Source organism: Mauremys mutica, chromosome 24 (genome assembly GCF_020497125.1).
Source record: "Mauremys mutica isolate MM-2020 ecotype Southern chromosome 24, ASM2049712v1, whole genome shotgun sequence".
Classification (NCBI taxonomy): domain Eukaryota; kingdom Metazoa; phylum Chordata; order Testudines; family Geoemydidae; genus Mauremys; species Mauremys mutica.
The window spans coordinates 10124241-10267542 of record NC_059095.1 but is presented as its reverse complement, the minus strand read 5'-3'; the positions used below and the strand labels follow the sequence as shown (position 1 = coordinate 10267542).

At 52.4% G+C, this 143302-nt stretch overlaps 1 protein-coding gene across 4 annotated transcripts; it reads right to left on the bottom strand.

Moving 5' to 3' along the window:
- Window positions 1-23126: 23126 nt before the first annotated feature.
- LINGO3 (leucine rich repeat and Ig domain containing 3) lies at window positions 23127-133178 on the bottom strand. Of its 4 annotated transcripts, XM_044999044.1 has the most exons (4): window positions 133037-133178; window positions 96730-96824; window positions 36680-36759; window positions 23127-28411 (listed from the first exon to the last, which is right to left on the bottom strand). In XM_044999044.1, exon 4 carries the CDS (start codon window positions 28375-28377, stop codon window positions 26560-26562), a length of 1818 nt encoding a protein of 605 aa, XP_044854979.1. In that variant the 5' UTR covers window positions 28378-28411; window positions 36680-36759; window positions 96730-96824; window positions 133037-133178; the 3' UTR covers window positions 23127-26559. The 4 variants fall into 4 exon arrangements, with proteins under 4 accessions (XP_044854979.1, XP_044854978.1, XP_044854980.1 ...); XM_044999043.1 differs by lacking the exon at window positions 36680-36759; XM_044999045.1 differs by lacking the exons at window positions 36680-36759; window positions 133037-133178 and having other exon boundaries at window positions 96730-96895.
- Between the last annotated feature and the right edge of the window lie 10124 nt (window positions 133179-143302).

Below are 143302 nucleotides of genomic sequence, written 5' to 3'. Positions count from 1 at the left end.
TTTTGAGAGGGAACTCTTTTTGTTGGACTCTGGGAGTACCTCAGTATTGAGGTGTTATCAGGTTTTTATTAAAGCCTTTTTAATGCTTAGAGATTTTTAAAGAGGAGGCTGCGGGATCGGCAGCTGGAGTTCCCAGGGCTGCTTGCTGAACCCCTCGTTTATTGTCGATTTCCCCATGTTAAGTATCCTCACACCTCTTGTCAACTGTCTGAAATGGGCCATCTTGATTATCACTACAAAAGTTTTTTTTTCTCCTGCTGATAATAGCTCATCTTAATTAATTAGCCTCATAGGGTATGTCTACGCTACGAAATTAGGTCGATTTTATAGAAGTCGTTTTTTTAGAAATCGATTTTATAGTCGATTGTGTGTGTCCCCACTAAGCGCATTAAGTCGGCGGAGTGCGTCCACGGTACTGAGAATAGTGTTGACTTTCAGAGCGTTGCACTGTGGGTAGCTATCCCACAGTTCCTGCAGTCTGTGCCACCCATTGGAATTCTGGGTTGAACTCCCAATGCCTGATTGGGCAAAAACATTGTCGCAGGTGGTTCTGGGTACATGTCGTCAGGCCCTCCTCTCTCCCTCCCTCCCTTCTTCCCTCCCTCCATGAAAGCAACGGCAAAAAATTGTTTCTCTCCTTTTTTCCTGGGTTACCCATGCAGACAACATACCACGGCAAGCATGGAGCCCGCTCAGCTCACCGTCACCGTACGTCTCCTGGGTGCTGCTGACAGACGCGATACAGCATTGCTACACAGCAGCAGCAGCAGCTTCTTGCCTTTGCAAGTTAGCAAAGACGGTTAGCAGTACTGCACCATCTGCCGCCGTCTCCTGATTGCTCCCAGCCAACCTTGGTGAGGTCAGTCGGGGGCACCTAGACAAAAATGGGAATGACTCCAGGTCATTCTCTTCTTTAAGTTTCATCTAATGGAGATTCAGTCCTGCCTGGAATATCATGCCAGCTGGAGGCTTCTGCCTCAGGCTGCTCTCCAAGCCGGCCCCACCTACCCCAGCCTACCCCTTGCTCCCATGACTCATGAAGCCTGGACAGTAGTAAGGAGCAGTTCAACTCTAGGCTAAGCAAGTGCAGAATGGTGGTAGAATGTGCCTTTGGACGTTTAAAAGCTCACTGGTGCTGTTTGCTGACTAGGCTGTTTGCGATTGGATTAGAAGAGCACAGCAAGGCACGCTGCGCATCACAGAGGCTTTGAAAACCAGTTTCATGAGTGGCCAGGCTTCGATGCGACAGTTGTGTGTGTTTCTCCTTGATGTAAACCTGCCCCCTTTGTTGATTTTAATTCCCTGTAAGCCATGTCGTGAGTCACCCCTCCCTCCATCAGAGCAACGGCAGACAATCATTTCTCACCTTTTTTCCGCAGACGCCATACCACGGCAAGCATGGAGCCCACCAGATCACTGTGGCAGTTATGAGCACTGTAAACACCATGCACATTATCCTGCAGTATATGTAGCACCAGAAACTTCAAAAGGAGGCGAGGAGACGACGACAGCGCGGTGACGAGAGTGATGAGGACGTGGACACAGACTTCTCTCAAAGCACGGGCCCTGGCAATTTGGACATCATGATGCTAATGAGGCAGGTTCATGCCGTGGAACGCCGACTCTGGGCCCGGGAAACAAGCACAGACTGGTGGGATCACATAGTGTTGCAGGTCTGGGATGATTCCTAGTGGCTGCGAAACTTTCGCATGCGTAAGGGCACTTTCATGAAACTTTGTGACTTGCTTTCCCCCGCCCTGAAGTGCAAGAATACCAAGATGAGAGCAGCCCTCACAGTTGAGAAGCGAGTGGCGATAGCCCTGTGGAAGCTTGCAACGCCAGCCAGCTACTAGTCAGTCGGGAATCAATTTGGAGTGGGCAAATCTACTGTGGGGACTGCTGTGATGCAAGTAGCCAACACAATCGCTGAGCTGCTGCTATCAAGGGTAGTGACTCTGGGAAATGTGCAGGCCATAGTGGCTGTCTTTGCTGCAATGGGATTCCCTAACTGTGGTGGGGCGATAGACGGAACCCATATCCCTATCTTGGCACCGGAGCACCAAACCAGCGAGTATATAAACCGCAAGGGGTACTTTTCAATGGTGCTGCAAGCACTGGTGGATCACAAGGGACGTTTCACCAACATCAGCGTGGGATGGCTGGGAAAGGTACATGACGCTCGCATCTTTAGGAACTCTGGTCTGTGTCAATGGCTGCAGCAAGGGACTTACTTTCCAGACCAGAAAATAACCATTGGGGATGTTGAAATGCCTATAGTTATCCTTGGGGACCCGGCCTACCCCTTGCTCCCATGGCTCATGAAGCTGTACACAGGCATCCTGGACAGTAGTCAGGAGCTGTTCAACTATAGGCTGAGCAAGTGCAGAATGGTGGTAGAATGTGCATTTGGACATTTAAAAGCTCGCTGGCGCCGTTTGCTGACTAAGTTAGACCTCAGTGCAACCAATATTCCCATCATTATTACTGCTTGCTGTGTGCTCCACAATATCTGTGAGAGTAAGGGGGAGACGTTTATGGCGGGGTGGGAGGTTGAGGCAAATCGCCTAGCCACTGATTATGCGTAGCCAGCATCAGGGCGGTTAGAAGAGCACAGCAGGGCGCGCTGTGCATCAGAGAAGCTTTGAAAACCAGTTTCATGACTGGTCAGACTACAGTGTGAAAGTTCTGTTTGTTTCTCCTTGATGAAAACCCGCCCCCTTGGTTCACTCCACTTCCCTGTAAGCCAACCGCCCTCCCCTCTCCACTTTGATCTCTGCTTGCAGAGGCAATAAAGTCACTGTTGTTCAAAATTCATTGATCCTTTATTAATTCGTCACACAAATGGGGGGATGACTGCCAAGGTATCCCGGGAGGGGTGGGAGAGGAGGGAAGCACCGGGTGGGATGGCGGAGGAGGGGATGAGAGAAGGACAAGGCCACACTGCACTTCAAAACTTATTGAATGCCAGCTTTCTGTTGCTTGGTCCTCTGTGGTGGAGTGGCTGGGTGGCTGGAGGCCGCCCCACCGCGTTCTTGAGTGTCTGGGTGAGGAGGCTATGGAACTTGGGGCGGAGGGCGATTGGTTACACAGGGGCTGCAGCGGCGGTCTGTGCTCCTGCTGCCTTTCCTGCACCTCAACAATACGCCGGAGAATATCAGTTTGATCCTCCAGTAGCCTCAGCATTGCATCCTGCCTCCTCTCATCACGCCGACGCCACCGATCATCTTGATCCTGCCATCTCTCCTCTTGCTCCCGCCACCTGTCCTCACATTCATTTTGTGCTTTCCTGCACTCTGACAGTGTCTGCCTCCAGGCATTCTGCTGGGCTCTTTCAGTGTGGGAGGACTGCATGAGCTCAGAGAACATTTCATCGCGAGTGTGGTTTTTTTGCCTTCTAATCTTCGCTAGCCTCTGGGACGGAGATGATACAGGGAGCGTTGAAACATTTGCAGCTGTGGGAGGAAAAAACGGGAGAGTAGTATTTAAAGAGACACATTTTAGAGAACAGTGGGTACACTCTTTCACGGTAAACCAAGCGGTTAACATTACATAGCACGTGTGCTTTCTTTACAAGATCGCATTTTGCCTCTTATATTGAGGCCCTGCCGGTTTGGTGTGAGAGATCACACACACAGGGCTGGTGGGCAACACAATTTGGCTTGCAGGCAGTCATGGTAAGCCACAGTCTTTTGGTGTCTTTAACCTTCATAACATGTGGGGATGGTTTCAAACAGCAGCACCCTCATTTCCCATACCAAGCACCCGTTGGGTTGGCCATTTAAAATGGGTTGGCCATTTAAAAGGAGGGGCTGTGGTTTTGGGTTAACGTGCAGCACAAACCCAACTAACCCCCGCTCCCCCACATCCAATTCTCTGGGATGATCGTTTCCCCCCTCCCCCCACCACGTGGCTAACAGTGGGGATGATTTCTGTTCAGCCAAAGGCAAACAGCCCAGCAGGAACAGCCACCTCTGAATATCCCCTTAATAAAATTCCCCTATTTCAACCAGGTGACCCTGGGAGTACCTCCAGGAGAGCTTCACTGAGATGTCCCTGGAGGATTTCCGCTCCATCCCCATACACATTAACAGACTTTTCCAGTAGCTGTACTGGCTGCCAATGCATCCCAAGTCTTCAGGGCAAATTAATCATTACACACGCTTGCTTTTAAACCATGTATTATATTTACAAAGGTACACTCACCAGAGGTCCCGTCTCCACCTTCAAGGTCCATGAGCCCACCTTGGCTGGGTTGGGAGGGTACTAGATCCAGGGTGAAAAATGGTTCCTGGCTGTCAGGGAAACCAGTTTCTCCGCTTGCTTGATGTGCGCCGTCTTCAACCACCTCCTTCTTCTCATCTTCGTCCCCCAAATCCGCATCTCTGTTATGTGAGAATCCATTGACAGAGTCCACGCACAGGGGTGGGGTAGCTGTAGGGGCACCCCCTAGAATGGCATGCAGCTCATCACAGAAGCGGCATGTCTGGGGCTCTGACCCGGAGCGGCCGTTTACCTCTCTGGTTCTTTGGTAGGCTTGCCTGAGCTCCTTAAGTTTCACGTGGCACTGCTGCGGGTCCCTGTTATAGCCTCTGTCCTTCATGTCCTTGGAGATTTTTTCAAATATTCTGGCATTTCGTCTTTTGGAACAGAGTTCTGATAGCACGGATTCGTCTCTCCATACAGCGATCAGATCCAGTACCTCCCGTTCGGTCCATGCTGGAGCTCTTTTGCGGTTCTGAGACTCCATGGTCACCTGTGCTGATGAGCTCTGCATGGTCACCTGTGCTGATCAGCTTGCCACGCTGGCCAAACAGGAAATGAAATTCAAAAGTTCACAGGGCTTTACCTGGCCAGTGCATCTGAGTTGAGAGTGCTGTCCAGAGCGGTCACAATGGAGCACTCTGGGATAGCTCCCGGAGGCCAATACCATCGAATTGCATCCACACTACCCCAAATTTGACCCAGCAGGGTCAATTTCAGCGCTAATCCCCTCGTTGGGGGAGGAGTACAGAAATCGATTTTAAGAGCCCCCTAAGTCTAAAAAAATGGCTTTGTCGTGTGGATGGGTGCAGGGTTAAATCGATCTAAGGCTTCTAAATTCGACCTAAACTCGCAGTGTAGACCAGGGCTTAAAGTTGATATGGCTACGTCCACCTTTTCATGTTCTGTATGTATACATATCTCCTTTCTATATGTTCCAGTCTAGGCATCGGAAGAAGTGGTCTGTAGCCCATGAAAGCTTATGCTCAAATAAATTTGCTAGTCTCTAAGGTGCCACAAGGACTCCTGTTCTTTTTGCGGATATAGACTAACACAGCTGCTACTCTGAAACCTTGTTTATAACTCTGCCGTGAGGATTCCTAGTCTTGTTTCTAGGAGTCTTGTCTCTCCCCTTATTGCAGCAGGTGTCACAAAACCGCTTCATTTTCTTGGTGTGACTAGTTTTTATGTGGGTCTCAGTGGATCTCTTGGCTGCCAAGCTGGATTTTCATTTTGTTCACTGGGTTTCTCAGTTTTTATCAGAGGTGGAATCAGCCCTTCCTAGGGGCACTGTGGCCTGTCTGTCTGGGTGCCTTTTTGTGCGAGCCACTCCTGATTATACGCATGTTTCTATTTTCTTCTCCATTTACTTTTAATAGCTTGGGGCATAAGTCATGTAGGTGCTTGCGGTAAAGATTTGTCCTTTTCAAACGCTTATTGATCATCCTGATGTGGCATGGAGAAGACAGCTTCGGTGGTGGACTCCAACCATCCAGCCAGGCAAACTGCATACAAGCATCCAATTGCAAAGAGGGCAGGTGATGACTGTGAAAGTAGAATGAATTATATTGTAAAAATAAGAATGGATTAAAGAAATGTTGTATGTACCTTTAAGCAGAAATAAGAAATGTTGAAATACAGGTGCCAGGAAAAGAAACATTAGGCATAAACAATGGTGCTAATGGCGAAACATTAACAGAAGATGGGTAATAGTTAGTAAGGAAATAAGATATGCATGCCTAGCCCAGGTAAACTTATCTGATTCTGCTTCCTTTGTTATCTTGTTAAGTTCTCACCCTTTTATCTGTATAAATAAGATAGTTTGTGTCTTGCATGGTGCTCACATTATCTGGGTGTTATTAGCAGAGCGCTGTGCTAATAAAACAGAGTGGTCTGACAAACTGTGAGTCCTGAGTCTAACTTTGACATGACCAACGGGAAATTCTTCATCGGGCTACTCCCACAAATGTGCTTATGCATCGTTTGACTCTGCAGGTCTCCATGTCATGTCCTTTTTGTGACACGGAGGAGACTGTTTTTCATTTGTTTCATCCTTGTTCCAGGTTGCAGCCATTGTTTGCTGTACTTCAGGGTATTTTTCAGTTATTCCCCTTCATGTTTCTCCTACTGTGTTTATTTTTACTGTTAAGGGCAAGCTCACAAGTAGATCTGGGGTATGCCCTGAAAATTGTATTTTGGGTCAAGCAAAGAAGGCCATTTTCAAAAGTAGACAATGTAAAATATTCGATACTGGGGTTGCTGGTGGTCTTCAATTTTTTTAGATATTTGGTGGGTTTTTTTTTAGATATGTAGTGGCTTTATGCCTTCATTTGGAGTTTAGATATTGTATTCTTATGTCAATTTATTCAGCGGCGGTCTATGGGAAATACACTTCTGTACTGTGTGGGATGGGCAACTGTTTTTGAATGGGTAATTTTTATTTTTACTGTCTTTCTGTACTGACATTATTCAAAGTGTTTTAAAAGCCAAAGTCTCCCCCGTCTCCCCAGCCCTGCCAAAAGAAAAACAAAACCCAAACTTTGACCAGTCTCAGTTTCATCCTGGTGTGGAACAGGAAAGTGTTTGAAATCTCAATAATTTCCACAGGGCGGGAAAACCACTTTGTGCCCAGCTCCCATTCAGGCAGCTGGTCACTGGGGTTGTCTGTGATGTGGGTTATTATCTGCATAGTTCTCCTTTAACGGATCATTTTCCCTTTCTTCATTCTAGCTTTCAACTGCCCCTTTGATGACCATCCCCGCTGCTTAAGACCCAAAAGCAGAGCCTCGGCCACTGATGTTCACATACACAAGCACACCAGGCGGCCATTTGCTTGGGCGGTGGTGAGTGGCCGATGGAACATTGTGAGTTGCTCACCTTGATCCCTGACCCTTCAAACCCATCCCAGTTTCATTGCAGAGGCCCCAAATCACCTCCCCCTTGCTTTTCCTCCGCAAGGTGAGCAAGGAGTGTGCGTTGAGCATCCATCCTGGCCTCCGTTAAGGAAAAACAGGGCACCAGCACCCTAATCTCAAGGGACTCCTACCTCAGTAGGGAAAAGCACTGGGATCGGGGAGAAAGGGAAACAATGCTGACCCTGTGCTACTGAACTGGAACAAAGGGATGGCCATACCGGGTGAGACCCTCACCTCGCCTCCCCTGGCTCCGCATAGTCCGGTGGCCAGGAGCAGATGTTGCAGAGGAAGGTGTTTCAACCCAAGAGGAGAGTTATGGAAGAACCTAGTCAGAGGGGAAGTCAGTTAGTGGTTTGTTTATGCCACACCCATGTCAGGGTTGGGTTTCGGGGTTAGTTTGCTTTATCTGATGTAACTGTGGTTTGTCTGCATCCTCCTTTAGAACTGGCTGCACAATGGGAAGGAACATTAAAGAAGGTCCTTTGAAATACTAAAGACCGTTAAAGGTAACCTGGCCAGGGGGCAAAATTGGCTTGATTGACAGTTGTCCTACAACCCCTCTGCACCACAAAGCGGTCACATGGATGCCCAGGGAGCTGTCGAGCCACTCAATGGAGGCCCCTGTTCAGGGGGTGTCCTGGGGTGGGTGGGGACAAATGGGGGGTGGGTCGCCAGGGCATGGTGGGCTGGATCTCAAGAACACTGGAGAGGGAAGCACAAGTCACTTCCCCCTGTCCCTGAGCCAGGGATGAATTCCCCTGTGAGTTTGCATGAAAAGGCCTGAGGGATTTTGCTGCCTGTTTTTACCCTGAGAAATATCACGGCTGTCAAAGTGTATTTTCCCTGGTTTGTAGGCTCCTTGGATGACTCAGGTGTAGGCTAGGGGCTTTCTCTGCCCTTAACTGAAGTTCAAGAAGTTTGAACGAAGATAAAATCCTAGACAAAGCCCTCATGAAGCTCATGAGTGTTGCCCATATCCCAACCCAGGAGAATCAGGCTGCTGAATGGTTCACAGGGGATGATCCCCAGAGACGGCCTGCGCTGGTGATAGCGGGTTTTGAAACACAATCAGCTTACCACTGGGAACGGGATTGAGAACTGTCAACTCCTTTCACACGGGCCACTGAACTGACATGAGTCTGTCACAGCTTTTGGTCACTGCTGTCCTGGGTTGGACTCAGACCAATAACCTAGAGGTGAAAGGCTCCACACAATCCTTTACGACTTCTCTAAACTCTACAGGCCTGGGATTCCAGGAACGGAAGCAGCAAACTCTTCTAGCTAACTGCGAAGGCTTCTTAATTTCTAAGGAAATTGGTTTTTCCTCCCAGCGGGAGATAAGATCTTTAAATGCACCAGCTGGAAAATTGCATTTTCTAATTGTCTTATTTTTTGGTCATTTTTTTAAAAATACTATGCCACTGGGAAGACTCTTGAATCCTTCCTCTGGTGGAGATCAGTGGGTTATTTATAGCATTAATGCTCATTAGCATGGTTTTGCTGAGCGACCTTATTGCTTTGAGTGGGCAATGGATCGGCGGGTAGTGATCCATCTATTGGGGACTGATGTACCGCGTCTCGTCTAGACGCGATACATCGATCCTTGAATGCGCTCCCCGTCGACTCTGGAACTCCACCAGGGCGAGAGGCGGAAGCGGAGTTGACGGGGGAGCGGCGGCCGTCGATCCCGTGCCCCGAGGACGCGAAGTAAGTCAATCTAAGTCGATCTAAGATACGTTGCTATTCTCGTAGCTGAAGTTGCGTATCTTAGATCGATCCCCCCTCCCTCCCCAAGTGTAGACCAGGCCTAAGTCTTGCTGGTTTCACAGCCGGTTTGCAATTCACTTTTGCAGGCCAGTCCCATCTGAGGGCTGCTCAGTTCCTCTTATGTGGAAGGGGAAGTAGTGATCTTGAGCTAGTGGAACTTTGTTGACCTGAATTCACTCTCCCTTTATTGACGCTGCTTCATTCCCCTCCTCTGCCACTGCTGCCTTACCCAGTTTGCCAAAAACGGGAGGGTTCTAACTACAGGTACATTGGGATTGGAGATTATTCACGGCAGCTATCTGCTGAGTTTCTGGGACCTCCTACCCACAAGCCCCCTTCCCGGTGCCTTTTCAGGGGCCACTCTCACAAGGAGATTCTATGACCAGAGGTGAAGTCCCTTCTCACTGGAGACATAGAAAGGGGATCAACATCAAGGGAAGGGATTCTATTCTCCTTATTTCCTGAACCCCGAGAAGAATGGGGGACGGACGCCAACTCTTGATCTGAGACTGCTGAACAGAGTCATTTGAAAGCTAAAATTTCACATGATCTTGATAATTCCCTCGTTAAAGGAGGGCACATGGTTTGTGGCTCTCGATAGGAAAGATATGTTTTCACATAGACATCCACCCAGCCCACAGGAGTTTCCTCAGGTTCTGCTTTGATGAAGACCATTACCAATTTGGAGTCCTCCCCTTTGGTCTGGCCACAGCACCCAGGGTCTTTGCAAAGGTTTTTTTCAGTAGTGGCAGCTTGGATGAGAAGAGAGGGATTTACAGTCTTCCCTTACCTTCACGACTGGCTTCTGATGGGCAGTTCCTGTGAGGAAGTCCAGCAGGCAACCAGTGTCCTGTTCAACCTTCTGCCTTCGCTGCTTGTCTGCATCAATCATGAAAAATCCACACTGACCCCACGAGGGTCATACATTTTACAGCGTATCCACCTTGCAAGTGGTTTGAGGCCATGAGGGCTCTCACACGTCAAAGCCAAGACGTCAGTCAGAATTTGCCTCGATGCCACATGCCCTCACGCGCACACACAACGCCATTCACCAGGCTTCGTATTCACTGCCTACAAGCCCGGCCGCTCTCCGTGTACTCACCAGAGAAGGGAACATTAACAGCAAGGTTACAAGTCCGCCCACAGTTTGAGACTCTCTCGTCTGGCGGACAAAACCGTAGAAGGTTTGCAGGGGATCCCTTTCCTCACACTAACTCCTGAGGCAACCGTTGTTACTGACACCTCCATTTTGGATTGGGGTGCTCACATGGGAGATCATATAGCACCAGGTGTCTGGATCCTGCAGGAGTCCAGAATGCACATCAATTTACTAGAACTCCAGGTGGTTCACTGAGCCTGCATCGCCTTCCCCGTGCTCATCCAATCCAGACATGTCCAAATAATGTTGGACAACATAAGAAGGGCATTTTATATAAACAAGCAGAGGGGAGTGAGATCGCTCCCTCTGTGCACAGAGGCAGCTGCCCTCTGGAACTGCTGCATCAGCCATGCATAACCCTATCAGCAGCATATTTACCAGGGCTGCAAAACTCCCTAGCAGAGAGCCTGAGTGGATGTTTTTCCACAAATGGGAGATTCACAATTCAGTTCTTGACGATGTCTTCGCCCAACGGGGAACCCAAGCTTTGGATCTTTACACCTCAAAACTTCCTTGGTACAGCTGCAGAGCAGCTCTGGGCCAGGGCTTGAAGCGAGATGCCCTACCAATGTCAGGGAAGGATCCTCTGGGGTAAACCTTCCCTCCCATCCCATTGATACCACAAGTTCTACGGAAGATCCGCCGACACAGAGCTTGAGTCATCCTGATTGTGCCCAACTGGCCAGGACAGCTCTGGAGTATGGATCTGCTGAAGCTCTCTGTTCACCCACCTACACTGGTGGGCCTTCTAACACAGCCCAAGGGCTGGTTTGAGCACCCAAATTCGGGACTGCTGCCACTCAGTGACAGGTAGTTGGAGGGGCATCAGAAATAGAGCACGCATGTTCTGAAAGGGTGAAGTCACTCCTTAACCAAAGCAGAAGGGACTCTGTGAGAAGCTGTTGTGGAAGCGTATCTCTCTTGGGCTCACCAGCACAACTTGTCTCTGGAATCCACCAGGATCCCTGCTATCTTAGAGTATCTGCTTGCCCTTCAGTCTTAGGATCTCCTGTTCAGTTTCTCCATCCTCCAGTGGATAATGGTACCACATTCACTCACCTATCACAACTACATTTCTGAAGGGGATTCTCAGGTCCTTTCCACCATTTGTGAAGTTTGCACCTCAGTGGGACCTCAGTTTTGTTCTGTCCTTGCTCACTAAATCCCCCATTTGAGTCTTTAGCCACATGGTCTATAGCCCATCTGTCCTGGAAGGTTCAAATAGCCAGAAGAGTCAGTGAGCTGGGAGTGCTCATGGCAGACCCACCATGTACCGCCTTCTATAAAGAAAAGGTCTTGTCCACTCTTGAACCTCTCCGCTGGTGGAGATCAGTGGGTTATTTATAACATTGCTGCTCGTTAGCATGGTTTTGCTGAGTGATCTGATTGCTTTGAGTGGGCAGTGGAAGCTCCACGCAGGAATTAAAGGCCCATTCAAAAGGGCAGTGAGTCTTGCTGATTTCACAGCCGGTTTGCAATTTGCTTTTGCGGGCCAGTCCCATCTGAGGGCTGCTCAGTTCCTCTTATGTGGAAGGGGAAGTGGTGGTCTTGAGGTAGTGGAACTTTGTTGACCTGAGTTCACCCTCTGATCCAGATCTATACACAGACTATGTGACTGTGACTGGCTTCGTGTTGAGGCACTCGGACACCGTACTGATGGGGGAGAGAAGAGAGAGCAAGCTTAGATCGCATGCCCTTTGCAGCAGCACCCATGTCTTCACTGCCTCTCTGGGAGTGCTTATGGCAGACCCACCATGTGCCACCTTCTATAAAGAAAAGGTCTTGTTCCGATGCCACCCTAGATTTGTTCCTAAAGTAGTTTCTGAGTTTCATATGAGTCAGGTAATCCACTTTCCAGTATTTTTTCCAAACCCACATGCCTCAGAGGAAGAGAGACAGCTGTATTCTCTAGACAGCCAAAGGCCTTTTATCTGCAAAGACCAAAGGGTGTTAGACACCTAAACAATTTGTTTCCATAGCGGAGTGATCAAGAGGCCAAGCTATATCAATGCAGTGGCTTTCAAACTGGATCTCGGGTTGTATTATGCGTTGTTACTAACTAGCTCCCATTGGCCCGTCCTGAGAGCTCATTCCACTAGAGGCAAGATACTTCAGCTGCATCTCTGCGAGACGTACCCCCCTAGCGATATGTAGGGCAGCTACCTGGAGCTCTTTGCGTACCTCCAGTCGTCAACTGCGGCTACAGCTGTGGGGACAGCAGTACTGCAGTCCGTTGTCACTTCTCTGTCTTCAGCCCCACCCCCAGTCTGACTCCTGCTTGTTAATCTTCCACTTGGGGAATACACATAGGGACTGTCACTCAAAGAAGAAATGGAGTTACTTATCTGTAACTGGAGGCTCTTTGAGACGTGTGGTCCCCATGTGTATTCCCCTACCCGCCCGCTAGCCCCTCTGCTGCAGACTGTTTGAACTGCGGTAAGAAACTGGAGAGGCGTCTGCCTGCACCTCCTTTTATGCCCTCGGCTCGGAGCACGAGGAGAACTACAGTGCAAGTGCGCGCCGACCGGTGCAGCGTACAAAAAGTTCCGGACTCAGGTGCATAGTGTGCATGTGTAGCCAACATATGGAACACAGATAGGGACCACATGTCTCAAAGAGCCTCCAGTTACAGGTAAGTAACCTCCATCTTTTATCCTTACATTTATACAGAGCTATAGCACCTTGAGCCCAAAGGATGCATCGATCTAGCATCATGATAATCACATCTATCTATCCCCATCCACCCCCCTCTATCTATCTATCCCCATCCACCCCATCTATCTATCTATCTATCTATCTATCTATCTATCTATCTATCTATCTATCTATCTATCTATCCCCATCCACCCCCTCTATCTATCTATCCCCATCCACCCCCTTTATCTATCTATCTATCCTATGTTGATTTTGGGACAAATACTCAAAAGTAGGCAGGCCATTCGTCTGGTTTTAAGCCTGCTTTTTTCTGGTATCACACACGGATGATGCCCTTTTTAAGAGCGTGCCACCCGCCCCCACACATTGCATGCCAGGTCCCACCGGCGGAGGCAGGGTCACGCCCATGCCGACCCTGGAAGTACCTGAATGTCCGGTATTCTCTACTCAAAAGTGGCAAAGCCTCTAGTGAAGTCTGTGCCTCATCCCAATACTGTTGCCCTGTGTGATGTTAACTTGCCGTGTGACTTCTGCCCCCATGTGACTTCACACCTGACCAGCTCCAGGACTGAATGTAGCTCGACGGTTTATGGGATGTGGGGGAATAGGATGGCTGGTACTGTAGTTTTTCCATCATCTGTGCTGCTTCTCCCCAGCAGAGGGCACCATTGCCCCTAATTCTACTCTACCTCTGTTTGCTGCCCAGGGATTCTATGGGTGACTCGTTCTTTAGGAAAATCCCAAACATGGGGGGAGGCTGGGCTGGGCCCTGTCCCCTTCCCCTCTATTTCTTATTCCCCGTATGATGTCCTCTCCGCTGGGTGCAGGCCCCGTGTGTCCTAATTTCCTTCCCGCTCACCCCACAACTTTTCTTTCCATGAGGGAATCGGATGCCAGAGTCACATTGGTCCGGAAAACATGGAAAGATTTTAAGGCAGGGCTAGATTAACGATCCCAGAAACGTTTCAGGGCCCCTTTTGGGCCACGATGGAACACCCAGGTTGCACTGAGGGGGCCGGGGGGGCGGGGAGGACAGCGCCCCTTGCAGCTCAGCAGGGAGGGGTGTGCGGGGAGTGGGAAAGCAATTGCAAGACCTAGCAAGGATGCTGATGGGGTGTTTGTAGGCAAAGGCGAGGTGTGGGTCAGGTGGGGCTGAGAGGTGGGGTGGGATGATGGACTTTCTGTGTCACCCCCCCAACTTCACCCCCCCCTCCAAATTCTCCTTCATGCTGGCTCTGATCTTGCCTCTGCTCCCAGTTTGACCTGTGGGCTGCGGGGGGTGGAGGGGGGCAGCGAGCTATGGCATAGCGCTGAAGCCAACAGAAGCATCAAGTCCAGTTCACTATTATTTGTCACCGCACTGTTCCTCATTCACGAGGACCTGGGGCGGGCGCCTGGTGCAAAGGTTCATGCCGCATTGTTCCTCATTCATGAGGGCCCGGGGCGGGTGACTGGTTCACGCCGCACTGTTCCTCATTCCCGAGGGCCCGGGGCGGGCGCCTGGTGCAAAGGTTCACGAAGCCTGACGTGCCCACAGATGTTACCGCCTTGTGATTGGTCTGAGAGCGACGGCTGGAAGGGGAACCCTGCTGAATTGGTTCCCTGGCGCTCTGGTCCCCCCGTCCCCGTGGGGATCTTGGAGCACATCCAGGAAATTAGCCCCTTCCCAGGCGCACCCAGCTTGGGGATCAGCTGGTTTCATACAGGTTAAGCCCTAACCATTTAGGCTCCATATGGGCTGAGCTGGGGCTGGATAACAAGGAACCATTGAGCTTCAGGGAATCGGGCAGAGGAAGGGGACGTAATGAAGGGCTCAAGGCAAGGGCCAGTCTGTGACCGGCAGAACCTGCCTCTCCGGCCAAGGCCGCAGGGTGACAGCGTGAGACAGCGGGGGCAGAGGAGAAGCCTTGAAAAGACACTGTCAGCTGGCAGGGATCGGGCCCGACGTGCGAACCAGCGTAAATGGGATCAGACTCAGACCCTTGCGTTGGGTGTGGAGACGGGCAGGAGAGCAGCGAAGGGGGCTGATTTTAAACTGCTGTTTTCTTTGACAGCAGAAAAGCCCTAAATCCTGCAAACGTTTCTCGATATGCTGGGCCAGCTCCACCCGTAGAATTACACCAGGGATCAGTTTGGCCCCGAGTGTGTCTTTTTTTAAGCACCTGGTAACCCAAGAGCCCTTTAAATGCGTCTCCATGTGGCTCAGGGCTCTCCAGGCGACCTCCAAGCCGTTCCTTGGCAGGTTCAGTCATTGACTTTCCATCAGGTAATAATTGCTGCTTCCCCTGCACGGCCTGAGCTCCTTGTGCCAACGGCTGGCGGGAGGGCGGCTTTGAGAGAGGCATTCAAGTGAGACGCTCTTCGAGCAGGGGAAGTGCGGCCAGGGCTGTTAAACCAGAGGTGCTGGGGAGACTGAGCAGCCACCTGCATGTTAACCAGGCCGGGCACCCCAGGCCTCAGGCACCCTGCCTCTTAACCAGGCCCAGATGCTCTTTACCATCCAAATATGTGGTTGGGTAACTGACCAGGTGTCCAGGTGAATGTGTAGCAGAGACAGGGCCATCTAGTGATTGGTCTCACTCTAGTGGTGAGAACACGGGCTGGGCAATTGGACTCTTGGTTTCTCTTCTGTGCCAATAACTCGCTGTGTGACTTTGGTCAAGTCACTTTGCCTTTCCGTGCCTCAGTTTCCCCATTTGTCAAGCAGTGATAATGACACTGACCGGCCTGTGTTCGGTGCTGTGAGAGCTCCACGGAGCAGGCCCTGTAGTGGTGTCCCTCCGGAGCTTTGGTTGGGAACGTGAGCTGGGAGATTTGGATGGAACCATAAAAACTGGAGCTCTTTCCATGCTGCGGTTCCTGGCTCTGAGCAGAGACCCGTGTCTGTGGCTCTGAGAGGAGCAAACCTCCATCTCCATGATATGCAGCGGAGGGGAGAGGAACCCCTGGGCCTGGCAGTTCAGAGCCCCGGCACCTCTGGGCTTGCTGCAGCAGTTATGAATGTAAAAAAATTGCCCATGCCCCGCACCCCAAAGCTAGAGAGCTTTGAACCGGGGCTCTGAACTGCCATGCCCAGAGGTGCCAGGGCTATGACCTGCCAGGCCCAGAGGTGCCAGGGCTCTGAACTGCCAGGCCCAGAGATGCCAGGGCTCTGAACTGCCAGGCCCAGAGGTGCCAGGGCTATGACGTGCCAAGCCCAGAGGTGCCAAGATTCTGACCTGCCAGGCCCAGAGATGCTGGGGCTCTGAACTGCCAGGCCCAGAGGTGCTAGGGCTCAGCACAAATTAAGCACTGGGCAAAACCAGTTGGGGAGGTTTAGGTTGGATATTAGGAAAAACTTTTTCACTAGGAAGGTGGTGAAGCACTGGAATGGGTTCCCTAGGGAGGTGGTGGAATCTCCTTCCCTAGAAATTTTTAAGGTCCAGCTTGACAAAGCCCTGGCTGGGATGATTTAGTTGGGGTTGGTCCTGCTTTGAGCAGGGGGTTGGACTAGATACCTCCTGAGGTCCCTTCCAACCCTGAGATTCTCTGATTCTAGGCCCCTTTACATTTCCAGCTGAATTTTGCATTGAGGTTTTGGGGTGGTTAGAACTTGAGATCCAGAGTGATACTCAAGGAGCTGGATGAGTCCCACAAAGTGAAATGGAAAGAAAAGTTCCTACAGGCAGAGGGAACCAAAATGGTCTCAGTGGGAAACCTATGGCCACCACATGGGGTCAGAGCCACAGCAGGGTGCTGCCTACAGAGATACTCATCAACAGCATCTGCCCTTATCTCCTCTGGCAGCTCGGGACCGGAAGACTGGCACAATCAGACCATGGAGGGAGAGCAAATAGGCGGATGCTTTCTCTAACTGCCAGCCCGGCAGAGTGCCCCTGGGATGTGACAGCCATGCCGGGCTTTCTCTGGCTCATGCCTCACTACTGCTAACGAAGGTTTGGTTACCGACCTCACTAGATCTGGCAGGGGCAGAGCTGAGGTGTTAAAAAGGGCCATTTTGACACAATCACTTTTCAGAGGAGACCCACGCTCTCCTGTTACAACCTGGTGCTATCCAAGAACGAGAGAGCATTCAGGAGGGGACAGCGACCCAGGCTGTGTGCACCCAGGGGGCCGCTGAGATCCCAAAGCTCCCGGCTCACTCACCCTGGATCTCTCTCTTGTTTAGGCAGAGGAATGGAACTGGGAGCTCTGGACATCATGTGGGTGACCATCCAACTTGGCGACTGTGTCTGCAGTCACTTAGGGAAAGGTTTTACAGAGCAGCTCGCACCGATGGCTTGGTGGCTGCACCATACTGCAGACAGCGTGCCCTCTGCCACGTGGCCTTGGACCGGGGGCAGCAGGGTGGGGTGCTCCCATACAGCACAGGAAGACAGGGTGCCCCAAGGCATGTGTCATGGCCCGGCTTCAGCAGGATGGCCTGCCACAGTAGCAATGCAGCGACATGCAGTGCAGGGTGCAGGGTGCAGTATCAAGGAGCTTTCACTTCACCACTAAGTGGGTTTGATGGGAAACAACCCCAGAACTCCTGGCCCACGAACCCCGCACAGACAAATAGATCCTGTCCTGTCACTTCAACGTGGAACTTGTCAGACGGTTCCTAACTCTGATCTGCCACCAGAAGAGGGAGATCTGCTCCCAAAGAGACGGCTCAGGCTGCTGCTCAGTGCTTGGACCAGATGCGGCCTGACCAGGGACAGAAACAGAGTACAGCTGCCGGGCTGGAAAAATGGGTAACGGTGCAAAGGAGTCGGCAGCAAGCTGGGCCTGGAGCGCCCGGGGCAGGGTGGGGTGTGTGTGAACCCTTTAGTAACCTCCTGATTTCCTTGCAAGTAGGAGAGGTGACTTGGTGCCACTTTAGCTGAATATTAGGGGTATATTTGTAAATACTCTGTTAATAAGAGATGAACAGTGGTAGCAACTTGTCAACATTCATCATGTCTTACTATGCAATTTATTACCTTCCACAGGTTGTTTTAGCGTCATCTATTAAGTATTTAAAAAACCTGACACGCATAATTACCTGGTAATTGATAGCAATTAATTAATCCACCAGGAATATTAGCAAACTATCTATAGGTGCCACTTTAATATAAAGTGGGCCAGTTAACTCCGTCTTAAACTCTGTGTCCCTGAATAATGATGTTCTCATGCTTCATTAGTTGTTTGTGTCCAGCTAGCAATGGATTTAAATCAAGAGATTGCCTGAGATTGGAATCTGTCTGGGGCAGGGACCATCTTCATCTGTGTTTGCACAGCGCAGAGCGTAGTGGGCTTCTGGGTCATGCCTGGGGCTCTTAGATGCAACCGCAGGGCACATAATAATAATCAAGTGAGTTTGGGCTGTCTCGTGTGTGCAGACTGACACTGCAAACTGACACTGCAGCAGCTGAATTATTGGATACTAGGCCTGGCAGTTCAGACGGGATGCTCTGGATCATAGCAGGTGGCAGACAGAGAGCCTGGGAGCGCGATGGCCTCCGTGTATCCACAGCACAGGGGCAGCGGCAGAACAAGGGTCTCACCCCTACCGCCGTGCGTCCGTCCTGATGTACAGAGACAGCTGTCTCCAAGTCCCTCTGAATCCCGAGCCTGCCCCTGGGGTGCTGCTTGCAATGCAGATGCTGATCCGTGAGGTGCTCCCCGAGACCATCTCCTGGTTCTGGGGAGAGCCAATGCAGAGCACCGTTCCCCAGACCCAGCACAAACGCATGTGACCCAACGGGGAAATGCTCGGCCGTGTGCCAATAACCGAAGTTAGGGTGCTAGGCCCAGGTCCCATTGAAATCAGTGGGCGTTAGACACCTGAACACCTTTGGAGATCTGGGCCCTAATGGCTCTGTCGGGGGTTCAGATCCTGCTGCCAGCCGGGGCGGTGTCAGTCTGGAGTCACTCCACTGGAATCAGGGTATGTCTACACTGCACTCTAAGCCCAGCTCTGTGGGACCTGGGCTTGTGGACTCGTGTTTCCAAGCTCGCACTGCATTGTGAACCGGGACTTACAGTTGCTGAACCCGGGTCTCAGAGCTGTGCTAACAGGTCCAGATGGTACTTCCCAGCCCTTCTGACTCGGGGCTGCAACTTGAGCTGCGTCCACACTGCGGCGTGACGGGCTTGGACCCAAGTCAGAGCGGGACTTGGGCTCTGACCCACCCCTCTAGCAGGGTCTTGGGCCGTGGGGCCTGAGTGCTCGCTGACCTGAGTCAGACTGATTTGTGTGTGGACGGAAAAGGGGCTGAGGCGCAAACCTGACTCAGAGCCTGAGCTTAGTGTGGCGTGTAGACATACCCATTCCCCTCACTCATGCCAGCTTTAGCCTGGAGGAAGTCCATGGAGTGCAGTGAAACGACTCCCGCTAGCCAGCGCGAGAGAGGCCCAGACTCAGATTCACGCTGGTGTGACCGAGTGCAGATTTCAGACCCTGCCTTGGGAGCCTCTTCCCCAGAAATGGGCTTAAACCCCAAACCCTCTGGATCTTTACAGCCGCAAGCTCTGGGGTGCTCAGGGGCTGGCCAGTTGCAGCTGCACCCCATTTACAGGCCGTTAGCCATCGATTCTGCCTTTCTCACGCGTCGCTCCGCAGAGGGGGGGAGAATAAAAACGACACGGGAGCCGTTGCTTTTCTCAGGTATATTTCACATGCTTGTTACACAGAAAACGGTGCCTGTTCCGTGCGCACAAGGCCTTCCATAGGACCCATCCGGAGCTTCGCAGCACCTAGGTTTTCATCCCCTCCCCTAAAAGCCCCAGACACTGAACTCCCAAGGGCAGCCATGTTGGCATGTTCAGCAGGGGCTGACTAGTGCTGACCAGAAGAAGGGGCCAAGGAAAGAAAGCCGCGTTGGCATCAGGGGTCAGGCGGGCAGCTGTGGGGTAGGAGCTGAATGTCACAGCGTGTGTGGGTGGGAGGTTCTCATGAGACCCTTGCAGAGAGGGACTCGAGCCGCACTGTTTGGGCGCTGTCTCCAATCCAGTGTGGGTGTGGGGTCAGCCCCGCTGTTCTGCTTGTCACTGTGACATGGGCCTGGTGGTATCTGGGGGCTGCTGCCTGTGGTTAGGCCGTTGGGGCTGCGGGTGTGACCAGGTGGCGTGGCCAGGGGAAATGGCTCGAGGGGCTCCCACTCGCTGTGGTAGCCTGGGGCATATGCGACCCATGCAGCTGCATCGCATGTCCATCTCATTCATGTCTTCTGCCAGTCAGTCCCAGTCCCATCTGGGACAGAATTCCCTCCCTGCCCTACGCTTCTGGCTTCTCAAGCCAGACTGGGCCACGGAGCCTCTCAACCGGGCACCCCGGCATCCCAGGTGCCTGCAGGCAGCGGCTGAGTAGGGGGTGATGTGGCTACGTGGAGGGTGGGGGCTTCTGGTTGTAACTGGGGATGATCCCCCTGACCAGTTCCATGCCACTGTGGTGGCAGCTGAAGAAAGACACTCCCCCCACAAGCTCTGGGGCGGGGGGTCACCTCTTTGCTAACCGGCTGCAGGCCATATGGACTCAGCAGAGACGTGGTGTCAGGGCAAGCCCCAGAGAGGGACAATGACAAAGTGTCACGTACCGAGGTGGAATATTTAATTTCTAAGGGGGTAAGTCATTCGGGACAGTCTGAAGGTGGATCCCGCTCGCCTCTGATGCTGATGTCCCAGTCTCCGAGGACTGCAGGCCCCGGGGAGGGACATGGTCCCAGAGAGCAGCTGCTGGATCGCGGCGCAATCCCCCATATGCCCATCTCTTTCCAGGTCCTAGTGATGGCTGCCTTCCCAGCCGCTTGTGGGCAGTCTTCAGGGCTGGTTCCCCTTCCTGACCTTCCTCCCCCCGGGGCAGCACTGGGAGAGGCAGGGGTGGAACGGGACACAGGGTGAGCAGCGGGGAACACACAGGCTCCCCAGGCAGGGGACAGACGCCACATTACTTGGGGCGTTTGGAGAGGAGACCCGTTAGCCCACAGGGTGCAGGAGACAGACGAGGTCTTGTCCATCTCTGATCTCAGTGTCTCCGATGAACCAGTCAGGCGGTTTGATTCTTTGGCTTGACCTCACTCTCTGTTGTGACCCTTTCGGGTTCCATAAGAGCCGCTGCGTGGGCTCTGTTAACGGGCAGATTCATCCCGGCTGTAACTTCACTGAGGCCAGTGGATTTCATCCAGGAAGGAATCTGGCCCTGTGTCTCTATGACCTTTTAGGGTTAAACTGTCAAACCTCTTGTGCCTAGAACACGTGCGCAAAATAACATCCGGGCAGGGTCCCTGTGCCCCCGGACACGCAGCGCCGGGGTCTGCTGCCCACCCCGACCCACTCCGGGTGCACCACCCCCAGGCCAGCACGTCTGGGTGGGAAGGTCTGAGTCAGTCAGGAGAGCCGCCTTCCCAGTCCCAGGCCTTGCAGCTGGGGTAGGCGCTGCCGGGCAAGCGTGTGCGGCACGGACTAGCCCTGCTGCCGCTGCCTGAGGGGATGCAGCGCCCAGAGTGAAGAGAGGGAGAGAAAATGCTTAAGGGAAAGGGGCGAGGGAAAAACCCGGGAAAATAAAGGATGGGGGGGGGGAAAAAGCCGCCCACCTGCCCCAGGGTAGAGGGTGTCAGGCCTCCCAGTCCCCTTCCTGGGGGCACCTCAGCATCCGAGACCTGTTTTAATCCACCAGGGGAGCCAAGAAACCAACATCTCGCGTGTGAACGTTCGCAGAGCAAGTCCGTGATGGTGGGTGGGGGGAGGATAGCGTCTCCTGAGGTCCTTGGTACAGAGCAGCAGGGATAGGAGCAGGCACTCGCACGGGGCTGGTACTGTATGCCACACACGTGTGTTAATTTGCATGTATATTTATGCCTACACTTTCCATGTATATTTATGCCTACAATTTATCATGGGCTTTGTTAACACCTCCTCCAGGAGCCATTCATGGGGCTGAACATAGCGATAACACCACTCCGCACTTCAGCTCCTGGACGGAGGCATGTCTCGTGGCGTGCCTGCGAATCACAGACAAGCCACCATCTTTGGTTTTCTCCAACAGCCGTTACAAAATTCACTCCAAAACATGCAAGCGGTTCTGCTTCTCCCAGATACCCCGGAGAAGTGTCACGATCCCTGGGTCACAGGTGCAGAACTGACCACATATACAGAGGAGACACGCATTCGCCAAGGTCACCCACCAACACCCCAGGGCGCCTGACCCCCCCCCATCCCATTCACAGTGACTCCTGCTGCCCTTAGGAATGGTTTGCACAGGCCCATGCTTGTGAAAATGATTGTGCAAGGTCTGCACGCGGCAACGCACATATAATGGGCCAGATGAGTTGTAGTGCTGCATCTGCAGCAGCAGAGGGAGCTGAGATTCCCCAGTGCAATGCACAGCCTCTGGCTCGGGGGTTGTAGCAGCCTCAGTGGGGAGTACCCAGGGGTGCAAATTTGCTCTAAGAGATTTGACTTCTTTATGCTTCCATTTTTTTTAAAAAAAAAGGAAAGGGCAGGGGGAATGACATGATTTGAAACAGATGAAGAGCTGGGCTCCAGTCCTCCATCCCCTCTTCCCTCAGTGAGCATGGAGAGAGCAACCACTGGCTGCGCTGCGTGGTGGATCCTCTCTGGATGGGAATCAAAGACAAAATCTGCAAAGTGAAACTGACGAATATTGCACAGATGACTCATGCCAGCATGGGATTCTGGGCCCAGTCCTGCTTCCTCTGATGCCTCTGGTGCTGTTGACTTCAAAGCAGCAGGATCAGGCCCACCATCTCTATATCCCCCCTCCCCTTCCCTGTTCCTCATTAGTAAGGGCACCTTCTTTGCATGTATTCCGGACCTTTGCCGGCTGCTCCTGCTCAGCCTCATGTGAGGTGAGGATTCGCTGTCTGTGGCAATCACCATCAGTTGCTGGGTGGGGAAATGATATCACAGGCCTAGGAGGCCTGGGACTTCCAATGGGGGAATAAAGCCATCAAAGCAGATAAATACATCTCCTGATGCTGCATGTTGTGGCTACTTAAGATTAGCACTGAATGAAACTTTTCAGCTAAAACATTTTTTTTTGTGGTGGGAAAAAAGAAAAATGCCGATTTGGCCACACCCAAGCACACAGTTAGATTGTGCTGGGGGGGAAAAATTCAGCGACAGTCAAAAGGTTTAACCTTTTCGGTTCAAAATGATGTTTTGTTTGAAAACTGCCTTAAAATGGATTAAAAAGGAAAAAAAAAACCCAACCACCCTCACATAGTCAAAATAAAATGTTTTGTTTTGACCAAAAACATGTCTTTTTGTCTTGGTGATTTGGTAACATTTTTGAAAAGTTTGTTTTTGGTTTGATTTGAAATTAATTCCCCACCATCACCCGCCCAAAATTCAGAACTGCCAGTGACCCCCCCCATTCCATTATTTGCACAACTCTACTTAAGACTTCAGGCCGCAGAGGCGATAGACCCCCAGCTGCTTCTGCTGCGGAAGCACAGACTCCTACCACTCAAGCTAAATGCAACTCTCCATTAGCAGTATAGGGCCTATGACACTCAGTGGCACAGTTCTGATTCCATCCAGCAGAGGACAGTGCTGTGCATGCACATACTAACTAGTATGTTAGTTATAATGCCCTTATTTTGGGCTTTTCCTCCATGGTGCTCAAAGAGCTTTGCACACCCTAAATCATTAACTGAGGTTCACACAGCACCCTACGCGCTGCTCTGTAAGGGACTGGCACGTCGAGGGTGCCACATTAGCATTAATAAGCAGGGATTATTACATACGAATAAAATGAAGCACAAGAGCGGGGACATGGCTTGCCCTGGAGTCAGACAGCGGCGCTGGTGCGCCCACGCTGTTCTAACCACTAGGCGCCGCCGCCTTCCAAATGACTAATAGAGCCAGCCAGCAGAATGATTTTGCCGGGTACATTATGGGATGAGTAATGTGGCCAGTGACTGGTATCCAGGCAGCGCTGCGTCACAATAAACAGCCAGGGGCAGATAGGGGACTAAAAAGCCACGAGCCAGAAGCGGCACCTTCCCGACGAAACGGGCTTGCTGAGCCAGCTGCATTGTAAAGAAACCGCCGTCCCTTTAGAGCGGCCTTCAGCGGGGAAGCCGTGCAGCCCCGGCACCCCTTAGCATCACCCTGTGGGGCTGTTAAACACCCACAGATCCTGGGCAAACCCCGAATCCAGTTCACGCCCACCTGGGCTAGTCACACGCCTCCCCGCCCCCTCCCGGGGGGGGGGGTCCTTTAAAAGAAAAACAATCTCCCGCCATATGGATGCGCTTTGTCCGACATGTTCAATGGTTTCACTTCAACGCAAACGGCCGCGGCTTAGATTGTGAACAGAAAACGGCGTGGCACAAATGGAGCCTCAACCAGAATGATTAGCCCCGTCTGGGCCAGGCGTGCACACACGGCCAGGACCTTCGGTGTTAATTGAGGAGGCTAACGCTGCAGTGGAGTTTGCTGTGCTTAACGGGGTTTCTCTGAGAGTTTGTGTGTGGGGAGGGGGGGAAGGGGGAGGGAGCGTGTCTTTGTTATGCTATTGTTTAAATAGCTGTTTATTTTCCAACCTTGTTACAGCCCTACAGGCGCGTGAACATCTGGCATTGTTTTTCCACTGCCTCGCTGGTCTCTGAAGGCCCGGCAGCGCTTGCAAGCCAAAGGACCAGACGGCTGGTGGGTTAAATGGCGCTCGCTGGGATAAAAGACAGGCTGGTTTTTGGGGTGACCCTGTCTTGCCATGGCCCAGGCTCTGATTGCATAGCTCGGGCGCTCTCTCTCTCGCGGCCTGGGTCGGACGCTCTGTTTCAGTGCGTCTGGCTCATTCGCGCTCTCTCCACACAGGCCTGGACGACTCTTTTTCCACTAGGGGGCAGCCTCTTTTGATATGGGGCGGGTGCCCTCTCAGAGAGTCAGGGCTCTCCCAACTGCCTGTGCCTTTGTGCCTGCCCATCAGGGCAAGCACAAGTGCACACCTAATTTGCACACACAGTTGCCATGGCAATAGATGCAACCTGGGTAACTGCACAATCGGCTGGGCAGTTAGATGCATGGCCAGACAAAACATTCCCCCCTTCATCCAGGATGGGTGACAGGGCCTCTATCCGCAACAGGATCAGGGGACAGGGACCTCCATCCCACAGGGAGGCCAGAGCAGCTCCTCATCATCCCTCCCACTGTGTGCCCAGCTCCCCCGCACTGTCCTCTGGGAGCAGCTCCACTGAGAACAGGAATGGGGGACTCCTCCTTCTCCCCATGCAGGCGCCGACCCCGTGGGTGCTCTGGGACGGGTGCACCTATGGAAAAAAATAATGGGTGCTCAGCACCCACCAGCCACAGCTGTTGGAGGGCGCCGCTGCCCAACAGCTGTTCTGCCATGCGGCTGCCACCAAACAGCTGTTTGGTGGCTTGGGGAGGGGCTTGGGGGTGGGTGGAGAGCGGCAGGCTGGTTGGGGCCTGGAAGAGGCGGAGTGAGGGCGGGGCCTCAGGAAAGGGGGCGGAGCAGGGGTGGGGTAAGGGCGGGGCCTCGAGGGGAGAGGTGGAGTGGGGGTGGGGCCTGCGGGAGGAGCAGGGATGGAACAGACCGGAGAGGCCAGCAGCAGCCAGAGACACAGTCGATGTGGTGTCATTTTTCACCCGTGGAGATTTCCTCCGCGCCTCTCGAGACGCAGGGCCGGGCTCTCCCCCCGTAAGAGCTCCCAGCCTCCTGCCAACATGGCAGAATTTGCTGCCAGGCCCAGCCTACAAGCAGGTAGCCACTGCGAATGCACAAGAGAGCCCGATGTAGCCCAGGAGAGCGTCAGCCGAGTCAGACACATACAAGTGGCTCTGAGCCTTCGGAGGCCTGGCCGTAACTCACAGGGGCTGCGCGTCCCGTTTCTCCTGCCGCCACAACCAGCAGCCTGTTCTCTGGCTTTGAACGCCCGTGTGCTTTGGTGAAATACCGCTCAGCGCCAATGCGGTGGCATTCATGCCTGCACAGACCCGTACGCCCGGAAGGGACTGTCGGGTTGGGTTATTATTGCTTGTGCAGGAGGATCCCTCCCCGGGCGCCGGGGTTTGCAAGCTTCAGAGGCTTCCCCTTCTTCCGAATGCTGCGAGGAACTCGTCCAAGGCACAGCACCTCCCCGTGTTGGATCGAGCCGCCCAGGCCGGTTGGAGCGTGTGCCGGGGCAGCCGGGAGCTGCCCTTGCTCTGCTCTGCGGGAGTCCTTTGTCGCACAGGAAGACTTCTGTTGGAAATTCATTAAAAAAAAAAACCCAACAAATTAAAAATGAACCATAAACAACAACCGAGAAAGGGTTCCAGATCGTCTCTTAAAAAAGGAAGCCGGTTCTCCGGGCCCAGACGCTGCTTGCTCATGGTCTAAAAAATGCATAGTTGATACAAAAGAATGTTAGCTCCACTGTGAGGCCCTGACCCACAAGGGCTGTGCATGCCTCCTTGGCCCGCTCTTGCCCTCTGGGACCTGGGCGTGGGGGGGGGGTCTCACAGCTCAAAGAAGGGGGGTGTGCTCAGAAACGAGAATAAGCCGCCGGGAGGCACCTGGGGCCGTTTCCAGCGATGCTTCTCCGCAGTTCAGTTGTGTGGCAAGACCAATGAGGAAAACCGCTCGCTCCTCCCAGTCGCTTCCAAGCCCTTGCGGTCGAATCGAGCCAATGGCCCAGCCAGGTTCCGCCGTGAGTTTTCCTGCCTCGACCCTCAGGGGAGCGCAGCCACCTGACGAGACGAAGTGCTCACTTGGAAAACAAAGGAAGGATGCTCCGACCCCCTGCCGGGCCCTTGGAGGGCCCCATTTGGCGGCAGGCAGTGGACGAGGAACCACCGTCCTCCTGGAGCCGCTCAGATCATCTTCATGTTGAATTTCCTGGCGCTGCCCTGCCCGGCGGTGGTGGTGGGGCCATCCACTTTGCGGAAGGAGTATTCCACGGTGAAGTTGTTTTTGTGCTGTCCCCGCCCCCGGCTCCACACAAAGAGGAGCAGGAAGCAGAAGAGCACGACCCCAAGGAAGGTGATGCAGCCCATGGCCGTGGAGACCAGGATGGTCTTGAGGTCCAGTGTAAACTTTAAGAAGACTTGCGTGTTGTTGTGGAAGGTGTCGTTGAACTCGCTGAGGTACAAGGTCCGGTTTGCATAAAGGGAGCCGTCCACGGGATGCCCCTTGACCGTCAAGGTGGCAAAATAGGTGTCATTGCCTCCGGCATTGCTGGCGATGCAAATGTAGGTGCCACTGTCTTGGACCTGGGCAAAGCGGATTTCCAACGTGCCCCCGGGCAGGACGGTGGCTCTCCCAGTGCTCTTGGTGGTGATCATCCTGTGCTGAGGGGAGACCCAAATGATGGCAGGAACGGGCTCTCCGTCTGCACGGCAGAGGAAGGAGACAGACTGCCCTTCACGGGCTGTTATGTGCTGCAACTTTCGGTCCCTGATTTTGGGCTTTTGGCAGGTGAAGTACTCAAAGAGTATGGAGTCTGGGAAGTCACGCAGGGCGTTGCCCTGGATCTCAGGGGGTGAAGAGCACATGGGCTGCTGCCCGTCGAAGTTCAGCGTCTTGCGGCGCTGTAGGATCCAGAGGAGGCGGCAGTCGCAGGCCAGCGGGTTCCTGTCCACACGCAGTGTCTCCAGCGTGTTCACTGAATGGAAGGTGCTCTCCTCCAGGGTGGAGAGGAAATTGTTGGAGAGGTTGAGGAGGCGGATTTGCCTCAGGCCAGAGAACGCTTGAGGCTCCACGGAGACCAAGAAGGCACCCACCATGTGGAGCTCTCGCAGCCTGATGAGGTCCTTGAAGGAGCCCTTGGGCACAGTGCTGATAGGGTTATAGGACAAGTTCAGGTACATGAGGTACACCAAGTTCCTCAAGGCAGCCGTGGGCACTGCCGTGATGTTGGTGTAGGTGATGGAGAGCGACGTGAGGTTCAGGCCCTGGAAGCTGGTGGGCGAGATGTCCTCCAGCAGCGGCCAGTTGTCGATCTCCAGCTGCAGGAGATTGTAGAGCTTCTTGAAGTTCCCATCTTCCACCGCGGAGATGCTGAGGTGTCGGAGCCGCAGGACCTCCAGGTTTTGGAGGTAGGAAAGGGATTCGGCCGAGATGGCCGTCAGGTTGCATTTCTCTATGGTCAGCTGCTCCAGGCCTAGGAGGCCAGAGAAAGCCCGTTGGGAGATGTACACCAAGTCGTTGTCTCCCACCTCCAGGTTCTTCAGGTTCCTCAGGTCCTGGAACATGTAGTCCAGCAGGATGACTATTTTGTTCTCGCTGATGTCCAGGAGGGTGAGATTGGTCAGCTTGGTGAAGACTCCAGAAGGGATCAGCTTGAGCTGGTTGCCTCGGAGCCGCAAGATCTGAAGGTGAAACAGGTTGCTGAAGGCTCCAGGCTCCACACTGACGATGATGTTCTCGCTTAAATCGAGTTCCTCCAGCAAAGGGTAAGGGGACAGGTCCCCTGGGTTCAGGCAGCGGATCCGGTTCTTGCTGAGCTCCAGGATCTTGGTCTCGGTGGGGATCCCCTCGGGGATGGAGGTGAGGCGTTTGCGATGACACACCACGGACTTGATCTGAGGAGCGCACTCGCAGCGTGCCGGGCAGGCCTCCATGGGGGCTGTGCTCAGAAGAATCCAATGGAGGCCCAGGACTGGAAGCCAACATGTCATTGTGTAGAGCATGATCTTATGGTCACTCTACCATTCTCCCATGCACCTGGAAGAGAAAGACAGAAGCCGTGTTAACCGACTGAACCCATGAGATGCTAACAAGGTCCCGCGAAGCTCCAGGCCGGCTGACTGACGCTATTATTCTTTAACAACACTTCACTCTGCGTTAGCACCTTTCGCTCAAGGGCTTCTAATGCTCCCCTTACCTCCTCTCAATAACGATACCTAGCACTTGATGAATTCAAAGCTGTATGCACACATGAATTAAATAAGCCTTACCTGCTGTGAAATGTCAATACTATTTTGAAGATGGGGAAACCGAGGCACGGGGCGGCAAAGCGACTTGCAAAAGGTCACCCGGCAGAGGCAGGATTAGCACTCAGGACCATCTGGCCCCACCAAGTCCGCACTGATTCCTAATTCAGACCATGCAGCGGCTGGCAGTTGAGTTGGTACACGTCAGGATAACGGTTGACTTAATGGAGTCATTCAGGTAACTGAGTCTGGCCCTTAAAGGGGTGTGTCCCAAGTCATGGTTCTCAGGGGCCCAGCAACCCTCAAGCTCTTGTTCTCAAGATCCCCTTTGGAATAAGGCCTCGTCTACACACAGGTTGCATTGGTTTATAGATTCATAGACTCTAGGACTGGAAGGGACCTCGAGAGGTCATCGAGTCCAGTCCCCTGCCCTCATGGTTTAGGAAAAGCTTTGCTGTTAAACCAATTCAGTTAGACCAGTGTAACTTTGAGTGTGGACGTTCTTATATCAATTTTCCCTGAAGTTCATTTCAGAAGGGGAAGCTAAACTGGTGCAAGCGGGTTTAAACCCATGTGACGGTTCCCACACACCAAGTTGCACCAGGGTACCCATGCTGAGTTAACACCACAACTTCTGTGCGTAGAGTAGGCTTCAGTGTTTCCAGATGCACACATTTGGGTCTCTGATCTGGTCCAAACTTAACGCCGTCAGCATAGCCAGGGGCGGCTCTAGCTTTTTTGCTGCCCCAAGCACGGCAGGCAGGCCGCTTTCAGCGGCTTGCCTGCGGGAGGTCTGCCGGTCTTGCGGCTTCGGTGTACCCACCGCCGAATTGCTGCCGCATCCGCAGTACTGGCTGACCTCCCACAGGCAAGCCGCCGAAGGCTGCCTGTCTGCCGCCCTCGCAGAGACCGGCAGGCCGCCCCCCGCGGCTTGCCGCCCCAGGGACACGCTTGGAGCGCTGGTGCCTGGAGCCGCCGCTGAACATCGCTACGGTGCTCAGGGGTCAAAATTCACATCTCCGGAGCACTGTAGCTATGCTGGCCGAACCTGCTCAGAGAAGTGGTTTATCTAATGCTGGGGTGGGGGAACCTTCCATTACTGTAAGAACCATCTGCACTATGGTGCGACAGGCGCACTGCTACAGCTCCATATCTCTGCTGCTCAGGAGCCATAGGGTAGACGCGGCCTGTGATTATCCTAACACAGAGGGAGCGAACGTTGTGTGTGTGTGTGTGTAAATTGTAAGTGGTGTGACTGGTGCACTGAATGGCTCTGCCCTCCTGCCCCACCTTGGTCCCACAGCACTCCCAGTGTGATGTAGGGGTGTGTGTGTGTTTTCCTGCAAGACACAGCATGCACAGGCTGCTTGCACAGCGTGGATCAGAGGCGTCCTTGTCGGAGTTTGGATTAGGAAGCCTGCAGATTGTACAATTCATTCTTTGTAGATTAGAGATTACTACCCCGCCCTCTAACCCCTGAATTATAATGTACGGGCCTTAGCCTCCTCCATTCGTCCTCCAGCTGATGAACCTGTCCCCGTTTTGCAGGGATTAGAATTTTTCTATCAACTTAATTTTTCTCTGCACTCCCCTGCATCCTCCCCAACCCTTTTTTTTCTTCCAGTCTTTCACCCTCCCTCGCTTCCAGATCCTTTGCCCTTTCTCGGCCAGCGCCCATCAGTCTCTCTCACAATGCTTTACACACTGTAGTTAGACCTCACACCAGGCAGGTGTGATTAGCTCCATTTTACAGCCCGGGAAGTGAGCTGCAGAAAGCTGGAGTGATTTGCTGGGTCCCTGGCCGGGACAGGCCTGTAACTCAGCAGTCGGCCGTGTCATAGAATCATAGGGTTGGAAGGGACCTCAGGAGGTATCTAGTCCAACGCCCTGCTCAAAGGAGGACCAATCCCCAGATTTTTACCCCAGTTCACCAAATGGCCCCCTCAAGGATTGAACTCACAACCCTGGGTTTAGCAGGCCAATGCTCAAACCACTGAGCTATCCCTCCCCCCCACTTCACTACCCACTAGGCCGTGCTTCCCCCTCCATTCATATAATGAGTTTAGTGGTCACTGGCTATTCCCTCGTTGGCCAGGTCACCAGAGCTGGAGTTTGTGAACCTTCCGGACACAAGGCAAAGCTCCCCTGAGCGCTTGGCGGAGGTAATGGAGTGATGAGCCTAATTTTACATTGGTGCAGAATTAATGATCTGCTGTGATATTTTATACCACAGTGCTAGGTGCTGTACAGACACAGAGCGAACAGACAGCCCCTGTCCCAGGTGGCTGCTACTCATCACAGTAGTTTACAATCAATTTATTGGTACCTGACAGCTCGGAGCTGTGAACATCGAACTACACACCTTCAATGCACGTGAGGGCAGGCTGGGAGTCTGGGCTTGCCAGAGCCTCGAACGAGCCATCGCAGGGTTCACGTTACACCCTCCCTCCCCAGCCAGGAGTCCTCCGAAAAGCTCCGTCGCTTCGCGCAGCGGGGAGCCCAACATGAGTCTCCAGCCTGGTGCAGCCTGGCCCTCCTCCACCCTCCTCCCCTGGGAGCCCTGACAGATCCAGTCGCTCCTTTCTCTTCTGACATCTGGCTTACGAGCCCGTCTGCCCGGCTTACTCCTCTTGTCTCTTTCAGTCAGTTCCTATTACCAGCCCCTCCTTCTCTAACTGGCTCGCACCGCTCCAGCTGACAGTCCATTATCGAGCCGTCCCTGTTTCTGTGTGCCGGGGCTGTGGAGCCGTGGGCCGCTCCCGTCGATAAATACCTGGGATCTGCCACGTAGCGCAGCCGGGCCAACTGCTGGCCACCGTGGTACCACTCACCGTGGTTATCTGATGGCGCCAGGGGCCTGGCCTAGCTTCGCCGACTACAACGGGGTTGTATCTGGATCTGGCCTAATGAGCCACGCAGGCGTCAACAGAACAGTCGGAGAACACTTCAACCTCCCTGGTCACTCGATTACAGCCCGCAAAGGCGTAATACTGCAACAAACAAACTTCAAACCCAGACTCCGACGAGAGAGTGCTGAACTGGAATGAATTTGCAAATTGGACACCATCAAATTAGGGTTGAATAAAAACTGCGAGTGGATGGGCCATTACACAAAGTAAAACTGTTTCCCCACGTTTATTTTCCCCCCCTACGGTTCCTCACACCTTCTTGTCCAGGGCTGGAAATGGGCCATTTTGATTATCATGACAAACAGTTCTTTCCCCCTCTCCTGCTGGTAACAGCTCACCTTAACTGATCACTCTCGTTAGAGTGTGGATGGTAACACCCAGTGTTTCATGTTCTCTGTGTACATTATCTATCTATCTATCTAGCCCCATCCACCCCCTCTATCTATCTATCTATCTATCTATCTATCTATCCCCATCCACCCCCTCTATCTATCTATCTATCCCCATCCACCCCCTCTATCTATCTATCCCCATCCACCCCCTCTATCTATCTATCTATCTATCTATCTATCTATCCCCATACACCCCCTCTATCTATCTATCTATCTATCTATCTATCTTTTCCACTGCAGGCATCCGATGAAGTGGGTTTTAGCCCATGAAAGTTTATGCTCAAATAAATGTGTTAGTCTCTAAGGTGCCACAAGGACTCCTGTTCTTTTTGCGGATACAGACTAACACGGCTGCTACTCTGAAACAGGCGTTTGGGTCGAAAATGAGACACCGCGTGGCAGGCGAGGCCAAGCAGAATGCTGAGAGTTCGATGACTCTGGTAGCTGTGGGGGTGTTCACGGGGACCCCCCTGCTCCCAGAAGACATGTGTGCTTACAGGTTGCGCTATGAGCGCCAACCTCAGCCCAGGTCCAGATCAAGGTTCCCAGAGCATCCCTGAGCTCTCCAGGATGGGGCAAAGCTGGAGTCAATCCATGGTCCTGGTGCAGCGGGAGGGCTTGGGTTGTGTGACTCAGCATTCGGGGGGTCACTTGAATCTCAAAAGGCAGCTTTGGGCCAGGGACCCAAGTGAGCCCACTATGGGTTGGGTCCTGACTGTCTGATCTGCCTCTCTCCCAGCACATCATAACGACATCCAGTATCCTAAGGGTTAATATCTTAGTGGGTGGTGGGAGGGGGTTTAAGACCCAGGAGTGCTGTGGATTCAAGACTGTGCAGAAGACACATTAAAAAATCTGGTACCCGGGACACCCGCCCCCCCCGATACGGCGCATCATTGCAAAGCTCGTCAAACATGCATCGGTAGCCAACTGCTGCTATTTAGCTAATGAAGTGGCAGCGTCTGCCCGCAGCCCAGCAGCTGTGAAGAGCCCACTTGAATCAAGGAGGCTACGCTGCGTTTACGCCGGCGCAACTGAGAGCAGAATCCCACCCTAACGCGTCAGTCAATCCGAGGATGGCAGCTATTTTCCCTCGGTGTGGAACGAGCTGGGGGGAGGGGGGAGGTGTCTCGGGCCAGGTCCCAGAGGACGTGTGTGAGTGTGTGGATAACATTCTCAAAAGCACCTATATGAGTTAGGAGCCCATTTTCAAAAGGGACTTAGGCCCAGAGTTTCAAGGTATTTAGGCACCTAAAGCTCCAGAGATGCATCTTATGCACCTGCCACTTTAAGGGCTTAAATCCCAGAATCAGGCCTCCCCACTGGGCTCCACAAAAGCCCTGCTCGGCTGCCCCCAAGATCCCTGTAGGCACCTAAACCCACTCGGTGCCTCCAGTTTTGCAGTAAACGTTCCCTTAGCACCTAGGTTTCTGCCTCTGAACGTGTGCCCGGCAGCCCCACGCCTGGAGACCAGACGCCAAAGCCCCAGAACAATGCGCCGATGTCCCTGCAGTAAGTGTGCTCAGAGGAGGAAGAGCACCCGGCTGCCTGGAGCCCACTGGTTACAGACCTCCCCTGGGAGACCGCGGACATCCCTCGCCCAAGGTTCTTTCTGAATCCAGCCCCAGTGGGATTTTCAAAAACACCCAAGCACCCACCTCCCATTGATTTCTGGCTCCTGGCTGTAGCTTAGGCTCCTGATGACCTGTAAAAACCAGAATCACAAAGGTCTTTAGGCACCTAACTCCCATTGAAACCAATGAGAGTTAAGGACTGGTAGTTAGCAGCCTAGGGAAGTCCCGTTTGAAATGGGCCATAGGCACCTTTGACACTGTTACTCCATCTCACTAAAAGCACCTCCCCCGCTGGCACGAACCAACCCCCCTCGCCAGGCCCAGCGGAGAGGACAAGGCGGGCCTGGGCCCCGGGGGACCCTTCCACGCTGGAGGTGGGCGCTCTGGGATAGGCGTGAAGCACACAGCCTCAGCTGCACCCAGTGCCGATCCACGGGGGCTGTGACTCACCCCGGCCATCCATCCGGCGCCCTTCACCAGCACGGAAATGTGCTATTTTAGCGGCAGCTGCTGTGGGAATTTGAATGCAGGGGAATCTAGCAGGCTGCTGATGGGGGAGAAACGCCATCCCTCCATATCTGGTTTATAAGCAGCTTTGTATTTAAAACCTCTGCTTCTCCTCATTACCTGTGAGCAGAATATTCAAGGCGGGGGAGAGGAGCACTGGCAGGTTGCCCGAGGGGAGGGGCTCGCGCCAATCGGAAAGCTGCCTGCGTTGCTAGCTGTGTAACAGGCAATTATCTATTGGCAGCGGCGGTGCAACGGGAGGGCGTAGGAGCCAGGGAGCTGGTGCGAGGAGCAGGCACCCACCAGAGCACGGTGCCTTCCAGCTCTTGGCCTGTGCTCCAGGCTCCTTAGATCTCTGTATTTGCAGCGAGATGTCATGCTAGGTCATCGGGGCACTCCTCTGGGGGATGCCGGCCTGGCTGGCCTTCCCGAGCTGCCGCGTGGCGTGGGCAGGAGAGGGAGCGGAGGGGACACTGATTACGGAAAGCCCCTGCCAGCTATCTTCAGCCATGCAGCTGTCACCCAGCGTTACTAACTGCAGGAGCCCGTGGGGGTAGAGTCCGCTGTGAGCAGAGCGATCCGCTCCGCCTTGGGCCAGAAGCCCGTTCGAGCTGGGGAAATTGGGGCCAAGCCAGAGACCGCTCGGGACCCCGAGCTGCCCCTTCCGCTCGATGGGTGCTGCCCACTCACACGCTGCAGGTCACGCCACTCATGGCCGTGGGCCTGTACGCCCACGTGTGCGTGTGTATTGGTGCTCATGTTCCTATGTGCTGATCTGCATGTGCATGCACATGTGTGTACATGCGTGTGTACGTGTGTGCACATGCGTGTGCATGTACATTCATGTGCACACACACACATGCCGTCTGGGGAATGGGGGATGGGCTCAGCTAGAAGCCTCTGGCCAGAGACCACCCCATTCAACTTCACGCATTTAAAAAATGCTTCTTGCTACCACAGCCCTCAGGTTATCTATGGCCAGCAGAGTTAAGGACAATAAGGACAATCTCCATCATTGGGGATTTTTTAAGAGCAGGTTGGACAAACACCGGCCAGGGCTGGTGTAGATAATACTGAGTCCTGCCAGGAGTGCAGGGGGCTGGACCAAGTGACCTCTCGAGGTCCCTTCCCGTCCTATGATTGTGTGGTTCCATGCTGGGTGACAGGCCAGGTGGGGTCCCAGCTCCCTGGGAACAGAACAGCCCCCGCCTGAACGCTGGAGCTAAGGGGAGGTGGCGCGCGCGTTAATCCAGTTCACGAAAATTTTCTAGATTTTGACTTTTTCTCCTGATCTGGGGCAGGAAAATCTCCCAGGATGGGAAAACCATTTCCTGCCCAGCCCTGCCCATTACCAGAGTATCTGCCAAGGGACCAGTCTTGTCAAGAGAACTGGCGTCAGGCCCTTAGGGGAAGAAATATCACAGCTCTGACTGACTCTCTCTCTGGGGACCGTCCCAATGCATCCAGAGCGAGGCCTGACACAGCCCGTGAGTGCCGAGGTTTGGAAGTGATCATTAGATCCTGACAGCCGAGTTCCTCTAATGGCTTCGGCAGCCTCTGGCTATTGGTGTTGAAGGATACGTGCCCCGTCCCCCGGAGGACATTCCTCCATCCCTAACCACAAATGATTTCACATCCAGGACTGGCCACTTCCACCGGTATGTCAGTACCTGGAGTTGATGGTGGTGAAGTCCCACCTGTGACGGGAGTTAGACCACAAGGTGACTATAACCTCGGCACGCCTTCCAGATCTGCCCCCGCTCTCACCCCAGCCTCAAACCAGGGCAGGCAGGGGTCTGCTTGCCCCAGTGCCCAGCGACGGGTCCAACAGGTGAGTGCAGCCACCTTCAATCAACCACAGATACTCATGGCTCCACCCACCCTTTGTCTCCAGTCTCAGGGCCTTAGTGGAAGCATCAGCGTCCTTCACCATCTCCAGCTGGCCAAGGGATCCTGCCCCTTCCTCGCAGACGAGGGCCCTGCCAGTCAATGGTCTGTTTGCTACCTTGGGGCTGGCCTCGCTGGATGGTCTACGCAGGGCTGGGCTTGAAGGCAGTCGGAAGAATCAGCTTGCACCGAAGGTGGCCACGCCCCCATGCAGGGGTGCAGGTTCTCGCACCTCTGCACTGCTTGTGGGTGCTCCAGAGACTGGTGCTGGGGACGCAGCAGGGGGCGCTCTCCCTTCCGCGTCAGAACGTATCCCATGACCCAAAGGTTTGGCCTGGGGCGAAGGCTCCCGGGGAGGGGTATCGGTCTGAGTTTGGGGCAGAGGCTGAGGGACAGCTTGGCTGGAGGTGACATTTCGGAACAAAGGTTCGGGGGGCTCAGTTCTGAGTTTATCCAAACTGGTTCAGCCTTCTCTGCTTCTGAAATCTACAGAAATCCTCCCCTGGTTCCGTCCTAGCCCCCTTCTCATGGCGTTTCTCTCCTCATCCCAGGCCTGTGTCTTTAGGGGGGCTAGTTTTCTCCCTGCCCCCTCTGTGCCTGTCTCTCCTTTCTCATGCCCCCGGATGTGCCCAGCTCCCCCCCACCCGCCCCATCGCACACATCCCCCTTTCCGTTGTGACAAGAATTTTAACAAGAAGAGAAAATGGCAGCTGAACAAATCAATTGGTATAAGAATCCGAGGATGGTAACAAGAGCCGAAAAGGCCACCCAAGGACTTCGATTCACTGACCTTATGGAGATGGTAACTAGGCTGGAAAATGGCAGACACCCCTGTTCTTTCTTGTTACCCTCTGGAGACGCTGATGGGGCCTGCGGACATGAATTTAGGTCAGGGAGTTAACACCAGACTGGCAGCCCATGACTGTCCCCTGATACCATCGCAGGGCTGGGGGTACTGGGGTGGGCGTTCCTGCGTGAGGTTACTAAGGACAGTGATCAGCCATCGGGGTGTTGTGGAGAAAAGCGATGGACGGCGGTAACATGGGCCAGCCCTCTGCTCTGCCACTCCTGGGCACCCACACAGATCTGCTGGTGCCCCTCACTCCTCACCGGCAGCACCCCGAGGGCCAGATTAACATGTCAGCAAACTAGGCATGTGCCTGGGGTCCAGATATGTGGGGGCCACCAAGATGCCTTGGATGCAAATGTGTGTGTGTGTGGGGGGGGGCAGAGTGGCTGGGCCAAACCCGAGTGGCGCTGTGACCCCATGTGCCAGGTCTCAATGCCACTCACTGAAATTTGGCCCAGCCACCCCCTGTCATGACCCCCCCAGTCTGAGCCAGCAGAATGCTCACAACCCCCCCGAAAGTCCAACATGCCCCCACAGGGGGTGTGTGCCCCTGCCGCCCCGGTTGAGAATCTCTGTTTAGAGGGTCAGAGCCCAGAACTGTGTGTTTGGCTAAGGCCCTGTGACGGGTTAATCCCCCTGCAGCTAGTTCAGTCCTGGCCAGCCCCACAGCTCTGCCAAAGCCCCTCACTCCTGCTACCCAATCGCCTGCCCCCCCGGGGGAGATGGTCCAAACCACCACGTTCAGAGTCAGATCCAACGTCCCCCGAATTCATGGGGGCGGGGTTGGTGTCGGTTTGGGACCATCTGCTTCCTGGCAAGACTGGCTGAGTGCCCCAACGTGTGGAGGTGGGGTCAAGCTGTCAAAATGGGGTTTTGAGACCCCCTGAAGTTTGCTGTTTCCTGGATTCCCAGCCCAGAGGGCCATGGAGATTGAGGGGTTTGAATATACAACTTCAGACAGCTAAGTGGGGTTATTGTCGCTTCCCTGCTCAATAGCTTCATACAGAATCGCTCTTCGACAGCTGTCAGGTACAGCTGTGAATGGGTGTCTCTGGGACGCTGCTCTCCTGGGTTCTAGTCCCAGGTCTGGCACGGACTGGGGCCAGTCTCATTCTCCTCTCTGCGCCTCAGCGGACCTGTTTGTAAAATGGGTATAATGCTGCTGGGAGGAGTGTAACCACTGTATCCCCTCTGCCACCAGGACGTCTGGAGTGTCCATGGCACGCAGCCTAGAGAAAAGCAGGGCGGCCTGTGTGGCCGCAGATTGACCCAGTGTTAGCCTCCCTCTCCGGGGGATGGACAGGGTTAATTAGCGTGGCACTGGCGTGTGGACCCCTGCGGGGAATGCATGTGAGAGGCTGTGCGAAGCACACTGCTCATGTTCCCCGGGGGGTGTGTGTGTGTGTCTCTCCCCTCCTGCTTGCTAAGGCTGCTCAGCGTCCCATGTGGATTACTGACTCCGTGACAAGAGCCACAGATGTGCCCCGATGGGCGATGAACCCCCAGGATCCTGGCAGCCAGGTCAGCTGTGCTAGGATGCGTCCCTGGCCCCGTCCCCAGTTCGCCATCACGGAGCGCTAAGCAGCACTCCAGCCTCTGATGCCGCGTGCTGGAGCCCAGCTGGGCTGCGGAGAGAGGCCTCCATTAATTATACACAGGAACCATTCAAGCAGCCAGGGGAAGCGAATCAGTCAAAGGCGGCTGATTTCAGCAGTGGAAGGAGAAGCTCTCAGCAGACTCGACTCTGCTCCCCACAACAGGCCTGTTTATCTGCTACCTCTCCACCCGGCCTCAGTCTCCCCCCACAACCGCCCCCCTCCTGGCTGCCGTATTTATCGGCTTCACACTCTCACTAATGCCTCCCTTCCTCTGCATGTCTTATCTCGATCAGTCAACAGCGTCTCTGCCTTTATCGGCCATCTATCTACAATATGTATCTAAGCAGCTCTCGCCCCTCTGTGGCATCTTCCTGTTCTCTCTACATCAGATGTGTCTCTCAGCAGAATCTATCTACTGTACTGCTGTAGCTACACCATCTTTTAACAGATCCCTGAGGACCCAGGACATCACTAGGAACTTTATGGTCACAGCAGGGATAGAATTTCAGCTTCTGCTCCACAAGCACTGGCTTCTGCCATTTGATCCACATGAGAATCTCTATAAGCACTATAGGGCTCATGACACACAGCTGTGTCTTTCTGATTCCATCCAATAGGGGGCAGCAGAGCGTATAAACATTAACCAGTTCACTGCAGTATAATCTCTGTGTAGCAGCTCTCCTGCTCAGGGTAGCAGCGAACTGGTGACAGTACACCAGTTGGCTAGAACTGCTGAATGGGATATGCAGTGTTTCTTGTTCCCACCCAGCCTGGGTCAGTAATAAAACAATGGGTACCATGGGATTAGAGCTGAATTTTTTAGGCTACAAAGGGTTTTTGTTGTTGAAAAAAATGGCCTTTTTTTCTTAAAAAAAAAAGGTCCTGAAAAACTGCTGACTTTCTAAATTTGGGTTTTCCCGCCCTGGACAATTTTATCAACATTTTTAGCTACACCATTCTCAGAAGTGTTAGTGACATTTTTCGCTTGCCAAAAAACCCCATGTTTTTGGTAAACAAGACATTTCAACAACTGTTTTTTTTTTAGTATCAGTTCTGACCTTTATGATAAAAAATGTCACGAAAAACACGCCTGTGGTTTTGAATCCTGCAAAAACCTCTTCAGTTTTTGCAATTTTTTTTTTTTTAAAATATAGCAACCAACAACAACTTCATATGTTGCTCCTTTCGTGAGATGAGTTTCCTGGTTCTCAGGCCAGGCCCCAGTGCCATGTATCTGTAAAGTAAAACCCGCCAGCATGGATTGTGTTTATTGTGGCCCTACACTCAGCAGGGAGACCCAGGGCTGACTGAGCCAGGCAATCAAGGCATCGTGTGTGCGTGTTTGCCTTGCTGCGTCTATTGGTAGGTGTGATGAAGTGGGGCTGTTCTTAATGTTTCCTCTGAATACTGTGTGGGTGCCTCAGTTTCTGACCGACCCTCTGTCTCCTGGCAGCTAACGGCCCGGACCCTTCCCCCCCTGCAAGGGGATGCTAAAGGTGTGGGAGAACAAAGAGATCAGGTGAGTACCTGGCCCAGGAAAGAGACAAAGGCCGGAAAGGAGGGGCTGGAGGGGGTTTCAGTTTGGAGCTGGCTGGGGACGAGGAGTGAAGTGCAGACATGGGTGTCTGGCTCACTGGCCCCCAGAATGGACCCAGCTGAGGGGTCCTGTTCTCTGTACCTACAAGCTCTGTTTTAGACCATGTTCCTGTCATCTAATAAACCTCAGCTGGCTGAGAGTCACGTCTGACTGTGAAGTGGGGGTGCAGGACCCTGTGGCTTCCCCAGGCCAGGACTCCGCCTGGGCAGACTCGCTGTGGGGAGCGCACGAAGGGGCAGAGGATGCTGAATGCTCCAAGGAGAGACCCAGGAGGTGAAGCCGTGTGAGCTTCTTGCCCTGGGGACAGGCTGCTCCAAGGGAGAGGAGACTCCCCAAAGTCCTGCCTGGCTTTGTGGGGAGCAGTTCCAGAGCATCACCCGGGGACTCCGTGACAGTAGGATAAAGCGAAACCTTCTGCCTCAAGGGCTGCCCGACTCAGACCTTTCACCAGTGCGACCCACACACACACAAGCTATGTCTACATTACAGTAGGTAATGACTGTGGTGATGCATGTTGGCACTACCTTGCTGGGGTCGGTGGTGCGCGTCCTCACCAGGCGTGCTTCTGCCAATCTAAGGGCAGTCGGGAGCGGAGAGCCTGGCTTCTCAGCTCCATTGGCTGCTCCCTGCCAGGAGCCTGGCTGCCCCACTGGCTCCTGGCGGGCTGCTCACCCCCCCGCAACTGCTTCCCGTTCCCTGCCCAGGGCCTCTCCCCTGCCCGCTCTCCGCCGGGAGCCGAGCGGCCTTGTCAGTTTCACGGCTCCAGCTGGGAGCGGGTCCGAAGCTGCCGGGGCTTCTCCCCACAGCTGGGAGCAGGGTCCGTTCTCCCCCAGCTCCCAGCCAGGAGCTGGGGACAGCTGGGCTGTAGCAGCCCGGCTTGAGTCCTGAAATTGATGTGACAGCCAACAGCTGTGTCTACGCAGACGCTGTGTTGCCCTAACCTCATGGACATGAGCCTTACGCCTCTCCTGGAAGTGGAGTTGTGATGTCGGTGCAGTGGGGCGCTTACATCGGTGGGAGGACGGCTGGAGTGTAGACACGGACATAACTAGGTGGACAGAAGCGGCGTAGTGGAGACCAACCCAAAGGTATGAAGCAATAGTTGTCTGCTGTCGAAGGCTCCTTCCAACCTCTCCACTCTTGAGACCCGAACTTTGGGTCCGGTGGGAATTTCAGGCCTGGGTTCAGGCTGGTATTTTATCGCTGCCCATGGGGCCGACCTTCCTGGATGCTTCCTGACTCCCACTCAGCAGCCAGTGCGGACTTAGAAAAATCCAGGGCAACAGCGAACTCGGCCATTGGCGTTCAGCCCCACTAACGTTCTGTAGCACAGAGCAGGCCGCTGGTGCTCCCCAGGAGTCCCTGTCTCTGTATTTATCTGGCCCGGAAAGCAGGTTCCCAACCTTTTTCTTTCTGAGCTTCCTGCCCCCACCATGCTATAAAAACTCCACGGCCCACCTGTGCCACAACGACTGGGTTTCTGCGTATAAAACCCAGGGCTGGCGTTAGGGGGTAGCAAGCAGGGCAGTTGCCTGGGGTCTTGCATGGGGGCTCCTGTGAAGCTAAGTTGCTCAGGCTTCGGCTTCAGCCCCGAGTGGCAGGGCTCAGGGACCCGAGCGTCAGCCCCATGCGGTGGGGCTTCGGCTTTTTGCCCTGGGCCCCAGCGATTCTAACGTTGGTGGACCCCCTGAAACCTGCTCGCGGCCCCCCAGGGGGCCCCGGACCCCTGGTTGAGAACCACTGCCATAAAGATCACTCACCTTTGCTGAATTTTTAAGCAACAGGATTTACTACGCGCTCTGGGAGGTGACAGGCTGATGGCTGTCTGGGAGACCCTCTCTGCCATCCCACGTCAGCTCACCTTGCCGTTCCCCTGGGAAGGGACGGGAAATGCAACCCGTCTTGCAGGCAGCAGGCAGGGTAGGCCGAACAGGCAGGATCCCACTAGCTGGCCAACCCCTCCATCCTCCCGCTAGCCACAGGTAGACACAGAGCCATGCACGGACCACATACACAGGGGCACCCACATGCCACCACACACAGGGGCTCGCACTCACATGAACACACACACACACACACACACAGAGTGCCCTCTCCCCAAACACGTACACCTCCCTTTCCATAGACTCACACAGAGGCATGGGTGTGTATACACACACACACACAATACACACCTGCTCACTCACCCCCCCCTTGCCAAACACACTCACACAAACCCGAGACACAACACGCACAAGCACAGTACTAACTCACCCCCCCACCCCTGCACAAGCCCCCACATGCCCCCCATATACACTCCTCACCTCAGCATTCGCCCCTCCCATGTCTGAGCTGCATTCAGCGCTAATAATATTTTCAAGTCCATCACCCCCAGGCTGGCGACGCTGCGGCTGCTTTGTTCTCGGTCAGATGTGCTTTCCCCCACCTCTTACGGTGCTGCGGCTGCCTCGAAAAAAGCCTCTGACCAGGTGGGATTTAAAGATGCTTTGTGCTCGGTTAAAAGGGTAATGAAGGGAGAAAAAAGAGCCGTTTGCCACTCACGTTTGCGCCCCAGATCGCTTCCTTACCGGGCAGCGTGAGATCTGTGTCTGAGCGGCTCAGCGCTGTCAGGGAGCTGTGGGAGCAGCAGGCTGGCCAGCCAGCACATTCCCGGACAGAGCCTCGGTGTCTCCATGGGCACTTCCCAGAGACGGCTTCCCTAGGAAGTGAGGTCCGCTGCGACCTAGCCAGAGTCCACGCCTGAAACACAAGCTTTGGTCTATGGGAGGCTGCAGGGAGCTGGAGCACATGCTCCCATCCCAAGCACAGAGCAGCACTATTGCGTGTATTAGGGAGCTGTCGTCGTGGACGAGGACCCTCCTGTGGCAGGTGCTGTACGCACTCAGCCTAAAAAGACAGCCCCTGCCCCAAACAGCTCACAAGACGAGACAAGCGACAGCAGACGGGTCCACACAGTTATTCAGTAGCTGCTGCACTTCCTTCCGAGTCTGATCTGCTGCCCCACCTAGAGGGCGCTATGCTGCCGGGGGCGGGGGGTGACCCAACCCCTGGCATTTTGCAGTGTGGACTCAGCTCGAGCCGCAGCCCTGAGTCAGAAGGTCGGCATAGCGCAGTGCGGACGCGTTAGCACCGACGTTAGACCCAGGTCCAGCGATCGCAAACCCTGCAGTGTGGACGCTCACGCGTGGGCTAGGAAACACCGAGGGCAAAAGCCTGGCTCCCGCAGAGTGCAGGGTCGATCTCCCCGGACTGACGGGCAGGGGCTGGGCTCGTGTGGGTTGGGGTTCCACCCTTGTCACAGCTGCGAAGGTTGTGACCGATCACAGCGGGTGGCACGGGGACCGTGGTTTTATTACACGCTCTAGGATGAAGCCAGGTGAAATTCCACTCCGGCAGGGAAGCTCTCTGGAAACGTAGATGTTAAAATGTTACAATTTGAAAAGTCAGGAAAAGAGCAGAGGCCGGACGTGGCTTCTCTCCCCTTGGCTTCACTGGGTTTTGATTGGCCGCCTCAGTGGACACAGCCAAGCTCCCCGTGAAGCGGCCCTGGCATTTGTGCCTGTCCTGCTTTGTGCCTGTCCTGCGGCCTGGCCCCGACGCCTGGGTTGTGTGCAGCTCGGAAAGCCCTCTCCGCTCTCAGCAGGACCTTGATCACTCTGGGCCTCATTCTGCTCTCCAGGATGCTGGTTTAGTGCCGCTGGGACTCCATGGTCTCCAGGGAGCTGCTTCTGCCAGGGTGAGATGAGAATCAGGTCCCTTGGCATCGTGTTGATGGCTAATCACACCAGACGGGCCATGTCTCTGGGAGGCTCACCAGGCCTTGTGAGGGGAGGTGTACGTGTGGCAGGAGACATGCAGGTCCTGAGCATGGAGGAGCGTTCCTGCTCCCTGAGCCATCTGCTGTGAGCACCACCGAGGGGGCCAGTTGTTACACTGGCTCCTGTACAGCGGAAAGGCAGCCACCAGGATACGGTCTGAGGACTTTGCAACTCATCTCACATCACGCGCCTGCCATGCTATTCCAGCTCTTTCCGATCGGGGCTGGATTCAACCCAGCAGCCTTGCATGCAGCGCGACGGGGTCTGGAGCTCCTTAGCCAGCCTTCGAGCCACCCAGTCCCTGAAATATGCCCCCGGGCTGGATCCAGAATGGAAAGTGTAACACCGATTTCCTTTGTTTAGGATGGAACATTCCACGGCTCTTGTTACCAAGGGGCTAAGCGGGGCGGGAGTCAGCCACCCTGGGACCAGCCTGGCGCTTAATCCCTATTAGTGGGGAATGCAGCTCCCTTCATTACAAAACAAAAATAGCTGGAAATTCCATTCTCCCTTTCCAACGCCTCCTTCCCTCTCCTGATTTCTTCTTGAGGGAGGCTGAGGAGGGATGAAGAGCGCAGGACGCACTGACCTCCAATACTCAGGACAGGGAGAGTTGGGCCCCAGCGGCAAAGCTGGGATCTGGCACCAGATTTTCTCACTGTTCAGGTCAGGGTTTGACTTCAGCCCCATCTCTAACACAGGCCGTGTGCTCATCCAGGCAGGAGCAAACCCCGAGCCCCGGCCACAGGTTCAAAGGTCTCAGCACCAGAGACAGGTGGGAAACATTTTTCCCGTCCCGCAATTTTTTTTTTGAGGTTTCAAAAATGTTCCTGTTCTGCAGCGGGACAAAACCCGAGACCGTTTGACGTTTTGCTGTGACTCACTAGAATGAGAGCCAGCCTGCAGCCCAGGGGTTTGGCGATGCACATGGGATGGGTTAAAGGCCCTACTCTGAGTCAGGCACATCCCAAGGGAGGGCCGGAGCCAGTGGGTCATTGCAGGGTCTCTCGCTGCGGAAGCTTTGCGGGGCAGGGTCTGTCTTTTTGTTGTTTGTGTTGCACCAAGCGCGAACGGGGCCTGCTCCATGACTGGGGACCTAGCGACTACGGTCATTCAGCGAAGAAGAAGCATCTGTCTGGTTTGGACCAGAAATTCCATCCTGATCCTTCGAACCCAGGAGGTTCCTACAACAGGTTTCCGTTTTGACGAACTGGCGTTTGTCGCTGAAAAGCCATTTGGGGGTTGAAATATTCCCGACCGGCTCTCCTCAGCAGCCTGCTGGGCGCTACACTAGCAATGCCACCCTACCAAGCACCCGAGGGTGTCAGTGGCTGCCCTGAAATGACGGGCACTGCTGGTTGTTGCCCCATGGCCAGCAAGGCTGGTCCATAGGGGCTGCAGGGCATGGCATTATGTCCTCCGGGGAACTTCTGCAGTGCAGGGTACCCCTATGCCCAGGGGTCAGCACCGTGGGAGCCCTGGGGGAAGGGGTACTCTGGAACGGGGCATAAAACCGGGGACATAAAATCCTGGGCAAACCTGGACAGGTGGCAACCCCACCCCAAACTGAACCATCCCCCAAACCTTAAGTGCGTCCCAGGCCTTGGCCCAAACGGAACCGTCCCACCCCCCAACCATTCAGCCGATGCCCAAACCAACCACACCCATCTCCCGCATTCATTGTCTCCAGGCACCTCCCCAGTCCCAGTGCCCAGCAGAAATCCCCTGAGTGCTGCAGACCCCAGCAGGATCCAGACTCTTGGGTGCAACCAACCCCCCCTTTGGAAATCCACCCAGCTCTAGTTCCAAGGTGCTGGTGTTTCAGGGCCAGTCCCAGGCAGCGTGAGATCCTGCTCCTGGAACGTGACCGTGGTGAAACCCCGTCGCAGCCACTGACCATCCCCGTGGGATCAGTCCGGGCTCCAGCCCCGGTGCTCTCGGCTGCACGCCATCCTGCCCCGGGGGGGGAGGGAGAGAGCCCCAGGAAGCGAGCGCAGCATTGTGAGGCCTGGGGGAACGAAAGGATGGGGCAGGGTGGCATTGACACCTCCTGACTCCGGAGCCCTGCCCAGCCACCCGGGATCGGCTCGTTACGCCAACCCCCGGCCAGCGCTCTCTGTGCTCCTCACCTGATCTCCCGGCGGCTCCCAGGCGACACTGGCATCACATTCTCTCCTTCTGCCCATCAGCGCCTAGGTCGCTGCGCCCACGACCCCCCGGGGCTGGGAGGTGGGGGCGAGGGGGGACGATCCCCATCTGCCTTTTGCACACAACAGCATTTCCAAGTGGGAGCTTTCCTGATCGCTCACTATCCCGGGCTTTAGCGGTGCCGAAGGCAGACGGCTCATTGGCTGCAGGCCTATTAGCCTCAGCGTGCCCCCCCCGGCCCCCCGTGTTCGTTTGCTTTCAAACGGGAACGACACCATCCATCTGGCTGTACCGCTTAAGCTTCCCACGTTCCCCGAAAATCCTCGCCAGGGATGCAGCGTGTCGCCAGCCGAGGAGCGGAGCCTGGCCCCCCCCCCCCCGAACGCTGCTCTTCATTATGTATGCCGGTCCCATCCCATCTGCACGGATTGCGGTTCTGCCCTATTTTGTTCCAGCTAATACCAGGCAGGCGGCAGCGGCTGCTGTCAGGGCACTGCGCTCCCTCCACCAGATTAAATTGGCAGCCAGGAGGGGAAAATGTCTCTAGGGGGGATTAGCAAAGGCTCCACCTGTTAGCGGGAGAGGAGAGGGACCCAGGGCGGTGGCCATTTCTGCTTCTCAAGCCTGGTGTCTGTGGCGATTCTCTGCTCCCCCCTCCCCCGACTCTACAGTGACCATAGGCCCACGTCCGGGAGCCTCCTGTCTCCGGATTGCGGGTGGTCAAACCAAGCCCTGGCCCTGAACACTGACCCCCAACCTGCACCCCAAACGCAATCTGACCCTCGGCCCCACTTCAGCAGCAAACCCCCAGAACTTTCCTTCCACGTGCAAACTGGGGGGTCCAAGCCCTTGCCTCAAACGGCCTCTGAAACTAGCCCCCAAACACAGCCCCCTCCCGATCCTGCGCTCCAAACCGCCCCCCTTTTCTGGGGTTGGAAGCAGCTCAGATACCAGAAGAACATTTCCCCTTCCCTCTCATTTCGCCCGGCTTTCCCCACACACCTGGCAGGGGGAGGGTCTCGGCACCCAGGCTCCAGCCCACGTCGACACCGCTACGTTCACCTCCGCAGCGTGAGCCGGAGTCAGTGGACCCAGGCGTAGACATCCCTGGTACGTCTCCCCCGGCTGAAGCAGGGAGAGCCCAGGCTGCTCAAATCGACAGGCTCCCGAGGGCCGGGGGTGCTGTGGAGGAGCAGCCTGACTTCTGGCTGCTTCCCCGAACGGAGTCTCCCCTTCACCAGCCAGGTCTGGCTCTCAATCGGGCGTGAGATCCTATTTTCACAGCAGGGTCCTTAGCTTTACAACGGGCCGATTCAAAGCCCCCAACCTCTGGGACCAGCTCTCAGCTCCAGATCTCGCACCAGGCTCCCGGCGAGCGTGTGCGCGCGGATGGAGGGAAACCAGCTGTCTGCAGGGCCGGTGCAAGGATATTTTGCGCCCTAGGCGAAACTTCCAGCTTGCGCCCCCCCTTCTCCTCCCCCCAGAGCATTGCTTATTATAAACTTTCAACAATGAATACTGCATAATGTGGCATTGTTCACGTACACTTCCTTCCTTCCTTCTTTCATATCAAAATCTACCACATTTTATTCTACCTTTAGACTATCCAATTATTGTTATTCATAAAATTTATAAAATTAGAATGGCGGATATTCTGTTATACAACAACAACTCACAATATCAATATGACAAATGTCAACAACCTACACACACATATTCGCACATGATAAACATATACACTCAAATACTTAACATACACACACAACTGACACAAAGTATTAGTGAAATGATGCAGCAGCAATTGCCAGAGTCCTAGATCTGAAACAACTCAACAAAAATAGTCGACAACCTCCGAAAACTAGCAAACTTGGCATTATAAACAGCCTGTCAGAACGGGTAACGGCGGCGCGCGATGAGAAAAATGACGTCATCGCCAGTTTGTACCGTAGGGAAGCAGCACGCTTGTGCCTGCGACGCAGAGCCGCCGTAGGCTATGGTAAGAAGAACGACAAGTTAAAATGCAAGTTCGACGACGTTTCTCTTTTCTTTGTTCATTCGTTTTCCAGCAATAGCGTAAAAAAAAATTGGGGGCACTGCTTTTTGGCGCCCCCAAATCTCGGTGCCGCTGCCTAGTTCGCCTAGTGGTTACACCGGCCCCGAGGTCTGGGGGAGTCTCTCCTCCCAAAGGCCCAGCAGCCTGGCCGCCGCCCCGAACGCAGAGGGACGTGCTGCTGTCGGGACGCTGGCTACAGGCAGGGAGCCTGTCTCCCCACTGCCAGGCATTGGAGGCTCCCTGTGCGGTGGGGGGGGGTCCATGGGGGCAGGGCGAGGGGCAATCCGGCCGGAAGTGATGGTGCTGGATATGCCTCCTGGCCCATACAAGACTTGCCAGTTGCACTAGCTAGAGTCGAAGGCCAAGGCCCACCAGCCCCTCCCACGTAAAGTGATGCCCCAGCAGGGTCAGCAAGACAGTCTCCCCCCTCCTCCCCCGGGAATTCTGCACCACCCCAGTTAATATGTTCATCTGCCTCTGGAAGCATCAGGTTTGGGTCCCTGCTGGGGGCGGGGGGGGACGCAGGGCTGGCCCAGCGTGGCAAACCCTCTGTGCCTGTGATGTCACGTGAAGGGGCAGGTAACATGCTGCCTGTCACGCAGCATCTCGTTGCGGCCCAGGCTCTGCGCTGACCGGTCCACGGAGGAGGGTCTGACTCCGCTCTGCTCGCGAGACGAGCCCTTTGCAGGAGCCAGCGGCAGCTGTTGGCCATACGGCCGGGACAGCGACGGGGAGATGCTCCTTTCCAGCGCAGCCCTGAGCCAGCGCTGCCCGGGCCACCAGGGAGGGACGCTCAGGGGCGATCTGGCCAGCCAGAGCAAGGGCACGTCAGCTGGTGCTCTGGGGGCTTGGGGGTGGGGGGGGCTGCTCTGCTGAGCAGCTACAGGGAGGATTTTCACTGGCTCCATAACCTGGCACCTTCTTCATGCCTCCGTGCCCAGGAGTCTTGTCCCCTCCTGGTCCATTTCCCACATCCCAGCTCCACCCCCCACGGCTCCATGTCCCCACGTCCCAGCCCCCCCGCTCCATGTCCCCACGTCCCAGCCCCCCCGCTCCATGTCCCCACGTCCCAGCCCCCCCTGCTCCATATCCCCACGTCCCAGCCCCCCTGCTCCATGTCCCAGCCCCCCGCTCCATATCCCCACGTCCCAGCCCCCCTGATCCATGTCCCCACGTCCCAGCCCCCCTGCTCCATGTCCCAGCCCCCCGCTCCATGTCCCCACGTCCCAGCCCCCCTGCTCCATGTCCCCACATCCCAGCCCCCCTGATCCATGTCCCCACGTCCCAGCCCCCCCGCTCCATGTCCCCACGTCTCAGCCCCCCTGCTCCATGCCCCCACGTCCCAGCCCCCCTGATCCATGTCCCAGCCCCCCTGATCCATGTCCCCACGTCCCAGCCCCCCGCTCCATATCCCCACGTCCCAGCCCCCCTGATCCATGTCCCAGCCCCCCTGATCCATGTCCCCACGTCCCAGCCCCCCTGATCCATATCCCCACGTCCCAGCCCCCGATCCATGTCCCAGCCCCCCATTCCATGTCCCCACGTCCCAGCCCCCCTGCTCCATGTCCCCACGTCCCAGCCCCCCGCTCCATGTCCCCACGTCTCAGCCCCCCTGCTCCATGTCCCCACGTCCCCGCCCCCCTGATCCATGTCCCAGCCCCCCTGATCCATGTCCCCACGTCCCAGCCCCCCGCTCCATGTCCCCACATCCCAGCCCCCCCGATCCATGTCCCAGCCCCCCTGCTCCATATCCCCATGTCCCAGCCCCCCCGCTCCCGCCCCATGTCCCCACGTCCCAGGCCCCCCGCTCCCGCTCCATGTCCCAGCCCCCTGCCACCAGCCCCTTGTCGTCCATTTCTGCTCCTGAGCTTGCAGGGTCTTTAGTCCTGCTCCTCCCCAGCTCTCAGTCCTTGCTCCTGAAGCACCTGCCTCTGATCCTCTCCTCAGGGGAGCAAGGCCCCCCCCCCCCCATCCCAGCACACCGCACTCCCCCCGCCCTGGCTATTTCCACAGCACTTGGCAAACATGAGACTAATTACACTAATTAAACAAAACAGAGACTCTTGCTTCCCCCCTCCCCCGGGCTTCTCCTGGCAACGAGTGACAGTGCAGAGTCGGGGGGGGGGAGGGGGAGAGCCTCCAAAGCTAACCCTGCGCCCCTGAGGCGGGGGTGTCAGGGTGAGAGCATGCACGGGCCGAGCTGTACGTCCCCCGGCGTGATGGTCAACGGCTTTGGATATGGCGGATGGACTGAAGGGCCCAATCTGCTCCTCCCTGCCTGCCCCCCGTGCACCCAGTTAAAGGAGGCCCCCCCACCCCGGAGGTGCCTTTGCTGCTTTATGCCGTTAGTGCTCTCCGAGTACTTGGCAGTGGCGGCGTGACGCTGTCCGACGGCGCAGAGCTGTGAGGCGCAGCCCCCCTTCCCCGCGACAGCCCCAGCCCAAGGCCACGCTGCTTCCCTCCCACTGCAACGGGCCAAAGCTCACCGCCCGTCCGGCCCGCTGCACGGCGGGGTGGCGGCAACCTGGACGTGGAGCCACATTCTGCAAACTGGGCCCACGCCTATGAAATGCCCCAGGCAGATGCGCAGCCAAATGCTACAGGAAGGGAGAACGTGGGGGAGCAGGGGACGGTGGGTGGGGGGAATCAGACACAACGAGATCAGAACAGTATCTGAGAGAGAGAGAGAGAGAGAGAGAGAGAGAGAGGTGTCTGTGGATAGATAGAGGGGCTGTATGGGGATGGATAGACAGACAGACAGACAGAGGGGGTGTGTGGGGATAGATGATAGGTAGATAGAGGGGTGTATGGGGATAGATAGATAGATTGATAGATAGATAGATAGATAGATAGATAGGTGTATGGGGATAGATAGATAGATAGATAGATAGATGGGGTGTATGGGGATAGCTAGCTAGCTAGCTAGATAGGTGTATGGGGATGGATAGATAGATCGATAGATAGATAGATAGAGGGGGTGTATGGGGTGGATAGATAGACAGATAGAGGAGTGTATGGGGATAGATAGATAGACAGACACCAATGATTTTCAAAACCGGTTAGTGCCCAGCAGCTCCCGTTGAGAACAACGGGCTCTTTTGAAAATCTGGCCACAAGTGACTGCGTGCGAGGATCAGCGTGTTTGCAGCCCGCTGCTGCCTTCAGCTGAGGGCACACGGCTCCAGTGAGCCCCACGAGAGCTGCACTTGAGCATCTGTCGTCGGGGTTTGGCCTCGGGCGCCGGAACGAATGACTGAGCCGCATGTGGATGAAAACAAATGTGTGTGGCTGGCTCTGTCCTTGGGAACATGGCGCCTGGGCAGGATGCGCCAGCTTTTATCGGCCCTACCAATAAGCCATTCCCCAAGCTCTCGGGACCCCGAGAAAAGCCTCTGCCCGCCCACAGCGCTGGCTAAGTGTTTATTTCCAGCTTGAGGCGATATACAGAGCGGTGCCTCAGTGGCACAAGATCTAATGTCTCCTCACGGCGGCCAGTGCCTTCTGCCCCCCGTGCTGCCACCGCCACGCCGCTAGTGTTCGCGAGCTAGCGGGAATGGACCCGTTCCGTTCTAGTGCACACGCAGCCCTAGTGACAGAAGGGATGCTGGCCGGCACACTGCCTCTCTATCCCCCTAACCGAACTTCAAAGAGACTGCCACTTCCGCAGGCACCTGAGAGCAGGAGCGGGAACACTGGTTTAATAGCTCAGCTCAGGACGGTCATTCTAACGGGGGTGCCCCCCCCAGTCCCGAGTACAGCACTGTGGCAACAAGCATTGGTGATGCACTCCAGCCCCTGGAGCAACAATCCTTTGCTCTTCTCTAGCACTTCTCCTGGGAGCTGCATTTTATAAACAGGGAAACCGAGGCACAGACATATGACGCCACTTCTCCGATGGCCAGGCAGCAAGTCAGTGGCAGAGCCTGGGTCTCCTTCTTCTCACTCCTGTGCTTTAACCACAGGACCAGGCTGCTGGTGCAGGATTTGAACCCACCATTTCCCCACTGTTACCACTTGAGCCCAGGTGAAGGCCTCACAGCCTGATCCCAAGCACTCAGACACCTCCTGGGGCAGGCAACCCCACTGCCCATGTCACGCCTCTCAGGCTGGGCAGCTCAGTGGCATGACTGTCTGTCCTTTCGTCCTGCTTTGCCGGGATAATAGAGGTGATGCTTTTAATGGGGCAGTGATACAGCATCTTTGTGAAGAATACAATCTCGGTGGATAATTTCCAGGCCTGATCCTATTAGACCAGCCAACTGATTCTCCAGCAATAAACCCCTTGCTCAGAGTAATTTGGGAGCTGCAGGAGATTAGCTTCTAAAGACATTTTATGTATCTTATTTCTGTCACAGTTCCCCTTTATAATGAATTGAACTGCGGAGGAACTGATGATGCGTTTTGCACGGCTGCAGCCTGCGGGAGATAGATTAGCAGCCAAGCAGGGTGTCAAACTGAGTTTCCTTCTGAGTGGACGACTGGGAGGGACCCTTTGGATTTGGCCTTTGGCAGGGACACGTGTGAAGCGGCTGTTTCCTAGTGTTTTTCAGCAGCCAGCAGGAGGTGCTGTGCTAGGAACTTAATTTGCCTCTGTGCCCCATGCTGCTTTTCTCCCCTTCAACCAGACAGTCCCAACACAACCCACCAGAAACCCCACTCCCAGTTCTGGACCAAAATCTTTGGCTGGGAACCCTGGCTGGGGAAAAAGTAAGTGGTTCAGGCCAAGGTTTGGGGAGGGAACCAGTAGCAGGACTGGTGGCCAAGGGGAGGCAGACGCGGAGCGGGAGCGAACCAGTTTCCCTTTGCTGCGGTGCAGGGTTAAGGACTTTGATGCAGGCAGATGAGTGGCGTCAGAAAGGGTCATTTTTAAGGCAAAGTGATGGGGGAGGGTGTGTGGGGTGAGTTAAGGGGCTACAAGGCTTATGAGGCCATGCAGCTCTTGACAAATGTGACCGAAAGCAGCTACCCTGCCCCGTGCTGCGGGCATTCGGTTCTGCTCTCCTCGCCTTGCTCACATGTTACGTAGCCACTAGAGCGATGGGTGCTCAATAAACGCATTTGAGAAGAGGGGTTCCCGTGTAGATAGGCGGATGGATGGACGCGTGGTGATGGATGGATGGGCACATATGTAGGCAGGGAAATAGATGGATACCTGCAGTGAGGATGGCTGGGTATACATGATGACAGACAGACCAGGCAGTCTGGAACACAGAATCATAGAACCACAGAGTTAGAAGGGACCGCAGGGTCATCTAGTCTAACCCACTGCCAAGATGCAGGATTTGTTGTGTCTAAACCATCCAGGACAGATGGCTCCAGCCTCTTTTTGAAAACCTCCAGAGAAGGAGCATCCACAACCTCCCTCAGCATGATAGACACCTCAATAGATTGAGCTGTCGCTAGAGATCAATCATAGATAGGAGCATATGGGGATGGATAGATGGATAGGTAGGAGTGCATGGGGATGGATAGATAGATACGAGTGTATGGGGACTGATGACTAGATGGGGTATAGCGGGATAGATGGATAGATGGGGTGTATGGAGATGTATGGATAGACAGATGGGGTGTATGGGGATGGATGGAGAGATGGGGTGTTCGGGGATGGATGGATAGATGGGGTGTTCGGGGATGGATGGATGGATGGATAGATGGGGTATATGGGGATGGATGGATGGATAGATGGGGTGTAAGGGGATAGATGGATAGATGGGGTGTTTGGGGATGGATGGATGGATAGATGGGGTGTACAGGGATGGATGGATGGATAGATAGATGGGGTGTTCGGGGATGGATGGATGGATATGGGGTGTATGGATAGATGGATGGATGGATAGATGGGGTGTTCGGGGACGGATGGATGGATAGATGGGGTGTTCGGGGATGGATGGATGGATATGAGATGTACGGGGACGGATGGATGGATGGGTAGATGGATGGATAGATGGGGTGTACAGGGATGGATGGATGGATGGATATGGGGTGTACGGGGATGGATGGATGGATGGGTAGATGGATGGATAGATGGGGTGTACAGGGATGGATGGATGGATGGATATGAGGTGTACGGGGATGGATGGATGGATGGGTAGATGGATGGATAGATGGGGTGTACAGGGATGGATGGATGGATGGATATGGGGTGTACGGGGATGGATGGATATGGGGTGTACGAGGATGGATGGATGGATGGGGTGTACGAGGATGGATGGATAGATGGGGTGTTCGGGGATGGATGGACAGATAAGAATTCTGCAACTAGATGCGTTAAGAGTTGACAAAAGCTCATGCCCTGAATTGTGGCAGCAGCGCCATTAAAAAACAAATGTTGTTTTTCTCTTGGTTTGTGCTTCCCATTGTGACAGCTGCCATCAAACTGCAGCACTATCTTCCCGGCCAGAAGCCTCTGCTGGGCCCTCTAGATCCCCGGCAGCGGGGCCCTGCTGGGACCCCGGGGCCTACCTGGTGCAGAAGGGCTTGGTTCTTGCCCTTGGGTTTATTTGCCAACTGAAGGGCTGCGCGAGGCCGTGGCAGGGGCGGAGAACCCATCTAGGCGTCACAACTAAAACCAGAGGGGACGCTGCTGCTTCCACAGAGAGTCTGGACTTTCCCAAGCAAGGGACGTGCAGTGGGGAGGGGGCTGATGGGAGTTGTAGTCCCCTGCTTAGCAGAGCCACCACAATGCACATGAATGCGAGCACACACACACGCACACACACACACGAAATGCACACACCATGGGCACACAGAATGCAGACAGAAACCTGCACTCAGATACTGAGCCCATCCTGCAATCCTTAGACACACAATCCTGTTGATTTCGATGAGATTGCACACACGCGTAAGGTCTGCAGGATCTGGAGCCATATACACTTTGCACAGGCTGGTCCCAATCCTCCTCTCCATGCGATGTCCGCTAAATCCCCCGATTTCCAAGCAGTTACTTCTCATTTACACCACGATGAGACAGACGAGAACCCAGCCCACAGAGTACAGCAGAAATGAGGGGCAGCAGGAGGGAACTGGACCGTGTTACGCCCCTTCCTCTGCGTGGGGTGTTTCAGAGCCTGCTGTGGAGAGTCATTTGCCATTTCATTGTATCCATTATAAAGGGGAGCGAGTTACAGACCCTGCCTTCTGCGCTAGCTGTTGATTTCTCTGTTGCATGCATAATGGACGAGCGTTTGGTAACTGTACTCCAGTTTTGGTTACCGCTTTGACCAGGTGATCCTCGTAACAAAGCAGTGAATGGGCTCGGATTATTTTACCTGGTTCAGTGCAGGGCTCAGAGCAAGAGCTTCAGGTGCACACAACACCTGGGCAATCTTTAAGCCCCTGATAACAGAGCAAAGGACACAGCAGCACCTCACGCCGTTCGCTGGAGGAGGAGAAACTAAACCAACATCCTGGCTCGAGCTGGTCACAGGAGCTCCCATGGCATTTTTCAGCAGGGATGGGGCATGACCCTGGGAGTCCTGGACAAATTCCAACTTGGGTAATTACATTCTGTGATCTAAATTCCTCCCGGCGGTTTGAAGTGGATACAGGATTCTTCTCCGCTTCCTCACCTGACCCAATGCCTAGCGCGGCTCCGTGCCGCTGCGGCTCAGCTCAGCTGTGTCCGTGAGCACAGGGCTGGGAGATGACTGATCAGGAGTCTAGTCCCAGTTCTGCCACTGCCTTGTGTGCTCTTGGATACATCAGACTAGGCCTCCCTTTCCCCCTTCTATACAATGATTCTCAGCCCTTGACCTCTATGGATGATAAACACACCGTGAAGCACTTTGGGATGAGAGGCGCTAGGCAAATCTACAATGGCAGGGGTGGAGATGCAAGCAGGGCTATGCCTGCGGGGGGGCACGTTCCAGATCAGGGTGATGTGCACAGCTGCAGAGGCAAGCAGCTGGGATGGTGACTTTGCTGCTTGAACGCAGGGAGCCAGTCCGGTGCCTCTTTCAGTGTCAGAGAGGTACTGGATGGACAATCAGCTGCCGGTCTCCATGTTTTACTGGTGGAGGGACTGTGTGTGTGGGGGGGAAATGGAAGGGGCGTTGTGCTCCCTGTACATTTCCGGATCTGATCTCTTCCATATGTAAACCAAACCGATTTACCTCCACGACATGCCCCCCCAGTAGATCCTGAGGTCTCTTCTGAGCCTAGCAGATGAGCCCCCACTGCCATAGTCTCCTTTAACAACGTTTGTGGATTTGATTTCCTCTGCGCTCAGTTTGCATATCCAGACGGGGATGTCCAGAAACGGCAAAGCAGCTGGGTCTCCCCGGTGGATATCCCCAGCTGTATCGATCCCAGGCCCTTACCTCCCAGGAAGGTCATGCCGAGGGCTTTGGAATGGAGTTCAGATCAGGCACCTATAGATCTGAGGATAAGAGCAGCTTGGTTTATTATTAGCTCATTACTCTGATATTATGGCCTTCCCCACGGCTTGCCTGGTCTCTGGGGAGAGATGCTAATTAAGAACCTACTTGAAGCCCTAGATTTTTCTTTTTTTGCATTTAATTAATTTTTAAAATAACATCTCTGCTGTGCTAAAGGATGAGACGTGGAGCCAGGACACTCCCAGACGCCCGGGCTAGCTTCTTGGCCATGCCGCATGTTGACGGCCGGATTTTCAAACGAGCTCTTCTACCCGTCAGGCATATAAGCGACGGGAATTAAATCCGGCCACTTCATTAACGTGCTTCATTGGGAATTGAGGTCTTGTGAAGATCTGCCCCTCGGCGTATTTCCCCTTCCTCCTTTTCCTGATTAAATGCAATGCTTACTGTATTGCCACGTGCAACGGGACTGAGCTGACGTTGCAGAAGAAAACCTAACTGTGGGAGTTTCCTGACCCTTGAGCGTCCAGTTCCTTAACTTAAGAGAGAATTAACATTATTTTTGGAGTTTAGTTTCCTCCTTTTCCTAAGCACAAGAAAAGGGGCTGTTCAATCATTTTCAAGACTCCCTTCAGTATAGCTAAGTGCATTAAATCAGCTCTGCATTGCTAACTCACTTAAGCAGTGAACCCGTAACTGGCTTGCAGTAAATTGAGGCAACTTTAACTGATATGTCCTGAAGTCACGAGGCCTTAATGTGCATCCCACGCGTAAAGGGCATCCTTAACCCTGACATCCTTAATGGTATATGCAAGGATTCTGCTTATCCATAACATAAGAACAAAGGATATTCACTAAGACTGGAAGGCAACATATTTAAAACTGATAAGAAGACTTTTTTATATACTATGCAGGACTAACCTGTGCAACTCATTGCTACAGGATATCACGGAGGCAAGGAGCGTGGATCCAACACACATAATAATGCTTTGTCCTTCTACAGCATTTTCATTCCAGTGTCTCTGTAGTGTGAGGAGATAAGCACAGTGGAGCCATGCCACAAGCAGCAACTAGTGAAGGGATGGGAACAATATCACCCTTCCACAGCCTCCAAGCACTTTGCAAACGTTGATTGAATTAAACCTCCACAATCTAGTTCCATAGTCTCGAGCCCTTTGTACAAATAGGTACCCAGAAGCACAGAAACCTCAAGTAACTTGTCTCAGGTCACACACGCGCGGCACTGGTGTAAGTGGACATACAGCGTGAAGGGCGATGGACAATCAAGCCGTTGATGTCCAGTCCTCGTAGCCTCCAGTCTGACTAGCTTCCCAACCTAGCTCTCCTTCATCCTGTCCAAGAAATGGCTGAAGCACACAGGAGCTGGCTTTGATCAGAGTCTGTAGCCCCTTTCCTAGCTAACAGGCTTCAGAGTAGCAGCTGTGTTAGTCTGTATCCGCAAAAAGAACAAGGAGTCCTTGTGGCACCTTAGAGACCAACAAATTTATTTGAGCATAAGCTTTTGTGGGCTAAAACCCACTTCATCGGATGCCTGCAGTGGAATATACAGTAGGAAGATTATATATATATATATATATATATACACACACATACACAGAGGATATGAAAAAATGGGTGTTGCCATACTAACTATAATGAGAGTGATCAGTTAAGGTGGGCTATTCTCAGCAGGAGAAAAAAAACCTTTTGTAGTGATAATCAAGACGGCCCATTTCCAACAGTTGACAAGAAGGTGTGAGTAACAGTAGTGGGGAAATTAGCATGGGGAAATAGTTTTTAGTTTGTGTAATGACCCATCCACTCCCAGTCTTTATTCAAGCCTAATTTAATGATGTCCAGTTTGCAAATTAATTCCAATTCTGCAGTTTCGTGTTCGAGTCTGTTTTTGAAGTTTTTTTGTTGGAGTATTGCGACTTTGAGATGTGTAATTGAGTGACCAGGGAGGTTGATGTGTTCTCCGACTGGTTTTTGAATGTTATAATTCTTGACATCTGATTTGTGTCCATTTATTCTTTTGTGTAGAGACTGTCCGGTTCGGCCAATGTGCATGGCAGAGGGGCACTGCTGGCACATGATGGCATATATCACACTGGTAGATGTGCAGGTGAACGAGCCTCTGATAGTGTGGCTGATGTAATTAGGTCCTATGATGGTGTCCCCTAAATAGATATGTGGACAGAGTTGGCAACGGGCTTTGTTGCAAGGATAGGTTCCTGGGTGTTTTTGTTGTGTGGTTGCTGGTGAGTATTTGCTTCAGGTTGGGGGGCTGTCTGTAAGCAAGGACTGGCCTGTCTCCCAAGATCTGTGAGAGTGAGGGATCGTCCTTCAGGATAGGTTGTAGATCCTTGATGATGTGCTGGAGAGGTTTTAGTTGGGGGCTGAAGGTCGCAATACTCCAACAAAAAAACTTCAAAAACAGACTCCAATGAGAAACTGTAGAACTGGAATTAATTTGCAAACTGGACACCATTACATTAGGCTTGAATAAAGACTGGGAGTGGATGGGTCATTACACAAAGTAAAACCTATTTCCCCATGCTAGTTTCCCCCCTACTGTTACTCACACCTTCTTGTCTACTGTTGGAAATGGGCCATCCTGATTATCACTACAAGTTTTTTTTTCTCCTGCTGATAATAGCCCATCTTAACTGATTACTCTCGTTATAGTTAGTATGGCAACATCCATTTTTTCATGTTCTTTGTGTATATATATATATTCCTACTGTATTTTCCACTGCGTGCATCCGATGAAGTGGGTTTTAGCCCACGAAAGTTTATGCTCAAATAAATTTGTTAGTCTCTAAGGTGCCACAAGGACTCCTGTTCTTTTTCCTAGCTAAGGTCCTCTGAGATGCAGAGTCAAGATGGACTTCTCCACAATGCCTGCGTAGCAGGAGGGTGCTTATTAAAGGGACGACAGAGCCACAGCAGCCAGCAAGAAGGCAGAAGCCGAGCCGGGTTGCAGTTAGCCTGTGCAATGGATGCTGACAAGCAGCATCTAAGCACGTAAACCAGAGTTAACTAGTCTGGCCAGAAAGCAAGTTATTTGGCTGCCTTTTGGGAGGCGGCCGAGTGGAAAAGCAGCATGACGGCTGTTCATTAGTCTGCTAACAGGCCGTCTGCCCCATGTGGTGCCAAGGGAGCGCAGCTGTGGGAGCAGAAGGAGGGTGAGCTCTGCATAGCTCAGGTGCTTGGGAGGGTCTGGCACAACCCTCCACTTTGGAAATGGACCTGTGACTGTCACCGCTGTATTGCTGGGAGTGCCCAGTCTGTGCCTTTCTACCTCGTTGGCACTGCCTCGTCGCTCAGTGCCTCTTACAGCCGTGGCTGGAGACATTACGATGCTCTGTGATGACATACAAGATGATCCAGCCACTGTTAAAACAAGACAGAGCCACAGTAATGAGGCCTCATGGTGGTGCAAAGGAAGGAGGCTCCTGTCGTTACAGCACCTGACTGAAAATCGGACTTCGGTGTTCTACTCCAGCTCAGTCACTCATCCGCTGTGTGGACGTGGGTGAGCCACTTTCCCCTTTCGCTGCCTCAGTTTCCCCATCTGTAAAATGGGGATCACAACATCTACCTACTGTGGACTGCCAAAGGTTTGCCTCGTGAAAGTATTATTGTCTGCCTCGCCATCACATCTACGTCTATGCTACACAGCTTTTAGTCTGCTAAAAGTCACGCAGCGTAGCCGCTGTTTGTCGGCTCTCCTGATGACAAAAAACTTCCACCCCCAATGAGCGGGGTTTACGTTGTCAGCAGGAGAGTGCTCCTGCCAACAACATGCTGTTCACATCGGCACTTGTCCCGGCAAAACTTTTGTCTTTCGGGGTGGGAGTGGGGGTTAACACCACAAAAATTTTGTCGTTCAATTGCTGGTGTAGACATAGCCTCTCTGTCTAATGAAAGAACAAAGACAGCAAGAAAGAACAAAAGTAAGGTCTCCCTGAGAGAGCACAGGGAATGTGTCTCCTCTGTTCCTGTCTGCATGAACACAAAATAGCTCCCTGTCTCGGCAGATAGCAGAGGGTTTAGAGATTTAAAGGAGCAGGAAACAAAAACAATGGACTGACAGGTGCATAATTAAACCCACCCCCCACACCCTTCCCCGCCCCTGCCCTCTAGAACCATTTGCCAATAGGCTACCGCTGCACTGCTTCACAGACAGCAACGGGTTTGGGGGCACATGTGAGGGCGGGAGAAATGCCAAATCCAGTCACTGCCTAGGGACAACTCTGACCTTTGCCCTGAACAGCTGGCAGCCTGCCAATCACTGGGAAGCGCTGCTGTGATGTCACTGCCCCAGAGTCTGGTTGCAGGGTTGGGGTGAGCGGGCAGAGTCTGGTCCTCAGGTCTGATCCCTCGCTGGTGGGGAGTCCCGCAGAGGTAGCACATGTGGTGCACTGCGGGTAGGGTGGGTATCCTATGCTGTTTGCGTGGCAGCGTGCCAGGCAGAGGCCTCGTGCACTGTTGGAAAGCATCCCTGCGTTACATCACAGCATGGGGAGGGTATCGGGGGCCTCTTCTCGGGCTGGGACGGAGAGAATCAGGACGGGGGTGATCCTGTCTCAGTCTCTGGCAGCGCTTCTGGACAACCCAGGAGACGTATGAAAAGCACCGACGAGGGCCAGGGCGGGCTCCGTGGGAAGGGATTTAAGGATGGAGCAATGGGCAGCTCTGCAGGATCACATGTCCTGACAACTGGGGCTGGGATACAGGCCTGGGAGCCAGGAGTCCGGGATCCTGTGCCCAGCTCAGCACACGGATCTCCAGATGACACTTCCCCTCTTGGCACCTTAGCGTGAAATGGGGACGAATGGGACTTTTAGTCCCTTTGTGACGTGCTGTGAGATCTCCAGCCACGCAAGCACGAAGCATCCCGTCATCAGGCCAGGACTGCGTGGGAAAGGGATCGTCATATTGGCCTAACTACCCTGGAACGGGCTGTCCAGGAGAGCCCCGGCCGAACTCGGAATGGGCCCTCGTGTAGGATACCTGGCGGTAACCAGACCCAGCGCTGCCCAAAATCGACTCGCCACCTCTGATTCCTTCTGCGGGTGATGATGAATACCAAGCCCCCTCCTCTTGCCCCCTGGTTTCAGACATTGCATCTCATCTCAGTTGAATTCCCACTGGAGCGGGCGAGGGCGTCTCTGCCATACTGAAGACTGACCTGCCTGTAGGAGGGCCGTGTGAAATACAGGAGCTGTTCAGAAGTTTGCCGTCCCACCCGCAGCAGGGGAAGAGACCATCCCCCCCCTCACTTTACTTTTCACAAATTGCTGATCTGTTCTCCTCCTCCCCTTGCTCCCCAAACCAGGCATCCATCTCCACTGAGCGGCCCGACAGCGCGAGCGGAATCAATAGCTTGTTTGTAGCTATTGTGGGTGGTGGGTGGATGACATAGCGGCTGCAGACCAGTCCCTTCCACGAGCGCTTAGCCCAGGCCAGGGTGTGGGGAAAGCCTGTGTGATAACACTAGGCCGCACAACCTGGCTGGAGGCTAGAGTACATGAGAGTCACGGGGTCTGTCTCCACCAACAAAAAATCCCCTTTATATTAATTCCGGCTGAGTCTCGTCTAGTCTGCTGCGAGGCTCCCGCGGAACAGGTCTTCGCTGAAAGTAAAGCGGGCCCCCAAGGGAAACTCTGCATCTAGGTGCCCCAAACTCTGAGGGGCCAGACATGCCTCCTTGGTCCTCAGGACCTGCTCCCCGAGAGGGGTTTGAGCTCAGCCCAGGGAGGCGGGTTCTCTGCCGCCATCTGCCAACTGCTGTAAGTGGCTCTCTTCCGCTCCCGGAAAACTCCCCACGGAGCTAGATGTCAGAGCATTAATGCAGCGAGTAACGACAGGCAGATAGAGCAGCCCTTCCACGCAGAGCCCCGTCCCCCGCTCAGCCGGGAGTGCCGTCACTCGCAGACATCGGGGCGGCGGGGTGGCTGGTGGGGTCGCTCACTCTCATGGCCATCTGAAGCAGGCCTGACTGAGGGACAGCGGTGCCCCCCCATGACCCTGCCTCTTGCCGTGTCTGGGACCTCCCAGCTGGGACTTGGGCCTGCCACGGGGGCAGCAGCGCCGGCTGATCTGACACCTGTGACGCCTGGCGCTTGCCGACTGCTCCCTCCAGAGCTGAGCCAGATTCGGATCTCACGACTTTCCCATCTCACCCGAGACCAGCTCAGAACTGGAGGAGGCAGCGAGTGGTGAGGGCGAGAAACTGGATGTCAGGACTCCTGGGTTCTGTCCCTTGCCCTGCTACAAACTCACTGTGATCAGCCTCCTTGCACCTCAGCTTAGCCCTCTGAGAAAAGGGGCTGGTGACACTGACTAACCACCCAGTGAGGGCTCTGTAGGGGGACCAGATAGTGTGAAAAACAGGGGGTGGGGGGTAATAGGAGCCTATATAAAAAAAAGACCCAAAATCAGGACTATCCCTATAAAATAGGGACATCTGGTCACCCTAGGGCTTTGCCAGCTGGATCACACCTGTGGTCCATCTGTCCTCTGACATTGGCCGGTACCAGATGCTTCAGTGGAACACGCACGTAACTTCATAACTGACAAGTTAGGCAACAGCCTGGATTTCGCGACGGGCTGGAGGATTTCAGGCAGAGCAGTAACGTTTGCAGGTAAAGCTCTGGTGCTCCAGGACAGACCTGGGTCACTTGCAGGGACTGCGGCAAAGCGCTGAGAAAGGCACCCTAGGGAGCAATCCTGTATCGCTCCCAGGGAGACGGACTGGGTGATCCAACAGGGCTTTTCTCTCTCTCATTTCTAGTGCCCCAGCCTGGCCCAGGGAAGAGGCAGACGGGGAAGTAGGTAGCACCCAGGTGCCATTTAGAAGTGGAGCAGAAATAGCCACAGGAATTGCCAAAGTCGATGAGTCAATTGGTCCATCTAGTCGGCGTCCTGCCACTGGCTGTGTCCAGGGATGCTGTCAGGGGAAGTGGGAAATCTTCCTCCTACTGTACGTGGCCAGCTGAGCAGTGCCGGTGACAGAGCACAAATACAGACGCCGCATGTGCTCTGTCACCGGCACTGCTCAGCTGGCCACGTACAGTAGGAGGAAGATTTCCCACTTCCCCTGACAGCATCCCTGGACACAGCCAGTGGCAGGACGCCGACTAGATGGACCAATTGACTCATCGACTTTGGCAATTCCTGTGGCTATTTCTGCTCCACTTCTAAATGGCACCTGGGTGCTACCTACTTCCCCGTCTGCCTCTCCCCTGGGCCAGGCTGGGGCACTCAGACGATGGCAAAGGAGAACAGAACTGCACAGAGCCACCGGCAGCTGGGCCAAACACATCCCTGGTGCTAGTGAAGTCAGTGGAGTTACAGAAGGGGGAATTTGGCCTGTTCTCCTTGCACTAGAAGTTGATATTTCCCTGCACATACGCTGCTCTTGCACGGACTCTTCTGTTGCATACACCACAACCTGCCCTGTAGCCCAAGCAACAGCCACCCGGACACCTGCATCTCTCCTCCTTGCTCTAACAGTCAAATAAAAAATCGCCATCCCACATTATACTCCCCAATCATCCCGCACGCTGTCTATTTGGCCAGGTTTCCAAGACGGATGGAGCAGAGCGAATGAAATGCATCACTCCCTGTCTAAGTAACAAGGCGGAGAGCACTTCCTCGGCGGGGGCCCATTTATAAGTCGACGACAGCGTTTACGGGAGAGCTGGGTAATAATCCCTCACCAGAGGCTCTTTTGGGTTCCCCTGTCCTGGGTAATGATGAGATCAGGTCCTGATGAACAAGAACGGGAATATGTCTGCATTCAACAAGCTGGCTGAGTCCCCTGGGACTCTGTTTCCAGAGCGCGGCACAGGGTTTTTAGCCAAGGATGGGCAAACTGGGCAGGATATTGGAAGAACTGAATCCTCAAATTTCACCTCAAACCGTAACCTAACTTGTACCCTGTTATGCCAAGCTGTAGCCCCACACCAGGAACTGTCTCCCCAAACTGCAACCAAGCCCCCAGTCAGAACCGTCGACCTTTAAAGCAGTTTGGTATCACAAATCTGTGTTGCTGTTGAGATCCCGGCCATCCTGCCAATCCCTGTACTAAGAGCGCGAGCCTGGATTTCAACTCCTCTCTCTGCTTCTCTCCCACACCCACCTGCCCAGGGTGAGCACAGCGAGAGGTCTTTAGGGCAGTGGCTCTCAACCTTGTCAGACTACTGTACCCCTTTCGGGAGTCTGATTTGTCTTGCGTACCCTCACCTGTCACCTCACTTAAAAACGACTTGCCTACAAAATCAGACAGAAAAATACACAAGTGTCACAGCCCGCTACTACTGAAAAATTGTTTACTGTCTCATTTTTACCATATTATACATCAACTGGAATATAAATATTGTACTTACATTTCAGTGCATAGTCTAGACAGCAGTATAAACAAGTCATTGGATGAAATTTTAGTTTGCAGAGACTTCGCTAGTGCTTTTTATGTAGCCTGTTGTAAAACATGGCAACTATCTAGATGAGTTGATGGATCCCCGGAAGACCTGTGCCTACCCCCAGGGGTGCGTGTACCCTGGGTTGAGAACCACTGCTTTTTAGGGCATTGGCCAAGGTTCTTTTTTTAAAGTTCTTAAGGAATAGGCTTCTTGCTTGCTGTCCTTCCAGCCAGCTGCCCTAAGGAGCTGGAAATTGTATCTGGGTCTCTCGCATGGTCCACTAATCAGAGAGATGCCTCTGAGCTGGCCCTAGAACCAGGTGCAGTGTACACAACTCTGTGTCTCTATTACACACACGCACTGAAGCGCACATGGGCTTGCTTTGAAGCAGCTTTTTCTCTCTCTCTGGATTCATCGCCTCCTATGCCGCAGAATAACCCCCCTGGTTTGTCCCCAGGCAGGAGGCGAGTAGAGGCCTCCAGGTATCAGTTTCTATCTGTCGTGTTTAACAAATTGGTTTAGGCACAATCTGCATGTAAATATCACCTCCCTGGGGACAGGCTGTGCTCCTTAGATCAAACCGTGCTCAAACTGCATGTCATGGGGCAATATGAATACCTGGGGCTATGCCTTTTTTGTCTCCCGGCTGCCGGGTTGCGCAGGAGAGGCATGGCTCTTTAGAGGTCACTGCACAGGATGGGGAATCCGGACTCCTGGGTTCTATTCCTGACTGGTTCACAGTGTCACCTGGGGCAAGTCTCTTAAACTCTCTGCCCCATCCAGCTCTTGGGTAAATACATCGCTGCATCTTCCACCGATTTGAAATGCTACAGATATATGTAAAGGATGATGGAAAGTCATGTAGTCTTAGGGTCGAAGCTAATTTCCCATTATAAAGCCCAACTATGAGTCTCTCCCACCCCAAACCAAACCCAGGCAGCCTGGAATTTCACACGGTCGCTCTCTAGAATTTGGTTGGAAGGTTTGGGGCAAATCACACAAGACGTTCAGGAGCTAAGCCAACGGGGTCTCTGTGCAGGGGGACTGGTGCTGTTCAGAACATTGACCAGGCTTTCAATTTTGAAAGATGTTACTATTTATTTATTTTTTGGCTTGTTGTCGTTCCTGATTGACTTTGTTTTGCTGGAGCAGTTGGGAGGGATTATTTCACCCTTCCTGGCAGCTTCCACCTACATGGCTCCACGTACAGCCAAAATTTGAGGGCATTGTGGCAATCTACAGTGTGTTCCTGCGGGTTTTATGACTGGCCTCGGGGACTCTGCCTTAACTCCGGGCAGGGACACCGATTCCTGCCTGGGAATGTAGGATAAGATATAGGACAAACAACAGCACAACCCCTGGCACCTTTATGGTTTTCAAAATACGCCATTTGTGGGCTCCCTCCTTGCTGTACCTTCAGGCTGTGTCTACACTGCAATCATGGGGCCAGCTACAGCTTGTGTAGACACATCTGAGCTAGCTTTAATCCAGCTAGCTTGGGGACCGCAGCAGTGAAGCTGTGCTGGTCTGCACTTCAGCTTAGGCTAACTACCAATGAATTCCCCAGGGTTCCAGGCGGGCTTGTACCACCGGTGCTTCAGCTCGTGCTGCCATCGCTTCACTGCTTCTGTACCTGAACTAGCAAGATCCCAGCTAGTTTCAGGTATGTCTATGCAAGCTGTCATCGCAGCCTGTGACTGCAGCGTCAACGAACCTTTAGTCTCAATCAGTGACCTCCACTTAACACGCTAGCGAAAGGGTTAATGAATTCACGTAACAATTAAAAAACGACAACAAAAATAAACAGCACAAAAGTATATTACTTTAGTGTCCACCACAGCAAGACTGATACTCACAACACGGACACCCAATGCCTTCCCCCCAATAAACAATAAAATCAGGAAGCAAACAAACAAATCAACGAACCAGCTAAAAAAGAAAAAAGATACCCAGACGCCAGCAGTTTTCACCCTGTAACGAGAGACAAGCTACTCTACGAAGTCCCACACAGAACTTTGCTGTTGCTGTTACATGGAAGGAGCGCAGGTACTAGGGTGATGGAGGTCTTTATAAAGCCCAAAGAGAGGCCGACAGATAGATAGTGGGAGATTTCTAAACCATTTGTCAGAGCAAGTTTCCACGCCTGAATCTGGGTGTAGGGGCTTGAACTACAGGCTGTTTTTTCAGCTGACACCCTGAGTGGTCTTGTTTGTCATTTCCTGCCCCTTACGAGTCGCTGCATGACTGATCACGCATACTGCATACTGCGAACCGATATGCCTTGAATAGTAAAATCAAGGCCGAAGGTGGCCTGCGATATTTGATGTCTCTGGGGTTCTCATGTTGCCCCCACGGAGATGAAGTTGGGACTCTGGATGCTTTATTCATGCAAGCCCAGCGCATGCTGCTAGGACGCCGAGGCAGAGGGAACAGAGCCAAGCATTGGGGACACAACCAGAAGCAGAGAGCAGCTGGGCTGCAGGGACAGCACACATAGCCGCACGCACAAACAGCAATGGAAGCAAAGGTAGATGCATGCACAGAAGGGTCTGTACGCAAATGCGTTGGGGATTTTCCTGTCCCTACTTTACCCAGCATCGGAGGAGATTTTCCTGTTAATATCTCCTTCTGGGAATGGATCATTTAGCAGCTGTAATGGTCATTGTTCAAACGGCACCATTAAACTGTGTCCTTTCCTGCCAAACATGGAGAAAGCCAGGATTTGGAGCTTATTTTATTTTCAGACTCCTAAAAGACTGATGTTTCCATCCATCCATCCCTCTTTCCTCTGCTTGTGCCCCCTGATTGGGCTCCAGTATCGGATGCTCATTCCTTTTCATAGCTCCCATTAAGTGCAGCATGTATGGAATATACAAGGGTCTCCTTAATCAGGCCTGATTGTTACCGTAAATCTTGGGCAGCTGAAGCTTGCATCAGTCATGCAACAGACCTGTATGTTTTGCTGGACTGGGCTGCTGTCATGACCATCACCCCAGAACAGACTGGGAGCAATGCTGGAGTCTGGTGCTCGCGGATTCCCAAAGATCAGCGATCTGAGGACCAGAGCTGATGGAGAATGGCTGCAGTCAGGGTATAGGGGGTGACGGAACGTCCATCACAAAGTGGCAGGGAGCCTCACTCCCATAGACCGTGTCTGTCAGAGGGGAATCACGGCCTTCTTCTGATATCCGGCCCTGTTTTCGCAAAGGAAGAAAGAAAATTAAATTCTAGTGGCAGCAAAGGCAACCAGCCAGAGTGCCTGTGATGCTGCTGAACATGCCAAATCTCCAGCTCCCTTTTGCAGCTGGAGATGGGACGGGAGCCTGTCCCAGGCCCCGTCGGGGGAAAGTTTTGTCCCTTTTGCAAATGGGCTCTGTTCTGTTAAAAGTACGGGGAGCTGAGCCCCTCCGAGGAGCCTGCAATCAGCTAAGACATTTTTAAAGGGGTCAATCCCCCATCTACACTAGTGTTGGAAACATGTTAGTTAGAAGGTGTTGGCTTACATGGCCTCTTTCCCTGGTCTAGACGTGGCCTTGGTGAGAGAGCTTTGTTCCAGAATTTGAGAGCCTCTCATCACCACACATTTCTTCAGCTCCAGTATTTAGAGCCCCGGGGTGGGATTCACAAAAGTAAGTAGGCGCCTAACTCCCATGGGCACCTAAATACCTTTCTGAATCCCACCTCTAAATGTTTATATTTCCACTAGAGGTCGAGACAAAGAAATTCCTATGAACAACCAACCACCCAGGACGCCTAACGCTGACGCCTCATGCCCGATGCCAGCTGGAGAAGATCCTATAAGGGCTGAGGGTCAAGTCAAAGCTAAAACACAACCTAGGTCCGGTCACCTTGGGTAACGCCAAAAACGCGTCACTTGTGCCGCAACCAGCTGAGCGCTGGGTGGAAAACGCCTCCAGTCAACAGACAAAGGTGAATTTGTACTGTAACTCTTTCCCTCTGGGCCTTTAATGAGACACTTGGAATGAAAAGGGGTTTTAACAGGCATTAGAATTGATGGGGCCAGACCTCCGGGGGTCATTGGTGTGGTAGGAATGACCTGTACTATCTTGGGGAGGCAGCGTTGTCCAATGGTTAGAGCAAGCGGGTCAGAAGACCTGGTTTCTGTTCTTGACTCTGTCACTTACGTGGTGGGTGATCTTGGACATTGTGCTTCACCTCTCTGTGTCTTAGTTTTCCCCGTATAAAATGGAGGATAATGACACGCTTATAAAAGTGCTTTGAGATCCTCTGCTGAAAGGTGCTATATATCTGTGCAAGGTACTTTTAACGAAGTTATCCTCATCTGCCTTCTCATTGGGTATGATCCTGAGACAAGGTTACAAAACACTGGGCATGTTTAATCCTGAGAAGAGAAGACCAAGGGGGACCCAATAACAGTCTTCAAATCTGTTAAGGGCTGTTATAGAGAGGACGGTGATCAATTGTTCCCCATGTCCACTGAGGGTAGGACAAGAAGTAATGGGCTTAATCTGCAGCAAGGGAGATATAGGGTAGATATTAGGAAGAACTTTCTAACTCTCAGGGTAGTTAAGCTCTGGACCAGGCTACCAAGGGAGGTGGTGGAATCCCCGTCATAGGAGGTTTTGAAGAACAGGTTGGACAAACACCTGTCAGGGATGGTCTAAATTTACTTGGTCCTGGCTCAGGACGGGGGGGATGGAGTAGATGACCTCACGGTCCCTTTCAGCCTGACATTTCTACGATTCTATGATGCACTGGAAGAGAACGGTCAGAAGTACCTAAAACCTGCCCAGAAGTAGACAGCAGGACTAGGTCTGCCATATGGACTGGTCAGACAACTGCCTTGGGGAAGCAGATGTTTGGTGACTGAGTGGGGTAGAGCTTTTCTAGTTTGGCTGTGCCAGCAAACCCTCCCACTTAGAGCTGCAAGAGGCAGACTGAAAAATTGCTGTGGAATCTCTGGGAAGGGGGTGGGAAGGGCGAGGGGGCAGGACAACAGACTTTGGGGTAATCGCCCGCCTCCGCAAATTAAAGAAACAGGGAAAAGGGAAATGCCTGAATATGCTGGGAACAGGCCTCCTTAACTGTGGAAAGGCAGTTTTAATAAGCTGGCCTGTGGGTTGTTTCTCAAATCCCGAAGTCAGTCAGGCCCAGATCCTCAAAGCTATTTAGGATTTCGGTTGGTGTTGGGAACCGTTGTGGATCTGTATCACAGCGGCTCATAGGTGTTGCCTCTCCCATCCCGCTCCAGCCTTTCACTGCATCAGCACACTGCAAACCAACCATCACTCCATCCTGCTGTGCCTGGCATCACACCGCTGCCCATACACCAGCCCATCCTGGGGTTACACGGATCCAGGCTCGCATCTGTCGCTGGTTCCAAACTCATTCAGAGCTGAGAAGCCAAGGGGGAGGCTTGGTCCATTAAAGAAATGGGGGCCAGTTTGCAGAGTTTGGCTCTGACGTTTAGGGGTGTTTGGAGCTGGGGTCTTGACGTGCTGACTAAACCCAAACTAGCTTAGGAAGGTGTTTGCCAAGAGCGGGTCGATTCCATCAAATCAGGCGCACCTCAGAACAACTTGATGCTCCATCCCTGTGAATGATGCCCCCTCCTATACTCTTACCGGGGAACCAGGGAGGTGAACAGAGGATGGCCATTACCATTGTTGGGTAACAATGTGGAGTGAATTTCTCTCTGGATACAGTCGTTTCTCTCACTGATTCCCAAACAGTCCTCCACGCAGTTACAATCCTCTTTATTCCCACCCAGCCCCCTTTCAAGTCTCTTGCCCTTTTCCTAGTGTCTGTGCCACGAGGAAGGTTGCCGACTGGTTGAATCCATATGCCCAGCCCACTGGTTTACCAGAGGCCAGAGGTTCTGTTGTCTCTTGACCAACTCACAGGAATTTCACACAGCCGGAGGGAATATTATTGACAGGTTTGAGAGACGGATGGAGAATCCTAAACCGCTCGGGTGAGCTGGGGTAGAACAGATGGTCTGTCAGGAGGCTTTATCACACGGAGATATTAATATGAAATGTGAATGAATTCCAGGTCAGGAGAGTGAGTCAATTTCTGTAAAGTGAATGGGATTAGCAAAGCCAGGGAGGGAGGCAGGCAGGAGCTTCCACGGCCTTAGAGAGGTGCCTGTGCAGGGCTCCCCAGACCGATGGGGATATCTCAGCAGCCAGTGGGCCCAGCCTCTCTGTGCAAAGCATTAGGGGCACTGCTACTTTGATTGCACGCAGCACACAAGCTGTCAGTGCTCAATAATGCAACGTGTCTCACTGCAGCTGCCGGGGGGGCGGGGAGACAATGGGTGAAATGCACAGGGAAGGTTCGCGGGGCGGGGACGGATGCCACAAACCTCACTGGCCAAAGACGTCCCGGCGACAGTAATGCAGCTAGCAAAGGACGCCAAACAGTGCACGTTGCATGGGGGAAAGGCACGCCCCAACACCAACAAAGCATTTTAAATGGAGGGGTCCTAGCTAGCAGGGCCGCCCAGAGGATTCAGGGCCTGGGGCAAAGCAATTTTGGGGGCCCCTTCCATACAAAAAACTTGCAATACTATAGAATACTACAGTCTCATGGGGGCTCCTGTGGGGCCCGGGGCAATTGCCCCACAACCCCCACCCCCCGGGCGGCCCTGCTAGCTAGATTGGGCAGGCACGAGGTAGCTCCACAGGGTCAGTGCAGACAATACGCTGGTATTTGATATTTATCTAGGACCTTTCCCCTAAAGGTCCCAAGCTACACAGATCAGGAGCGTCCTGCCTGTGTCTGGTGGCTACCAGTGGGCCTTTAGGGCAACCGTGTTTAGAGAAAACGTATCCCTGGAAACACGAGTCCTGGGCTGTGCTCTGCCATTTTTAAACAGAGGGCTGGAATCGGCAGCACTGGTGCGATAGGTGGGGGGACTGGACCCTCCCCCCCCATTGGCTCCCACCACAACAGGCTCCTGTGGGAATGGGAGTGCTGGGTGTACCCCTGCTCCTTCCCTGCTGCCGGCTGCATTGCAGGTGAGGCAGGAGAAGGGAGTAGCTCTCGCTGCGCCGTTGCTTCCTGGCTGAACAGCGGGAGCCAGTGACCCTCAGCACCCCCCCATTCACCCCCTCCACGCGATTGTAATCATCTTTGTACAACACGGGCCTTGGGCGCGGTCACCTGAAAACCAAGAACGCGCTGATCATTACGATGCTGTACATGTGTGGTGGGGATGAAGAGTTAGGGAGAGATGCTGGGGTCAGGACAGAGATGTGTTTAAACCAGGCATGTCAGGGGGAGCTGGTAAACGGGGCCACCCTAGACCAAGGAATGTGTTTGCCTCTCCAAGCAGCCCAACCACTGGGCAGAGACAATGGAGATCCATTCACATATCAGATGAACTAAGCTGTCAAGCCAACAGGTGGGGGAGGAGACAGCCTGGCATCTCTGCCCCCCCGCAGGAGAGAGAAGCTTGGTCTGGTTTTACAATTCAAGGAATCCATTGCAAAGGTTTACTGGCCCAGAAAGATAGGGGGAGGGGCGGGCGGGGGCTGATCCTGAATCTCAAACGATAAGCAATTGAATCAACTGATTGTATACAATATTACTGTACACAGTGAGGTCTTTTCTGAAAGCTTAATGACACACTGGGATTAATATCATTGTGAGAGGTCTGTATTACCTACCACCACATGAGGAAATATGGATCCTTAATGATATTATGCTTTAAAGTCTGTGACCAAACAGGTTCCCTGCCTGCCAGGAGAGAAGGCAGCTATTTACCCATTACCTATGTAAATCAAGCAGGGTGGAATCAAAACAACGGAAGCCCCGTTTACAGCCAGGGGGATGGGAAGCCCACAGGGAGGGAAAAACAGCATGAGGTCAACCTGCCTCTTGAAACAATGTCATTGAGCTTTGGGAGATATAAGCAAAGACAGAAGCCCTCTTTGGCATCCATCACTAGACAGACACAAGGAGACAGAGCTCTTGCATGCTGAGAAAGTGGGGTGTTTCAAGCAAGGGGGGCAGGTGGAAGTCTCTGGAAGTGAATATAGGTGAGAAACCTGCTTAGACAAAGTTCTTTTCCCTAGGAAGACAAGAGAAGCCAGCATCTTGGACTTCTGTGGAAGGTCCTGACTGAGGGAAAGTAGCCAAGGCTGGGAGGAAGGGAGATTGGTGATAGAAACCAGGGCCAGCCTTAGACCAAATGGCATCGCAGGCAAGGAGCATCCTTGGTGGTCCCACCTCCATTTGTTAAATTTTTGAATACCTTATTTTTAATTGCATTTGTAAACCATTTCATGACTTTGATGCACGATTTGCATGTAAGATTTATCCCGGTCCTATAAGATGATACATTTGTACACTAGGATCTGTAAATCTGTATTTCTTCATGGCATATATAAGCAAATAAAAAAACACTGTTCCCTCTAAACTTATAGAAACTTTTGTTGCTAACAACAAAAACAGCATCCCGAGCCCAGTACCCCCCAAACCTGCCAGCCCAGGCGATTGCCTGGGTCACATGCCCCTAAATCTGACCCCGAGAGAAGCCATCTTGAACACAAGCTGTACCTTGCCAGATTTTTAGACTTTTAGATGTGGGTTTTCACTCTGATTTGCTTGTAGCCCTTTCTAACTTTATTCCTCTGACTTGGCATCACTTAACCTGTGTCATGTAGTTAATACATTTGCTTTATTTTTACTGTGAACCAAGTCAGTGCTGTGTTTGCAGCGAAGGGTGTATTCACCCCTGTTAAGTTACTCTGCTGTGATGTGCTTTTGTCTCTTTATGAGAACAAACCAACGTTATTATTTCTCCGAAGTGTCCAGGAGAGGGGTGAACATCACAGAGCACGCGGTTGTGGGGAAAGTCAGGACTGGAAGGGTGTGGGGGTCACCTTGCCGGTGATAACCAAGGCTGGTAGAGACCCGGGAGTGTGACAGGTGTCGCTGGCAGGCTGCTTGGGCCAGAGTTGCTGGACTGGGGCAGCAGTTATACAGACACAAGAGGGGACCTGGGGGTAGTTTCCCTGTGCACCATGCAAGCAGGCCAGAGCTGCCCCGAAGCACTGATGGTGGCCCCTTGACCTGTTTGAAATGCTACACTTCCCCCGAGCTACAAGTGAATTCTAAGGCCCGGCAGGTAGAAGAGAATCAAGCATATGTGGAAAGATTGTTAATCATCTTCTGGTTCAAGAGGCACCGCGCAGCTCTGCAGCTGGGCGAAGGATGAGGCAGGCAGCCCCCCGGTAAAGCTGGGCATTAGCGCACACGAGCTGTCACCTGAAATGAAGCCATCATCATTAGTGAGGCTTTATCCTTCCTATTCACAGGCCGGGCAGAAAATAAACCAGGCCCCTGCCTTCTTAGTGTATCTTGTTAATTATGAAAAGCAGCAGCTGGAAAAACAAGAGGAATTAAAAATAGGCTGCAGCAAGAATGGATCCTCTGAACAGCGAAGGGAGGCACGTGGCAGGCTCCATGCCACCTGGAGCCGCTGAGGGTAACAGAGCGGGCAGAAGTCCCAGCCTGGGAAAAGGAGCAGGCCAGGAGGGTGGGGGTATTTAGCTCTCATTATGGCCAGCAGTTTTCTGTTGCACTGCAGCCTAGAGAGCTGGGAAGCTGGACTTCAAAAGGGATCCGGTTAAGATAAATAGCTATATTCAAACAAGGAGACAGGCGAGCCGCTCCTGCATGTACCGAACACCACTGTAGGGCTTTACAGCTTGTTCCTGTCTGCCTCGGCCCTTGTGAGGCTGTTTCCAGCGGTGCAGGGTGGGCGTCGGATGCTTCCAGCCACACGAGGGAGTAGCTTCAGTCCGGTGGCCAGGCTCCACGCCTGTGTCTTCACTAGAGAAAAAGGCAGGTCCTTACCTCCCGTGAACGGACGCCAGGTAAAGGCCTACCGAGGCTAAGGCAGGTTGTAGTTTTGACATGTGTGAGCAGGTCGAGGTGAAACTCTAAGCTCCCCTCTAGCCCTTACCTTAATCTGGCTACAAACTGCCTCGTCTTCACCAGGACTTTACCCCACGGCGGTTACCACGTGTTCACTGGCCTGAGATAAGAACAGATCTTTTTTCCTATGACGGCCAAGGCCTAAGCGACAATATTAACATCAAGAGCTAGCTGCTGTGTGTACGACACGCATCCAGCGATGGGCCGCCTAGAACGTGCCGCGCTCTGCCAGCATCCTGTCCCAGCATGCACTGGGTGCTGTATACAACCCAGACGGATTCTGTGGAGACGGAGCAGGGAAGCCAGGAGTTGTGCTACGCCCCGGCTTTTAAACAGGCTCTGGGAGGAACCCCTGTAGTGTGCCAGAACCCCAAAGGGTCTCACTATATGTCCTGGATAGGCCATGCCGCTTCACCACCTCCTTGACTGAGGCCAGGGCCCCCCGCCCTCCTGTTTCACCCCGTGAGCTTTGCCCAGTGACCCCGACTGAGAGAGACTCCTGGACAGAGGCTTGTGCGCTCTTCAGGGACCGATGCACCCTAGCAAGCCTTTGTAGTGATGGCAAACTGCCTTTTCAAACCAGCGTAGGATTTACTGGTCTGCACGGGAAGTCCTTAGGTTTGCCCAGAGAAATAAAGGTTAAAGCATTGGCCATTCCAGTCAAGCCAGAACAAACCACCAGCCGAGCTGCAGCGGCTCTGACTCGGTTTCTCTCTGACTCCTGAGGCAGTTTCAGTCCAGGTGAGAGCCCACCTTCCCTTTATTCCCTGCCAGTCCCCTCGCAGTCCTTTGTTCTCAAACTGGTCTCTGCTCAGCTTCTTCCTCTTGCTTGTTTCCTAAATCTGAATGTTTCGGTCATTGGGGCTTTCCATAATCTCTTTGGGATTCTGCACTGGTATGGGTTATTTTATATCTGAGCTATCTGAGCTATCCCTCCCCCAGGATGGTGCCTAGGAGCCTTAAAGAGGACCCACACAACCAGGTACAAGTACCTATCCCCACCCTCTTTGCAGCAGATTCCGGCCAGTTCCTTAATGACCCTATTCACTGTGCCCCACCCAGCAAGGCGACACCCACACGTCATCTCATGCACTGCCCCCCAAAACAGACTTAACTCTTTTTCCTCCACTGGGTAGCAATGCCAAGTGCAGAGGGAAACTGAGGCACTGTTGCCAACTCTCATGGTTTTGTCATGAGTCTCATGGTAATTGCTCTCCTTAAAGCCCCAGCTCCTGGATTCAAGTGGAGATGTGATGATTTCAGCCTTCATCCTTAAAGAAAAAAGTAAACTTCCAGCCTTCGCGGCTGTGGAGAAAGCTTCCAAATGTGACCCCAGTGCAGCCTAAAGGTTCAAAAAGCAGAAGACAAATACAAAAAGCACCAGATCTATTCTTTTTACAGAATCTCATGATTCTGGGGGAGCCTGACGCATGATTTTTGAACATTTGAGGTTGGCAATACTGCTGAAGCACTCCTAGGAGCCATAAAAATATTACAGAAAATTCCCACTTTGTCACACCAACTCACTGGCCAATGCATCGGATACAGCTCCCACCAGAGGCAGGATTTCAGTCCTTTTCTTCGGTGACGGGGTGATTTCTCAAAACCAAAACAGTCTAAATAGGAATTGAACAGAAAACCGGCTCCTGTGGCCTGGAAAGGGTTTCCCTTGGAACCCCACCCCCATCCAGTGACCTCAGGGATAGCACAGGCAGCCGCTGTGCTGACTCTGTTTTATCTGCCAGAGGCATCTTTGCCTTTAACAAAGTTCTCTGTTGGTTTTGCCTTTGAATTTTGGGGCTGGTCGGTGCACATCTGGGCTGGGGTTCCTTTCTCTCCTGCCCAGCCGTTGGGCACTTTCTGCATGCTCTCAGTGCCCTTGGAACGTAATGGCTGTGCAAGAACCAGCAAAAGAAATCAAACCCATCCTCCAGGAGACAACTAGCTAGTCAGAGGTCAGGCTAAGCCCAGCTGTCTTAAAGGGCCAACCGCCCTCTGACAGAGCTGCATTTTGAGGACTAGCCACTCTGGAGTAATGCTGGGGAACGGAGAGCAGTCTGCCTTCCCACCTTGAGAACGGCAAGGCTCTTCCCAGGGCATGACATCTCCTGTTGGTCACTTGGTATAAAGGTCTCAAGTTCCCACAGGCATCTCAGGAGTGGGACCTTGTCCTGGCCCTGGGAACGAAGCCCCGAGGTGACGTCCACAGGCCCGGCCCCACTCGCTATGTCCTGACTGGGTAACGCGAGCTGCCAGGTCCCACTTCCGGGCCCGAGCACAGAGCGCTGTCACGAGTTCAAGGAGCTGCTGGCACGGGTCAGTGGCTCTGCACGGATGAGGGGGGAAAGGGAGAGGTTTTAACATGCATCTTTTATACTTATTGAAGTTCTCTGTACACAGATTAAACCCACCTTGAAACGGGAACTGAGCATCCTTTGATGAACGGATGCAAAGGTTCTGTTGCTGTTTGTACGAGCGTCTCAGCTCTTTCATTGCCGCACGGTGAGACTCCCCTACGGATCACAACACGGAACCTTACACCTTTGCAAGCTCCAGCTTCCTTTGAAAGCCGGCACAAAAGGCTGCGCTATCCTGCCTGCATGACAACAGCTTCTGCTGTGGACAGGCCTGGCCAGCGCCCAGGCTGGGCTTTGAAGAGATGATGCCTGGCAGAAGGGCGGAGATCACCCGTGAACCCTTAATGTAGCTGTAAGGGAGAAGGTGGCGGTAGGTGGCAGGGGAGGCCTCTTGGAGCTGCACGGCCATCGATACTCTGTCCCTGTCCCTCGCTTGCTGACACATCCCCAAAACCCAGTCCTCTCCCCTTCCCAAAATGGAGCAGAACCTGCTTGGCTGCTCGGAGGACCTCTGCCTATAGCAACTGGCCCGAAAGAAACCCTAGCACTGGGCCTGAGTGTGGATGAATGTCCACCCTCTGGGGCCGTTCTGATCAGATCCAGCCTCTTCTCTCCATTACGGACTGACTTGGGACTCAGAGTCCTGCCACACCCGGACTGTGGCTGACCCAAAATGGGGATCTGAGCTGGTGCCCAATCGTAATACCTGGCTCCTGGCCAACTCCTTTTTCCCATGGAGAATACCCAGGGGTTTCAAGTTACTCAGCAACCAGCGAGTGCCTCTCAGCCCAGCCACAATCTGCTCCCATTTCCAGCTGCCTTTTCAGCAACACCCCCTACCCGCCAATGGGACCTGATCTCTCACACACTCACACCAATGGGGCCTGATTCCTCATTGGGGTCTCTGAGTGCTACAGCAACATAGGTAATGCCATAGAGGACATTATGGGGCTTCACTCAGCCATCTTGTGCTAAATGCACAAACCCCTACCACCTGCGCTAAAGGACTGGGCCCTCTAGACTAGGAGCCGTAGGCGCGTCCCTCTGCAGTCCCAGAGTGAGACCTGTAACGTGCTCTAAGCCAGTGGTTCTCAACTTTTTCTCATTCGAACGGAGCCGTGGCCCCCTTTGGGAATCTATTGTCTACATATATAGTTGAATTCTGTTTAGTTAGTTTTCAGTCTGAGTTTAAGTCTTTCCGGGACCCCTGAGACAGTCCGCAAGACCCCTGGGGTCCCACAGCTGAGAACCACGGCTCTAAACCGCAGGACTGACTGGTTTAACCATGGGTCAGACAAGGTGATTGTTCTGAGCAGCACAATATTCAGCTCCACTTGGCCGTGGCCTGGGCTCTCCACAGGAAGATCTCTAAGCTCTTTACATGATGGAAGATTCTGAACCCTCCCTGCAGTCGGTGGGAACATCTACACTGCAATCGCCGGGTGACTGCGGCGTGGTGTAGGCATATCTGAGCTGGCTTTGATCTAGCCAGGGTGAGAACCAATAGCAGTGAAGCTGTGGCAGGACGGACTTCAGTGCAGGCTGTTTACAAGCCACCTGGGACCCAGGCTACTTATTTCAGGCCACTGAGCCCACACTGAAGCCCGTCCTGCTGCAGCTTCACTGCTATTGATACTCACACTAGCCAGATCAAAGTCTACACCAGGGGTAGGCAAACTAGGGCCTGTGGGCCGCATCCGGCCCGTTGGACCTTTTAATAGGGCCCTTGAGTTTCTGCTGGGGAGTGGGGTCGGGGGCCCACGCAGGTCCCAGAAGCAGCGGCATGTCTCCCCTCTGGCTCCTACACGTAGAGGCAACCAGGGGGCTCCACATGCTGGCCCCGCCCCAAGTGCTGGCTCTGCAGCTCCCATTGGCCAGAAACCATGGCCAATAGGAGCTACAAGGGCGGTGCCTGTAGATGGGGCAGCACGCAGAACCACCTGGCCGCGCCTCTGTGTAGGAGCTGGAGAGAGGACATGCTGCTGCTTCCAGGAGCTGCCTGAGGTAAGCGCCGCCCAGAGCCTGCAACCCTGACCCCCTCCTGCGCCCCAACCCCCTGCCCCAGCTCTGATCCCCCTCCTGCCCGCTGAACCCCTTGGTCCCAGCCCGGAGCACCCTCCTACACCCCAAACCCCTCAGCCCCAGCCCCACCCCAGAGCCCACACCCCCAGCCGGAGCCCTCACCCCAACCCCTAAGTCCCGCCTAGAGCCCCCCCTTTTTACACCCCAAACCCCAGACCACAGCTCCCTCCCCTACCCTGAACCCCTCATTTCTGGCCCCACCTTGGAACCCGCATCCTCAGCCCAGAGCCCCCTCCCATACTCCAAACCCCTCTGCTCCCCCCCAGTCCCCTCCTGCACCCCAAACCCCACCCCAGAGCCCGCACCCCCCAGCCAGAGCCCTCACCCCAACCCCCAATTTCGTGAGCATTCATGGCCCGCCATACAATTTCCATACCGAGATGTGGCCCTCGGGCCAAAAACGTTTGCCCGCGCCTGGACTCTCCAGCATGCCGCCATCACACCTTGACAGCCGTGTCTACACCGGAGTGGGCAGGGGTCATTCCCAGCTCCGAGCCAGCGCGCTGAAAACAGCAGTGTAGCTACAGTGTTATTTTTAGTGCCCCAGCTGTATCAGAGTTAGCGTGGATAAGCCGCCTGAGCCGGAGCTTACACCTCCAGCTCCAGTGTAGACGCACCCTTTCTCTAAGATAGGTTCTAAGGGGCGTTTAACAAACTGCTAACACGTGTTCGCGAACGGTTGCTAAAGGCACCTCCCTTTCCCAAGTAGACAAAGCTGGTGACAGAGAGCTACAAACAGAACCCAGGGTGCCGGAGGCCCCATCCTTTTCTCTGACTTCTAGGCAGCTCTCCGGCTTCACTGTGCCAGGCTCTGAGTAGGGCACATTTCTCAGCCTGATTAGAGCAGCGGAGACACTATCATCACTGCTGCAGAGCCGGAGAAGAGATTAAATCGGAGCGGAGAAACGAGGAGGGTCAAGGAAGGCCAGTGATTGCCTTGCGTGGTACACACTGACAAGACTACCCTGATCAGGCACTTAGAAATCCAAGCGTAGGGATAATCTAACAGAAGCAGGGAGATGAAGGGAGCCTGGGGGGGTGGGGTGGAAACCCTCACCCCGAAAGTCTAATGGAGAATTATTCCTAATCCCATCAGAGTCTCTGGCTAGAAAACAATTCTACTGTCTCTGCCACTCTCTGCATATCTTGGTCATTCAGTTTCCAGACTCCACTTCTGCCTGTAACATCGGAATGGGCTCAAGCCGGTGGGATGCCAAAGGGAAGAGCGAATGCAGAGGCAGAGCGGGAAAAACAGCTGCCGCTGCCTGGGGTGTAACCCCCGGAAGGACCCATTGTCCCAGCGGATCTCTGGGGGCAGGGCCTGGCCGTTTGTCCTGGCTCAGAACTGGGTTCCTAGGTGATACAGCAATACTACTCCTCACTAATGCTGACACAGACGTGTGGCCCCCGTCAGTTACTCAGCACGTATCTACTGACAGCCAGCTCCATTGGGTCCTATTCAGTGCATGCTGTGTGTGCCCACTCTCTACCACCACACTAGGGATGGACCTGTCTGCACCTCCTGGTCAAAGCCTGAAGCCATCGGAGGGATATTAGACCCGTAAGTCAAGGATATGCCCCCAGCTCGCAGATGTTCCAGAGGGAAGAGTTCTACTGCAATAGCTCACCCGGGCCACCTCCCTGCCAATTCTGGCTTGGTCCCTACTGGGCATATTCTAGATTATCCAGATTCTAGATTATCGAGTCTTGAAGGGTCCCAAGCACCAGGGTTCCCACGGGAGACAATGCCTGTCTCTGAGATGGACAGTGTTTGGATGTGGAAGTTTTTGCTGATAGACCATCTAACCTTTCCTTTAGCTTAACCCTCTGTCATGGGGTGCACCACTCACCGCTGGATGGCGCCTCCCCCTGGACCTCCTAGGGATTAGCTCTGCCTGGTGCTACGCCCCTTCCCGCGCTTTGCACGCTGTCACTCTGTCTCTCTCTCTGGTGTGCAGCCCTGCTCCTGCTCCAGGAACCGCAGGCTCCTCTTCGTGACTCAGCTGTCCAGCTCGGTCACAACCGTGGTTTCCCCTTTTGGGAAGGGTCTCTGGGTTTTAGAGTCTAGCCATTTCCCCAGTGGTGGGGGTGAGGACGGGGATCCTTCCTAGTCTGGGTCCTGGCCCAGGGACCTGTAGCTAGCAGCCTCCTGCTGCCTCCCCTTAGCTTCACACCAGTGTTGCTTCCATTCCCTGGGCCACTTCCCAGCAGCAAGAGCACCTTCTTTGCTCTCTTCTCAGCACCTCAAGCCTGCAAATCCCAGCAGCAACTGACTGCCTCTGCCCCTGCGGCTCTTTATATATGGGCCAGCTGGGTCCTGATTGGCTGCCTCTGCCCCTGCGGCTCTTTATATATGGGCCAGCTGGGTCCTGATTGGCTGCTCCTCACAGCCTCTCTCGGATTGGCTGCTCCCTGCGCAGCCTCCCTAGGCTGCTTTTAACCCCTTCCTTGCCAGTGTGGGGTGGACACCCCGTCACGTCCTAAAGGTGCTTATGTAGGTACATACATGGCCCTCATCATCAGCCCATCCTAGCTAGACCCTTTGTACTATCCAGATCTCTTTCTCCTTAGAGTTTATGTCCTCTTAATATTTGCGAGATATTCTCACTTCCTCCCCACTTTTCAGTCCGTGCCTAGCCTGGCTGGAAACAGGGGGACTCTCTTATTCTTGCTGCACTATTCATTTCTTCTAGTCCCCTGACGGTTTGCACTGCCTCTTCCTTAAAATGACCTCCCGTTCGTCTCTCTGATGACCTGGTTCCCAGCACTGAACGCTGCGTCCCATCTACTCCGCAATTACTTTGTAGGTATTTTCCCCCCACGGCTTCTTCTGTGAGCCCTTCCGCCCCCCGCTGGATTCAAAGAGCTTGTGAGCACTAGTTCTAAGCTCCCCTTTTATTCTTCGCATCCTCAGGGAGTCCCGCCCTGTTGAAGAGAAGTCGAGCCCCCGTGGCTACAGCTGGAGCCTCACAGTTTTTGATTGGAAAGGTTTGGGTTTTTAATATAGTTTAGGAACCTCTTTCCTCATGCTATTGCTAGGCAAGAGTTAAAAATTCAGTTCGCGGCTGAGACAGAAACCCACGTAACTAACAAGCAGAAATACCAGAGGCCCAAGGACAGTGGCAGCTATAAACACTTGATAGACTCATATGGTCAGATGTCCACCTAGTGACTCAGCCTCTCGGTAAGAAAGAACAGTAACCCCCCACCCCGAGGTCTCCGGCTATCTGTGACCACTCAGTCCCACTCCACCCCTTCGCCTTAAGGTTGTCATAGCTCACTGATGCCATCAAAATAGTTTTATGCCTAAATTCTGCTCCTGTCATTATCATGGTCACTGTTCTCTCTCTCTGGAACAATGTTTGTCTCTGTAAGTACAAGAGAAATGCAAATGAAGTGATAAGAACAAGGTAGATAATTGGTCACTGCAGCACCAAACTTTTGAAGCTGTTTTGTCCGTCTTCCCGGTGCTGGGAACAAATCTCTTCAGCACTGTCTGTGCCTGTCTGATTCCTGGGGACAAGAATCTCCTTGCTTCACACGAGAGCTGCTCCCCAGCAGCGGTTGGGGTCGTTCGATCCCTCCATGGCTGGAACTCTGGAGGAATTTTTGCTGGGTGCTGCAGCAGGTTCCTCAGCGTCATTCCTCTTTGTATCCTCCTAAAGCAGAGAGCTGCATCACCTCACCCTGTGTATTATTATTGTAGCATCCAGGAGACTCAGTCAGGGACAAGCTCCTGTCGTGCTAGGTGCTGTACAAACACAGAACAAAGAGAGCTCCTGACCCAGAGAGCTTATCTTTAAACCCCCCACCCCCGGCCCTGTACATTCTTTGATGTACTTTCCTTTCTCTCTCCCCTTAGGTAGCTTATAGCGACTGTACTGACATTCCACGTACCACTAACATCCCAATGAGTTTCACTAATAGCCACGAGAGCAGAGCTGCCAGCATTCGATAGCGCTTCTGTTTCTTCATGCTTGTTCCTTTTTCCTTTGTGTACAGCACATCTACCAACAGCCACAAACACAAAAGCCATACATTGAAAATGCGCATATATTTGCATAAATGCATGCACAAACCAGCAGAAGAGAATAATGCCTGAGAATAATGTCTGGGGTGAAAGTCTGGGGAAATCTGAATCTGAAGAATCTAAATGAGGAGGTAAATCAGGGAAATAGACAGGAACTTGTAAGCATTTTAGTCCCAGGGAGCTTTCTTCACACACACACACAAATCATTCTCTGGTTTAATATGAAATCCTCCTGCACCAAGCCCAGCATCGGAAGCTGTTGATTGATTGGGTGTTGCAGCAGAAAAGGCCAAAAAGCAGAAGTCTGTGGGGAAAAGCAGCAGAGTTGGCAGCACTGGCCAGGGACTTAAGTCCACTAATAACAAACTCCATTTTCCATCTCATGTTATGCACACAGATTACTGGAGTTAGACAAAAGGTTTTCTTTTCCCTGGGCTAAAAACAGCCTAGGGCTTAGTACTGGGAAAGTCACAGAGAAGATTATCTGTGTCACCTCATCTTCAGTTTTCTTCCAGGACCCTATCAAATCTTCCTCCGCTTGGGTTGTTGGTCCACAGACTATCATTAAACAGCGCTGGGGAATTCCATCTAGAATCGTTTGTATCCCTTCTGTTACATACTTTGTCCTGTTACTTGGGAGGCAGCGAACCAGCCTCTTTGCTTCACCCGGGCCCCAGTTCCTCCCTGTGGATTCCATCCAGGTTACTCACGTCCTCTTTCTTACAGGCATTTTGCTCATTTCCAGGCACAGGATTGGGAGTCAGGACTCCTGGGTTCTCCTCCTGACTCTGTCACAGATTCCCTCTGTGATCCTGGGCAAGTCCCACTGTCAATTTCCTCAGCTCTCAGAATGTTGTGTGGCCAGATCCAATACATGTTTGTGGAGGCCTGTGAGATTCTTAGATGGAAATCACTACAGAAACACACGGCATAACTGCGGAGGACAGCACTCGGGTCGCAAGGTAAGATGACTCTGTACCAGTTTTGATTCAATTTTTCCTACAGCTTTTAAAACCTCCCTTGATGCTTCGTTCGTCCATCTTCCGCCTCGTGTCTGGCTGCAGTCTCTGGCTGCGTGATTCCTTTGAAGCAAGGCTCCTGTGGAGTTGAAGGCACCCACTCTTTCCAATTTGGCTTCTTTTCTCTTTCCACAGACTTCATCTGCCACCCCAGCTTAGAATCATAGAATCTCAGGGTTGGAAGGGACCTCAGGAGGTATCTAGTCCAACCCTCTGCTCAAAGCAGGACCAATCCCCAACTAAATCATCCCAGCCAGGGCTTTGCCAAGCCTGATCTTAAAAATCTCTTCTCCACCTTCCCGCCACCCCCCACACCCAGTGCACATGTCAACTCTCACCTAGCGAAGACGCCAAATAATTTCTTCTCCCCCCTTACATCAGCCATAAAAACGCTCTGAGAAGTAACTCTCTCTGAGAAGCTGAAGGAGGGCAGCGTACAAAAATGTCTGGTAATGGAATCCTTTGTTGTGACCAGCACGCTCCTAGTCATCATTCATAAACAGGAGTGCTGTCCATGCTGCATAGAAGATGCCCTGATTTGCTTCTTATTTCAGAACACCCTCTCCAGTGCTCTTAAAAACCCCGCTTTGCCATGGCCAGTTCACTGTGAGGTTGAGCCCTGGTCTACACTACAAGCCTAGGTAGCATCTTCACTAAGTCCTACAGAGGCTCAGCTGCAGTTTTCGGATGGTGTTATAAATATAAAGGGAAGGGTAACAACCCTTATGTATGCAGTAATATAAAATCCCTCCTGACCAGAGGTACAGAATCCCCTTACCTGTAAGGGGTTAATCAGTTCAATTAACCTAGTTGGCACCTGAACGGAAGGGCCAATGAGGAAAGAAGATACTTTCAAATCTGGGGGGCGGGGGAAGGTTTCGTTTGTGCTCTCTTTGTTGGTTCCTTCTCTGGACAAAGAGAGAGACCAAGCAGGTAAACCAGCTCCTAACGAGATCCTGAAATGATACATCTAACATTACAGAAATTGTAAGTAATAGCAAGGAAATGCGTTAGATTATCTTTTGTTTTAGCTTGTGAATTTTCCCTATGCTAAGAGGTAATTTTATTCCTGTTTTGTAACTGGGAAGCAGAGTCAGAGGGGAATTCTCTGTGTTTTAAATCTTTTTATTTACCCCATAAAGTTATCTTCCATGCTAATTTTTGCAGGTGTGATTCTTTTACTTTTTTTTTTTTTTAAATAAAATTCTTCTTTTAAGAACCTGATTAATTTTCAGTGTCTTAAAAACCAGGGATTTGGTCTGTGCTCACTTTGTTAACCTATTGGTTGGTATATTATTCTCAAGCCTCCCCAGGAAAGAGGGTGAAGAGGCTTGGGGGGATATTTTTGGGGAGATAGGGCTCCAAGTGGCCCCTCCCTGAAGATTTGTTTAAATCATTTGGTGGTAGCAGCAACACCGTCCAAGGACAAGGAAAGGAATTGTGCCTTGCGGAAGTTTTAAAACTTAAGATGGTGGAATATAAGCTTAGGGGGTCTTTCATGCGGGTCCTCACATCTGTACCCCAGAGTGGGGAGCGAACCCTAACAGATGGTCTCTATTTTCTCTCTTCCTATAATTAATATGAAACTTTCCCCCACTCAACACTTGCCTGCCTTTTCTTTTGCACTCTCTGCTGCAGTCTTATCCCACTGTTAGCAGAGAAGGCTTCTAAAGAGCTCAAACTGGCCTCTCTAATAGGTTTTCTTAAATACCTTCAGCTGGTCTTTACACAGAGTTCTCTTGCTCAGAACAATTACCTTAGTTCACACATAAGCAGCCAATCCAGTTTAAAAAAATGAAGGTAATATCCCAAATGGGGGTTTCTACCTCAAAAGAGCATCATGCAAACTGCTGATTAAAAGCCCACCCCTTCTGCCCTAATTTCTCCATCACGAATCTCGCAGCACACCGTCAGCGTGTTGGGAACTCTGAATAATTCTGTTCTTGATAATCAACTGGTATGCAACACGCAGTACGTACCTGCCCCAACGAACAGGATCATGACCTGATTCAAATGGCTTAAGTCAAAGCAGATTTTACTGGCGAGTTATATAAAGAGAGAGGACAGCCTGAAATTCAAGCTGACGGTATGAAAATATGCTCTCATGTCAGGTCACAGCAGAAATGGCCCCTAAGCATTCCTGCGGCTTACTTACAGGAATTGTTTAAGAAATATGAAAACCTTACATAGTAGCAGCTGAGTTGCCAAAATAACTTGCAATGCCCCATGGCTCTCTCCTCGTTTCAAGACTCTTCCAAAGTCTAGGGGGTCAATTCTGTACTGCAGTATGGTCCCTTTGAGCAGCTCCAGAGGCGTTAAGGGGCAGTAAATGCAGTGAACTGAGCATCACTGTGCTGACTTATGCTCAGTTTTGGCCTCTCCTTTTATGAGGTTTACTTTGCATGGACATTGCTCTGCATTTAATGAAAGGATTCCCCCAAACTAAAATACTGGTTTTGGTTTTCTTTAGCCTCTACAGCACTTTGGGCAACATCTGGACCCCAATGAAATCAGTAGCAAAACTCCCACCGATTTCAATGGAGCCAGGACCTCACACTTTCTGTCCAGTACAGCTGAGAACTTGGATGTCTGCACGCTGCAGAGTTGCCAGCTCTCCTGATCTGATTGCGAGTCTTGCGTTCACTGGTATTTTTTCGTAAAGCCCCAGCTCCTGGAGTCACGATTGTGTGAGAATCTCGGCTTTCATCTAAAAAGGAAAAAATTCCGGCCCTCAGGATTGCAGAGAAAAGCTTGAAAACATGACTCCCTAAAAGTGCAAAACCCAGAAGGCAAACGAAGAGCCCATCCTTTCTTTTTTGGGGGGGGGGGGAAATCTCATGATTTTTAACCCCAACTCGTGATTTTGGGGGCCTGACGCGTGGCATTCTGAGCACTTGGTGCTGGCAACTCTGCATATCCAGCCACAGATTGTAACCAATCTGCTTTTCTTCTCAATAGACACCAACTATGTCTGAATCTCTGCCTGCAAAAGATGCTCCCCAGGGAGAAGACATTTAGATACAACCACAGTTTACAACATTGCAAAAAGGTCACTGCGTGTAATAAAGACTGAAGCACGGGGCCCATTCATTGGTACCCAGCACTTCCGGGGCTTAGCTAGTATCCTGCAAGAATGTTTATACTGACCAGGTGTATAATTCCTCTAAAGCCGGTGTCCTGGGGACGGACTGACTCAGGGGTACGGGTGAGGGAATAGACCACAGATCACTGGTTTCAATCTGGTCCAGGATTGTACTTCCCAAATACAATGACTATATTGTACCCTTGCCTGTGCAAAAGGAGACGTGGTGTCTCAGTCCAGTTCCTAACGTCCGTATCCCAGGGACACTGTCACGCCTGAGATTGTCGATAACCCCGGCAGCAAGCCAAGGACTGGGCCACACTGAGTAAAATTCGCATCGACTTCAAGAAACGGTCCCTCCGGGGCAGGGCAGCGGCAGGCTGGTAGGGTATGGGATGGGGGAAACTTGCTTTTCACTGCTGCTCCTTGTGGTTCTGTGGATAAACAGACTAGGATGGCCAAAGGGTTATACCCTTCAGATCTCGCCATCTTCCAAGTCCGACTGCATGTTTGCTTGATGTGCGGTGGCCTTGACCATCACCTACCGTCAACTCAGAGGAGGCCACTGGGTGTTGTGTTGGAGAGACAGATGAATTCAGAGGGCAGTCTGCGGGTCTAGGCGTTGACGTCTGTATAACTTACGTCTTCCTCCTCTTCCCTCAATTTGTAAATTACACCAACAGAGAGTCGCTTGGATCAACAATCCTTATCACCCGCACACATCTTACTGTATTTGGCTCACAGTGCTTCAGCCCCAAAGCCTGAGCACTCTTAAAATCCTTCTGCTTGTGATATCTCCATAGCACGGTGCCCTTCTGTAGCACCCTCCAGCCGAGGAGCTGACTGTGGACGGGCAGGGGCGGCTCTAGACATTTCGCCGCCCCAAGCAGGGCGGCATGCCGCGGGGGGCGCTCTGCTGGTCACCAGTCCCGCGGCTCCAGTGGACCTCGCGCAGATGTGCCTGCGGAGGGTCTGCTGGTCCCGCGGCTCCACCGAAGCTGCGCGGGACCAGCGGACCCTCCGCAGGCATGCCTGCGCGAGGTCCACCGGAGCCGCCTGCCGCCCTCCCGGCGACCAGCAGAGCACCCCCCGGGGCATACCGCCCCAAGCACACGCTTGGCTTGCTGGGGTCTGGAGCCGCCCCTGTGGATGGGGAATCCTAGCTTCCTGGGGAATGTCCTCTGGCATCTCTCTAACTCTCTTCTTTCAAAATCCACCCCACTACATTGCTGAGAGATTTACACAAAAGAAACCAACAGCGTCTCCATAATGAACCCTCACATAGAACAATCGGGCACGTGTGAATGCCAGGTAGGGTGACCAGATGTCCCGATTTTTGGGTCTTTTTCTTATATAGGCTCCTATTACCCCCCACCTGTCCCGATTTTTCACATTTGCTGTCTGGTCACCCTAACGCCAGGGCTCTCATCCTAGACAGGTTGACAGCAGAAACCATAAGAGCCAAGTTCCCAGACATCAGCTCCTACTGCCTGAAGATGCAAACATGACCCTCGAGTCAAAGCTAGATTCTTATCCGGGGCAATCTGTTGTCCCGCCCCATCCCTGGCTTCTAGAGAGAGCTTCTGCCTCCCTTCCACCTGCTCTCTAATGTACTTACCTAGTTTCTTTGCCTCCCTCGCCTGCCTTCATGGATACCAGTTCTCTTCTCCAAGCACTTAGGCTTGCACTCCTTGCCTTGGAGCCCACAGATCTTGCAAAGGAAGGTGTCAGCTCCTCCCGAGCATCGACACAAGCCTGCTTTTGCTGGTTACCCTTGTCCCAGCAGCCCGCCACCCACTGCAGGTCAGATTACGAGATCCAGTAACTCTTGTTGAGATCCAGACAACTCCAAACGCCAATGCCACAGGAGAGGCGCGTTGGCGGGGCAGCCTGGCTGGTGGCTCCCTGCCCACTGGAAGCGACACAGTATTCTCCGAGCGTGCTGGAGATGGATGGCAGGGCTTGAACAGCCCTTCACCCCAAGGGGACCAAAGTGTAGCCTGTGGGACAAACGCTACCCACCGGGTTCCACAAATGCAACTCCTGGAGAGACTAGAGATCCCAGCATGCAATGCTCCACCTTGGTGGGCGAGGAAGGGGACTGGGAATCGGAATGGGGCGTTGCGTGGGGAGTGCCGTAGATTCCGCACGCCCCACACCCATGCTGAAGATACACAACTACAGCTCATGAGCGTTAGGAGCCACCAGGACCATTGTCTGGGCAGCGCCCAATTGCTTGGCTCAAGCCCTTCCCAGGGGTGTTTCCCCCAAATGGGGTCAGGCTGCAAATACGAGGCTAAATGTGACACAGCGAAAAGGTCTGTAGCACCTACACTCTGGCCCCAGGGGTCCCTGCACCTCACATCACATAACCTGGGGAGTATTCCACAGCCCGGTGCACAATACAGGAAATACTGGAAAAGGATGATTAATAATCACAGCCGAGAAGCATATGCTGTAATTACCCACCTTTCAGAAGGCTGATTAATGACACGGCTCTGCAGCACGCACAGCAGCTCAACCTCCTACCTGAAACACACTCATCTCTCCCTCTCCTGAGACCGACAAGTCACGGTTCTGCTATCGCTCAAGAGACCGGTTTGGCCCAAGCTGTTCTTCCCCAGATCTGGCGTAGGAAGTGCGGCGCTTCCAGCGGCCAGGGAAGATCCCTGCCATGTTTCTGATCAGGGCTTTGTAGCAAACTCAGCAGAAGCGGCTTCCCACAGAGTCAATCCTGGGTACAGAGGATTTGCCATAGCAAATTAGACCATTCATCCATCCAGGCCAGTGTTTCACTTGCTGCGGTATTAGATAGCACTACTCGTCCATTACTCCTTATGTCTACCCATAGGTGTGTTGGATTATGGACTGGGCCCGGTGCATGCTGGGCCAGGACCCTTCGGGAGATGTGACAGGTATGGGTATTTCCTGCCATATCCTTAGGAGACCTTACTGAGTTAAGTTTAAGCATCTTTGGGGTCCGTTGTATTAAATGGCTGGGGAGGGGGAGAGATGTGACAGATGTGAGACCTGCGGGGTTCAAAGGACTGTATTGAACAATGGGCCAGACAAGAATGGACTCTTGCAACAAGAAGTGTGAAGTGGTTTTCCTGGGGAATATCTAGAGCAGAGGCTGCTTTCCAGACTGCTGCACCCCTTTCACGAGTCTGATTGATCTTGCGTACCCCAAGTTTCACCTCACTTAAAAACAACTTGCTTACAAAAAATCAGACATAAAAAAACAAAAGCATCACAGCAACTATTACTGAGAACTGGCTGACTCTCTCATGTTTACCATACAGTTATAAAATACATCAACTGGAATATAAATATTGTACTTACATTCCAGTGTATAGAGCAGTAGAAACAAGTCGCATTGTCTGGATGAAATTTTAGTTTGTACTGACTTTGCTAGTGCTTTTTATGTTGCCTTTTGTAAAACTAGGCAAATCTCTAGAAGAGCTGATGTACCTCCTGGAAGAGCTCTGCCTACCCCCAGGGGTTCGCGTGCCCCTGACTGAGAACCATGGGTCTAGGGGGAGGAGAAGTACTCCAGCCCCTCAGCTGTCACCTCTCTTGGGTACAGACCCACATCTCTCTCTCTCTCCTGACTGGGGTTTTTCAGGTTGCACAATTCCCTGCCTACTGTGAGATCCGCAGCAAGCCAGAGCACTTAAAAGGCTTCGCTTTCCCTCCAGAGGTTACGAACTCTGCATTTGCTCATAGTTACAAGGTACCATCCAGCTCTTCCTAAGCAAGCACAGTTATCCTTAAGGTGAAAGCAGCCCAGAGAACACATTAAAAACAATCAAAGGAACCTACACACATGCTAAGCAGCTTACCAGAGGTCACCCCAACTCCAGCTGTGGCAGATGTCATCCCTGTAAAACCCACAGCTGGGTTTTCCCCTGAAGTTACAAGTTCATAACAACCAGGAATAGTTCAGTCTTTCCTTTCTACAATGTGGACCTTTGATCTCGGCCTCGTGGAACAGCTGATCAGCAGACAAGCTTCAAAAGGCTGGGTTTATGCATCGCCAAAGGGGAGGGGGAGGGATTTGGATTCTCCTGGCCCTAGATACTCCCCAGCAAAGCCACTTAATGTTTTTTGTTCCTAAAGGCCATTCTCATCTGGCCCTTGCTCAATGGGTCTCACATCTCCCCTCTCCAGAGGTTACATACAATACCGGCCCACAATAATACACAAGCCATTCATTTAATACAGTGGACCCCAAAGAAACTTCAGCTTCATTCAGTGAGGTCTCCCAAGGGTAGGGCAGGAAATTGTCATATCTGTTGCACTGCCCGTGTGGCATCTTTAACACTAGTCTGAATAGATTATTATTCGTTACTAGCCCCAGTCATGGCTCAGGACCCTACTGCACTAGGCGCTGCATAAACACAGAACAGAAAGACAGACCCTGCCCCCATTGACCGTCTATATAGTTTCATAGTCACATTATCAGCTTTTCTTGATGGTGGGATCCTGGCTTTCAAACTCTTCTTGAAGAGCTACTGATTTCTGTTCCCATTTTTCTGTCTTCATTTTTCTTCCCAATCAGTTTGCCCTGCATTATATACTACTGCCAGATGCACCGCGGTCTGGGGATACAACACGGCCAGCAGCTCTCGGTGTTAACCGAGAGAGACGTTCCTATAACTTAACTTATAAAGCCCCCTTCCCACCCTCTGGGCCCACCACACACACACACACACACACACACACACACACATCTTAGTAGAGGTGTATATGTTTGAAGGAAACTGTCTAGCTAAACGGCATCACTCAGACCTAACTCCAGTCCTGGATCTGATGAGGTGCAATCATTGTAAAAGGGAATTCTCTACTGGACAGAGCATTTCATTGAAGATGCCAAGGTGCCCCGGCCTCTGAGCATACCCCATATTGGGTGGGGAAAGCGGGGGGAGGAGGGGGGAGGTTTTTGGACTTTGCATGGAGCTGGACATCGTCCGAGAACGTGGCTGGGAGAGAGGAGTCAATAGCTTTGGGAGCAAGTTGCCAGACTCCTGCCTAGAGGGCAGAGAGCGGTGGTGGCCTCTGGGCTGGAATCTCCTGGAGAACAATGACCCTGGATGGAGGGAGAGTGGAACATCAGAGGTCCAGAGACTATTTTGGTTCTCTGTGCATTTCATCTCCAGTTAGGATCAAACAAATGCTTTGAGCCCTGGATTAAGAGCTGTCCACGGCGGTTGCATTTCAAGTTTTCTTGCTCTCCCACGATCCTGGGAGCAGCCAGTGAAGAAAGCGAAATGCCATTACGGGGGAAATAATGCTCGACGTTGCCCCGCAAACCTTCATCCCCAACAGCCAGCACCCAGTCTGAGCCACCACTACTTGGTCATCTCAGTCCTCGAGGCGAGGCGAGCCGAGGACATCTTCCCAGAGCATCTCTGAGCAGCACAGAGGGTGGATCCCAGCTCCACGACGATCCGGACAGGCACGGGGAACAAAGCGCTGCGGTGTGCAGAAAAGCAGGCAGCCTCGGGGTGTTTGACTCATTTGCAGGCGACTCCAGAGAGGCGAGCACAGAGGTCCCAGGCTTTGCAGACGGACCCAGGCCTGGCAGGCTGAATCCTGTCTCAGCGTGCAGGGCTGGTCTAGGTCACCTCTTGAGGCCCTTCCAGCCTACGGGACTATGATTCTATGAAGAACACAGTCTCAGATCTGTCAGAGGAGACATAAAGCGAAGTCTGAACTTCTAAGACTGACGCTTCTCACAACCTGCGGTGGTGGGCGGTTGGCTTAGACCAGTGGTTCGCAAACTGTGGGGTCGTGACCCCGTTTTAATGGGGTCGCCAGTGCTGGCGTTAGACTTGCTGAGGCCTAGGACCCAAGCCCAAACCCACTGCCAGGGACCAAAGCTTGAGGGTTTCAGCCTGGGTGGTGGGACTCAGGTTACAGGACCCCCCACCTGGGGCTCAGGTTACAGGACCCCCCACCTGGGGCTGATGCCCTTGGACTTTGCCCCCCCTGGCCTGGGGCACCGGGGCTCGGCTCAGGCTTCGGTCCCCCCTCCTGGGGGCGTGGAGTAATTTTTGTGGTCAGAAGGGGACCGCGGTGCAATGAAGTTTGGGAAACCCTGAGTCTGACCCATTGTCTGGGTCAATGTAACTCTGCAAGGGGGGGCTTTGCGACCCCCAGCCTCACTTTCCCCTTTTTCTCAGGGCTCCTTTCACCTCCACACAGTCTCTCTCGTGGCTAATGCCAACCCTGCCCGGGGCTGGTTTAATAAGAGAAAGTTTAAAAAAAAAATAGTCCTCAGGATCCCCAAATAAAGTCCATCCCCGTTCCCCACAACAGAAAAGATCCTATGTGGCTCTGGGATCTTCTGCCCCATCCAGAGCTCTTCAGCCCTCGGTAGCCAAGCTCAGCCCTCTGGCTTCTTGGCCCAAACCCTCCTCCCAGTCTCCTGCAGCTTCACCACAACCTCTGCCGCGGCTTCCTCTTTTATAAGGCTCGGGTGCCTCCCCTTAAGCCCAGTTGGGCAGCAGCTAATCAGACACAGGTGCCCTGGACCCACCCCCGCGCTTTCCCCCTTAAAGGGGCCAGTCCCCCTGTGACAGCCACATTTCGATTTGAATAATACACCGCACTCCCTCCGCTCCTGCTGAGCCTTCAGCTGGCGACAGCGTATTGTCTACTTCCTGTTGCTGTGCGCGGTTAACCAACAGCTGCGTTTCACCCCAGAGGGGTCTGCATTTCACTAGCGATTCCAAAATACTGGACTCAGCGTGAACCATCAGGTAGCCAAGTGCTTTGGGACCCAACTGGCTGAAATAATATTTGATACTTAAATACTGGTCTGTAGAGGAGGAGCTGTTAAAGCTATTGCAACCCTGGAGCTCCTCGGAGAGCCCTCTTATCCTCCGGCCTTGAAGCTCCATCTCAACCTAGAGGGTCTGTAGCCTCCGCAAGTCTGGGGAGCCAGACACCAGCCCCAGTGCTCAGCTCCTCTTGTCCTGTGTTTGGGGCAGGAACAGACTGGAAGGGAGGGGGAAAGCGTCTTCTAGCTCCCTGTGCTTTCTAATGCAGCCAGAGGCCTTTCCCCGTCCCCTGTCCACGTCACAGCGGCCTTAGGGCAGCCCTCGTTTTTCTCTGCTTCCCATGACCCCCAAGAGAAGTACAGACAAGCTGTAGTACAGCATGCATGGACCGTCCTCTTCCTCACACCTTGATACCACTCGAGAGGCGTAAAGGGGCTTTAGTGTGGATGAGACTTGAGCCCACTGGATTTAAGGGTGACTTCAATTCTCGGCTCTTGCATGGCAGTGCAGGGTGTAGCCCCAGGCAACGGGCCTGGCTCAGTAAGGCGGTCTGGACAAACAAGCCGGGCTCTCCTTGACAGGCGATAATGGTTTTGTTCCATCCAAATCTCATACACGCGGAACGCAAATCAGTCCCTGCGTTTTACCCTGCTCCATAGCGCGAGGGCAGGAGGTCACGCCGTGAAATTTAGGACTGGTAAATTTACAACATCTGAAAGGAAACACTTCTTCACACAGCCTGTGGTACGCACAGCCCGGAAGGGCCAGAGAGTGCAATGCTGGGGCTGCGTTTCCCAAAGACTAGGGACTTTTAAGAGCAATATTATTGACAGCGAAACACGTTAGTATCAGTAACCAGACTTCAAGCTTCAGCGCATCAACTGGTCAGGAAGGAATTTTCCCTCCCACGTGCAGCCTTGCACAATTTGCTAGGGGCCTTGTGGGTCATTTCAAAGCATTAATCATTGCGGGAGGCAGGACACTAGATTTAAATAAGCCACTGGGTTGATCTGGTTTGATGAGTCCTCTGTTCCTTTAAGACAGACACTGCATGCACTTTTCCCGTTATCAGTAAATCACAGTCACATAGCAGTGCTGGCCCAGAAGCAGCCACGGGATCCCTTGTGACTGAAATGCCTGAAGGACAGCATGGGCCTATTCAATTTTAAAACTTCTAAATACTAAAAAAAATATAACCCAGCCACCACCACTCCAACCCGCACCTCCAGAAGCAATGACAGGCAAGCCAGCAAAGAATTCCCTCCTGACCCTTAAGGGTGGTCAGCTCCTTCCCAGCATATATCGGACACAGAATTACTGAATTCCACAGAAGCTTAAAGCTCTTCATATTACTCGGCTCCTGCTGCTCAGCTGGAATCCTAGTCGCTGCTCTTTACCAATCGCATTTCACTGACCTGCTCTGAAATATATTCCCTCTTCGCCTAAACCTGCGGTCCCGACTTCTGGGCTGTCCAGCGACTGCTCATTGGCTCTAAAATGGCTAAGCATCAGTTCCTCCTCTCCTCTCAGCCCTTGACTGAGAGAAAAATCACTGGCAAGATGTTTGAGTAATTAAAGTGGCATAAACCTTGAGGACCACTGTGTGATTCAAGCACCACGTAGGACAGAAGAAAAAGAGGAAGAGAATCCTGGGTTTTGGATTGGCAGGGCCGGCTCCAGCGTTTTTGCCGCCCCAAGCGGCATGGAAAAAAAAAACAAACCGTGATCGGCACTTCTACCGCCACCGCTTCGTTCTTTGGCAGCAATTTGGCAGCCGGTTCTTCCTTCCGAGAGGGACCGAGGGACCCGCTGCCGAATTGCCGCCGAAGAGCCAGATGTGCTGCCTCTTTCTGTTGGCCGCCCCAAGCACCTGCTTCCTGCGCTGGTGCCTGGAGCCGGCCCTGTGGATTGGACAGTTAGAGGAAAAGATGCAAAATTCCAATCAGGATCCAGGATTGGTGGGTTTCAGAGCAGAGGGGCCATATTTCTTTGAGATCATCCCTCACATGGTCAGATGTTAAGGGTCTTTCGGCCCCCTACCCAGTCACGCCTGGATTGCTGCCCCCTGCCAGGAACAATTTGTATAGTGGGGGTGCTGAGAGCCATTGAACCAAACTGTAAACCTTGTATCTGATGGAAACCGCTTCAAGCCAGGGGCAGTGTTCTCTCTAACTTTCCCCACCCATGTGCGACACATCACCTCCATATTGGTGTACATACAAAATTCATGTGGCGGGGTGGGGCCGAGGGGTTCAGAGCATGGGAGGGGGCTCACGGATGGGGCAGAAGGTTGGTGTGTGGGTGGGGGGGGGGTGAGAGCTCCAGCTGAGGGTGCGGGCTCTGTGGTGGGCAGCAGTATGATCCCCTTTGGCACATGGGGAAACTGAGGCACGGTGTTTAATGGACTTTTCTGAGGTCGTAGAAAGAGCGAGGGGCAGGACCATGATTAGAAACCAGTTCTCTGTTTAAACTAGTAGACCAAACCCTCAGCCTCAACCTCTGTCCAGCCACAGACCAGGTCAGGCTCCATCCAACCAATCCCCTGAGCTCTCCACTGCTTTGTAATCTACAAGAAGCCTAGGAGATCATTAACATCACATGACACAAGCGCTGGGGCGTTCCTGAGCTCGGCAATCCAATGAGTCCGTGAGGAGAGCCAACAGAACCACACGAGCAGTCACACTCCCATCACGGGGAGGGTCGGGAACCAGCCACTCACTCACCGTTCTGCAGCTCTGAGTCTGTACCAACATCTGGGTCCGTTGGGGCTGGGAAGCTTTACATGGCAAACGTTTCTGCGCAGCAGGTCGGCGATCCTCTGGAGAAAGCAAAAGAAACAACAAAAAATAATCATGCGCTACAGCCTCCCAAGGGAGGGGTTCTCAACAGGCTTCTTGGATTACAATCAGGCACTGAAGTCACTGCATATGCCAATGGCAAGGCAATTTCCCCTTGAAGTGCAATACGGTTCTGGATCCGACCCAGGCCCTCTCAGATCTGCCATTTACAGGTATACGAATAACAAGCCTGTTTCCACAGTATTTTTTCCCCTGAAGGATCCATTGGAAACGGAAGGGTCGCTGGACCCTGCACGGAAAGGTTAACATCGCTGGGTGGAATGCGCCAGCTGCTTAGCAGCACACCACTACGCTGCCCAAGAATTCAGAGTGGGAAGCTGTAGCAGGGTGGTCACTCTGCTCCTGCCCGGAGGGGTTAAAACAGCCCTGGGAGGGGGCTGCTCCGGGAAGAGAAAAACCTAGGCTGATTGGGGAAGCAGCCTCAGCTGGGGCCATGCCCCAATCAGGCCACAGCTGGCCCCATAAAAGGCTGTGGGCCAGGAGCGCGGTCAGAGTCTCTCTCTGGCAGCAGGGAGAGATGGGCCTGGCTGCTTGGGAGCAGTGGAGCAGGGCTGGGGGAAAGGCCAGAGGAGTTGGGGAGCTCCGGGCTGGAAACCCGCCGAGCTGCAGGCCTTGCTAAAGGCTGGAAAAGGTACTGGGGGTTGCAGAGGGGCAGCCCAAGGGTAGGCAGAGGCAGCAGGTCCAAACCCCTGACGAGTGGCAATTCTACTGCAGTCCGCCCTAGTGAGCGGAGCTAGGTGATGACTGGCAGTGACCACTGACTGAGGCGAGGTGGTGATAGAGGGTGGGGGTTCCCCAGGGACGGGAGACCCAGATCTGTGGAGGGGGTACTGCTAGGGGGCAGCACCCTGGCCTGAAAGGGGCACCGGGATCCAGGAGAGATTCGGGCCCAGCGGCAAGCAGGACACCGGCTTGCAGAGGGCGCTCCGGAGCTGGAAACGCTAATTCCCTGGACAACCAGCAGGAGGCGCCATACCGGTGAGTCCCGCCCCCTACAGAAGCGAAGACGACATCCACCAAGGCTGTGAGGCAGAAGCGTAGGGAGGGAGGATGCACTTGCCCACATTGGGGTTCTGGCCTGGGTGCTGGGGCTAGAACCGCTGCTCCAGCCATGAATGTTGAATGACATCGAGCCAGGACCTCATATTTTATATCACATCTGAAGGATGGCACTGCTTACCAGCAGGGCCGACCCTAGGCCAAATGGTGCCCCGTGGGAGGAGCACCTTCAGTGCCCGCCCCCCATGTGTTAAACTTGAATACCTGCCCTTGCAGTAGTAGGATTTTATGTTTGTATTTTGCATAACTTAGAATAAAAAAATAAAGACTAATAAAATAATGATGATGTATGATTTAACCATATCCTGCCAGCCACCCTTTTTGAATAGCAGAAAGGAATGGCCTAATACGTCATTGGTAGAAATGCATCAGCCAGAATTTCTTTGTGTCTGGACTAATTTCAAGGCAGTAACAGACTTTCGAGGGTCACCAATTTGTTGTAGGTTTAGCACTGTAAAATAAGTCAAAGAATGCCATGATTGTTTTCTTTTGCATTGCAACTTGACGTTCCCGTTCAAAATGTTCTGCGTAAATTAATTCTGTTTTGTGTGTGAATAAAAAGTGCGTGTGTTAAAAGAGAAATGTAAAGGCCATCACTGAACCAGATGGTCTGGGGAGGAACCGGAGACAGACACAAGGGCACCCGGAGGCTGCAACACACCCCTATTGAAATATCAAAGAAAAGCAGATTGACGACTCTAAAAAATAAGACAGGCACCTATCAACGAGGACAAAATAGCTGTAATCAAAACCAGCATGAAAGAACTCCCTAAAACACTTAATAAAAAGAAGAAAACAAGAAACAATTTAAAATAAAAAAAACAAAACAACCAAGCACTTGTCAAACAACAAATTGATTACAGCAGGACGGTGCAAAACTCATTGGTCCCAATGAGGGAAAAATCACTACATAAACAGGGTGCCTGGCCATGAAACTTTGGGTTCATCCTGCCAAGACTTCCCCAGAGCATTGTGTCGCGACCGACGGAACCCGGCTCCCCTCTACCCGTGATCAGCCTAGTTGGCCACTAGATTTATCTGGACTCTGGACTAGTAACTAGAACATCGACTGGTGGGAGAGTGTGTATGTGAGTGATTGAATGCATGTGCTAATTGTTGTATCTTCAATAAACGAGGCGTATTGCCTTTTCCTCTAAAAAAGATCCCGTGTGCTTCTTTTAAGCATAACACCTTGGTGCCCTGAGCGCAGCATCTGCCCCAAGTCCGAGACTCCAGGCAGTCACATGGGTCAACTGCCCTGCTTATCAGCACCAAGCTAGTTCAACACAGGCTCGGAAGGAACAGCACTTCCTACCCAATCAAGCCTCCCATTTCCTGAAGCTCACTTCCTGCAACTTCCATCCAGGTTCTGATCCAGCTTAAATTTGCTGAGATTGCAAGATCAGCCTAGTTCACTTGGATTGCAGTGGCCCCGTCTGGCCGCAGAAGCGATGAATCTATGTTCCATACTGCCCACTCCAGAGCTGCAGGCTAGGAAGTCCCTTCATGCAACATGCATTGGTACGGCTTTACTAGAGTATTTATTAATTCACTGGATTCATTTCAAACTTACTTTGTGCCTTTAAAAAAAAAAAAAAAGGTCTTATTCATTGCAAATATCTCCCTTCTTTGGATGGGGAGCCAGCTAGTGTCAATTTATGTATTATAAATGGTCCCAAACCTAGGCTGAGCTTTCACAGAGCTGTTTTATTCAGGCCGTGAATGAAAAAACGTGACCTCGCTTTGGGGTGTATGGCCAGGGAACCACACACCCCTCCCATCTCCAAGCCCTCTCTCCCACTGATCCCTCCTCTCAGATCTGCAGCACGTTGCCATGAGGAGCATCAAAGGAGGACAGAAATGTACAAGGTGGATAAAAAGATAACACCCTGATAACAGAAGCCGTAACAGCAGTTTAATAAATCCGAGCCTCCTCTTTGGCAGATCTAGATCCAACGGGGGATTCGTAGCTGAATGAGAGAGGAGCTGAAACCGAGATCTGAAGATACAGTCTATAACCAGCTGTATGTGTTTTCTTTTTCTACAAGTGAATTTAGTTCTGGGGAAAGGTGCCAGACTGGCAGCCCTGCCGAGAGAAGGCCTGGTTCATCCTGAGGACACTGACAGGTCACGGTGGTGGTGATCCTGGGGGGTTTTCACCTTCCTTTGCAGCACAGAATGAAGGTCGCTTGCTGGGATCATCTGGACACATCTCACTTCACCAATTCCCAGCCACTGGTGCACCGTGCTCCCTCCTATTCTTTGCCTGTGGCACACAGTAGGGCTGTATACCACAGGCAAAGGGGTCCTGAGGGCAGTAATCCTTTGGTCTAATTCTGGTTCTTGGGTTGGTGGGCGGGTAGCTGAGCTGGGAGTGGTGGCCCGGGATACACAGGAGGTCAGATGAGATGATCTGCTGGTGCCTTCAGGCCTTAAACTCTATGGCAACGTGGGCATATGCCTCGACACGGAGCTGGAGAGCCCACGGGTAAGGGAAGGAGATCACTTTCCATGGCCCATTCAATCTTTGTGCCGCCAAACTCTGCCAGCTGCAATGCGGGTTCGCAACAACCCAGAGATCCGCTGGGTTTCCTAGTCACACTCCTGACAGCGGCTGAGAAGGTGTGTGCCAGGCCACTACAGACCTTGCCTTCCTCTGCCCAGCAGAACGTAAGAGCGGCCACAGACTGGGTCAGACCAAAGATCCATCCAGCCCAGTGTCCCGTCTGCCGACAGTGACCAATGTCCAGGCCTTCAGAGGGAATGAACAGAACAGGGAATCATCAAGTGATCCATCCCCGTCACCCATTCCCAGCTTCTGGCAAACAGAGGCTAAGGACACCATCCCTGCCCAGCCTGGCTAATAGCCACTGGCGGCCTGTACTTTGGCTGAAGGATTGGGCCCATTTTATGATAATATGAATGAGGGTCACGGAGCTAACAAGTCCTGATTTCTGCAATTACCTGGGACTCCTGCCTGGCTAGGGAGACCCGCTAGGCAATCAGATCCCACCTTCAGCACCGGGTATTCTAAAGCAGCCTATTCCCACAGCCTGCCTGCGTTTCACATCTCCGCTACCCACCTGAAAACTGTCTCTCTCACGCCTCACTCAACTGCTTTCTCCTGCAACAATGAGCCGGAGGTGGCAAGCTTTACCCACCCCGTAATCAGCGCTGCGGCAAGCTGCATTATACTCCCAGAATCGTGACTTCTGCCTTCTCCCCCCGGTGGGCTGCATTTCCCAGCGCACCCCGGGACAACTTGCTCCCCGGTTTCCCATTGGCTGGCTTTTTCAAAACGACAGCCTCTGGTGACTGGGGAGAAGGAGGAAAATATCAGGGAAGGGGAGGCAGGGAGGGAGGAGGGGAAAATTAATCAAAGAGCTTTTTGTCAAAGGCAAAGGGACGTGAGCTGAAGTGTGTCAGCTTCCACCCAAGCTGGTAAATGCCAGGCCCATCCCTATTCTTGCCCGGTCTTGTCAGCGCTACCAAGATCTGCAAAAACGGAGTTAACGTTCATTATTTGCTAAGCACCAACGCGCTCAGCACTGTACGAGATACCAATAAAGACAAGCCCTGCCCTAGTTCTGACACCATGGCTCCAAGAGCCCCCTCGGGGAAGCGTTCTGCTCCTGCGGTGATGGGAGCTGTATAAACACACTGTCAGATAGACAGAGCACACCCATGCTCTCTACCACGCCCATGGGCACTGGCTCGACCGCCACAATATTGCCCTCGACTTGGTTTTAATTCAGTATGATGGCGATGCACGAGAGATCAAATTCTCCGCTGGAGTTTGCTTCGCTGACGTCAATGGGATGGATGCACGTGCTTAAAGTTAAGTGCTTTGCTGAACCGGGACCCCCCCTCTCCTCTACCACACACGCTGCTGTGCAAAGTTTCTGTGTGGCAAACTCACCCAGAGAATAGCTGGGGAAAAAAGAAGCGTCATTTAAAATCCCCCACGCTGGGCAGCATTGGCAGGTCAATCTTTCTGGTGCGGCTGACTTGCCAAGCTCATCTTTTCTAAGAGGGGGGCAGCAGCACTGGGAATTGGGCACTGGACCCCCACCACCATGGGCCTCTCTCATTCTCGGTGCCCCACATTATCTATGGCAGGGATTAGGAGGCCTAGATTAGAATCTTCATCCATGCTCAAGACGGGGTTATTTTAAAAACCCATGGAAATTCTCAGACAAAAAAAACTTTGTTAACCTCAAATTCTAGATGTTAAGTGACATTAATGACAACATTCTTGGCTTGTATTTTTAAAGATGCCTAAATATTAAAATAATAGAATCATAGAAGATTAGAGTTGGAAGGGACCTCATGAGGTCATCTAGTCCAACCCCCTGCTCAAAGCAAGGCCAACCCCAACTAAATCATCCCAGCCAGGGCTTTGTCAAGGCGGGCCTTAAAAACCTCGAAGGTGGAATCTCCATCCACCTCCCTAGGTAAAATGTGTGGAGATTATTAGTCAAAGTCACTCAGAAAAGTTCCCAGTCCCTTAAAGTTCCTACATTCTCTTAAAAAAAAAAACATAGAAAAATGGTCCATTAGACATTCCCCAACCAACCTTAACTTTGATCCGGCTGTCTTCATGCTCTGTTTTTGTGCAATACAGTAGATGAATGATTTGTCTAACAGCTACGGTAGGATGCCGAATGACAGGATTTTTATAAGGAGAATGAATACATCAGAAATAGTTCGCAATTTGAGGAACTGTAAATTTTACAGCATAGGTGTGAGACTGTACGTTTCAGTTACATACCATTGATAGATAGAAAACAATGTGGCTTCTGTATTGTCTAACTAATGGGATAATTGAGATGTACACCTCACAGCCTATTGTTTAGGTATTTCACGGCACAGCAGTTATAGTTATATATCGTGGTGTTCTATCTGCGGAGCGTGTTCTGAGGCTTTTCAACCTAAAAAGTAAGTAGAACTGGAAATGAGAAGTACAGGTTTTTGATAGCTCAGGTCAGAGTTAAGGCTGTTTTTGGAAGGTCTAATGCAAACGTTAATGTGCCGCATTAGCAAACTAAACACCTGCGTATTTTACCCTTTTCTCCCCAAAATCCCGTCTGAACAAAACCCATGGAATGCTCAATACATAGTCAATTCCTGCTGCTTGCTACCCCTCTTCCTGCATTTGTGTGTTTTCTACCTAGATTGCGAGTTCTCTGAGGCAGTGACCTCGCCTTCAGACCCTTCTGCACAGAGCCTAACACACAGTTAGCAGTAGGATAATGCCACAATTACATTTTTACAAGAACGTCTGAATTTAAGTGCATTAGACTCTTCATATCCATTACTTTGACTGATCATTTCCATACATTTGAGTGATTAGGGTCTCAACTGTAATGTTCTTGGTAGGTATTTTAGGTAACTCATGTCTCCTAGCAACCTTAAACTTCAAGTTGACTAAGTTTGTTGTCTGGAAACCTATTATGAATTTCAGCTGCCTTTGAAATGGGACCCAGAAGCACTTTAATTCATGGATTGAAAGGGTCACCTGTGGTTTCACATATTGATCCTTCAGCTCTGTTGCTGAACTGTCATTTATTAGCTAGCTTCCAGTCTTAGAATCATAGAATCTCAGGGTTGGAAGGGACCTCAGGAGGTATCTAGTCCAACCCCCTGCTCAAAGCAGGACCAACACCAACTAAATCATCCCAGCCAGGGCTTTGTCAAGCCTGACCTTAAAAACCTCTAAGGAAGGAGATTCCACCACCTCCCTAGGGAACCCATTCCAGTGCTTCACCATCCTCCTAGTGAAATAGTGGCTGGCTGGGAATATTATAGCGCAGGCAGGGAATTGTGCAGCCTGGACAAATCCTGGTCAGGAGGGGGAGAGCCGTGGTTCTCTGCCCCAGAGAGGTGACAGCTAAGGAGCCTGGAGTGGGTGCCCTTGGTGAACCACGAGTGGGGAACACAGGTGCAGTTGCCCTGAACTCTTACACTTGTATCTCCCCCTTACTGTAATATCAGAGATCCCTGCACTCCAGCTTCGGCGCAGGACCCCCGAAGCCAGGTCCTGTTTGTGGGTCACTGACAGAGGCAGCTGGCTGAGAGAGAGGGGCAGGGCTTAGTCCACACCGCTCCTGTCAGCATCCCCTTGGCTAGCTTAGGTGGCTTCCCAGCCGGCTGGCTTTGTAGATCGCATTCTGAGGCGCCTCGCTCCCCCCCCGTTCATTGTAGCGGGACCCTAGCTCAGGCTTTGTCCCGTTCCTGGGATTTCCGGGGCGCCGTAACGCTCAGCATTGCCCGAGTCCCTTTACGGATCCCACCCCAAGTGACCCGCGCATGGCCACACACAACGTCTGGGGTGGAGCAAGGAATTGAACCTGGCTTGACTGAGTTCTAGGCTCATGCCCCAGCCTCTGCACTGTGCTCCTTCCTACCAAGAGCCATCGCCAGCCAGTCACAAACAACCATCCCTCCCCACAGCCGCAGCTTTGAGGGACTATATCCTCTCTCCTTTCCCTGGTGGAGGAAGAACACGTATACCAAATGCTGTGCTACGGCCGTGTCGTCCGTAGGGCTCCATCCTGCTCCCAGTGCAGCCAGTGGCAAACTCCTGTCACTTCAAGGGGAGCAGGGCCAGACCCATGGTGACGCCACAGCCAGTAACGTCCTGCATCCACAACAGCTGCCCCCACAGAAGAACGCAGCTGGCGCTGACATTAGACGAAACATATATAGACGTGAACAGGCCTGACATGGTCCACCCAGTGGAGGGCAGTAACAGCTATCTACATAATTTTGTTACAGCTCGAACCTCTTCAGTGAAGAGCTAAGAAAGCTCCCAGTCCAGCTCTCTGGTCCTCCAGGAATACCTCCAGTGGAAACACGGGAAGATGAAGTTTGATGGTCCGGATACGTCGAAGGTGAAAAGCAAGTAGAGATTGTTGTGGGGTGTTGAAAACAAAATTCAGGGCTTCTTTATACATCATAAAGTAGAAGAAAAGAAAAAAAAGGCAGGAGCCTCTTTTATTTCCATTTGCAAGTACTTTAAATCAGTGGCTCTCAACCTTTCCAGACGACTGTACCCCTCTCAGGAGTCTGGTTTGTCTTGTGCAGGGGCGGCTCTGGGGATTTTGCCGCCCCAAGCACGGCAGGCAGGCTGCCTCCGGCGGTTTGCCTGTGGAGGGTTCGCTGGTCTTCCAAAGCCGCGGGACCAGCGGACCCTCCGCAGGCAAGCCGACGGAGGCAGCCTGCCTGCCGTCCTCGCGGCGCCGGCAGAGCGCCCCCCGTGGCTGGCCGCCCCAAGCACGCGCTTGGCGTGCTGGGGCCTGGAGCCGCCCCTGGTCTTGTGTACCCCAAGTTTCACCTCACTTTAAAATGACTTGCTCACAAAATCAGTCCTAAAAATACACACGTGTCACAGCCCACTAGTACTGAAAAATGGCTCACTTTCTCATTTTTACCATATAATTATAAAATACAATCGATTTGAATATAAATACTGCACTTACATGTCCGTGTGTCGAGCAGTATAAACAACTCCTTGTCTGTATGAAGTTTTAATTTGTACGGACTTCGCTAGTGCTTTTTATGTAGCCTGTTGTAAAACTAGGCAAATCTCTAGATGAGTGGCTGTAACCCCTGGAAGATCTCCGAGTACCCTGAGGGATACACACGTACCACTGGTGAAGAACCACTGCCTTAAAGGGCAGTGTGGGAGGCTGGAAAGTTGCATGATTTTTAGGAGGGACAGAGCATGCAAACAAAATGGTCTCTGCACAAACCCCCCAAGTGGAAGAAAGAGGGAGATCAAGAACAGCTGGGAGAAAAAGTTGATATTTCAGCTGAATTAATTCAATACGGGAAGTGGTGGCAGTCCTATTGCTTGGGACTTTTAAAACAAGACTGGCGTGGCCTCGGAGAATCTCCTGATTGGGGATGAAGTGGAAGAAACGGGCGAAACCGAGCGTTGCCAACTTTACCCCAAGTCTGGTGTTATTTAGTGTTTTCCTTGAAGTCCCAGCTCTTGGAGTCCTGTGATTGCGTGCGAATCTCTGCTTTCATTTAAAAAAAAATTTCTAATCCTCATGGCTGTGAAGAAATATCTTGAAAGTATGAGCCTCATTTATCCTAACAACTCAAAAGCCAGATGGTAAAAAATCATCACCAACAACCCTGCCAAAATAAACCAAACTAAACCAAAAAAAAAAAAAGGAACTAAACTGGTTAGTTAAAACAAACAAACAAACAAAAAAACCCCACAAGATTTTTAGAACCAAATCACACGATTGTTTGAATGCATGGAGGTTGACGGTACCACCTAATTCTTTTCCATCTAGCTGAATTCTAGCAGTGTATGTGTGTGTATTTGGTGCTACAGGCACAAACGAGAACGGCAAAGCGACAGCTCTGCAGCTAAAATATATTGCAACAAATCTGTGGGGCCCCTCTCAGGAATTTCAGGATTCTTACTGTACTATACATTTACAGCAGCCGTGGAGAAGAGGTGTGTGAACTTTCAAAGCAAGTTCTACTGCTTGAGTCAGAGGAAAAAAAATTGAGAGAGGTCAGCAGCACAGGGCCTTTGACCCACAGTTGATCTGTTCCGGTGGCATCCCGCAGAGGGCAGTGTTGGCACACCTCCCCTAGCCAGTACGCTATCGTATATAAAGTAAGTCACACACATTTGAAACAAGACTTGTTTAAAGTAATTACTGGCTTGGGCGGGCTTCTGATTGACCTTTGTCGTAACAGGTAATTTTTGCTGCTGCTGTTATTAGCACACAGGGGGATCTGTTACGGGCTGTTAATTTGTAATTGCTGTTTTCTATCTGATGTCAGACGTGGAAAAGCTTTGGCGCTAGGCCCCACACAGGACATTTCTGCACAAACAAACAGGACACAGACAGGTCAACAAAAGTAGCAAGTAAAATGGAGCTGCCCTGGCTTTCCTGAGGAAAGCAGCATCCATTTACTAGTTGTGATACAACACCAGTGTCCCCAGCACTGGATGAGATACAAAGAGACCCTCTTTACCGTAAGAGACGAGCGCAGAGAAGGTGGGAAATCCAAAGGGAGCTACGTAATTAAACCAAACGAAAAACAATTCCTCACTTCTTGTGGGCATTGTGAAAAATGCAGAATGAGGAGAGAGAGGCCATAATGCATTAGATCAGAGGTTCTCAAACTGTGGTCCCTGGACCACCAGTGGTCCACAAGCTCCATTCAGGTGGTCCGCGGATAGTTCCCTCTAAGATGCGTGCCTGTGTGGCTGCACACGAGAGAATAAAGGGCCATCCACCTAATTAGTGGAGCTGTGCAGGTGTGGCTCCACTAATTAGGTGCGTGGACCCTGGAGAAGACGCACATGTAAGGTGAGGTGGTGGCCTTGGGGGGAATAGGGGTTAGATGGGAGGGGACAGTGGGATGAGAAGAGGGGGTAGGGGGAAATTTGGGATCTGAAAGGCTGCGGCGGCCAGAGAAAGGGGCGACTTTCCCCAGCTCCAGGGCTGCGGCTGCTGGGGAGAGACCACCCTCCTTCCCAGCCCCAGCTTGGGGGCTGCTGCGGTGGGGGAGAGAGGGAGAGACCCCCCTCCTTCACAGCCCCAGCTCAGGGGCTGCCACGGCAGGGGAGAGAGGGCACATCCATTGCATTAGAAAGGTAAAACTACTGATATGAAAATATGAGTCATGTGCTTTTATTTGTAAAACAAAAAAGTTAATTACTACAATAGTTAGCTAATGGTACAAACAACATTTGGAAAGATCATTACGTGGTCTGCCGAGACCCTCCGCAATTTTCAAGTGGTCTGTGGAAAAAAAATTGAGAACCAGTGCATTAGAGGAAGACATAGAAGAAGGTTCAGAGTTTGGAGCAGAAGAGGATTCCATGGCATCAAGTCTGGTGTCAGTGGGTGTGAGCAGAGCGGGTTTGGAATATACTCAGAGATGAAGACCAGAGTAGGGTTGTATAAAACCTCTCTCTCATTTTTAAGGCTTAAATCTGATGCAGTAGGTGACTTTTAGCATCCTCTATGGACCCTTAACCCATGGACCAAGGAGCAAAAAATCTGTTGAACCATCAGAAATATGCACTGGCCTCTTCCATTAACACACCAGTGCCTAGATGTTCCTCCCCCCAATAGACCATCATGGTTCTCAGAGGAAGCAGGATGGAGCATTGCTGGCAGTGAACAGGATCAGACGCAGCACAAGGGTTTCCTAGAATCCTACATGACAGCAAAGGCTAAACCATCATTCTTCTCCTCTGCCATTGCTGCAGCTAAATCCTGGCCTGCAGAAGTGTAGTAGATGCTATTGCTCTGTCAAGCTGCGCCACCTGAACGCCAATGCTGCTTGATGTAAAGACCCTGGTAGTGTGTTTGGGAGAACCACCACCACATTCAGGATGCTCCTCCAGACAACAAACCAACCACCCAATGAAATCAAGCTAGAAACCAAGACACTCCACAAGTGCCACATGGCTGGTGGAGGATGCTCAGTAACACCTAATACCTCCGCTGGCAGATATTGCTAATCCCATCTTTAGAGAGGGAAATCTGCCCTAAAGCCTGCCACATTTCTACCAATTCTCGAGGCACTACCTTATAGTGTGGCCAATTCTCCCAGCAGACCTTGCAATCAATCGCTGGGTGTCAAGTCCCCCATTTTTGAGACAGCTACAGGAATGAAGAGACCAGCAGAGAAATGCTTTCACCACCGCGCTCCCTCCCACGTACAGCAGAACAAAGATCTAGCTCCAATCAGCAGCTCAGATTCCCTCAAAGGGAAGGAATTAATTTTTTTCCCTTGCAAGTAACTTAGCAGCGATACGCCTCCCTGCCTTGCATAACATGTGCCCTGTCAATGATCTTCTCTGATTAACACGAGAGCCCGGCTAACACTAAGGGTCTAGAATCGAGAGTGCTGAGCCTCGCTGGGAGCGAGGAGCAGACCAAAGGCTACAGTCAAGATGTCAACTGTGTGCATGAGAGGGAGGATTAATGAAGGCAGAATTTTTTTTCTGGTTTGTCACAGTTTGTTAATATTCCTGCTTGGGGGAAAAAAAAAGTCATACTTTAGACTTTGTTTATGTCACAATCTTCAGTTCGCTAATGCAGCATCCTGCTCTCCCTTCCCGGATCAGTATTTGATTACGGTGGCCTTTCCCTTCCAACTCTTACCTACTGATAATCTTTGTTCAAAAGTTGATGGCTCCAGGACGTGCCTTGGCCAACGTGAGTCAACAGGTAGTTGGCTGGTGGAGCGTTATGGTGTCAACCTTAACGGGTTCCATCAGTAAAGGATCCCACTGAGAAACCAGGGAAATCCAGCTGTGGACGTATGATGGTCTGTTTCTCCAGAGGACAGCATCACAGCGCTAGAGGAAATTCTCCTCTAGTGCAAACACTGCAGTGGATCCTCTCCAATCCCGAGTTCCTACAATAACAATCGTTACCACAGGATCGGAGGATCTGACCCATTGAGAGGTGAGCAGGTATCCTGGCTGCGTTGAGTCAGGATTGTGGAGTAAATGAGATAGACACTCCCTCCCATGGGTACTCTTGGTCTCCCATGGTGAGATCTGTTGTGCAAAGATGACCTGACGAAACCAGATGGTGCCCAGAAGTGAGAGTGAAGCTGAGGAACTTGTTATTCAGACTGAGGTGAGATTTAAATGGAGAACTAAGAAGCGGCTCTGTCTGTGCGTCATTGGAGATCCAGGGCATGTCCACACTGCAATTAGATACCCGTGGCTGGCCCGTGTCATCTGACTTGGGCTCATGGGGCTTGGGTCTGAAGGCAACAGAACTGCAGTGTACATGTTCAGGCTCAGACTCCAGCCTAAGCTCCGGGACCCTGCGATGGGGGAGGGTCCCTGAACCCGGACGTCTACACAGCAGTTTTACAACCCCCAGCCCAAGCCCCATGAGCCGGAGTCATCAGACCTGGCCTAGGCGCGGATGTTTAATTGCAGTGCAGACATTCCCTCCGTGTCCAAACTGCCCTAAACGGTGGGGAACAAATCCATTATCTTACCCCTTTGGTGAAAGGGGACTCAAGAACCAGGGATTAACCTACCACGCATCTTCCCTCCCGCCTCTCCACCTAGCAGAGAGACAATCCTCACTCGGACGTGCCAGCCAAGGTGACCAAAAATCCCAGAGGATCCACTGAATGGCCACCTCGCCTCAAACCGTGCAACTCAGCCCTTGTTTATCACTCTGGATCTGATCTGAGGTCCAGGTTCAAGGGAGTGCCAGCCAGAACGGACTCAGACGCTGTTTTACTGTGAGGCCTCAGGTTCCTCCATCTGTGAGCTGAGGAGAGTGATAATTTACCTGCTTCACGGTGTTATCACTATGTCACGATGGAGTCGCTGTGAGGACACACTGCCGCTCAGGCTGGGATTGTTCTGTTGAGCACATCTCCTCAGAATTTTACTTCATAAAAATCTTGGCTATTTACCGATGCTGCAGGGCTGTTGTGAGGGTAAATTTAATGTCCATTAGACATTCTGAAGGTGTAATGCTCAGTTAGACACTGGGTGCTGGTATTGTGATGGGAAAAGGACGGGAGAAATACAATCTTTGAATGATTTTCCTTGTGGAAATAAAGGATGAAGCGGTGGTTAAGGTGTGATGGAAACACAAGGACTAGAGAATCTGCTACCTTAGTCATCTGACAAATGGTCCCAGTGCCCTCCGAGAGGTGGAGAAGGATACGAATATTTAGCATTTATAATCATGATTTTCTTCCACAGATCTCAGAGCACTTTACAGGGATGGGTATGTGCCATTATTCCCCATTTTCTGTGCCTCCATTTCCACCTGTGTAAAAGTGATGCGGCTTTCCCAAGGTCACACAGAGTCGCAGGCAGAGCTAGGAACCGAACTCAAGTTTCCTGACTCAAAACCGCAGTGTTGGCCAGCAGCCCATCATAAATCAGCTTTATACAGGGGAAGGTATTTCCCATGGGCAGCGGGCGTGTGTTGGCATGGCTCTCTGCTGTGTACCAGGCACATTAACACAAAACGGCACACTCCTGGAAATCTAAAAGCACCGGACAGAAATAAGACACCATTACCTACACCTCGCGGACCTCTTCTGGCAGTTTTCAAAGACCCCAAGGCACTTTTTCCAAGAGAAAAGGTGTCAAATAGCAACAGGACTGACCCAAAACCCCAGGTCCAAACACCCAAGAACTTCACAACAGTTCAACTCTCAATTTCGTGACTGGGACCCCACCTGGCCTAAGTCTATCTTGAGGAAGTACATGCTCCCTTCGAGGAGATGCAGAATTCTTCACATCACAACCCGACATGGTTATCTAGTGTTGCTCTGCGCAATTAGGCCCAGTGCTTCATTTGTGCCAGGGATGAGCCCCGGCACCCCTGGGCTTGCCGTGTCAGTTATGCAAAAACATTTGCTTGAGCCCTGGCACCTCTTTCATAGCAAATTAAACACGGGGTAAGTCACTGCCATGCTCTGACCCAAAGGTGGCTGGTGTATTTTCAGTAGCGGGAACGCACATGGGAAGCACTTGGAATGAAGGGACCATAAAAACACAAGAGATTTTCCTCCTTGCTGTCCCCTGAAGCAGAGGCGGATTAAGGTTTCCTGGAGCCCTGGCCCAGAGCAAGTGAGGGCCCCTCCACCCCTTCCACCTGCAGTCCCGCCTCCAGCCCTGCCCATGGCCCCACCCCTTTCTGCCCCTTCCCCCGGGCCCACCCTGTTCCACCCAGAGTCCCCCCACTGCAGCCCCACAACTCCTTTCCGCTTCCTCCCACTGCGGCCCCAAGACCGGAGAAGTTCTGTCCCTGTGCCACGGCCCTGGGGCGCAAGGGGGCCTGGGTGCTGGGGCTTGTCCCGCCATCTCCCGCGCTTCTTTGGGGGACCAGGGTCGGGGTGCTGGGGCGTCTCCCACCCCACCCAGGGCTTCTGCCAGAGAGCGGGGTCGGGTATGGGGCCTTCCCCTGCCTCCCCGTGGCTTCTGCTGGGGATGGGGGAGGGCCTAGTGGGGCAGGGGGACTTCCCCCATCTGATGGCTGCTGCCATGGAGAGGGGACAGGAGCCTCTGCCACGGTGGGGCTTCCCTCTTCCCGCGGCTTCTGCCAGGGAGTGGGGTTGGGGCGCGGGGTCTTCTCCCGTCCTGCCCACCCGGCAGCCGGGGCTCCAGGCTTCCACTGGTGGCAGTTCTATTCCAGGGGCCCCAGTTGGCCGGAGCCCCTGGGCACGGGCCCCGTCGGCCCAGTGGCTAATGAGCCACTGCCCTGAAGTGGCCAATAAGAAAACATCAAGGCAAGAATTTCTTAGGTTTCATTTCTCTGCAAAGGGTCAACCTGCGGGCTACTTAAATCTTATGTGACTGCTGTTCTGGGAGCCCAGATCTTTGCTCCTCCTTGTCTGCGTTTGACACCCTGGGCTGTGACCTCCCTGTATTCGTCTTCTGCTGCATTGAATCAATTCAGATCTTATTTGAGTCAACAGCTTGGGTTTACTCTGCTTCTTCCTGCAGGAACCTTTTCTTCCGATTCAGTTTATGTTACAATTCTACTGGGCTTGCCCGGGGCTCTATTTTACATCAGCACTTGGTCTAATTATAGGTTTCCATTGAGGACGAGTATTTGGCCTGGCAGTTTGCAGTCTATTAATCACGGCACTAAAATTATTTTACGCTATGAATTTGCTTCTTTGTCTGGCCAGTTTTTATGCTGCCAAGTCGATTTTGCTTTGCTCAGATGCAGCATTTAATCTGTAGGCTGAAAATAATATGGTAACAAATCCATGGCCACCGTCAGAGTGCCGCGGTTGTCACTATGCAGCATGCTATGGCCGCTCACAGCTTCGTGGCGACAGTGGGAATAGAACCCATGTTCTCATGATCCCAAAGCACAAGCCTCTGCCACTTAACTGAAGGAGAGACTGCCTTAACTATGGTACCGCTGAGCAGTTCTGAATCCATCCAGCAGAGGTGCACGCACACACACACACACACACACACACACACACACACACACACACACACACACACACACACACACACACACACACACACACACACACACACACACACACACACACACACACACACACACACACACACACACACACACACACACACACACACACACAGAGAGAGAGAGAGACAGGTTGTGAAGGGAAACACCAATAGCAAAGCAACCCACCAGGAAGTGGCAACGTGTCCGCTGACGCCCAAGTGGAGATGTTTTGAGGAGACCTGGTGGCCAATTGGTGAATGACACAGTCTTGGCGACTCCATTTTCAAGGTTAAAGTCTGAAGGCACGCCCTGATTCACTTCTTCCTCTCTTATAACTTTTGTATTGAGTGCAATATACAGGGCTTGAAAAAATGAAAGCACATTGACAGCCCAGGAACTGAAGATCTCCGTTCCCTAGAAGAGAGGCACCAGAAACACAAGCTTCTGGCTGTCCTGTGGAGATTTACAAACCAACCTCCCTCATTGACAGTGCAGTGGGATTTTCTTTTGTTTCAAATTGGCTACCTGGCTATTAGGAACTGTACTGAGGCCCTCACCTTACTGCACGGTGGCCAACAAAAGCCATCAGTGGGGAACAATTTTGGGGCATCCTGCACTGGATTTGAACCACTAGCCTAGAGCTGTCCCCAACGTAAATCCCCAGAGACACCGATAAAGTACATCCAATGGACAATCTCTGGGTGCAAGCACATTTAACACAAGAGATGGCTTTTAAAACACAAGAGGCTTCCTCTTATCTACCAACGTTTCCCCTTGGGAGTACAGCCGGGGGGCATTTTTCAGAAGGACCTCTTCCTCCCTCCCGCAACATACAGAAAAAAAAATGCAGCATCAAATTCACCAGATTGTTTTGGTCGAAACCACTCCCTGCCCCCAAAATCTAACCTTTAGTTATTTTTTTTAAACGAAATATTTCAGTCCCAAATGACCTTTCATTGGAAATTTGAGTTCAGTTGTATTTGCAAAGAGGTGAAACACTCTAAACCAAAATGAAATGTTTCGTTTGACAGAACCGTTTAAAAAAACCAAAAAAAACCCAAAAACAACTTTTTCAGCTCAGCCAACAAACTGAAAAATCTGTTATTTTAACAACTCTACCCAGGAGGCAAAAGCCGGAGCAGGCATGAGGCAAGAACTGTGCCCCAGTGATAGACCTCTGGGCTCCAGTGCACCCATGGGGGAAATGAACTGGAGTTCTCTGATAACTGCACTGTCCCCAGTGCAGGACAAAGGGCCTCCAGGGAGAACATTCTGCCCCCCGAGTCTTAAATCTAGGGACTATGAGAGTGACCATCTCTGCTGACCTCAACGGTGGCAGTGATACACGGTCTGAGAGTGCTCAGGCCATAAAGGGGTTTATAGACCAATGTCACCAGGACAGCGCAGTTATCAGAAACTAGTGTAAAGTAAGCCCCGCGTCTCAGAGCACCCAGGGGTAGCTTCTGAGTAGCTTTCTACAGAGCCCCAGGCAGTGATTACTGTAGGATTCATAAAGGCTTGAGCTACTGTACAGAGCCCGACTGGAAAGGGAGGTTGCAATCTACTTACTAGACCTGTGGTGAGCTGGCAGGGAATCCTGGGAGACACTTGCTAAAATTCTTCTTCCAAGCTGGAAAGAACATTGGGGTGATTCCCTGTGTCCGATGGAGTCTTTGCTTTTCTGGATCCTGCTGATCCACCCCTAACTTATCCCAAGGCCTTTGGATAATTCTTCGGAAGAGCCCTTTTTTCTAAGCTGTGATGCAAGCTGGTCCGTTTCAAAGGCCAGGTATCTCCAAAACAATCCCCACAGGCAGCTACCCCCGCTCCAACATCTCCAAGCCCCACTTCAAATACCGACACGTGGAATCCTGTGCTCTCAATCGGCTCCTCAAAAGAGCGGCCAGGAACAAAGCAGAGACGTTCCTAGCACACGAACCTTGGTCTGGGCCTCTTAGCAAATCCCAGCCTGGCCCTGGGTTCAGACACGTTCAAACCAGCACAGTACAAAGAGAAGAGCAAAGTCTAATTAAAAAGGGGCTCTGACCATCGGCTCATTCATACTGAACATGAATGTGGATCTCCCACACGGACTGGAGTTAGCAGTGGACTGTGTTGCCCCTACCTGGGGCTAGGACTTGCTGCCTTTCAGCAGAGATGTAAAACCCCCGATCTGTGATTGTTAGAGCTCCTACGGGACCTCACCCCCAAATGGCGGTCACTGACGTCAGTGTCCTCGCCAAATTCCCAGTACTCGCAATTACATCACTCCCCCAAAATCATCAACCCATCCCAACCATTTTAACTGGATACCAGATTCTTCTCTATTTCCTGTCCTCCGTGCACCAAAATCCCACCAAAGCAGGATGTCTGGGGGGGTTACAGAACCATTAGAAATGTTGCCAGACTCCTGAGCCCAGCTTTCATTAGCTGTTAAACAGGTGTGGCCTTTCACCTGAGAGGTAGATGCGTTTTGGTGGCAGGGAGGCATTCTCTGGGGACATACACATAGGAGCGCCTAGAGCATTTTAACATCCGTCAGCAGGAGAGGTACGTCTACATGGGAGACAGTATCCTGACAATAAAAATTACTCCACGACCCAAGGAGGGGGGGATCGAAGCCTGAGCCTGCCCAAGCCCCGCCGCCCCGGGCAGGGGAAGTGTGGGACTGGCAATACTGAAGCACAAGGGCTTCAGCCCTAGGCGGCGGCGGGGGGGGGGTCTGTAACCTGAGTCCCAACATGCAGGGCGGAAACCCTCAGGTTTCAGCCTCAGGTGGTGCAGCTCAGGCTTTGGCTTCGGCCCTGGCCCCAGCAAGTGTAAGCCGGCCCTGGCGATCCCATTTAAAACAGGGTCCCGATCCACTTTGGGGTCCCGACCCCCAGTTTGAGAACCGCTGTGCTAGACCCCTTTCTATCCATCGCCTCTAGGAATGAAAGCTGGCAGAAAATGCATTTGTAATAATAATGATAAAAAGACCCTAAACTTTCAAGCAATATATCTAGAGAACAGTGGTCTGTTCAAAATAATCCATCATAGAACTGCATATAAAAATTGACATTTAACTGACTTGTTACACTCCAACCCACTAGCTACATTAGGCAAAACACTCCACCACAGCTGAACGCCGCCTTTCAGTGACTGCAGCGAAGGCCAGAAGACAGAGGATGACAAGACAGACACGTCTCAGAGCAGAACATGGAGGTGGCTTGGAAATGATCTGCTGCCTCTGAACTTGCTGGCAAATTGGCGGTGGCTTTTAAGTTCAAGTGGGCCAGAGGGAAAAGCAAACAGCTCTGGGCCAGCATGAAAAGGAGGTTTTCATTATTGCTCTCTCTCGATTCATCTCTCTTTCACGTCTCAGCTCTCTGGCTGGTGCCACTCCAGGGGGCTCTTTCGCTCATCTTTGCTGATTCCTCATGTCCCCCTCCTCTTGAATTTTTCATGCTCGCCACAGTGCAGCGTTTGCTGGATGAAACGCCAGCAAATTGCATGGAAGAGCACAGAGACAAGGGACACTGCCGGGCTCACTGAAGACCATTCCCATTTAGAGAGAAGACAAAATCCAGGAAGAAACCTACGCTAATGAACACAAATACAAAAGAGAAGGATCACCCAGCAGTGTTAATGAAGCCGCCGCATGCTCCGACCAGCTCTCTAAGATATACTCCCTCCGTGTGCCCAATTCTGTATCCGGATGTGCCGCCTTAGTATCAGAGTTCCCTACGTTTTTTGCATTTTTATTTCCATGCTTCTCATTAGTAAGCAGTGCAGATCAGCTGTCCGACAGCACCCAAAAGGGGTGATGAGGAATACCACATGGAATGGGAATTTAAGAAGGCCAGATTGTCATTTCAAAGGACGGGCGGATCCTCTGAACGGGAACGGATCTGTACACCAAAATGGCAACTGTGCCACGACCACGTCTGTGTAAATCGGATGGGAAAAGCGACAAAAGGAGACTTAAAATGGCCCTGACACGTAGCAGCATCATGCAGGTACTATCTCTGTTCTTGCTTCCTGCACCCAGAGCAATGAAACTCTTAATGATGATCCAAGTTGGCATTCAGCCAAATGCTGGGATCGTTACCCTTACGTTTGCAAAAAGCACCATGGGATCATTAACGGCCACGAGTGGAAAGCCCTGGCTTTAGGCCTCCTCTGAAAGAAAAACACACGCAGCAGCACAACAGTGGCCCAGGGCCACCCACGGAATTTCCCGGCTTCTGGGGAGTCCTGGAGAGGAGGAAGAATCCGGATCCCTTTGCAGACGGCATTGCTGCTGCGCTAGGAGCTGTACAACGGGGTTCCGGGTCCACGGCTAGGACTCGGAGGCACTGCAGTGGTACCAGTAATAGCCAAAGTACTATTTTCCTCTCTCTGAAGAAGGGCCGGGGGTCAGGGGTGAAAGCGTGGGCTTCGTTGTGATGAAGTGTCCCTGCCATGTCAACACTGGATGGTCTAGCGGATTCTTTAACCTTGACTCTTCCACTGACTTCCCTTGTGCAAGTCACAGTCCGTGCCTCAGTTTCCCCTCTGTACAACGGGGACAACAACAATCATTACCTATTCCAAGGGATTGGGAGGATTTGTTTGTTTGAGCATCACAGTGTATAAGGGCTTGATCCTGCACGGTGCTGAGCGCTCAGGCCCCAAGCTGGCAAAACATTTCAGCACCCGGGTAGCTTTACCCATGTACGTCGCACGACTGAATCAATGGGGCTCCTCACCCACTTAATGGGAATCGTGGGGTTAAGTGCTTTGCAGGATCAAGACAGGTTTGTTCTGCCACTTCCTGGATTGGCGCCTACGAGTCTAAGGCTAAATATTATTTCTAGTAGGGCTGTCAATTAATCGCAGTTAACTCACGCGATTAACTCACAAAAATGAATCATGAGTAAAAAAGTGAATCGCACTTTGAATAGAATAGCAATTGAAATGTATTAAATATTTCGGATGTTTTTCTACATTTTCAATATTGGTTTCAATTACAACACAGAATACGAAGTGCACTGTGCTCACTTTATATTATTATTTTTATTATATATTACACACACACACACACACACACACACACACACACACACACACACACACAGAGTAAAAATGCTAAACAAAAGAAATAGTATTTTTCAGTTCACCTCATGCAAGTACTGAAGTACAATCCCTTTATCATAAAAGTGTAATTTACAAATGCAGATTTTTTTTTTGGTTACATAACTGCACTCAAAAACAAAACAGCGTAAAACTTTAGAGCCTACAAATCCACTCAGTCCTACTTCTTATTCTGCCAATCGCTAAGACAAACAAGTTTGTTTACATTTGCAGGAGATAATGCTGCTCACTTCTTATATTTACAATGTCACCTGAAAGCAGTTTTTTTGGTACACAATTCTACATTTGTAAGTTACATTTCATGGTAAAGAGATTGCTCTGCAGTACTTGTATGAGGTGAATTGAAAAAAATATATATATTTTTACAGTGCAAATATTTGTAATAAAAAATAAACATGAGCACTGTACACTTTCTATTGTGTTGTAATTGAAATTAATATATTTGAAAATGTAGTAAACATCCAAAAATATTTAAAATAAATGGTATTCTATTGTTGTTTAACGGCGCGATTAATTGCGATTAATTCTTTTAATCACGCGATTACTTTTTTTAATCGCTCGACAGCCCTAATTTCTAGTTTTCTTTTCCTGCAAGCAAAAACCTGAGGCTTCAGGTTAAAATTCTCTCTCATTAACTCACTGTCGCTTATTAAAAACTAAGACTTTGGAGAGCTTGACACAGAAATCTGTCTTAGCTCTTACTAACACGGGTTTCCCCCCACGGGCTGTGGATGACGGCCACGGGCTATGGATGACGGCTGACTCACCGGGCAGTTCCAAGGTTAAAAGTGTGATTTGCTACGGCTTGAGCTAAAATGCCCCGGCACGGTAGTCTGGGGCTACGTTACAGACTCATCCTCTGTGAATCGGCACAGAATGGGACCTGTAACACACACCCAGCCAGTTATGTGCGCACACCGGTTGTTAAGGTCAGCACGTCTTAGTTCTTAATATTTGTTTAGCCCTGAGAGCATGCTCAGCACTGAGGTGTTATTGTAGGGTTGCTCCTGGAGGCTAGGGACCCTCCCGATGGTTTTGTCGTTGAAGAGCTCCTCAGAAGGGCCGTATCTGCCAGTTTGCTCTCGGCAGGTTGTTACTGAGGGTTGGGATGCACACGGGGGTTTGTTATCGTAGGGTTGCTCACAAGGGCCGGACACGTGGCATTAATGATAAAGGAGCACTGAAGTATTGGGTTCTTTCAAACCTTGCCCAGGGTTAGCAAGAAGATAGACGCCAAAGCAAGAGCAGGTTTACTCTCCGCCCTGCCCGCGTCCCCTTTAGGAACAGGCAGCTGATGTGAGCGAACAGCAGCAGTGGGCAGTCGAAGCCAACCTGGCATCATTAACACAAAGTAGGCAGAGACTGAGAAGCACCATCTGGAAACTCACTGCTTAGAGGCTTTGCCCTCTGTGGATACCTCAGAGACCCAACCCAGGGAGAACCTTCCCCCGTGACTTCAGAGGGAGAGAGGCTCCATGTTGTGTGTGGCAGGCAGCAGGCGATAAAAGGCCAGAGGTGCATAGCCTGGCTACGGGTTCCCTTCGTTCTGGCTGAGGAAGAGGGGGCATTGCAGAACCTGCGTGTCACATTGGGCCCGGAGCCACACAGGAAGTCAGTGGCAGACCCAGGCGCGAAACCCCGGCGTCCTGCGCTAACCACTAGGCCACAGTCTCTGCCGTCGCCCTATACCTGAAATCTACAATAGCTAAACATCCCTTGCAGGCCCCAATCCACGGGAAAGATGCCCATCATTTGTTCTGCGGGGGGAGGGAAAAGTCAGTGCACTGATGGCTCCTGGGATTGGGAACTGAATAAGGCCCCTCTCCGAGGCCTTCGGCTTGCACCCATTTCAGGATACTCCTGTCTGCGTTCAGGGGCCTTTGGAAATGAGCTGGGAACTTTAGTTCAGTTCCCCGTCCCCTGGGGCCAGGATTCTTCTGGGCAGCCTCAGCAGGGGCGGGAGGCCAGAGACTGTGTGTGGTCCATGGAGATCTGCTTCCCCACTGGCCCCTAGAAATGGCCCCCGTGAGTCAGGATTGCAGCTCCCTGTTCTGGGAATAGAAAGAGGACGTCACTCTCCAGGGCCGGTTGCCAATCTGGCCCCTTTCGCCCGCCACGAATAAAGGCGTGTATTGCAGCGATAGCCACAGCCGATTTAGGATGTCACAGCTGCCACTCAGCTCTGCTTGGAACCGAATGGCCAGGCAGCAGCAGAACTGCTGTAACACACAGGGGCCTGGCCACTCGAGCCCAAGGAGGATCTTTGCTGGTGCTGACAGCGCAGGGCCTAGGATACACAACAGAGCAGTTCTGATTCCACCGAGCGGAGGGCAAGGGTGGCACATACCCAGCATTCCATTCATGACTCGATCCTATTGTCTTAAATTAACAAGAGTAACCCAGAGCCCCATGCCTGCTGAGGGCGCAGTAACAGCTGCCTGTGAGGAGAACCTGGAAACCTCTCTCCCAGAGAAGGGCTGAGGTCTGAGCAAGCAGCGGGGACGTCTGCACCGTCGGCCCGGGGCAGCGCCGCGGCGGGGACGTCTGCACCGCCGGCCCGGGGCAGCGCCGCGGCGGGGACGTCTGCACCGCCGGCCCGGGGCAGCGCCGCGGCGGGGACGTCTGCACCGCCGGCCCGGGGCAGCGCCGCGGCGGGGACGTCTGCACCGCCGGCCCGGGGCAGCGCCGCGGCGGGGACGTCTGCACCGCCGGCCCGGGGCAGCGCCGCGGCGGGGACGTCTGCACCGCCGGCACGGGGCAGCGCCGCCGGCACGGGGCCTGACTGCAACTCCCACAGACTTACCCCAAGCTAGCTTTAATCGAGCTAATGCAGGCACTGGAACAGTGAAGCCATGGGCAGCACAGGAGTTAGTGCGGAGTAGCCACCTGAAGAATTATCCAGAGCTCCAGGTGGGCTTGACCAGCCCCTTCTGCAGTGGCTTCACTGCTCTGGTACTGATCTAGCTAGACGGGGGTGGCTAAACTGGCTGCAATCGTAGTGTAGACATACCCTGTATCTGTCCTGGTGGAGACTGCACATTCCAACCAGAGTAGCTGTGCGGCTTCGGGCAGCCAAAGATCAAGGCGGGGACAGGGCGGGGGGCTCATTCGCTCATTGGCTGCCGTGCAGCCAGAGTGACAGGCGCTGGACTTTCAACTGGGGAGCTCTGCTCGGCCTGCGCTGGGCACGAATAGGGTCCCGATTTTATAGGGACAGTCCCGATTTTGGGGTCTTCTTCTTATATAGGCTCCTATTACCCCCCATCCCCAGTCCCAATTTTTCACACTTGCTGTCTGGTCGCCCTACACATGAGAGCGGTTTGCTGCAGATTGCGACGGTTGTGAAAAATTCAGAGGGAAAGAGAAAAAAAAACCCCAAAACCAATAAGAGAGAATTTGGCCCAGGGAGAGCGAGGGACGCTGTGAAGCCCAGCCCGCTCCCGGAATGCCCCTACTGGCTGACGGCTCTTTTGGAAGCAGCGAGGGGCTCTTGGAGCCGATCGGCAAAGCCGCTGTGAAAGACACCTTTGAGCGGCAGTGCTGGGAAGGGGCCTAATAAGGGAGATGAACCTGGCTGAACGCCGGACATGGCCACAAATATGGACATCCCATCAGGCTGGGTCTCCGTGCCCAGGTGGGAGCTTGCAGAGGCATGGAGCTGGCTCGCCGCACTAGAAGTGGAACGGAAGAAGGATTTATTAGTTTTTAAATGCCGTGAGTGGCATGGGAAGTAACAGCTTGATGAAGACAGAGCTTTCTTATCTCATCGAGCTGCCAAGCCCAGAGGGGAAACCCGGCACTTCCCCTCTTGTGTTAGGGGTTTGTTGAGCAATGACAGTGTGGCTGGCGTTGTTCAAACAGGAGGGCAGTGCAACAGCCTGCGGTCTCCTCGGGGTAGCTAAGTACAGCTAAGATTTCTGCATTCAACCTTCCATCCACCTGTAACACAGCCCTCTCTCCCGCACGCGTCTACTGATAGGAGTTCTATTAAAACCAAATCCTTACATGCGTGTGTGTGTGTAATATCTGTATGTGTGCACGTGCGTGTGAGAGAGAGAGATCACACACACACACACACACACACACACACTAAAGTCTCTCCCCATCTATACTGTCTGGGCCAGGTTCTGCTCTCAGCTACGCCAGTGCAAATCTGCACCAAGGAGACGAACGTCCATGGATTTGCCCCACGTTCACCCTGCTGTAAACGAGAGCAGAATTGGACCCCGTCTATCTAGCAGGTAGATCTTCCCAGCAGCGACTGAGCACGTGCTGTGGACAGCATGGCCTAGCATATACAGCAGTGTGTGTGGAGGGAAAACGTCTGGGTTCGATTCCTGGCTCTGCTACCGTCTAGCTGTGTGATGGTGCAAGTTGCTTATCTCCGTTCCCCCGCCTTGAAATGGGGAGGCATAACACCACCTGCCTCAGAGAGAGGCTTAGTGAGTATTTGTAAAGCTCTTTGGGCTCCTCTGATGAGAGATGCTATTTCTTAGCTCCTACATATTAGCCAAAGGCTATTTAACCCACTTCCCAGTGTAATTCCTGCAGATCCCTGAGCATCGTTCTTCTGCTCTGCCTGGGATATCCCTTAAGGAATCAAACACGAGAGGCAGTGCGCTCTGGGACTGATGCGCTCCTTAGGCCTGGTGCAGAAAACCAAGCTGGACACCCTCCCCTCGGGGCAGGACTTCCAGCAACGCCACTTTTAGGACACTGACATGATTAAGGAGAGAAATAGACGAGGCTGTCGGAGCCCACCCAGAAGTGCTTCCAGAAGCGCAGCTCCACTAGATCCCTACGTAAAAGGATAAATGGACACAAGTCAGATATTAGGAATGGCAATATACAAAACCCTGTAGGAGAACACTTCAGCCTTCCTGGCCACACAATAGCAGATTTATAGCTGAGAGCAAAACCTGGCCCAGACAGTATAGATAGGAAGAGACTTTACTGTGTGTGTGTGTGTGTGTGTGTGTGTGTGTGTGTGTGTGTGTGTGTGTGTGTGTGTGTGTGTGTGTGTGTGTGTGTGTGTGTGCAATCTCTCTCTCTCTCACACACACACGGACACACACAGAGATATTACACACACACACCCTGCAGCAAAAAAACTTCAGGACCAGACTTCAAAGAGAAACTGCTGTGCTTCCGTTCATTTGCAAATTTGACACCATCAGCTCAGGATTAAACAAAGACTGTGAATGGCTTGCCAACTACAAAAGCAGTTTCTCCTCCCTTGGTGTTCACACCTCAACTGCTAGAAGAGGGCCTCATCCTCCCTGATTGAACTAACCTCGTTATCTCCAGACTGATTCTGGCCTGCATATTTATACCTGCCTCTGGAAATTTCCATTACAGGCGTCTGACGAAGTGGGTATTCATCCACGAAAGCTCATGCTCCAATACGTCTGTTAGTCTATAAGGTGCCACAGGACTCTGTTGCTTTTTACAGATCCAGACTAACACGGTGACCCCTCTGATACTAGATCCCCTGAGCCTCTCCTGGGGGGCTGATCACATTTTCCTCAGGGATTTAGAGAACGCAGACAAATCCATGTGCTGCAGAAACAGACAATCACTAACTAGATCCTGTGCACAATGAGACAGGACGAGAACGTGGGTCTTTCCATTCCAGAGACACAAGCCTCCACCATCACCTTTGCCAAAGGAGATCTCTCCGTGGGCAGCAGTAACAGGTCTCTGATGCTGTCTGTCAGACAGCCATTAGGAGACAATAGCACACCCTGGCAGACACGCAGCAACTGCACCCACGGGCAGCTGACATTGCTTATGTCGAACATGTAGCCTCCTGTTCTGGGTGCACTCGCAATCCTGGGAGTCAATCCTTGCAGAAGCATTTCCTTTGTCTGTAAAGGTGAACTGTACCGAAGCGCCTGAAAAACAGCCTCCCACAAAACTCAACCGGTAAAGCCCAGAAGTCAAATCAGTGCTCCTAACACAGCCAGCCAGAGCCGGTGCTGTCACCTTTTCAAGATTTACTACTTTCCTTTGTCTTTCTTCATATCTCCACTTTAAACATTTCTCTCCCTCGCCTATTTGGTTTGCTGTCCCTCTGCCGCTTGCTCCACTACCCTTTCTTCACCACACAATGTCTCTGCACCTTGGGCGTCTGTAATTAATTCACAGTAATACGTTGCACTTCAATAGCTCTTTTCATACAAGCATCTCAAAGTGCTTTACAAACATTCATTCATTAGGACTCCCGGCCCTCCTAGGACAGAGGTAGAGACGTATTATCCTCTCCCTATTAAAAGAGGAGCATCGGTCATTAATCAAGGGGCTGGTTGGTACAAGAGCAGTGTAAACGTGCGGGATTCACCCCTGCGGCGCCTCCTGCTGGTCATCTCAGGGAGTTAGTTCTTTTCCAGTCTGGGCCTCCTCTGCAGGCGGGTGTCCCGCTTGTAGCTGGCCCCGTGTCCCTCCCGGACCCCAGTGCCCCTTTCCCCTGGGGATCTGCCCCTTGCAGTACCCCCACAGTCTCCGTGGGTCTCCCCTCTCTGGGAAACCCCCACCCTCTAATCCCCACCTCGCCTCAGTCTGGGCTACTGCCAGTCACCACCAAGCCCCCGCTCCCTGGGGCAGACTGCAGTGTACAAGCCACTCATCATAGGCAAGGGGGTTCGGACCTCTGACTTCCTCTGCCTCCCCGTACCTCTATAGGCCTGGGACCAGGCCCTGCAGCCTGGGGAGTCGCCAGCCTGGAGCTCCCCTGCTCCTCTGGCCTTTCCCCAGCCCTGCTTCACTCCCAGTGCCCTTCCTGCAGGCAGCCAGGCCCTGCTCTCTCCCGGCCTGGAGTGAGACTTCTCCTGGGCCTCTGGCTCACAGCCTTTTTATCCAGGCCAGCTTGGGCCTGACTGGGGCGTGGTCCAGCTGCGGTCGCTTCCCCAAGCAGCCCAGTTTAGCAGCTCCCAGCCACCACCTTCTCCCAGGGCTGACTTTAACCCTTTTTCTGCAGGAGTGGGGGAGCCGCCCCACTACAAGCAGTGAATGGAGAATCACAAAAAGGCAGTTAGAGTGGCTAGCCAATTGGACAAGAATATGTATGACACCACATATTGGAGCAAGAACTATTACATCCATTGTACAGGCAGGGAAACTGAGGCACATAGTGAAGTGACTTGCCCCAGGTCACACAGTGAATCAGTGGCAGAGCTGGAACCAAGGATATTTCCCTGCTCAGTCACAATGCTCCTCTTTTTTAACTTTGTAAAGAGATTTGGGATACAGGCTGATAGCAGATGCTACAGAAAATTAAAGTCACCAGGATATAGGGTGACCAGATGTCCCGATATTTGGGTGGTTGTCCTGCGTCCTGACCGATCTTAGCTCGGGATGCAATTTGTCCCGATATTTCGCTCTGCCAGCAACACTGTGGTTTTTTTTGCTCCGCCGGCGGACACCCCTGCCCCCCACATGTCCCGATATTTTCTTCGTCTCATCTGGTCACCCTACCAGGACAGCATCAGGTCCTTGATAGGTACATATGGAAAAATCACTGCAAATATTAAAGAATCCAGTTCAAGACGTCAGCGCTGATATTCAAAGATCTCCATAGGACTGGCCCTCGGTAGGCGAGAGGTCACTTTCCTCTCACGCTACAGCCTCCCACGGCAGCTGTGATCCAGCAGAACGACACCATCAACTACTCGCAAATTTTACGAGACAGAACTTAGTGACTGGACCAAGATGGTCACGGGGGACCACGAGAGAGCACAAACATCACCCGGCTCAATCCAAAGGCTACACCACACACACTACTATCAACGCCGCCAACCGCGAAGAGTTGTCGAGAGACAGCTACAAGTTTCAGACAATTTGAAATAGCAAGGAGGGTGCTCAGTGACGGTGGGCACGATATAAAAACCCAAACAGATCGGAAGTCAGTGGCAGCACAGCTCATCACTGCACCGATATTCCAGACTGCTTGCAGTGGTCTGTTCATTTTGCCCAGTGTTCCTCGGCATCAAAAAAAGACTTCCTGAAATAGACAAGTGTCTCAGCAATGAGACAGGCTCAGAGAACATGCCACAAACTCCCAGAGACAGATTGGGGAGTGCTGGATTGAGCAGGAGTTATTCACAGGCCAAGGAAAAATAGATTAGAAGAGGCCACATTGATTGCACAGAAGGACAAGGGCATCTGGATGTATTTGCGCTTGGTATTTAAAGACTGGAAATTGATCCTATTGAAATCAGCTTCCAAATTAAATGTTTAATTCAGGCCCGTATCATGGCTTAGAGGGGGGACTGCAGTGATTAGTTATAGGGCCTCAGAGCAATAGATACATCGCTAATAAAGCCAGACATTTCCAAGCAAACTTTAAAAATGCCTATTCCGGTTTCAATATCTCCAGAAGCTTAGCATAAGAATGGCCAGCCTGGGTCAGACCAATGGTCCATCTAGCCTGTGTTCCGACAGCGGACAATGCCAAATATTTCAGAGGGAATGAACAGAACAGGGCAATCTTGAGTGATCTCCTGTCATCCAGTCCCAGCTTCTGGCCATCAGAGGTTTAGGGACACCCAGAGCATGGGGTGACGTTCCTAAACATCGTGGCCAATAGCCATTGATGGACCCATCCTCCATGAACTTATCCAATTCTTTTTTTGAACCCAGTTATACGTTTGGCCTTCACTCTGGCAAGGAGTTCCACAGGTTGACTGTGTTAAGCATATCAGTTTGAAGCCTGCTGCCTATTAATATCACAGGACGACCCCTGGTTCTTGTGTTATGTGAAGGGGTAAATAACACTTCCTTAGTCATTTTCTCCACATCATTTCTCTCATATCCCCCCTCAGTGGTCTCTTTTCTAAACTGAACAGTCCCGGTCTTTTTAATCTCTCCTCCTTCGAAAGCTGTTCTATCCCCCTACTCTTTTGCTGCCCTTCTCTGTACCTTTCCCAATTCTAATATTTCCTTTTTGAGATGGGGCAACCAGAACTGCACACAGTATTCAAGGCACCATGGATTTATAGAGTCGCATTATGGTATTTTCTGGCTTATTAGCTATCCATTACCTAATGGCTCCTAACGCTCTGTTCGCTTTTCTGACTGCTGCTGCACACTGAGCAGATATTTTCAAACAACCATCTACGATGACTCCACGGTCTCTTTCTTGAGCGGTAACAGGATAACGGAGAACACGGCTAGCGCTTTACCCAGAGAAAAGTGGTAGGGGGTCTGGTTGGACTCTGGCTGGGAAGCAGAGACCTGCCACGACTGGGTCCCAAGTACCTCCTGAGAGAGGCTGGGCACTCCCGATAAGAGCTGAGGGCCCGGGAAGCTCAGCCCACCCACTGGAAAGCATGGGAACGGCCCACAGACTTTCCAACCCATAGCACAGCAAATTCTTGTCGCAATTTTGAGGCTGAGTAAATTCTGCTCTCAGTGACACTGAAGCCAGCTGCGTTGCACTAGCATTAATGGGAGAAGAATTCTGGCTCATTGAACTTAATTTACTCACTGCTGCAATCCCAAGCGTTCAAAAATCATGAATCATCCCCTAAAAAAATCATGGGATTGGCTTAAAATCTTGAGGTTTTTGTGTTGTTTTTTTTTTGTTTTAAAGAAATAATAAATTTGGGGCCCTTTTTATTTGTCTTCTGGTTTTTGAGCCTGCTGGGCACGAGCCCGGCACAGGTTTCAGGCTTTTCTTTGCAACCGCCATGGCTGCAGTTTACCTTTTTCCTTTTGAAAGGAAAGCGGTGATTCTCCCGCAATCTTATGGGGCCTTAAAACAGACATCAAACATCCTGAGATTCGCAATAAGAACACAATCGTTGGCCGCACGTGAAAAACTCCCTTCATTCCTCTATACTGGAACCCCAGAGCCAACCCCTCACTCTTCGCTGCAGCTTGGATCTATAATTCATCTCTCTGTGCCGTCTCTTTTCCAGCGGCTGTTTCTCTCTCCCACCCCACTCTGCTGAGGTCTTAATGAGCACCATAGAAATGTCTATGAATACCTAAATTAGATTAAATTAAACCAAATCAATCAACAGGCTGTCAAACTGGCAGCTTCCTATCGGATTTTTAATTATCCTTATACAATCGTATTGAAGGACACGGTTCATATTTCTTGTATTGAATTAACTCTTTTGCATATCTACATGTAGTCATCAGACTTGCTTTTGTATCACACGGCTGTCTGCATTAAGCCCGCAATAGCTTGGCCTTTTCGAGTTAATAAAAATAAAGCCATACTTAGCACGATCTCTTTGTTATGTTTGTACAGCACCTAGCACAGTGGGGAGGCAGCTGCTCGGCACTCCCACAATTCAAATAATCAGTCATCATTACTCTCATTTTATGCAAGGGTAACTGAAGCACAGAGAGGTTAAGTAACTGGCCCAAGGTGATAAAGGACAGGTTGTGCCAGACACAGGAATAGAACCCAAGAGTCCTACCTCTTTGCCCACTGGGCCAGAATGCATGAAATGCGCAATCACAAAATGGTCACAGTAAGTCACAACTAAAAAAGCAGTGGGGTCAAAGTAGCATGAGGCTGGCTGGCTTCATTTTTAAGGCCAATAGAAGCCGACATTTCAGCTTCAAAGATGAGCTAGTGTCGCATGGAAAAACCGGTTCTGTCTAGGGGCAGTTCTGTTTTCTGGGTGGTTGTTTGGTATCTTTTTCCTCCCTTTGACTTTTATTAATAGAACCATTCAAAGGAAAATGGGATTTCCCTTTCTTAAGAGGTTATTCTCTTCTACTGCTTCTTTCTCCCAACTGAGATCAGACAAGGGAGGACCAGAAATGGCTCCACTGATTAATTCACAAGGGAATTCCCAACCTGGACGAGATTAATGGGCCGGCCCGTCCAGCAGCCCGTCTCTAACAAGGCAGAATTCCAGATAATCCAGAGGAGGGTTAAAACTCTCGTACAACAATGACCAATCCACAAAATTGTGAAGTGGATCCAAACGTTTCCAAAGCCTCAGGCTAACCAGATCTACCCACAATGCACCTAATCTTGCAATTCTGTACTACTCTTTGGAGGAGACTGGTGTCAGTTTATGCCAGGGGTAGGCAACCTATGGCACGCGTGCCAAAGATGGCACACGAGCTGATTTTCAGTGGCACTCACACTGCCCGGGTCCTGGCCACCGTCCGGGAGGGCTCTGCATTTTAATGTAATTTTAAATGAAGCTTCTTCAATATTTTAAAAACCTTATTTACTTTACACACAACAATAGTTTAGTTACATATTATAGACTTATAGAAAGAGAGCTTCTAAAACCGTTAACACGTATGACTGGCACGCGAAACCTTAAATCAGAATGTGAATAAATGAAGACTCGGCACAGCACTTCTGAAAGGTTGCCAACCCCTGGTTTATGCCTATCACTCAGAGCACCCATGAGGGTGGAGCTCCGATGGGAGCGTATACAAGCTACTGGGGGAGGCTCAGCACTGGTCTTGAGGTGAGGGCAGTTGGACTGTGGGGTTCCCACCGCTCAAGAAAGAGGTGCCCGACAGGGCGCGGGCACCCCAGGAGTGTGCCTGAGAAGCCAGGACTAGAGACAGTGCCTGGAAGCTGCTCAGAGCCAGCTGGCTTAGAAGGGAGGATCCAAAGACTGGGTCCAATACACCTACTTGGTGACTGTCCACTAGGGGAGACTGAGCCAGAACTGGAGCGGGGGGGGGGAAACGGAGAGATTCGGTGACACGTTCCCCAGGTCACACAGGGAGTCTGCCGAGGAGCCAGGAGCTGAGCCCATGTTCTCCAAGCCCCAGTCCAGTGCCTGAGCCACAAGACCATCCCCCTCCTCCCACCACAGGAAACACCACACCACTGCTACAAACAGAGGGAAACCACGTCCACTCCCTGTCGCTCGGGTGTCAGACCAGCACGCTGGGGAAACAGGGACTTGGGCATCATTGACCCCACCCCCCACTCCGTCCCTCAGTCCTGCTTTCCTAAGGCTTTTTAACACGCCTTCAGCGCGTCTCCTCAGAGCCCTTCTCAGTGAGCATCGCCGCTGGATACCAAAGGCAGAGGGGTCCTGCTCCGCACAAGGAAGGAATTCCCTGGAATTCCACATGGAGCAATTTCCTGTCCTCCCTCTTCTGCCCAAAGCTTCCCCTCCCCGCAACGTGCCTCAGGCCCAAAGAATGACCTCGGAAGCACGGGCCAAGTGCTTAGCGCAGAGGCTTGAAATGAAGCCACGTAAGGGTTCGGCCAACAGCTGTGGACTCCCCCAGCGGAGGCATGACGAGATGGACCGTGCGAGTTCCCCCTTTTCTGTGCTGCCCCATGACTAGAGACGGTGGCAGCCGGGCAAGGACCACGCTGTGGGTCATGGCTTGTAACAAGATCTGCTCATCTCCCGAGTGCCTGGCAGGACGACTCAGGAAACTGCCTGGCGGCAGATGGAGATGACAGGAGGCACATTCTCCCAGCTGGCCACACAACCCACTCCCTTTCCCCAGAGCTAGCCTGCTTGGAGTCCCGTGTGGACTCGGCCAGGCCTGAAGGAAGGCAGGGGGAGGTCGCATGGGGTCAGAACCCTCCACTCGCCCTGCCCCACATGGAAAAAGCAACTCATCTCCTGACTTCTCCTTCCCTGCTGGAGACCCAGATGAGAGTGGACTCCTGCTCCTCTCCACACCGTCAGCATGGGTGTTCTTCAAACCTCCGGCCCTTTCTGCCCCGCCTCCAGCGTTTCAGGGAAAATCTTTCCACAACAGGAGGGCAGAGGCTGGTTCAAACTTGATTTGGTCCGGCAGGACTAGGGACGGGCACCTCCCAGAGCCAGCGGGTTTACAAACCTTCCGGCTGCTTTTTTCCCCCCTCCGGGGACGCCGCCAAACTTTTCATCCAGCTGCTCCCCACAACAGAGTCCTCGTATTAAAAAACAACCACTCCCAGACAAAAACCCAAGCACCAAAAACTCACCCCAAGCAGCCGACAAATGTGTGCGCTCTCTGATAGCCCTAGAATGCACCTGAACTAGGCTGGCAGAGATGGGCTTCATAGGCCGGCAGTGTACGTGTGGCCATGTCTCCCTCTACCGGCTGGCTCCAGCCAGCTAGGTCAAAGCAAAGGAGCTATTTATTTAGCTCCAGGGGTAGGGGAGTTTTGGTGCAGCAGGTCTCATTGTGGCGTACGTGACCACAGGGCTGCACATGGTTACCCTGTTGTCTGCAGTCATTTATCCAGTCGTGTCTCTCTTTCTCTCCTCCCTTTTGTTCAGCGTCTGTCTGTCTCTCACACTATATTGGATTTTCAGTCTCTGCTTTTTTTCCCACTTCCTCTAGGGCAGGGGTGGGCAACTTTTCAGAAGTGCTGGGCCGAGTCTTCATTTATTCACTCTGATTTAAGGTTTCGCGCGCCAGTCATACATGTTAACGTTTGTAGAAAGTCTTTCTTTAAGTCTATAATATAGAACTAAACTATTGTTGTATGTAAAGTAAATAAGGTTTTTAAAATGTTTAAGAAGCTTCATTTTAAATTAAATTAAAATCAAGAGTCCCCTGGACCGGTGGCCACTGAAAATCAGCTCGCGTGCCGCCTTCGGCACGCGTGCCATAGGTTGCCTACCCCTGCTTTAGGGGCACCGCTTCTCACAGCCTCCCCTACTTGAAACACAATCCCACAACACTGATGTTGAAACTGAATCTAGGATATTTGAGTGGAAGCGTTCGCCTAGCTTTAAAATAAAGGGGCTTTTTTTTTTCTTTTAAGAAAAGGAGGAGGAAGGGAGCAGATAGACTCTGGGGGGCAGGGAATTGGAAAGGGTTCAAAAAAGAGATGCAAGAATGATTCGTGGGCTGGAAAACATGCCTTATAGTGAAACACTTAAGCAGCTCAGTCAGTATAGTTTACCCAAGGTCAAGAGGGGATGCGAGGATGGTCTCCAAGGACTCACACGGGGAAGAGATTTCTGGTAGCAGACCGCTCTGTAATCTAGCAGGAAAAGGCGTAACGAGAGTCAAGGGTTGGAAGATGAAGCTAGACTACTTCAGGCTAGAAAGAAGGTGCAGATTTTGTTAGCAGCAGGGGGAATTAACGGCTGGAACCCCTCTTCTAGGAACATGGTGGATTCTCCATCCCTGGAAGCCTTTAAAGCTAGCCTGGGTGTCTCTGCCCCCCACCCACAAACAAAAAACCTGCTACAGTTCAAAGAGGAGCTTTGGGATTGTTGCAGAAGTTTGTCTGGCCTGGCCTGTGCAGGAGGTCAGATGCGATGACCCTAACGGTCCCTTCTGGCCTTAACATCGGAGCCCAGCTCTCAGCTCACTTTCCATGCAAACCAGACTGGCCAAAGCCCCCGGGGGCCACACTCCAGAGCACACTCCTGTCCTGCCCCCACGGGAGGGGGCGCAATGAACCTGGCTTAGGGCAGAGGAGGGGGCCTGCAGAGCTGTGCAGGCCGGAGAGGGCTCATTTCTGACCACAGCCAGGAGGGTGTGAGGAAGCCCCTGCCCGCCGTGCTGAAGGGGGTCCCCTGACAGCAGCGTCTGGGCGGGGAGATGGGGGGCAGCGGGGAAGTGATGCCTCAGGCAGAGGCTGGAGGCGCAGAGCAGGGGCAGAGGACAGGGGAGGTGGTGGGGAAAGAGCAGAGGAGAAACAGAAGAATGGGAGAGAGCAGGAGGGGAGGATGGAGAGGATGGGGAGAGGGAGGACGGACACCAGACCTGCTGCAATACCCAGCCATGCCCAGGTGGACACAGACCCCAAGGCACCGGCTGCTCCCTGCTCTCCCCCCACCCCCACACACTGCCAGGGGGCCAGCCGGGCCGCTCGGTTGTTTTAACCCCATTTCCCCCCGGCAGGTGCAAGCAGCGCCGGGCAACTGGGGCTGGGGGGCTCCTCTCCAAGGCCCTGGGCAGCTGGCCCGGCTCGCCCAGAGCCCCCCAGACACCCACCGCCGGCGCTTGCTCGCAGGCCCGCATGCAGCGGGCAAGGCGAGCCCCGGGCACGCTGCTGGGCAGAGCTCGCCAGCCGCCAGGACCCGCGGGTCCCTCCCCGCCCCCAGACCCGGCCAGGACCCCGCACTCACCGCGGCGGCTCGCCCGGGCAGGGGCCGGAGGCTGGGCTCGCCTGGAGCTCGCAGGGAGGAGAGACGCCCGGATCCCCGGACTGCAGCCCCCGCCTCTCCCCGGCTGCTCTGGGCTCCAGCCCCGGCCGAGGCGCGGCGGGAGGGTCCCGCGGCTCCCCCCGCTGCCGAGCCCGGCGAGCCCCGCCAGCCAGAACTTCTCCGCAGGTGTCAGGGATCCTCGCAAAAGTCCCCAGCCGCTGCTGGGCGAGCGCAGAAAGGGGGCGGGCTGGCGGAGCGCCCCCCCCCGGCGGCGGGGGGCTGGATCATCCCCGCCCGCTGGGGCTGCGGGTTTGTGGGTCAATTCTCCAGCCGCCGCGGCGGGGCTGCTTGTGTGAGACATCAGGACACCCCGGCAAAGAGACGCTTTCCTCGGCTGCCGTGTGAAGCAAAGCCAGGCTCGTAGAAATCCAGGGCAGCAGGGGGAATTAGCAAGGAGCAGATCTGGCCTCTTGCCCCACCCCCGCCCCCTGGCCATCCCCCCAGGGGCATCTTTGCAGGGGCTGGTGCAGACTCATTGCCTAAGCTCCTTCTTTGTTATCTCCCTGTCAACACGCAGCACTGACATCATCTCTTTCACCCAGTGACCTCCAAGCACTTTACCAACCTGCCTCAGGGTCCGTACGCAGGAGGAAAGGGAGCCATGCAGAGGTTAAGGGAGTTGCCCAAGATTATGTGGTGCCTCAGTGGCAGAGCCAGGCAACCGAGCTCACCCCTGCTGCCTGCCCAGCCAATGGCAGGTCTATTCAGCCACACTCCCTCCTGCTCTGGCACCACTTAATAAGCATCTGCACTGGGGTGATGTCCCTCCCTTCTCACTGGACAATTGTGGATTCATTCCTCAATGTCTGTCAGTCACAAACACCAGAGATTAAAAAGACCAGCCCTGCTCCCTGCCGCTGCAGAATTGTGCCCACTTGTGCATTGATTGGTGTTTGGGCCAGGCGAGTTTTCAACGTGCCAAGCCAGAGGGCCTCTGCCGCTTCCCTGGGGAGAGCTGGCGGGGGACACAAAGCGTGACGTTAAATTGTTCTGCAGCACCAGTCCAAAGCATCGCAGCTTACCCGACCCCCTAGCAGTTAGCTTGCGTTGTCTCACTCTCAAAGGGCAGGATAATAATAATAAGAGATATCTCCTAGAACTACTTTACAAAAAGGGAGTAGCGTCTTTATCTCCTTTTCTAGGTGGAGCAACTGGCCAGGCAGTGACCTGCCACAGTGATGAGGACTGGGAGGCAGGTCTGATTCCCAGGCTCGGGCCCAGTAGACCCTGCTTGCTCTTAGAATCAGAGAATCTCAGGGGTGGAAGGGAGCTCAGGAGGTAGCTAGTCCAACCCCCTGCTCAAAGCAGGACCAAACCCAACTAAATCATCCCAGCCAGGGCTTTGTCAAGCCGGGCCTTGGGCGCTTTGCACCATTACTGCAGAATTCTGCCGTGGGAAATGCCAGGTGTTATCACTATTCGTTGGGTGCCACTGTTTCTATGCGCCCGTCCTGTCACCCAGCCCCACCTGGGCTGATGGAGAATCACGTCTTGCTCTTTGGACACTCAGAGCTGTTCATTGGCCTTGGGACATGGCTTTATAATTTCACGGGAAAAACAGAACAGGCCCAAGTCACATCTTTCTGTTTTCCTTTCCCCCCAGATCTCGTCCTCCTCTTGATTTGCAGGTAAAACAGTGGTGGTTTAGATACACGGATGGGGGTTTAAAATATGTACTTCAGACAATACCATGACGAAAATAGTAGAGCCTGTGAAAACAGAAGATACCTCCTTTCCCCGAGACACATTTTCAAAGGGCTGTGTGTTCGGTGAGAGCAGGACTAACCCAAGGCTGCTGTACAGAATCACATTTCATTTCAATTCCCTGGGATGAAAAGGTGACGGTGGCTAATTTGAACCTAGTTATTAAGACCCTGTTTCAATCCTCCAAGTCAATTAATCTCTGTTCGCCTCCCCAGCCTGCGGGCCTGAGGTGGTTGTTAGTAATCTGGAGCCAGGGAAATTGCTTTCACCATAAAACTCGTACTTTCTTTGCTGGAAGCAAAACCCTGATGTGATTTTGCCTGCTGGGAGAGGTTTCTATGCCTGCTGGATGTGTGATGGATGTGCCTCCCAGAAGAGAGCAGCTTAGCACAGCTGGGACTGGGACAGGCAGATTACTGACAGTAGGAGGGGCTTGGCTGGAGTCCAGCTACAGTGGTGGATCCCATTCACTGGGACATGTGTTAGCATATTTTGTATGAGGGGAAACTGAGGCACCAAGACATGTGATCAGCCCAAGATCACAAAGGAGGCAAGTTGCAGAGTTGGGAATCGACTCTGCAACTCCTGAGGCTGAGCCATATGCTATGCCTCTTAGACACACTGCTTTTCCTTGGGGAAGAGATCCTCACCTGTATACAGTCTGGGATGAAGGGACCCCTGCACCATCCATCACTCTCTGCCATGGGGCCATCTTATCTCTCATTGATATTCAGTAACAAGCAGTCAAAATGACTGAATGCTGCAAGTCTTTGGTGCAAACCTCAATGTTCTCTAGCACAGCGTGTGCACAGTATCCTTTTCAGATGCAGCCGGCTAGCACTCCACTTGCAGCTCAGATGGGTTTCGCCGTAACCCTTAATAAAATAACGGAACAAATATTACGAGACCACAAATCAGCGAATGGTGACGGAGTCACCGCTCAGGAATAAACAGCTCAGAGGTATAAAGTCAAGATCTTGCTCGCCCAAGCTGATTGCTTGTTCAGAGGGAATTGGAAAATGAGTGGGGGAGGCGGTGTTTGCTAGCTGGATTTTAGTAAAGCCCGTGACACAGGGTCTCATTGTGACGCAGTAGGGGCTATCTGCAGGGGGGATGGGAGAGCAGGGGATGACTTTAGGTGAGGGACAGGACCTGAGCCTGTAACCTGAGCCAGGAAGGGGGGTGGGGGGAGTCGACACCTTTGCCTGGGAAGCTGGACAAAGGGAGAGAGCCTGCTGGAGAGGTTTTTGGTTTCAGTTTTGGGCTGGCTGGGAAGAGGCAGGGACCCCCAAGATCCTTGCCCCCCAGAGGGACCTGGCTGAGGGGTCCTGGTTGTACCTACAAGCCCTGCTTGGGACTGTGTTCCTGTTGTCTAATAAACCTTTGTTATCCTGGCTGGCTGAGAGTCACGGTGAATAGCAGGAAGTGGGGGTTGCAGGGCCCTGACTCCCCCACACTCCGTGACAATCATGAAATTGCACCCTTCAATTAACTCACATTGGCTTGGATAGATGGACTGGCTAAGGAACCTTAAACAGAGGCTAAACAGCCTCGTGTTGCATAGGAAGGAGATGTCTTGTAGGGAACTGCAAGGATTTGGGTTGGGGAGAAATATCCCTTCATTACTGATCTGGAAGATGGGGGAAGATAAGCAGCATATTAAAGGAACCACACTAATGATGCTAAATGAGGAGAAATTGCAAACACCGGTGTTTGCAATGAAAGAATTAATATAAAAGGACTTTTCAGAGAGGGATTAAAAATAAGTGAAACTGAGATTCACGAGGGGAAAATGCAAAAGGTGGAGCATTGGCATGCAGTGGGGTGGGGCAGAAAAAGGACGAGGGCACAGCAAGGGCTTGGAGACAGGAGATTCAGATGTAACAGGGCAGCAGAAAAGCCAATGCAGTTTGGGGCTGCACACCGAGGCACCATGCAAAGAGGCAGGGGAGGTGACAGAGCCAATGCCGGTGAGATAGAACCTACCATGTCGTGTTGACTCCTGCAAGCCTCATGGCCAGCAAAATACCAACAGCTTGGCAGGAGTGTACAGAAGAAAAACAAAAGTGACCAGGGGGCTGGAGTGTGCGGGTTTTGGGAAATCTCATGCCTTTTAAGCCAGTCTCATGCTTTTGGGGGTGGCTGGCTCATGATTTTGAAGGGCTTGCGGTTGTTGGCATGGCACCGACTGGCCCTGCATCCCAGCCGGGAAGCACAAACTAGCTGGTCCAGTTTTGGAGATCCTCCACCCCAAGGCAAAGCTGTGGTCCCTCTCTGTTCCTCTTAGCATTTACCACGGGCTATTCTGTTCTCCCCAGCATCTGGCAGCTGCTGACAGCCTCACAATCCAATCTCCACCCTCCGGAGATTCTCTCTGCAGTCACAAGCCCCGATGAGGCTTTCAGTTGAAGACGGAGTGTCCCATCTTTGGGACTTCCAAGCTGGTGTCTCTCTACCCTCTCTCCCTCCCACCCCCGACTTGCTCCCGCACTCCCTTTCTCCTCACTTTCCTGCCTGGCTCAGTACTGGAAGGAATAATAGAGCGCCCCCTACTGCTGTTGTGTAGACACAGCAAGTTGCAGGTATTTTGTTGATTGTGTAGCATCCTTGTGAATAAAGTTAGGAGCAGAACAGCCAGCGCTTGGCAGGTCATAGCCTGGGCACCCTCTGCCACATCTGTTATGAAAGCACAAAAATTGCTCGAACCCTGGCACCTCTTTCATTACCGATTAAGCCCTGGGAACAGCAGACGGGGCTGCAGGACATGCTCTGGAGGAGCTGCGTGGAGAATTGTGCACAGCATGCACCAGTGTGACAGCGCCTGGCTTTTCCCCGCAGCACCAACCTACTTGTTATATGAACACCAGATTCAGCTGATTCGGTAAACAAAAGAAAAAACAACAAACCTCGAGTTGGCCTGGGAGAAACAGCCAGGAACAAGCAGGGGAAGATGCTGCAGCAGGAGCTTCCCACTGACACATGAGGCCTGATTCCAGGTTGCTTTCAGCCCAGTTGCGGACGGAGCCCTGGGAGGAGGAGGAGGAGGAGGAGTTCTGTCTGCCAGAGCCTGTCCCTGCTTCTAAGAGCAGCATTTTGGGCTGAGGTCCAGGAGTGGATGAGGCAGCAGGAAAATGCTCCCGGATAGTATGGGGTCAACTAAGAACCTGGAGAGATGCGTAGGGAAATGATATTGTAATTGTCTAGCCATGCAGCCTCCACTGCCCTCTGCAGACTGGAATCTGAACTGTTCAGCTGTGGCATAGCCCATAGACTGCATACAGCTAACAGCAATTCTCCTTTAGTAGGGCAATAAGTTATACCTCTCTGGCACTCCCTGGGGGAGAGGGTGGGCACCCGGCTGGGCACCCGCCCATCTCTATACCTCTCTGGCACTCCCTTGGGGAGAGAGTGGGCACCCGGCCGGGCACCCACCCATCTCTATACCTCTCTGGCACTCCCTTGGGGAGAGGGTGGGCACCCGGCCATCTCAGAGGTCGCTCCCTACACTGCAGCATTGCTGTGGGGCTGTCCTGGAAAGACAGGAAACAAAGGGTAGGACTAAATGGTCAGTTTGCAGAATGGAGAGAGGTAAATAGTGGTGTCCCCCAGGGGTCTGTCCTGGGCCCAGTCCTATTTAACATATTCCTAAATGATCTGGAAAAAGGGGTAAACAGTGAGGTGGAAAAATTTGCAGATGATCCCAAACTAGTCAAGACAGTTAAGTCCCAGGCAGACTGGGTGACCGGGCAACAAAATGGCAGATGAAATTCAATATTGATAAATGCAAAGTAATGCACATTGGAAAGCATAATCCCAACTATATATATAAAAGGATGGGATCTAAATTAGCTGTTACCACTCAAGAAAGAGATCTTGGAGTCATTGTGGAGAGTTCTCTGAAAACATCCACTCCATGTGCAGCAGTCGTCAAAAAAGCGAACAGCATGTTGGGAGTCATTAGGAAAGGGATAGATAACAAGACAGAAAATATCATGTTGCCTCTATATAAATCCCTGGTACGCCCACATCTTGAATACTGTCTGCAGATGTGGTCGCCCCGTCTCAAAAAAGATATATTGGAATTGGAAAAGGTTCAGAAACAGACAACAAAAATGATGAGGGGTATGGAACGGCTTCCGTATGAGGAGAGATTAATAAGACTGGGACTTTTCAGCTTGGAAAAGAGACAGCTAAGGGGGGATATGATAAAGGTCTATAAAATCATGACTGGTGTGGAGAAAGTACATAAGGAAGTGTTATTTACTCCTTCTCATAACTCAAGAACTAGGGATCAGCAAATGAAATTAATAGGCAGCAGGTTTAAAACAAACAAAAGGAAGTAGTTCTTCACACAAAGCAAAGTCAATCTGTGGAACTCCTTGCCAGGGACCAGCTCCTTTAGCCTCCAGGCTGATTAATGAGCCCAGATGGGCTACAGCAGAACCACCCGATTGGCCGGCATGCACTGAAAGTGTGCACTTACACCCCCTGCTAGTGCCAGCCGGCCACTGGCTGCTCAGGGTTTACACCTGCGGCTGCGATTCCTTCTGCGCCAGCCTTGCTCCGGTCCTGCTCCCTGGCTTGGTTCCAGCCCAGCGCCTCGGCTCTGACGGCTCGGTCCTGGCTCCAGCTCTGACCCTCAGGGCTCTTCCTGGCTGGCAAGGCTGCCTCCAACCACTAGACCTGACTGCCCAGGCCCCAGTCCTGAGACACACGAGTGACATTTCCTAGCTTCACCTTCCGCACCATGCTTCTTAAATGAAAAACCAAAACCCTCCCCGCAGCTCAGGAGCCCCCTCGGTGATGATCTGAACAGGCGCTACGGAGGGTGCTGGCGTGCTCCTGCCTTCGCTCCCAGGCCAGAACGCTTGGTGGGTTTTTCTGGTTTCCTCCCACTTACTCACGTGTCCCATGCCGCTCCTGCTGCTGAGAACGCTCTCCCACTCTCCTCATTCAAATTCCGCCCGAGAGCGCACTTCGCCTGGGGAACCCACCCACAACCAAAGGGACTGACGTGAATTTGGAAGAATTCGGGTGGCTGGAACAGGGGACTGTGAGACACGAAGCTGGGTTCTAGTCGCTCCTGCTCCATGACCTTGGGCTAATCAGTACGACTTTGACCTAGGCACCGTGTGATCCTGGGGCAAGCTTTTCCTTCCCTGGGTCTCCACTTGTGCCTCTGTAGAATGGTGACCATAACACGGACCCTGCTTTATAAAAGCGCTTCGAGATTGTGGATGAAAAGTGCTTTATAACGAGTGCTGAGGGCTATTCTGAAAGGTGATTAGCCAAATAAATCTGTGTACGCGACCTGCTCTCTGCAGAAAAGAATCGACGCTGCCCCCCACAAGCAGTTATCTTCTCCCCATCTAAACTGCTGCCCCCCATCTCAGTTCTCCGCCCCTTCCCCCACACTGATCTGCTGCACTTTTTGTGTGCAAGTTATTTAAATGTAGATTCTAAAGCCCATGGGGAAGAGATTTCATCCTTTTATTTGCCTGGAAAGCGCCATGCCTGTCGCTATTGCTCTGCAAACACTAACCGCCTGCACTGTCAACAATCCCATTTGCTTTTAATAAAAAAAATTAGCAATACAATAAAAGTTCTCTGGCCGAGTGCCTGTATTTCTGACGGAGATGGGTCATACCCGCCAATTAGGCATAAAGTATTAAAACCAGCCATGAAGGAAAAAACCAACTGCACCTCCAAGCAATTGCGGAACGTCTGAAGTCGGGGGCCTGTTTTGCAGTATCACACAGGGTGTTTGGTTTGCCTTAGCAAAAGGCATTCAGCAAGCCTCATTCCAAGGGTGTAGTACCCGAGGGCCACGTTTTCAGAACTGGGCGCAATTTAGTCCATATTTAGGCACCCAAAGGCAGCCTGTAGTACCTGAATATTGCACTAGCTGCTTAAATACAATTTTAGATGCCTAATTTTTAGGACACTAAGTCTGTAAAACTTGGGACCAAGACAATTTAGAAAGAGTTTAAGTTCCGGGTGCCTAAAGGCAGACACTGAAGCTGAAATCCTGGCCCCAGTGTATTTTGCCGTTGACTTCAATCGGAGCAGGAGTTTACGCCGATGCCTGTAGCTCGGCACCGAAGCGCAGCAAGTGGCCTGACATTCCAGCGGTGTTTGCTGTCTCCGCTGCCTATTGGCTTCAGTGGGAGCTGAGAGTACGCAGAACCTCTGAAAATCACGCCACGCATTTGAGTGCGTACACACGGATATGTCTGTTACACTTCAAGCCTCCAGCTTTGCTCCTCTTGGCCTTTGTCCTCATAGAGTATCAGGGTTGGAAGAGACCTCATGAGTCATCTAGTCCAACCCCCTGCTCAAAGCAGGACCAATCCCAACTAAAGCATCTCTCCTGGTGGCCTGTGTGAAAAGCACATGCTGGGTCTCTCTCAGACAATTGTCCACATCACAAGAAAAACCATTACCACGGCCCCCCTTGCTGGCAGTCCCAGCAGGTTGGGAAGGACTCAGTGGGCCCTGGAGACTGAAATCCTCTCTCATGCCTAGCGCTGGCCCCTCCAGCTCAAAAGTTAAGACACGCAGTGGCTATGGGGTGGGGGGAAGCTCGCCCTCCCCCTGCCCATACTGTACCTGCTCTGTAGAGAGAGAAATAAAGGACCAAGTTCTCCGGGGTTGCCAGGCTGGCTCCTTTCATCCGCACAGAATGGGGTGACCAGACAGCAAATCTGAAAAATCGGGACGGGGTGGGGGATAATAGGAGCCTATATAAGAAAAAGACCCCAAAATTGGGACTGTCCCTATAAAATCGGGACATCTGGTCACCCTAGCACAGAACTCCCAGACAAACTCCACCCCCTCCTCTACACACCTGAGCAAACGCTTCAGTCCCCTGTACAGAGTAATCCTGCCTGGCTTCACCCATCAGCTCGTAAGTGAGAAAACAGGCCTGGAGCCCCCTCAATGGCAGCAAGACACCTGGAGCATCCAGGATTTTGCTATATCCGTATTTCCCATCGATGCTGAATTGTCCAGAGAGGTCACTCCTGAGCAATGTGAAACGCCCACCCCAGGGCTGGGATGGAGCCTCCAGCTCAGCCTCTCAGGTTCCCCTGCCATACTGTTGGGCTGGCTGGTGGCAGTTTTCTCATCTGGATTAGCTGCCTCTCGGGCCCTGTGCTTCAAAGGGCCAGCAAGCCTGCTGGGAACTGGATGGAGTCACAGCCTAGAATGGCACCAGGAGTCCTGAGATGGCACTAGGCTTCCTGACACCTTCACGCCTGGGCTGCCTAGGCCTGGAATCAATAGAACCCCAAGAAGATGAGCCACATTTGTGTGTCCAATGCAGCTGAAATGGACCTGGCCCTTTCTGTCCATCAACAACAAATCTCCTGTATGCAGCTGATTTCTCAGCTCAGTAGGGGGCAGGGATAGCTCAGTGGTTTGAGCATTGGCCTGCTAAACCCAGGGTTGTGAGTTCAATCCTTAAGAAGGCCACTTAGGGATCTGGGGCAAAAATTGGTCCTGCTAGTGAAGGCAGGGGGCTGGACTCAATGACCTTCCAGTTCTAGGAGATTGGTATATCTCCAATTATTACCTTTTTTTATTACCACCACCACCACTGTGGTGTCATCAGGGCTCAAGGGAACGGGGTTTGCTGGCGAACTGTGGCTGCGAAGCCAGCAGCGGGGACCCCACAAGTAGCCATGCCCACTGTTGCAGTTGCTGTGTGGGTCTCACTGAGTCACTGACAGAAGCAGCAATACCGCCTCCGTAGCATGTTCTTACAAGCTAAACAGGGTCGGGCCTAGGCTATCTGGGGGAGGCAGATCTTCTGAGAAAGCCCCTACACTGCAAGAAGTGGGGTTATTCTTTACCTCTAAGTCAGCACTAAACCAAACACCCTCAGGCCACACTGCTGAACATAGGAAGAACTGCCAAGTGGCCAGTGCACTAATCAAGATGTTAGGAGACCGGCCTCAGTCCCCTGCTCCGGCACAAGCTTCCTGCGCGCCCTTGGGAAAGTCCCATAGCCCCTCAGTGCTCCGTCTGCAAAATGGGGATAAGCACGTGAGGCAATCCGACATGATGGCCCATACCAGGGATAGGCAGTGCCTATGTTTTTCAGGTACCTAAAATGAACCTCTTCCTTGCTTGTGATCATTAACGATCACCTTGTATTTTTCAAAAGAGCCAGGCGGGCAGCCCCAGTGTTCTGATGAACCTGCAGGTCAGATAATTCCATCTGCCTACCTAACCTCCACCCAGGCTGTTAGCTGGGCGTGGTCTCCTTCGCTGGCTATTATCTACACCGGTGTGCGGTGCCGCTGTTAAAGTGGTGCTGTGCTCTGCCCCAGGCACAGCTGCATGTCAGGGGTGGGTAACGTGATTTCTCCGTCTATCTAATATTTTCTTGTAAAGTGCTTTGGAATTAAAGTAAATACATCTATATACTGTACATCCATGGGAATTAATCCTATGGAGACTCAGTAAAAACAAACAAGATGT

Bases quoted from the DNA above. Each gene is read 5' to 3' on its own strand.
- LINGO3 (XM_044999044.1), bottom strand. From the start codon at position 28,377: ATGCTCTACACAATGACATGTTGGCTTCCAGTCCTGGGCCTCCATTGG.